The 118,111-nt window shown below is 39.3% G+C and overlaps 2 protein-coding genes across 3 annotated transcripts; one reads left to right on the top strand and one right to left on the bottom strand.

Moving 5' to 3' along the window:
- Positions 1-12,001: 12,001 nt before the first annotated feature.
- On the top strand, positions 12,002-74,376 carry LOC108698045. 2 transcript variants are annotated; one of them, XM_041588166.1, is made up of 23 exons: positions 12,002-12,579; positions 22,336-22,518; positions 25,648-25,745; positions 29,299-29,358; positions 31,972-32,061; positions 32,975-33,063; positions 34,972-35,117; positions 35,484-35,587; positions 35,677-35,802; positions 36,150-36,341; positions 38,577-38,723; positions 39,778-39,903; positions 42,364-42,456; positions 43,439-43,558; positions 46,626-46,726; positions 47,975-48,080; positions 50,014-50,136; positions 53,180-53,281; positions 54,795-54,916; positions 56,726-56,867; positions 57,351-57,430; positions 61,097-61,238; positions 71,508-71,619. In XM_041588166.1, exons 1-23 carry the CDS (start codon positions 12,180-12,182, stop codon positions 71,523-71,525), a joined length of 2,910 nt encoding a protein of 969 aa, XP_041444100.1. In that variant the 5' UTR covers positions 12,002-12,179; the 3' UTR covers positions 71,526-71,619. The 2 variants fall into 2 exon arrangements, with proteins under 2 accessions (XP_041444100.1, XP_041444094.1); XM_041588160.1 differs by lacking the exon at positions 61,097-61,238 and adding an exon at positions 73,861-74,376 and having other exon boundaries at positions 12,003-12,579; positions 71,508-71,643.
- Positions 74,377-83,920: 9,544 nt separating this feature from the next.
- Positions 83,921-114,474, bottom strand: LOC108698046. Its single transcript, XM_018228859.2, has 22 exons — positions 113,798-114,474; positions 112,298-112,450; positions 108,510-108,610; positions 108,279-108,344; positions 107,021-107,116; positions 105,695-105,786; positions 104,545-104,687; positions 103,184-103,290; positions 102,125-102,265; positions 100,224-100,418; positions 99,218-99,364; positions 98,828-98,944; positions 97,872-97,955; positions 97,122-97,241; positions 96,953-97,047; positions 95,549-95,645; positions 92,058-92,180; positions 90,130-90,231; positions 89,646-89,740; positions 88,130-88,265; positions 87,112-87,191; positions 83,921-85,764 (listed from the first exon to the last, which is right to left on the bottom strand). The coding sequence occupies exons 1-22, from the start codon at positions 114,216-114,218 to the stop codon at positions 85,296-85,298; spliced, it is 3,180 nt and encodes a 1,059-aa protein (XP_018084348.2). The 5' UTR covers positions 114,219-114,474; the 3' UTR covers positions 83,921-85,295.
- Between the last annotated feature and the right edge of the window lie 3,637 nt (positions 114,475-118,111).

The raw sequence follows: 118,111 nt of genomic DNA on the forward strand, positions 1-118,111 counted from the left end.
AAAATATAAATTTTTTTGGTTGCAGCCACTGAAGCACAGAGGTCAGAAAAATTATGCCATATAAATGCTGAAAATATGCATTTTTTTGGTTGCAGCCACTGAAGCACAGAGGCCAGAAAAATTATGCCATATAAATGCAGAAAATATGCATTTTTTTGGTCGCAGCCACTGAAGCACAGTTGCCAGAAAAATTATGCCATATAAATGCTGAAAATATAAATTTTTTTGGTTGCAGCCACTGAAGCACAGAGGCCAGAAAAATTATGCCATATAAATGCTGAAAATATAAATTTTTTTGGTTGCAGCCACTGAAGCACAGAGGCCAGAAAAATTATGCCATATAAATGCTGAAAATATGCATTTTTTTGGTTGCAGCCACTGAAGCACAGAGGCCAGAAAAATTATGCCATATAAATGCAGAAAATATGCATTTTTTTGGACGCAGCCACTGAAGCACAGTTGCCAGAAAAAATATGCCATATAAATGCTGAAAATAGTCATTTTTTGCCATACGTTGACCTTGTAGACATTGTTTGCCCAGTTTTTTTGGTTGCAGCCACTGAAGCACAGAGGCCAGAAAAAATTAAACCAGTAGGGTTTGCACCCTAGTTTGTAACGGTGGCGGAGGGAGGAGGACGCTAAAGGACAGCTGTGTGTGGAGTCATGAGGCTTGAAGAGAAGGACAGCTGCATAGAAGTCAGAACAAGTCTTCCGGCGTGCAGTAACCCTCCGAGATCCACCCCTCATTCATTTTAATAAAGGTCAGGTAATCGACACTTTTGTGACCTAGGCGAGTTCTCTTCTCAGTTACAATCCCTCCTGCTGCACTGAAGGTCCTTTCTGAGAGCACACTTGAGGCTGGGCAAGACAAGAGGTTCATGGCAAATTGTGACAGCTCTGGCCACAGATCAAGCCTGCACACCCAGTAGTCCAGGGGTTCATCGCTCCTCAGAGTGTCGATATCTGCAGTTAATGCCAGGTAGTCCGCTACCTGCCGGTCGAGGCGTTCTTTGAGGGTGGATCCAGAAGGGTTGTGGCGCTGCCTTGGACAGAAAAACATTTGCATGTCTGACGTTACAGACTGGCCAAAGGGCTTTGTCCTTGCAGGTGTGCTCGTGGCAGGATTACTGGCACCTCTGCCCCTGGAATGTTGATGAGTTCCTGAAGTGACATCACCCTTAAAAGCATTGTACAACATGTTTTGCAGGCTGGTTTGTAAATGCCGCATCTTTTCGGACTTGTGGTATGTTGGTAACATTTCTGACACTTTATGCTTGTACCGAGGGTCTAGTAGCGTTGCGACCCAGTACAGGTCCTTCTCCTTAAGCCTCTTGATACGGGGGTCCTTCAACAGGCATGACAGCATGAAAGACCCCATTCTCACAAGGTTGGATGCAGAGCTATCCATCTCCGCTTCCTCATTATCAAGGACTGCATCATCCACGGTCTCCTCCCCCCAGCCACGTACAAGACCAGGGGTCCCCAAAAGGTCACCAGTAGCCCCCTGGGAAGCCTGCTCCTGTTGGTCCTCCTCCTCCTCCTCCACAAAGCCACCTTCCTCCTCTGACTCCACTTCTGGCACCTCTCCCTGCGTTGCAGCAGGTGCCTGGGTTCGTTCTGGTGATTCCGACCAGAAATCGCGTGCTTCCAGCTCCTCGTCACGCTGGTCTACAGCCTCATCTGTCACTCGTCGCACGGCACGCTCCAGGAAGAAAGCGAAGGGTATTAGGTCGCTGATGGTGCCTTCGGTGCGACTGACCATATTTGTCACCTCTTCAAAAGGTCGCATGAGCCTGCAGGCATCGCGCATAAGCACCCAGTAACGGGGGAAAAAAATCCCCAGCTCTGCAGATCCAGTCCTACCACCCAGTTCAAAAAGGTACTCGTTGACGGCCCTTTGTTGTTGCAGCAGACGTTCCAACATAAGGAGCGTTGAATTCCAGCGAGTCTGGCTGTCAGAAATCAAACGCCTGACTGGCATGTTGTAGCACTGCTGAATGTCAGCAAGGCGTGCCATGGCTGTGTAGGAACGTCTGAAATGGGCCGACACCTTTCTGGACTGGGTGAGAACGTCCTGGAATCCTGGGTACTTGGAGACAAAACGTTGGACTATTAAATTTAACACATGTGCCATGCAGGGCACATGTGTTAAATTGCCCAGTCTCAACGCTGCCAACAGATTGCTTCCATTGTCACACACCACTTTTCCGATCTGCAGTTGGTGTGGGGTCAGCCACCGATCGGCCTGTGACTGCAGAGATGACAGGAGTACAGATCCGGTATGGTTTTTGCTTTCCAGGCACGTCATCCCCAAGACAGCGTGACAACGGCGTACATGGCACGTCGAATAGCCTAGGGGGAGCTGGGGGTGCACAGGTGTGGAGGAGGAGAAGGAGGACCCAGCAGCAGAGTAAGAAGAAGAAGAGGAAGAAGACGAGGTAGAGAGCGATGGAGGAGTAGAGGTGGTGGCAGAACCGCGTGCAATCCGTGGCGGTGACACCAACTCCACTGTTGTTGTTGAGCTACCCATTCCCTGCTTCCCAGCCATTACCAAGTTCACCCAGTGGGCAGTGTAGGTGACATACCTGCCCTGACCATGCTTGGAGGACCATGCGTCAGTAGTCATATGGACCTTTGGCCCAACACTAAGTGACAGAGATGCAGTAACTTGGCTCTGCACATGTTGGTACAGGTGTGGTATTCCCTTTTTAGAAAAAAAATTGCGGCTGGGTACCTTCCACTGCGGTGTCCCAATTGCTACAAATTTGCGGAAGGCCTCAGAGTCCACCAGCTGGTATGGTAAAATCTGGCGGGCTAAGAGTGCAGACAAGCCAGCTGTCAGACGCCGGGCAAGGGGGTGACAGTCAGACATTGGCTTCTTACGCTCAAACATGGCCTTCACAGAAACTTGGCTGGTGGCAGATGACTGGGAATGGGAACAGGTGGTCAAGGTGGAAGGCGGAGTGGAGGGTGGTTCAGACGGGTCAAGGAGAGCAGAGGTAGAGCAGTAAGATGCTGGACCAGAAGGAGTGTGGCTTTTAGTTTGCCTGTTGCCTTTGAGGTGTTGCTCCCAAAGTGCTTTGTGCTTGCCGCTCATGTGCCTTCGCATAGAAGTTGTACCTATGTGGCTGTTGGGCTTACCAAGGCTCAGTTTCTGACTGCACTCATTGCAAATTACAATGCTTTTGTCAGAGGCACACACATTAAAAAAATCCCACACTGCTGACTTTTTGGAAGTGTGCGATCTGGCGGTAACAGTAGAAGTTGGCGGCATTGGCGGCAATGGCGGGTGCGTTGGCCGGCTGAACACAGGTGCCGATACATGTTGTTGCCCTACTGATCCCTGCGGGCTGTCCTCCCTGCTTCTTCTAAGTCTTATTCTCCTACTGCCTCTCTGACTCTCCGTCTCTCCATCTGAACTACCCTCCTCTTGCTCTCTTCTACTAGGCACCCACAAAACATCAATCTCCTCATCATCATTCTCCTCAGATGCATCAATTTCTTCTGACACATCACAGAAGGAAGCAGCAGCGGGGACCTCCTCCTCATCACTCATTATGTCCATCTCTATCGTGTTCTCTGCCAGAATTAAATCTGGTGTAACGTCCTCATCTCCTTCATCTTCTTCTGGCAATAATGGTTGCGCATTACTCAGTTCAAGAAACTCATGGGAAAATAACTCCTCTGACTCCAGTGAAGAAGGGGCACCGGTGGTGGAGGAAGTGTTACGTGGGGTGGCCATAGCAGTGGAGGATGAGGAGGATGTTGTGGTAAAGTTAGAAACGGTAGAGGATGGGGTGTGCTGTGTAAGCCAGTCAACTACCTCTTCAGCATTTTGGGAGTTCAGGGTCATTGGCTTTTTAAAACTGGGCAATTTGCTAGGGCCACAGGATTGCATAGCAGCACGGCCCCTAGCACGGCCTCTGCGTGGCGGCCTGCCTTTGCCTGGCATTATTTTTAAAAAAACAACAACAACAAAAACTCAGTTGGTTTTTCTGGAAACGATAATACACACAGCTAGATGGCAGTTTGAAGAAAACAGTGTGCAAATAATGCCTACAAGATCAACGTATACACTACTACAGGGGTGGATACGGATTACGTAAAATATATGAATGCTGCTTGAAAAAAGTAACTCAAGTGGTTTTTCTAGAGACGATAATATTATCAATATTTAGACAAAATGTGAACAAGCTCACACAGCTAGATGGCGGTTTGAAGAAAACACTGTGCAAATAATGCCTACAAGGTCAACGTATACACTACTACAGCGGTGGATACGGATTACGTAAAATATATGAATGCTGCTTGAAAAAAAGTAACTCAAGTGGTTTTTCTAGAGACGATAATATTATCAATATTTAGACAAAATGTGAACAAGCTCACACAGCTAGATGGCGGTTTGAAGAAAACACTGTGCAAATAATGCCTACAAGGTCAACGTATACACTACTACAGCGGTGGATACGGATTACGTAAAATATATGAATGCTGCTTGAAAAAAAGTAACTCAAGTGGTTTTTCTAGAGACGATAATATTATCAATATTTAGACAAAATGTGAACAAGCTCACACAGCTAGATGGCGGTTTGAAGAAAACACTGTGCAAATAATGCCTACAAGGTCAACGTATACACTACTACAGCGGTGGATACGGATTACGTAAAATATATGAATGCTGCTTGAAAAAAAGTAACTCAAGTGGTTTTTCTAGAGACGATAATATTATCAATATTTAGACAAAATGTGAACAAGCTCACACAGCTAGATGGCGGTTTGAAGAAAACACTGTGCAAATACTGCCCACAAGATCAACGTATACACTACTACAGCGGTGGATACGGATTACGTAAAATATATGAATGCTGCTTGAAAAAAGTGTTTTGGGCGAACCCAAAATGGCGAACGTCGCGCGACGTTCGCGAACTTCCGGCGAGCGCGAACACCCGATGTTCGCGCGAACAAGTTCGCCGGCGAACAGTTCGCGCCATCTCTAGTGAAGAAGTCACAGATCTTAAGATTGAAATGGCGACTCTACATTCACGTGTGGCAGACGCCAAGATACAGTCGAGAAGGCTACAAATTTTTGAATACACTCACACACTGCTCAGAATAAGTTCCTTTATTCTATACAAAAGTGGATTGAAGACTTAGACAACCGAGGCAGACGATGTAATCTGTGCATTAGTGGCCTTCCAGAGCAAGTAGACGGAGCGAGTCTCCAAGAAACAGTAGTGAAAATTTTCAATCAAATACTGGAACAACCAGACACAAATCAGATTGATTTGGAGCGGGTCCACAGGGCACTGAGGCCTAAAGGACTACCCAAAGATAAAACCAGAGATGTGATTTGTTGTCTAACCAGATACCCGGTGAAGGAGGAAATTCTGCAAAAAGCCAGAAAAATGCAGACTACCCCGTTTCAGGAGGCACAGCTGATAATTCTCAAGGATTTATCATGGTCTATCCTACAACACCTGCGATTGCTTTCGACCACTCCTTGCAGCGATCAAAGAGAATAATCTCTCCTTCAGATGGGGATATCCTTTTAGTCTACAAGTAATCAACAATGGCCAGTCCCTTGTGCTTACTGGCCCGGAAGACTTGGCCCCGTTTCTTGCTGGATTAGGGCTCACTGCAGTGGATCTGTCTGAATGGTTAAAATTCTGCTATATGCCAAAAATACCACTTTTGCCTAATCGAGAGCCATGGATCGAGGTGAAAACGCCTAAATTACAGCGAAAGAAAAACAAGATCACTCCGGCCAAAGATAAGTCGCCACAGGGTTGAGTATACATCATATAACTTACCGTTTACCAGATACTTAGGCCTTTTGTTTTAGGCCAGCTTTCTTTAAGCTTCGATTGAGGGGCACAGTTCGGATTGAACGGTTATGTTTTTTTTTTAATCTTCTCCTTGACAGATATAATGATTAAACTTTATGCTGGACGGTAAAAAATAACTTTTTTTTAATCTGTTTTTAATACTGTTATCTGGATCATAAAAACTCTGGGGAGGTTATAACACCATACTTGTCTCTCCACCCCCCTAGGGGATTTGGTATCTATAGCGGGTGATACTGGTTATCGTCCTTCTTGGTGCCTCACAAGTATAACACTAATTTGGTTACCGTCTCTTTAAATAGCAACTTACCCTTGGCAATCCAGGGGCCCTGAGTTCCTTTTGCATATGAAAAGTACTGGGAACTGGGAATTACAGTGCAGTGCCTCCACCTAGTGAACACTGAGGAACACACTTCAGAGGGGTTCCACTAGGAATAATCAAACACACAGTTTGCAACACTTGGGCAACTAATACACACTTCACTCCTACACTGGGAATATGTGGGACTCTACCTAAACCACTATTAGGTGCTTAACTGTTGCTTTACACAGTCCGGGTTAATATCTCAGTCCCAATCCTCCGGAAGGGGTTAATAACCACACAGTTCAAATGATTTTCCTTCCCCAGAGCACTTATTCCCCAGGTAGCGCTACCTTGTTCCCCAAAAGTACCTTTCCCTTTTGAAGTTGGCAGTAGCTTCCTCATAGCAGGTAAATGGTTAAAACCTGTCTTCAGTATGGGGCCACACGCTTGTATCCGTGCCAGTATCCTCCCTTGGGTGGTTCACTCACCGGGGTGCTCTCAGAGGAATTCACACTGGAGATCACACACAGCTCTGCAGCAGAATCAATCTCACTAGTGGCACCTTTCTCCTGAGTTTGCAGCAACTTGGCAGGGGACAGGCTGGGCTCAATCTCCCCAGATTCAATAGCTTCTTCTCTGTACCTTACAGTCTTACAGCTACTCATGCTGGCTCGCTCTGCTCTCTCTCTGGGAGACCCCGTGCTTTTGGCTCCAAAGTCAGGCACGCCCTTTCTCCCAAGGATGCACTGGGGTTCCCAGACAATCGGATCGCTATCCAGCATGCAACTGGGCTGGATGATGTCACAGGCAGACAAACAGGGGAAAGATTCCTCATGTCCCCTAAACATGTCTTACCTGAAAGGGTGATTCTATTTACACCCCAATTTAAGAGATCTCTCATACAGTTTATTTTACATGCAGTTTTCTCTGTTACATGTTTCATTACGATATGTGATTTCTATTTTTTTTTTATTGGGCAAGGCTCTATAAGGAAGATTATTATATAATGTGTATTGATGGGTGATATTATAGTGACATCTTTGAATGTGAACGGTTCCAGATTCCAGAAAAAAGGCGTAAAATCTTGTATGCAATGTATAAGGGAAAGCGGATATTATTTTGTTGCAGGAAACTCATTTAAAAGGTGATGATTGTTACCCCATTAAACACTGCGCTACCCCAGGTGGTTTTATAGTAATAATCAGACAGAGAAAAACAAGGGAGTTGCAATTGATTTACATAAAAATTTGGATTTCAAATTAATAGACACGTTAAAAGATGATGAGGGAAGATTCATTTTTGTCAAAGGGTTAATTCACCACGCTAAGGGCCACATTTACTTAGGGTCGAATATCGAGGGTTAATTATTGGGAGTGTTTACTTTCCTAATAAAACACAGCCTTCGTACTTACGGAAGTTATTAAAAAGTATAGCAAAGGCTGTATGATCCTTGGGGGAGACTTAAATTTAAAACTCCAACCTAATACATAAAGATCTTTATCGAGCCCAGTTAATAGACGGAGATATTTGCATCCCTTGGAGAATCGACTATATAGCAGAAGTGTTTCATACATATTATATGAAACTGTATAATATTAAGCCATTTAGCCCCGCGCAGACAAGAGAAGACTTTAAAAACCGCATTAGGACTTATCTACGGAACAACAAACTTCCACGATACCTTCTCAGTATTTAGAGACACTGGAATCCCCTATTACTCAAACAAAAATTTTAGACTCTATTAAAAAACTCCCACTTCATTAAGCACCTGGTCCGGATGGCTTCCCGGATGGATTTTAAAAACAATGCAATATGTATGTAACACCTCTTTTGGAAATGCTGTTCAATACTCTAGATAAAGATAATCCCCTGAATCAAGAATTCTTACTAGCCCACATTGCAGTCATCCCGAAGCAGGGCAAAGATGAAACTAACTGTAGTAGCTACAGGCCCATTTCTCTTCTTAATATAGACCTGAAATTATTTACCAAAATTTTGGCCCAACGTTTAAGCTATTCTTCCTTTAATTATACATAGAGACCAAATGGGCTTTGTAATGGGTCGTGAGGCAAAGGAAAATACATTTAAAGTCCTCAACTGGATCGAATGGGCGCAGAAGCAAGGAGGGCCTTCTCTGCTTCTCTCAACAGATGCAGAAAAGGCCTTCGCTAGAGTGAGTTGGGACTTTCTAGACCTAGCGTGGAAAGTTTGGAGATAGGTCCTAAGTTTAGGGGTAAAATGATGGCTTCCTATACAGTCCCATCAGCACAAGTGTGAATTAATGGGCTCCTCTACTTACCGTTTGATGGGGCGAGGCAGGGGTGCCCCTTGTCCCCACTTATTTATGTGATAACCATGGAGTTTTTATTAAACGCTGTCAGACGAAATCCGGATGTAAGAGGTCTAACAATTGGGAATAATGATTACAAAGTGGCGGCATTCGCTGACGACCTTCTATTTCTTATTTCCCAACCGATTATTACTATTCTGAATTTATTGAGGGAATTACAGGAATTTGGAATATTTTCCAATTACAAAATTAATATGGATAAGTCGGAGGCCTTGTTTATAAATGTAACTTCCCAACTGAAACACAAGTTAAAAACTAACTTTACCTTTAAATGCCAACCCATAAGTATAAAATATCTAGGTGTCCGGAACTCGTCTGACAGCCAACATTTAAAAAACAAATTGAACTATAAGCCTTTATTGGAAGAAACTCGGGAAGTCTTGAAAGTTTGGGGCACTAAACATTTTACATGGCTAAAAAGTACGTAAAGTTAATTTGTAATTGTTAGCTGCTCAGCACACAGTACAAGGCTCGGTACACAAGTCATGAAATCCCTCCACCAACTTCTTTATTTCTAAATTTTGAAATTCAAATTTGTTGTCTCATATGGCTGCAAAAGATTTCAAAAACCCTACTCATCTCATATGGCTGCAAAAAATGTTAATGCCCTAGTCTTCTCATCTGGCTGTAAGAATTCTTTTGAGTTATTAAAAGCTACGTAATAATTTGTTATTATATTGGGGAGACTTACCCTGTTTTAAAATGTGTGTGAATATTGTTCTACAAATCCAATTTAAAATATGTATTTGCATGTAAAACAATCATATATTGATATTACAAGGTATATGACTAAAGAACTAAGGAAAATAAATAATGCTGAATGATGAATAGACCATGCTCTTTTTGAACAACCAGTTCATGAAAATAAATCTGCCAGGACATTTTAAGAAGGATTGTCAGTGTTGTAAAGTTCCTTAGGCTACGATTCAGGGGATCTGATGAGCTATTTGGATCGCCACAGAATGGGACATTTCAGCGAGTACAAGAGCATAATGCTAAAAATGATCCATTTCTTGAGCAGCATATAAAAGAAGTATGGTGGGTCAGGCTGAGGGATAAGCAATTACGTCATTTTCCATAGTAGAGGAGTTCATAGAGCTAATGAAAATTATTCTAATACTTGAATCATCTCATCTGGCTGCAAAATAATTCTAATACTCTAGTCTTCCCATCTGGCTGCAAAAGAATTCTAATAATCTAGTTGTCTTATCTGGCTGCAGAAAAATTCTAATACCCTAGTCTCATCTGGCTGCAAAACAATTCTAATATTCTAGTCTTCTCATCTGACAGCAGATGAATTTTTATGCAAATGTGGAACAAGTCTTAATGCAACTGATTCCCAATTTCTGACATTCTTGTTAGAATTCATTAATCTAAGTGCACAAAGTCATTAAAAGCTAACTAATAATTTATTATCGGTTATTATATTTGGGAAGCTTACTCAGTTTTACAATGTTTCTTATTATCTGTGGCTCAAGTGTTTTTGTAACTTCCGTGGCTATATTTTCATAATATTGCTGCTATTTCTGCAATAATAATGGCAGTAGTGATGGGCGAATTAATTCGCCAGGCGCAAATTCGCGGCGAATTTGCGCGATTCGCCGGCTTCAAAAACGGGCGCCGGCGTCAAAAAACGGGCCCAGCGTCAAAAACGGGCGCTGGTGTCAAAAATGGGCGTCGGTGTCAAAAACGAGACGCCGGCGCCATTTTGCGAATTTCGCGCGAAATTCACAAATTTTTCGGCAAAGCGAAACGACGCAAATTCGCCCATCACTAAATGGCAGTATTCCATGTTTATTTTATGGGCATACTTTATGTGTTCAGTACTGGAAATGCTGCCTTTTGTTAGCTAATTAAATTTATAAATTAACTCTTGGTCTGACTTTAAGTATAAAGAAGTAAATGCTGTGCAGGTTTGTCTACAACCTAATTATTTTTTTGAGTAGCACTATATTAAAGAATAGGAATAGATAAACAACAATCAATGGATGTCTTTTTTGAAGCAAAGGGTTAATGCAGAGTGTTTTCTTAAGAAAACGAACAGAAGGAAGATTGCCAAAAAGTGTTGCTACTGAACTTTTAAAAGAACTGTTATAATAAAGGTGCACTAGCATAGCAGTTCTTCTTTCGTAACTGTAACTTTAGGTGGTTCGAGATGGGGGGGCCCCAGAAGCACTACCTTGCCTAGGGCCCTGTCTTAATCCGGCTCTGAATTCGAGGCTGAACTAAATATAACATTTGACTGACTCTGAATGGGATCACATCTTCCAAACAAATTCTCACTGCTCTATCAGTAATAATACCAAGAATACTCTTTTAAATTATTATCTCGGTGGTATAGAACTCCAGTAAGGTTAAAGCAAATGGGCCTGCTTATGGATGATCTGTGTTGTCGATGTAATACAAGCAGGGGGACTCTGTCGCATCTATGGCTTAGTTGTCCGGTCTTAGACTCATTCTGTTTAAACATACTGTCAGATTGTAAAGATATTACAGGGTTGCAAATACCCAAATCCCCCTTCAACCATACTGTTACTACACCAGATTAGGTCCTATGACCCCTCCAAGACTAAATTATTGATACAGCTGCTGATGGCAGCAAAGTCACTGGTACCAATACACTGGAGAAGTCCATTACCACCTACTAGAGAGGAATGGTATAAAGTGGTGAATGAGATTTATAAAATGGAATAGCTGACAGCACATATAAATAATACCTGTGAGAAAGTTGTGGCTGTATGGTTTCTTTGGATGCAATTTATAGAAAATAAAAGGGACACACCCGCCCAATGATTAGTCACGCCTAGAAAACCCTACTCTGTATATTAGACTCTATTTTACAGATATACATGCCTTGCCCTATCATTTTATCATTTTATTTGATTAATCTATTGTTATATTATGATTTCAATGTTGCTTATTCTTTCCCTTCCCCCCCCCTTTTTATATTATTTGGTACACAATTATACTGTTTATTGGCGAAATGTATATTTGTCTTGTGGATTGACGAGTATTACAGCAAATATTGAAATAATGTTTATTTGTGAAATGTGATCCATGTAACAGCAGATTAGTTACAGAATTGTCAAATATTTTGTCTCAAAAAACATATATTTGAATACCAAAAAAAAAAAGAATTTGGTTCCTTTACATAATCAGCTCCCACACTGCTGGATCAAATGTGCATTATACTGTATACAGTCACATGTGTCTCACTAATATGAGCAGAAATGAGTGCCTTATCTCAAGTATAACATCTGTATACAGCACATTTTTGCATTATTATATTTTTATGCTTGATTTTTTATGACACCTATGCTTGCTACAGACAAAATGCCTGTCTATCAGAAAAATACTATACACTACTAAATGCATATAAATGAAACACAGTCAGTGCTGTCCCGTTGGCTCGATTTTTTGGAGTCTCTTTGATTTTTTGTTAACTTTATACTTCCATACACAGTTTCACTTTCATTTCCTTGTTTTTGCAATTTCATCTTAGCCACTCCCAGTAACGATTTTCTGTGCAGGAAATACAGTCTCTTTGTACTGCTGTTGGGCATTCATTCTGCTTTGAGACGTTATATTGTCTTGTTTAATGATAGATAGAAAAGGTTAGGGTTTTTTTATTTGCTTGTTTTTTGCTTGGAAGAAACAAGAAACAAATGATTTAGCTTTAATAATGGAACCAGCTTCTAAGAAAACCAAGTTAGACAAATCAGTCCTGATCCGCCTGTGTGATGCCTTCACTCGTACTGACGGAAAAATTATTTGCCCTCTGATCAAAGCAGAAAACTCTGTCCGTGTTCTCTACAAACTGCAGGAAAAGCTTTTATATAAAATAGTTCGGGAAGCTGGGTTACCTGATCCAAAATTTCTGTGGAAATCAGCAGCTACGGACAGGAACATTGATGGCAATTTATTTGTTAAATATTCCACTTCTCAGCAAGTCGATGAAAATAGCCTGAAACAATTCCAGGAAACTCTGAAAGGAAAATTAAGAGAAGTCTTAAAAGTGAAACACATTTTGATTGATAGAGTTGAAGACACAGAAAATGTTATCCCACAGCCAATAATCTCAGGTATAGTTAACCACATTCATAATATTTTATATTTGCTGGATGAAAAAAATAATGTGAGCCATTTGTTTATTTGTATTGCATTTATAGAATTTTGTTTTTATAAAAATGTTTGAATAGTAAATTTTGAACACAAATATGTTTAGAATTTAAATCCAAGGTTAAAAAATGAAAGTAGTTGTGCTCATGTTGTTGGACAGTGAATACTAAAATTGTGCACTCTTCCTAAGTAGAAAATAACATGCTTGAGTCTTTAAATAAATATATGTATGTAGGGGGTCATTTATCAAAGGTAGAGTTTTAGAGATTTGTGAGGTTTTTTTATACCTCGAATGAACTCACAACTCGAATGTTTCCCAATTTAAAGGGGTTGTTCACCTTTGAGATAACTTTTAGTATGATGTAGAGAGTGATATTTTGAGACAATTTGTAATTTATTTTCATTTTTTCATTAATGAATAATAATTTAGCTTTTTATTTAGCAAGGTCATAATGGCATTAACATAGAAAATTTCAGTTGAGTCCAATTACAATTAAGACTCTTCAGTTCCGGTCAGAGAAGCTGCTTCCTTTCCTTGTTCTGTCTGTATATCAGCAGCTCGCTCAAGTCCCTCTCCCCCCTCCCTTCAGAATTATCCTTGGCGCTTGGCATGGGGAGAATGCACAGTTTGAGTCAGTTAAGTACAGCAGACGAAAGATGTCTGCTTAGAGAGATCATACGGGAGGGGCTATGAACACATGCGCATTAAGAAAAGGGAGAAGGGAAAAGATGATGTCAGGTCGGGGGGAATGACCACTGAGTGCAACTCGTGGGAGCACATTTACTTATCTTGAGTGAAGGATTAGAATGAAAAATACTTCGAATTTCGAAGTATTTTTTTGGCTACTTCGACCATCGAATTGGCTACTTCGACCTTCGACTACGACTTTGAATCGAATGATCATTCGACCATTCGATAGTCGAAGTACTGTCTCTTTAAAAAATACTCATTCTCTTATAAGTCTTTCTTAAACACCCTGATAGCCAGTTCCACCTGGAATTCTTTAAATATAGGCTACAAGCTAGCTGCCCTCTATATTCATTCCATCCAGTCAGCTAACCGCATATTAGAGCCTGAAAGGTATTACAGTCTGATAGCAACGAAGACTCTGGGTATATCTAGATCTCCAGCAGAAATGGTTATTTCATTTTCCATCATAGAGGATCCATTATTTGGAAACCCATTATCCAGAAAGCTTCAAATTGCGGGAAGGCCATCTCCGAAATACTCCATTATAATGAAATAATTCACATTTTTAAAAAGTATTTCCTTTTTCTCCATAGTAATAAAACAGAACCTTGTATTTGGTCCTAACTAAGATAGAATTAATTCTTATTGCAGTGGAAATAATCCGATTGGGTTTAATTAATGTTTTAATGATTTTTTTAGTAGACTTAAGGTATGGAGTTCCAAATTACGGAAAGACTTCTTATCCGGAAAATCCAGCTCCCGGACATTCTGGACAACTGGTCCCATACCGATTTAATTATTGCCCAAGGGGTTCTCTTTTCCCATACCCTGTCTCTCTTCACTTATAACTGTACTGGACAATTCTGTGCCTCTGCTTCTCTATTTTTATCTGCCACTGTACATTTCTTTATGTTATGCCTCTGAGGCTGTGACCTCCACATTTATGATCCTGTAAACTTCACTCAACTTTCCCTTCTTACTCATGTCTAATTCTTTTATTTTGCTCTGGCAAGTTCAAGGGCTTGCTCTTCCCTTCTCATCACTCTGCCCTTGTCTTAGTCTGCTTTTCAGACAGCCTTTTGTGCCCAGTTTGGCTACATGGGTACAGACACACATGGCCTGGGCTGTTCTGCACCCCTCTGCCGAACACCAGCACATTTAACACCACAGTTAACAATATAGTTGTTTGAGGTAAAAAAAAACTTGCCACTGTATCACTAGGCCCTCAATTATGGGCTATTCCAGTTTTTTTGCTACTAGCGAGGCTGTTCACAGTACAGCTCTGGCGTGCCACCATTAGGGGAGATTCTGTACATTTTAAAGGAGAAGGGAAACAACCGAAGCAATGTATTGCCGATAGTGCAAGCTATAACACTGTATTTATTCTGTAGAATACTTTACCATACCCGAGTAAACAGTTCTATAATCTCTCTCTGTTTGTTTTGGAATAGCAGCTGCCATATTAGCTAGGTGTGACAGCACTTCCTGCCTGAGTCTCTCCCTGCTCACTCATAGCTCTGAGCACAAATTACAGCAGGGAGGGGAGGAGGGAGTTTGGAAAGGGATGGGGAGAGAGAGGAGCAAACTGAGCATGCTCAAGCCCTAGCCCTGGAGGTTTAAGCTGAAAACAGGAAGTCTGATACAGAAGCCCATGAGTACACAATAGAAGGAATGAAATGCTGTGTTTCTTTTGACGGAGGACTCAGAGCAGCATTACTTTGAGGGTTTACTGGTGTATTGATATAGACCTTTCTGATAAAACGTACTTAATGTTAGCCTTTCCTTCTCCTTTAAGTAACACAATACAAAATTACACTTGTTATTTGAAGCAATATAGAATCAGTCATGCTTCTCTATTTTTGTAATCACACACACACGTGTAAATGTTTTTCTGCAAGAAGGAGCTACGCCATTCACCATACAGCCTGAGCCGGCAACTCATTCTCTCATTCAAGCTGAACTGCTGCAGTGAAATGAGTATGTTTAGATGAAAATTATTCCTTATTATTACAGCAATTTTATGAATAAATTGATAAGTGCATTTTGAGTAGTTTGTGTTTACAGAAGTGCGTTTCGCCTTGCTGTCTGTGGTAGTTAGTGTCTGGCGATCTTGCTTCCTGTACCCTGCACGCTTGCCTGATGTGCTCTCATATAAACAACAAATGGCCGGATCTGTTTACATCCATATTCAGCAATAAAGGAACTCACTCTGGGAAGCTTCCCTATAAACCATGACCTTGCCACTGCTTTTCATTAAGAAGAAGAAGAAAAAGTTATTTTAACAGATCACTATGCTAAAAAATGCAACTGTCCTTGAAAAGCAGTTTTGCTAAATAAAATAAGATACTGGCCCATCAAAGGTTCTATATCTGAGAATTAGTAGCAGTCATGTTTTTCAGATCTGTAAGTGCAGGTTAGTGTTGTGCTTACTGTCAGGTTTACCTATTAAAGTCAAGCAGTATGTCAGCTCCAGTTCATTTTTCACAGAGGCAGATATATGGCTTTTAGCTTATTTGGGATCTATAGTGTAACGGCTGGTGGAATTCAGATACTATGCTTATATAGAGTAAATTTTTTAGTGCAGGTTGTAAACACAGAGTAAGGGGAATAAAGATAAAGTTTGAATAACTGAGGTTTCCAGGGGTGGGATTGCTGTTTAGTAAAAACTAGGGATGCACCAAATCCACTATTTTAGATTCAGCCAAACCCCGAAACCTTGCATATTATATATATTTAGGGGTGGGAAGGGGAAAACATTTTTTAGTTCCTTGTTTCCTGACAAAAAGTCATGCATTTTCCCTCCCCACCCCTAATTTGCATTTGCAAATTAGGATTCGGTTAAGGCCGGACAGAAGGCTTCGACCATCTCCGAAACCTGCTGTGTGGCACTAAACAGCTAATTGGTTCCTATGGTTACAGTCTGCACCAGATTATCTCCACAATACTGGTACTGCGTTATACAAATTACATTTTAGTTGTACAGTACTTTGCCCTAAAAAGTGTACCAGTTTTTGTATGTAAAAATAATTTTTGAGTTCAGTCCTATGACATTGGATCATTAATTGTTACCCGCGACACATTTGCTTGGGGGGGCCCATTTGCAAATTTCTGCACCAGGGCCCCTAGGTGTCTAGTTACGCCACTGACAAAGAGGCCAATGAAGCTGGCTTGTAGCAACAACATCAAGTTAATCTCCGCTTACAGCAAGAAATCAGGGAGGAGACTGAGAAACTGCAGGGTGGTGAGGCCCTGGTGCAAACACAAATAACTGCCCACAATGCAGTGTAAAAGTGTCTGCAACAAGATAAAAACCATGCCAAAGTAAATGGTCGACAGAGCTTGCTCCTTACTTGAAGGAAAAGACTAAAGAGGTCTACTATGACCCAATTGAACAGGACTCCCACAACTATGACTAGTTAGAAGCAAATCCTTGCACACCTTGAAATCACCTTCACAGTTAGTGCCAAATACTTTTGTGACTGGGTTTTTACCAAGAAGTTGCTACGGCCTCAAGTTAATTCATCAGATCAAGTGATAGAATTAATAATGAATTGCTTCTAGAATACACTGCCCAGGGACCTACAGAGGTGGATTGGACAGGCAGACGCTTGGATCTTTTCTTTGATTAATTATTAATAGGGATGCACTGAATCCAGGATTCAGTTCGGGATTCGGCCAGGATTCTGCCTTTTTCAGCAGGATTCGGATTCTGCCGAATCCTTCTTCCCGGCCGAACCGAATCTGAATCCTAATTTGCATATGCAAATTAGGGCCGGGGAGGGAAATTGTGTAACTTTTTGTGACAAAACAAGGAAGTAAAAATGGTTTTATCCTTCTCACCCCTAATTTGCATATGCAAATTAGGATTCGGATTCGGTTCGGTATTTGGCAAAATCTTTTGCAAAGGATTCGGGGTTTCAGACGAATCGAAAATAGTAAATTCGGTGCATCCCTAATTATTAATGACAAAAAATAACTCACATAACCCACCAGATTAGTAAAATATAATGCTGCAACAAAAAAAAACTCCACTTCCTCATATGGGGACAGATACTACTTACTGTAAGGGGTGACTACTGCTTTGCTTGCTGAAGTTTTTCCTTTCAATCTCTATCCCACGCTCTCCCCTTCTAAAAAATTACTCTGGAAACTTCCTGGAAACTTCTCCCTTGCACTGTTTGTGCTGCTTGTTTTAATGGTGCTTTTAAATCCATCCCTCTTACTTGATTACGTGTGGCCAGCATTGGACTGGGGGGCCACCGGACCTGCAGCTTCAGGGGCCCCCACACCATCCCCTGGGCCCCCAAGCCACAAAGTCCTCTCTGCACTCACCCCTCCCCCCCCGGAGCATGTTTGCATGTACATCTTTCCAGCTCGTCAGTGTGACCAGGTTCAGGGAAGGAAGGAGAGGGCCCCTCCAGATTTGCTGTTGTTTAGATTTATTAAGGGTTGAAATGAAAATTCAAATTTTTTTATGGTCAAAACTGTTAAATTCGACTAGGGAATTTTCCAAACATGATTTGAGTTTTTTTTTAAAATATTCAAATTTGATTTTCGAGATTTATCATACTATGGCCCTTTAAGAATATGAATTTTACTATTCGCCACTTAAAACCTGCCGAATTGCTGTATAAGTCAATGGAAGAGGTCCAGTGAGCAATTTGGAGATGTTTGCAGCCTTCCTGACATTCGAGTTTTTTTCTGAGAAAAAACTCAAAACGAGTTTGATCGAATTTGATTCGAATTAGATTCGTTTTTGACTCTGTAATATTAGTCCGAGTTCAAGATATTAGAGCCAGGGCCCAACAGGTTTTTTCCCGGTTTCCCACAGGCCCAGTCCGACCCTGTGTGTTGTCCTTGGCTTCTACATTTGTAATGTTTTTTGTTATTTAGCTGGCAGTGGAAAATTGTTTATTGTACTGTAGTATCTGTGGTGAGCTGAGAAATATCAAAGTGTCTTCTTGTGTGGGTGCAAATTTCTCTTTCTATTTTGCAATTCTTTAAGTGTGCTGTAGAAGTGATGGGAAAATGCAACTAGTGAGCAACACAGAGGCTCACCAGTCGGCAATTCTGCCTTGCAGTGCTGAGGTCCTTGTATTATATTTGTGTTTTACAAATATCTGCAAGGAGTTTGTATGTTCCTCCGTTTCTGCATCCTCAAAACAAAAATATTGTTTAATAGACTCCTGATAAATAGACCATAATGTGTGAATGTGACCTTTCTGGGGCAGAAGCTGATATAAATGATGAATATTATCAGTCAAATGCTGCAGAAAAGATTTGGCACTATATAAACATCAGGAAATAAATAAAATAGTATTGTCCACTTTGAGATATTAGTCATGATATTTTAGAGTGAGCATTTCTGCAGCCAAGTTAGGCTTGATATAGATTTTCCAAAATTGGGTACAAGAGACTTTATGTTGGTCAAGTAATCAGTAGCTCACCTGTGGGAACCTGCCACATTTGGTGTCAGAAGTGCGTAATTAATTTGTAGACTGGCTCTTGATTGTTAAAGGGGACCTAAAGCAAAGATTAATTTTTTTTTGGTAAAATTTGGTGCAGACGCAGCAGCTTTGTTTCCTAGCGTTTCTCTGCTATTGTTTCACCCCCCTTCTCTCCCAGTGTGTGGCTAGTATTTCCTCCTCACAGTTGTATCACTTCACCACTTGATTCATCCTTTAATGAGTTATTTTTTGTAGGGCAATTGTTATTATGTTGGTTTGACTGGCTTATTCTTCCACTTCTTCTTATTCTTGGCACCCCCCATTTTCTAAAATCTCCACACCTCTTCGTCCTATAGCAGAGCAGGTTGATTGTGCTTTTCTAAGAGATCCTGCCCTCCGTCTTTTTTGGGGCGCCACTTGGAACATCCCAATTTTTCCACTGACTTTGACAGGGAAGATTTTCAAATGGCTGCCACTCTCACAGCTTGAAGCTACCCTTACCAAACCTGAATCACATAATCATAGGGTCACTCTGAATGAAACAACAACATTTGGATGCCCAAAAGTGGGAGGAGCCAAGAACAGGTAATCAAATTTCACCCATTGACTGAGAAAATGTAAATTGCTGCCACTCTTACCAAATTTGAATCACATAGTCATTGAGTCATCCCAAATAAAAAGGTGATATTTGTTGGATACCCAAAATTGGCCAGAGCTTCGAACAACCAATGGAATTTCATCCATTGACTTTCAGTGGTGAAATGTAACCTATTCTCACAGTATCAATGTCAGGTGCCCAAACTCTTCACGGGTGCTCACTAGGTGACTGCAGTTTTAGGTTTTAAAATGTGGGTGGAGCTACCAACAACCAATCAGATTTTACCTATTGATTTTTTTTACTATTTACTGAAGGGAGTGGAGTGACTAGGTGGCAATAATTTAAGGTTTGAAAAAAGTGGGTGGAGCCACCAAAAGCCAATCAGATTTATCTTATTGTTTTTAATGTGAAAATTTTAACTGCTGCCATTTCCACATGTTTAACACCAGTGTCCCCAAACTTTTCACAGTTGGTCATTGGGGACTAAGGTTAAATGGTAGAAAAAGTTACCAGTTATCAGCTAATCTGAATTCATCCATTGAATTTCATTGTTTTACAATGAAAACACTCTCATTCTCACACTATTTATGCCAGGGTCCAAAACTTTACACAGCCAGTCACTGGGTGTCTACATGTTCAAGGTTAGAAAAAGTAGGTGGAGCTGCCAACAGTCATCACATTTCTTTCATTAATTTTAGTGGGGAGTATTTAATTGCTGCCATTCTCCCAAGTCCCTTAACTTTGCACAGTCAGTCAGGCCCGGACTGGCCATTTGTGAATTCGGGCAAATGCCCGTTGGGCCGCTGTCTTTGGTATGTAAATGGGCCGCACGGGCCTCTCTGCACAGCCTGCTGTCACAAAGTTATTTCCCGGCTGAGAAGGAGCATGCGGGAGCGCTGAAGGCATGCAGCACGGATGAGCTCCCCACCGAAGCGCTGAGCCAGAGGGAAATGACTCGGGACGGAGATGAGCTCTCTGATACAGAAGGTGGCCTGGCAGACTTTTCACAGAAGCAGAGGGGTCGGCCTGGGCCCGTTGGCGGAGAGCTTGGGACAGCTGCGGAAAATGAGCCGGGTGCGAGCAGAAGATGTGGGTCTGGGAGCAAATCAAGTTCCGCATTAACGGCTTTGAATTGCCTGCAAGCGGCAGGGGCAACAGGCAAGGAGCCCCTCAAACCTCTCACTTTCATCCCTCCGCTGCGGCTCTGTGCTACGGGCAGCGATGCGCTCCGTGGGAGAGTTTGGGGATAACAGCCCGCGCTGCCTGCTGGCTCGGCACAGGGAGAACCTGAATCAGATCAGCCCTTTGGATGGGCCCGCTGCCTTCCTGGACATCGTGGCACCCCCCTACAACCCGGCAAATGGCAGGTATTGTCATTGCGATCAGCTGCTGTTTCCACCGCCGCCCCTCCCGGGGAAAATTGATGGGCCTGCCACCGCCGGCCAACTCTGCCAGGGGAGGCCGTTTGTCTTTGGCCAAACAGACCAACAGTTTTCCCTGAGGGGATCCCACCAATCTCCTATACATATCTCCTATCCATAGGGTCTCACAGACCTCAGCTATGCAAATGGACATTACAGCCAGACCCCCAGTAGAGCCGCCATGAGTTTAATTTGTGTGGCCCCTACAAGGCATATACCGGGTCTCACTGCACAGACCCCTCTACTATAAACAGGCTAGGGTTTTGGCCCTCTCTGGCATTTATAGGGGTTCCTGAAGCCTCATCAGAAGGGGCCTAGGTCATCCCAGTGCACATAACTCATCTGCAGGCTCTGGTTGCCCCTCTTCCACTTTAGGAGTATGGGTAAAGGGTTGGCCAATCACCAGTCCATACAGACTCCACATGTTCAACTGATGGTCAGTTTGTTTGCTACAGAAAACACAGCAGTTGGCCCTTACAGGACCTGAAATTATTAATCTTATGGGCGCATGTTCATTTGTAATTCAATAACTCATATGCCTGCACTGGGGTGATCTTCATACCTTAAGTCTACTAGAAAATCATATAAACATTAAATAAACCCAATAATCTGATTTTGCCCCCAATAAATACTAATTATATCTTAGTTTGGTTCATGTATAAGCTATTGTTTTATTATTACAGAGAAAAAGGAAATAAATTAACATTTGGATTATTTGATTATAATGGAGTCTATGGGAGATGGCCTATCCGTAATTTGGAGCTTTCTGGATAATGGGTTTCCAGATAAACAATCCCATACCTGAAGTGGGCTGCTTTAATTTTTTTTGCCAGGGCTGCTTTTTTCTCCCAGTCCGGCCCTGCAGTCAGTCACATTTCAAGTTTAGAAAACTGGGCAGGGGCAACAATAACAGATCAGAATTTACTTACAGACTTTTATTGGTTTAAATTTAAACTGGTGCCATTCTTCAGGGTCCCCAAACTTCGCAGAGTTAGTCACCAGGTAAATGCGGTTTAAGGTGAGAAAAAATGGGAGCAGCCAAACAGCAAATCCCATTTTACCTTTTGACTTTCAATGAGAAAATTGAACCTGCTGCCATTCTCACAGTATGCTCTTCACAGTTAGTCACTAGACTAGACTGCAGTTTTAGGTTTGAAAATGTGGGTGGAGCCACCAACAGCCTATTGAATGTTATTGATTTCATGTTAAATGCTCATACTATTTATGCCAGGGTCCCCAAACTTTGCAGAGTCACTGGGTGACAATAATTCAAAGTTTGAAAAAAGTGGGTGGAGTCTCCTACAATCAATCATATGTATCTCACTGATTTTAATTTAGAAATTTAAACTGCTGCTATACTCACGCGGTTAACACCAGTGTCCCCAAACTTTTAACAGTTGGTCACTGGGGGACAAAGGTTAAAGGTTATAAAAACTGGGTGGAGCCACCAACAACCTATCAGATTTCACTCAGTGACTTCACATGTTTTTCAAACCAACATGAAGTTTGTTCTCAAACTTCCTTTTCTAGTTTAGAATCTAATGCTTTTTCTTTCTTTATAGAAACCAGTTTTGAATTCCACAAGCTTAAAGTGTGCTATGAAAGCCTTTTCGATAAGGCAAAAGACACAATTGACCAGAATACTGACATAGGAGCTGATCTATATGTAGCTGCCGAAACCATTAAGTCCCATTTAGAGGATTTAAAAGGACAATATACAAAGTTTGCAGTGCTTTCACAAAATGGTAAGTCTAGAATTCTTTTTGTGCTTCATTCTTTTTCACTTTTAGAAATAAAAGTAGTTAACTGCATTAAAGTGACTATGAAGATTTTCATTCATCCAGGTCATGGTATATCTAGTATACTGTAGGTCAATCCAAAAACAACTGGACTTGCTGAGTAATCAATGAAGACGTTTCACTATTCATCCGAGCAGCTTCTTCAGTTCAACTGACTGGTGTGTGAAGTTCTCGGCACACCAATAGAAATAACCGTCAGGAGACACATAGTAGGCAAAACATAGTCATCCCATATCTAGCTGGAGTGTCGGAGAAACTCAGGAGGATTTTTAACAAACACCATGTCCCTGTGTTTTTCAAACCTAGCAACACACTGAGACAAAAACTGGTACACCCAAAGGATCCAACCCCTAAAGAAAAACAAAGCAATGGGGTATACGGAGTCCAGTGTAGCGAGGAGGGCACAGATCTATACATTGGGGAGACAAAACAACTGCTCACCAAGCGAATGGCTCAGCATAGGAGGGCGAACTCTACAGGGCAATACTCAGCTGTCTTTCTACACTTAAAAGACAAGGGACACTCCTTTGAAGATAGCAAGGTCCAAATATTGGATAAAGAAGACCGCTGGTTTGAACGAGGCGTGAAAGAGGCGATTCATGTCAAGGTGGAGAAACCATCCCTGAACAGAGGCAGGGCCTTCGACACCACCTGTCTGCTACATACAATGCTGTTCTAACATCTGTTCCCCGGCGGTTTCAGAACACTTCACACATCCATTCATGCAACTCTCACAAGTAACACCGCTTTCTAGGAGTTGCATGACACATTGGATAATCCTATCACAGTAACTACACAGAATCAACACCTCTGTGAATTTCTTCAGATGTCACCTCTTTGAAGAGTTACAATGTGCCATTGTGTTTGGATTAGTGGAAGAGTTTATATGACGAGAACTTCCCACACCAGTCAGTTGAACCGAAGAAGCTGCTCGGATGAGTAGGGAAACGTCTTCATTGATTACTCAGCAAGTTCAGTTGTTTTTAGATTTACCTATACTAGATATAACTGGATTAAACTGATGCTTAACTATCTTTGTAATAATTCAATCCTTTTTCAGCATCTTTCTAAATATAGTTGTGTTTTATACAAGTGCACAGCTTGGAGGGAACATTGCTTAGTTTTACTAATATATGGTGTAAACAATTCCATTGCAAGGTGTCAAAATACTTTTGAATATCTAACATCATGCTAGACATTCACCCCAGGATACTAAAGCAGTTTTAGCTTTGTGATGCCAAACCACTTCACTTTATTTTACAAAATTCTTAAATATCTGACATGGTGACAAATTGCTAGTATGGTGCTGTTATTCAAAAAGGGACCCCCTCTCAGTTGAAAACTATAGGCTTGTTAGTTTGACATTGGTGGTAGTAAATATTTTTGAGGTGAGAAAGTACATTTAGAATGACTAAACAAATGATTATGTGCCAGCATGGTTTTATGTGCAATAGTTCTAAACTGTCTAGGTGAGCAGAAGCCTAGACATTGGGATGGCAGTTGATGTGATCTAGTTAGACTTTGCTAAAGCGTTTGATACAGTGGCATAACTACAGTGGAAGCAGACCCCCATGGGGTGAGCAGGATCTGCTTCCTCTGTAAGGGGGCCCGAAGGTGATCCTCGATGCTTGTGAAAGCATGGATAATGGTGTATTTTTTTGTGTTGCAGGTAAGTCCCAATTGTATTCACTCTGGGAGGGTGTCATGGCCCTTAGTTATGCCTTTTAATATCAGGTATCAAGACAGATGAATCAAAATTCAAGATGGCTTCTATTGTAAAGGTTGATTACAAAATTTTAAGACAACCACCCCACCAAAGTCTGTTTGCTCAGGTAATGAATCAGGGTTCATTAAAAAGGATCTATAAAAAGTCCCCCCATGAAAGCTGATTGGAAAAGGTGAGGGACACTAATGATAATGTTAGCTAGACCAAAATCCCTAACAGGAGGAAGCTAACATATAGTAGGAGTACAAATGAAAATTATATTTTACAAAAATTTACATTTATATAGTGTAGAACAAAGATTATATATGGTTTTTATATAGTGAGTCAAGTAATTAGGTTGGAAGGAAGTGCTCCTAAACCTAGGGGGTGGGACTTTTAAGATTATTGCATTGTAATTGGCTAAAGAATGGAAATTAAGAAATTTGTAAGAGCCCTCTGAGCATAACTTGGGCCAGAGCTATGACTTCATTGTATTGTAGGGTGCAGAAAAAAGGACAATGTTGATTGGGGTTGATTAGATCAAAGATTGCCAACAGACAAAGGAGGAGAGGTTAGAGGTCTACAACTCTATAACAATAAGATGTATAACTGCCTTTGTAATGAAAGATCAACTTCCTTAAAAATTCTCATTGATAACAAATGTTTTGAGTTCAGAGATTTGAAAATTTTTGCTTAAATGGGTGTCTGTGAAGCAGGAAGAGGATTTTTTCATGGCGCTTGGTGAAAAGACTCTGGGTTAGTGCAGTTTTCTCCTAACAGGAGCACTGGCCCAGGGTATCAGGTAAGTGAATACAATGGCTGGAGGGGTGCCTAACTTTGAATAATAAAGAAAATACAGTGGTGTCAATTATTACCCCTAATCAGACTCTGTAGCATGGTGGAAACGAGAGAGGAATGGTTTGAAATCAGATGCTTTGAAACAAATTACTGAGCTGTGGTAAGTCTTGGGGATCTTTTTACAATGTCCCAGGCTCAAGTGCTAAAGGGGAGCAAAATACTCCCATTGCAGGGTCTGTGGCATTAAAAAATCTGACGTGAGTTGCAGAAAGTGGCACTGGTGGATGCAAGGTATTGTCTACCACATTCCAATAGAAAGCTACAGATTAGTATTGCTGGGCTGGGCTGAAACTTATGGGTTCGACAGATATTTTCCAATACATCAAACTTCTAGCCATGTCAGCTCCCTCTGATTCCTCCTTCAACTAAGAATGTTACTTATTTTTCTAGTCACACCGACCCTGCCCTCTCCAGTGATAGTGTAGGGCCGGGCACTATTACAGATTACCTGCTTGCAACATATATCTATCGCAGTTTTTTTGGTTTTACCCATATATTCTTTGATATTTTAGGAAAAGGCAAGAGTTTCATCCTTAACCTGCTCATGCTTCTCACAGCAGACAATGAAGAAGAATATAGGGAAAACAATAGAAATCTAAAACTGCCACAGGTTTGTATTTAAATTAAAAACATCATTCTAAAATGTTCTTTTAAAAACAAAAGAAGGCTGTCTCTGTTTTATGGTATTTATTAAATCTGCATTTATTTTACTTTCCTGCCTTGATGGCCTGCTTATTGAGTGCTTGCTCAAACATACGCACTTGATTCCGCTCCCCTAGCTGAAGGCTCAGGGAAGTGAACCTGGGTTTCCTTGTGACTTTGGTGAGTTATGAATATATTTTTATATGTTTTAATCAAAGAGGCAATGTTGCGGGCCAGACTGGGCCCATAATCATGCCTTAAATAGATACCAACAGCAATCTAAAACCAAGTTCCCATTAGTTTGTCTGGTCTAGCTGATTTGGTGAATGCCATTAAAAGCGGCCATTTAAAAAAAAAAAGTCACCTGCAGAAATTAGTTTTCTGGGAATAACATCTGGTTTGTTTTTAAAAAGGTGCCAGTATCACTTTAATCATAATTTTGTTCATAACATATTTTTAAAAAACGTAAATGCAATAATTAAACCATCCATCGTGTTAAGTACTATTGCACATACTTTATATCCAGAAATGATCAGTGCTGTGAGGTAAGCAGAGAAATAAACAACAGAAATATATAAAAAGTTATAGTGTAGTATTTTAGTTTTAGATTCTTTCAGCCCCTGTGCAAATTTCAATGGAAGTGTGTTCAGTCAGCTTGGGCCCGGTGTCTGAGCCCCACCTCGGGCCCCCCCCAGCTTAGTTGCAAGATCCTTGTAATGTTAACCTAAACTCTGATGCTCCCCCATGCATACTGTCCCTTACCCTGGCCCAAACCATTAATTTTCTGCTTGAAGCTGTAATGGGAAGACAGGGAGCAGTTTGGGGAGATGGCCTACAGTTCTACAGGAGTAGGCTTGTGTCAGCAGGGCCCACAAGGCCTGGGGCCCACCGGGGTTTTTACCGGCATCCCTCTAGCCCAGTCTAATGGTGAGTGTGTTCAAAGAACTCAGGTTTAGTTGCCCTTTAAAAATGCACAAAGTTCAAAAGTCAAGAGATTTCGTAATAAGTGTGAAGTCAGTGATCTAGACCTCTCTCCTCGGAAGTAATTAAATGTACTTCCAATAAAACCTCATGCTACAAACTAAAAGCTTTTAGTAAAAGCTTTCCTTGGCACATCGCTCATAACATAAAACCTTTAATTTGCTACAAATATATTAAAAGTAAAGCGATTACAATTGTGCTTTTAAAATCTATCACCTCACTGTTTGGTGTTGGGTGATTAAATGTAAAACTCGGGAAGAACCTATTCATGGTTACTTAGTTACTGAGACAAACAAAGTCCTTTACAAAGGGCAATGGTCAGGGCAAGCTGCAAGCAGAGGCAAAATCCAATAAACAGGCCAAGGGTCAGAACTAGGAAATCCATTACAAAAACTATGGAACTGTTCAGGGACTCAAGTACTGGAATAGGAATGCTGGAACCATGCCAGAAACTCAGTACTAATCTGAAACTATAGATTTTCAGTAGATTATATTTATCACCTTTATTATTGTTTTAACCAAATGGATTAAGGGAGTATTGGTTGCTACTGGTCCTTAACAATGCAGGGTAGTGATGAGCCTTGGATATTACATATTTCACCATCTGCAAATTTTTTTTGCGAAAAATTTTTTGCGATAAAAATGTTGCAGAGACAAAAAAAATCACCATAAGAAAAACTGCCCATTGACTTTATTGCATTTGAACAAAAAAGTCGCATAAGACTGTAAGGGTCAGGGCACATAGGCAGATTCAGGGAAATTAGTCGCCCGGCGACAAATCTCCTCTTCTTCAGGACGACTAATCTCCCCGAACTGCCTCCCCTGCCTTCCCGCCAGCACTCGGCGTGGTTCGTTTTCCGAAGCCGTCCAAAGTTGCCTCACAAGGAAAATGTAAGTAAATGTATATATACAGTGTATATACACACACAAGAGCCATGCATTTCCTGTAAATTATATCCTTATAAATCGTGCTTAGTGATGTCATTGCTTATAATCAGAGCTTAGTGATGTAATTTCTGTCATATGACTCACTGAAACTTGTGTATTATAATAAAAATTACACCCTGTTGCAAAATATGAGGATATTAGAAGTCTTATAATATTTTATAATATCCTGATATTTTACAAGAAAGGGGTAAGTAACTAAGTATCTAATTATGTATCTAAGTTTTTACATTTCTCTGTTGTCCCATAAGTTTAGTGATCACTTCCTGTCACATTTTAATACAGTGATTGGAAAGGGGTGGCACTTCTTTGGCCTCCATCATTCCGACCCAGGGGTATGTGTCTTGGTGTCAAGATGGCCCGTAAAGTGTTCTGTCCTAGAGGGACAACCCTTATAGTAAAAGTCAGGGAACAGGCACCATGTGAACGAGGTATAGTTAGTTAATAGGTCTAGCTTTTGTCAGGAGTTTGTTTTAGGAATGTAAGATAGAAAGGCAAACTAAAAAGAGGAGTTTGTCCTCTTTGTTAGCAAGGATTGTTTGTTGGATGTAGCTTTCCCTTAGGCAATGCCTGCAATACTGGAATGGACCACAGTATTGAAGAGGGATGCAGGTTATATCTACTCTTTGTAGAGAGCTCTGTAGAACCAGGGCTGGATTTACATTACAGACTCCCCTAGGTCCGCTACTGTTCATTGCCCCCATCTCCTCCCATTTATTTGTGCAAATTTTCATCTGGACCAGAGCAATGGGGACTGGTGCATGGGAAATTAAAAAAACTATTGTACCTGTGCATCCCCAGTGTTTCTGAACCAATGTGGGTGTGGTTGGGCAGCATGCCGCCCCCCTAAAGTACTGTCACCCTAGGCCCGGGCCTTGGTGGCCTCTCCACAAATCCAGGCCTGTGTAGAACACCATTATATTTATCTGCTATGTAACCTGAGCTGTTTTTAATTTGAATGGATGCCCCCATCAATACACAGCCGCTTCTTTATATAAATAATTGAGTGTTACCTAAGCAAACACACCAGCTTTACCAGTGCAGGGAAACAATACATCATATTTTTATTACTTTAACACTTTCACTTTTTGGTATTACTGTTCTTCTAAAATAAACTCTATGGGAGATGGACTTCCCATAATTTGGTACTTTCTGGATTGCAGATTTCCAGACAAGGGATCCCATACCTGTTCAATTCTAATATATATATATATATATATATATATATATATATATATATGTGTTTTTTCATAACACTGTATTATCAATAATTTATCAGTTACTGTACATTTTGCTACGTTCAACCACAGTTTTATTTGCACTATGTATTCTCTTAATCAGGCAATTATAGTCTGATCTCTTACTCACAAAACCAGCAGTCGCTTCTAATTTCCCTTTTTGCTATTACAATCCACTTATCTTGTGCTCCTTCTTTTATAAGGAGTTAATGAAGCCTAGAAAAAAACATGAGCATATGAACAATATTACATTTGAACAATAGGAAGTCCTCTAACATAAAAACTATACTTTTACTTGATGTTTTTTTTAATATATGAATGAATATATGAATGTCTTTTCTCCTGTTCAAACTCTAGGCTATTGATGAAAACAAAACAGTGGAAGAGATAGAAGAAGAGGGTGATCTGCCAGATGTGGTAACAAACTGAAAAAATGTCTCAGTTTACTGTTAAATTTAGTACAACATTTGTGTGTATTTTTTATATCATCTGCGGCAAGATACAATAAACAGTGTCGGGCCCAGCTTCCTATGCGGGCTAGGGGCGCCCAAGATCGGCACCCCCTGCATGGTTGCATGCACATGCAAGCAAGATGACAGTGGTGCATGGAGTGGGGAAAAGGTGCATACCTCTGCAGGCACTGGTTTCCCCTTACCAATGGCCAGAACTAGGGATACACCCTCCTATTATTGGGCCCTAGGCACATGCTTCTTCCACCAAGCCCTAGTTCCATCCCTGACTATAAATATAATGAGCTAGAAAGCTAAAAAAGTCTTTCTTTTAAATGCATACCTCCTAAAGGTCCTGTGTTTTTGGGGGGCAGTGGTGATTTTTGTGCCTATAAAGGGGTGTGCTTTCGGTGAAGTAGGTGGAGCTTTTAGAGGCCTGCGATTTGTGTGAAAACGGCATGTCTGGGGACGACTGTGGGTATGGAATAATTGATCACAAATTTGAACTTTTAAATGTTGGGAGCAGTGGCGTAACTATAGAGGAAGCAGAGGGTATGCTTCCTCTATAGCCAACAAGAACCCCCCTTCCCCAGCCGCTCTCTTACTTTCGGCGGGGAAGCAGAGCGTGACGGCACGGGGTGGCTAATGAGTCTGGGCACAGGAGTGGGCAGCGTCTGGACAGGGAGTGGGTGGGATGCTGGGGATCGGAATGCGCTGGGCCCCTCTGAAGATATTTTTGCAGGGGGGCCTGGCGCACTCTAGATACGCCACTGGTTTGTTACTTCGACAGTATATACTTTATGTACCATTTAGGTCAAGATTTTTGCTAAATTATGAAATCAAGGAAAAAACTGATAGTATGTAATGAAGTAATTACTGAACTCGTACTAATAAAGCAAGATCTTTAAAAACTCATGGAAAAATGTGCTGCTTTAAAGTGAAGCCTTACAGATGCAGTTATGCTAACATGGGCACAGATGCTCATCACTATTCACTAAAGGTATTCTGTACTAGGTGCAATGAGAGATGTTAGGACTATATAACAGGCCTGTGGTGGAGGCAGGTGGCAGGTAATAACAATTCTGTATAGTAAGCAAGAGGTCTTGGCAGGCAGTAAAGAAGAGCAAGTCTGTGTAGCAGGCCAGTGGGTCAAATAATGCAGATCAGATGAGACAAATAAAGTACAAGGATAAGAACAAGGCAGGAACTCAGAGGTATTATATGGCACAACAAAGCTAAATTATCCGACCACAAGCAGTAGGAGAAGGCAGAAGGAGGCTGGCTTAATTAGCCCCCTAAATGTCTGTATTTATTTATAAAGCACCACAAAGCATAGGCCAAGAATGTGTTGCTGCAGAAGAAAGTGCTTCATCTAGAATAATTTTTAAAGACATTAAAAAAGTATTTGTGAAGGGGCTTTCCTGATACAAGATGGTAGAGCATTTTAGAGGTGGAATGAGAAGAGCTGTATGCACAAATTGTATTGTCAGTAGTAGATTATACTGAGCTGAGCACAGATTGATTCTGGGCAATTGTTGCAAGCTGCCCAAAATATAGCTGAAGCTGAGTGCAATAAAAAATACAGGCAAAGAGGAAGAAATACAAAATAAGGAAAAACTCAAACTACAGCGGGTCTGCCAGGAAGAACACAAACCTGTCAGTATAAGGCCCTTGACTTTAGGTCCAAGCCCTAACAGGTCATTATATTGTACTTCCATATAGCTGTGCTAAGTTACACCCATCAGCCTATTGATGCTGTGGAACACTGGAACTATTGGTGGGTCCAAAATCCAACAAACACGTCACATCTTATAAGGAGCCTAAGACTGAAAAAAGTCAACTATCACCATTATCACCCTATTATTTGCCACTGTGCCTTTTGCACAAGCTGTAAGACAAAAGCAGAAAATCCAGGGACTGAGGAATATCCCAATAAAATATCTAACTATACCCTATTGAGGCCTTGATAGACTTGCCAGTCTAATAAACCTAACCATTAAAAAAAAACTTGCTCCTGAGGAAGGTATTCGTGAGGTATTCAAAGGAAGAAACCATGTGAGAGTGTAGGAATTCCCCCATCGATGTTGAATAATAGTAAGAAAGTTGAAAGCATTGCTCATGAACTAAAGCAGCAAAAAGACCACATGATATTTTACAGCATTCATTGTAAACCTGAGCAGAGAAAAACATTTTATTTTCTTTAGAAGCATTACAATTCATATATATAAGTTACTGCGTATCCATGGGCCAGTCATTCTTGTTAAAATTAGTCACGCCATTAAAGGAGCGTTTCATCTTTTAGTTACTTTTTAGTGTAGAATGGCTAATTCTAAGCAATTTTTAAATTGGCCTTCATTTTTTCTTTTTTATAGTTTTTAAATTATAATCCTTCTGACTCTTTTCAGATTTCAAATGGGGGTCTGTATCATCTACAAAGTTAATTTAAAGGTGAACACCCCTTTTAAAAATGAATACTGACCATGATTTTATAGTCATGCACAATAAAATAGTTTTGCATTTAATCATATCCATGAAGATAGAACAATGCCTAACTATAATATTATATTTTATCATACTTTAGGTAAAAGATGTTCTAACAATAACAGTGGACAAAACAAAATTTGCCAGAGCTGTTTTAGATCCTTTATGCTGTAAGCTCCCATGGGTGAAGGTAAGGTCCCATGATTATCTTTCACTGAACTGCAAAAATGATCACTTGGGGATTAAAAAAAAAGTTAAAGAATCTATTAATAAAATCAATAAGAATACTTTGTACAGTTTAAGAGAAATGTTCAGTGTAAAAATAAACTGGGTAAATAGGCTGTGCAAAATAAAAAAAATGTTTTCAATATTCAATTCAATATTAGCCAAACATGTAATCTATAAAGGCTGGAATGAACAGATGTCTAAAATTATAGCCAGAACATTACTCCCTCATTTTGCGACTCTCTAAGTATAATACATACTGAACAAGCCCTTTAAAGGAGAAGGAAAACTACGGAGGCATTGCATTGCTAATAGATTAGCTGCAATAGTGCAAGCTAGAATGCTATATTTATTCTGTAAAATGATTTAACATACCTGAGTAAAAAGCTCTAGAAGGTCTCTGTTTGTTTCGGATAGGAGCTGCATCCTCTCTCCCTGCTCATTTATAGCTCTGGACTCAGTTACAGCACAGAAGGGGGGAGAGAGGAGCAAACTGAGCATGCACAAGCCCTAGCCCTGGAGGTTTAAGCAGAAGGCAGGAAGTCTGATACAGAAGCCCATGTGTACACAATAGAAGGAAAGAAATGTGGTGTTTCTTTTGACAGAGGACTCAGAGCAGCATTACTTTGAGGGTTTACTGGTGTATTTATATAGACCTTTTTGATAAAGCTTACTTAGTTTTAACCTTTCCTTCTCCTTTAAGGTTCTGATTCTAGACAATAGAGATATTAATTATAAAACAAACATAATGATGTACTGGCATTCTTACATATATGCATTGTGTAATTTTTGTATAATCTCAATAATCTCTTTTAGAATTAGACCAAAATTACTGAATTATAAATCTTCGGCCTTCTTCAAACCTACTTTTTTTGCAGAATATCCAACAATCAAAATTGCTTTCAAATGTGGATAAATATTTTTCGAAAAAGAGAAGAATAGATATAGGACCCTACATACTTGCAGAGTAAGTCTGGAAATCTTTCTTTGAGAAAAGTTTAGATTGTTTTTAGATTGTCTAAATATAGACTCATTTCCTTCTTATCATCGTATGGTATAATGTCCTGTTAAAGAGAAGAGACTTGAACACCTCAACAGAAAATACATCAATAGCCAAAATGATGATGTAGTCTACACAGAAGAATTAGTACTGAAAGTCAGAAAAACATCTCACGTTTTATCACGTGAAAACTTTATTGAAGTCTATGGAGAAAAAAACTGGAACTGAAGTTTTTTCTCCTCAAATTGAATCTTATCCATGAGTTTTCACGTAATAAACCATGAGATAACTTGTTCTCTCAGAATTAAATCTGGCCCATTAAGAGAAGTTCATTGGAAATAGCAATTCTGCTCAAAAAAGTTAAAGGGAAAAAAAAGATTAAAATGTAGATCGATAGTCACACCAATAATGACCATACCATTAAGAAGCTTTAAAACCCCAAAAAAGGACAGGCTTTTCTGAAGAAAAAAAACAGGAGTCAAACTTATTTGGAGGAACTTAAAAATAGAGAAAAAGATTAATTACAAACCATCGTCCATATAACTTAAAGTGGTTGTTGACCTTTTAGTTAACTTTTTGTATGTTATAGAATGGCTAATTCTAAGCAACTTTTCAATTGGTTTTCCTTATTTATTTGTTATCGTTTTTTAATTATTTGCCTTCCTCTTCTGACTATTTTCAGCTTTCCAATAGGGGTCACTGACCCCATCTAAAAAGCAAATGCTCTGTATGGCAACAAATGTGTTGTTATTGCTACTTTGTATTAATAATTTTCTATTCAGGCCTAACCTATTCATATTCCACTCTCTTATTCAAATCAATGTATGGTTGCTAGGGTTATTTGAACCCTAGCAACCTGATTGCTTACATTTCAAACAGGAGAGCTGCTGAATAAAAAGCTAAATAACTAAAAAACACAAATAATAAAAAATTAAAACGATTGCAAATTGTCTCAGAATATCACTCTTTACTTCATACTAAGGGGCCCATTTACTTAGCTCGAGTGAAGGAATAGAATAAAAAAAACTTAGAATTTCGAATGTTTTTTTTTGGCTTCTTCGACCATCGAATTGGCAACTTGACCTTCGACTTCGAATCGAACGATTCGAACTAAAAATCATTCTACTTTTCGACCATTCGATAGTCGAAGTACTGTCTCTTTAAAAAAAACTTTGACCCCCTACTTCGCCACCTAAAACCTACCGAAGTGCAATTTTAGCCTATGGGGAAGGTCCCCATAGGCTTTCTAATGTTTTTTTGGTCTAAGAAAAATCGTTCGATTGATGGATTAAAATCGGTAAATGCGGTAAATCCTTCGAATTCGATATTCGAAGTCGAAGGATTTACATTTGGCAGTCGAATATCGAGGTTTAATTAACCCTCGATATTTGACCCTATGTAAATCTGCCCCTAAAAGTTAACTCAAAGGTGAACAATCCCTTTAATCATACTTTGCTATAATGTATGCACAATAAAATGATTTATTTTGAGGGGTGTGTTTTCACAACAATTTTTTTTAATTTCATTTTTAATTTCATTTTCTAGTCAATTGTAGATCAAAGAAGCTTATAGATTCAACATTTTTGGTCATTATAATTGACATTTTTCTGTACATTTACCTTCCAATGTTGTTCTAATTATTATAATTGGCAAATTTATTTGCCAGGTGCGAATTTGCGGCAAATTTGTGCGATTCGACGCCAGCGAATAAATTCACTAAACGCCCGTGAAAATTCGCCCCTAAAAATTCGGTGGCGTCAAAAAATTTTTTCGTTTTGCAAATTTTTCGCTGTTTCGCAAAATTCGCAAATTTTTTGGCGAAGCGAAACAGTGCAAATTCGCCCTTCACTAGTTCTAATATATAATATATTTCAGGAAGGAGATTGAGGGAAGCTTTGAATCTACTACAAAATGCATTATTCATCTGCGATATGGTACGCTTTACCAAATAAGGGTGAATTACTTTACAGAAGAAGAACTTCAACAGCAACTTTTTGAATTAGTCACTTGGAGTGAAGGAGGTAATTACCCTTTAAAAAATGTAAATGGCATTTTCTAATTTGATTCTTAATTCTCAGCATTTTATAACTGTATTGGATGTTCCTGACTATTTTCTTAGAACCGATGAACTTGTATGTATGTACAGTATAATTGTAACAATGCTGACCTGGAATTCTCAGCTGAAGTAATCCACTGGAGATGTATCCAGATCTTCTCTTTGGAATTCAACTACAGTTAAATAGACATACGCCCATTCTTTTAGAAGTTGATTTTATATCACCTCTTGCTGGAGCTACACTGCTTGTTGATTTGGTGCTTCCACCAAATCTGACTTTAGCCTGACTATAATTACATATGTTATTCAAAAAATAATACTCTCATTGTAGATAGTTCAAATGAAATAAACGAATCCATAAAAGAAAAAGCCAAGGACTGCTTGAAGGCTAGATTTGGAATTCTAACGGACTATGATATTCCCAGTACTTTGCAGGTACCATTTTTCTATTGAATTAATTGCAATTGTGACCACATCAGAGGTTCTACTATTTCTGAATGTGTTCCTTTATATGAAAATTGCAGGAAATGGAACAATTTCAGTCCCCTGAAGATATTTTACTTTCTAGAGAAGTAGCACAGTTTGCAGGAAAAACAGAACTGTATATTGGAGATGGGAAAGATGCCCAACATGACCGGCTTGCTATGAAGGTAATACATTTCCCTCGTATGTTTCTCTGTTTGCAAATTGGTGATTGTTCTGCCCAATGCTTTTGTTCACAAATTAACAAATCCAAACATTCCTGTTATGTGTTGTTAGGGTCTTACTAGCTGTACACCACTTTCTGGGTGTCACTGAACCCTGCAACTAGAAAGCATTTGAAATTTTGGGTGAAAGTGATAATAAAGGATAATCAGCAAACGTTAAAAATACTAATGTGTACAGCTTTTTTCAATGTAATTTCACAAGAAATGACCTGTGTAATGAAAGATTTGCATAATTCTATTTCTATAATGATAGTGATTGTTTTATTTGGCATATAAAATATTATTAACAGAGTATTCTAAGGCAAATGACAACTTCTCAAGAGGGAGATGATGAATACAAAAAGAAAATTGCTGCTGTCAAACAAATTGTGATTTACTTGCCCAGCAAAATATTATATGGTGGCAAAGAAATTCTGGAAATGCCGGGAACAGATGATTCAGACCCGATGGCAATGAATTTCATAGAAACTGCTTTGAATGAGGTGGGTATATGATATATAATCTTTCTATATGTGTCTCTTTATTAAGTCTTGTTTACAAGATTCTCTGTTGATTTTGTTTGGACTGGACCATCTTCAAATCAGAAGTAATATTCTGTTTTTGTGAATCTATTTTTCTTTTTGATTTATCTTTTCAGAAATTCTCTTTTAAATGGCACTGGTAACCAGCAACAACATTTGTTTAAAATAATAAGATATAGCACCAGAGAAAAGTATTGCCTAAGCTAGCACTAGCTACTTTTTATTGCTTATCTTTCTATTCAGGCCTTCTCCTATTTTTATTCCAGTCCCTCAATCAAATCAGTGCATGGTTCCTAAGGTCATTTTAACCCTAGCAAGCAGATTGCTGCAATCACAAATTGGAGAGCTGCTGAATAAAAAGCTAAATAACTAAACAACATATAATAAAAAATAAAACCAATTGCAAATTGTCTCTCTACATCATGCTAAAGGTTATTTTAAAGGTGAGCAACCCCTTTAAACCAGTTTACAGTCAAAATATACATCTGAATAGTTCAAACTCACATGTTCATAGTTATCAGTTTCAAACTTATTTGCAAACAGGCATCTCTAGAATCCATGGAGTAGCATTCCAAGTTTGTAAGGTTGAAAAAAAGACACAGGTCCATCAAGTTCAACCATTTAAGTCTATATATAACTGCTAGTTGATTCAGAAGGCAAAAAAAAAAACATTTGAAGCCTCTCCAATTTGCCTCAGAGGGGGAAAAATTCCTTCCTGAATAAAAAATGTCAATTGGACCAGTCCCTGGATCAACTTGTACTATGAACTATCTTCCATAACCCTGTATTCCCTCACTTGCTAGTAGGAGTAGGTGGAGTAACTATTGCATCAACTGTGAAGGTTACATGGGGTGCAATGATGTCAGAGCATTTACTTTCAATGGAGTGTGATGACAAAATTGCTCTTACTTTCATTGGGGTGACACAGGTGATCTGTGAGTGACCTCAAGGATGACCTGTTGCTGGTCATGCATAAATTCGTACATAGGGGGGCCCAGGCCCCCCATAATTATGTTCCTGTCACTGATAGAGGTGAGCATTTGTGCTGTTGACAATGTACAGGACATTAACGTAGTACCGTTGGATTCCCTTAGTATCCCAGCTATTTTATATATATATATATATATATATATATATATATATATATATATATATATATATATATATATATATATATATATAACCAGGACACTCCTGCAATCAAGCAATACAAGGAGTTCAGTTCTCCTGCTGTAAACTCTAATATTAAAGATGAGCTAGCTTGTTCTTGTGGGCATAATGTGAGTGTATTCTGGGAGCACAAAGAGATGCATCTTCAGGCACAGTGCAAACAGTTATGGCACTTTGCACCCAATATTTGTCCTATGCAAAACAGCATCCTGGATTGATGGGGGAACATATCTTTAACTAGGGTTAATTATAGGCCTCCTGAAGTATGTTACAAGCACAATTACAGTGGGGTAGAATGCTGTGCTGTTGGTTTGAAATTTGAATTCCCTTAGCTTAGAATTTCATATACATTTCATATACAGAATTAAGTCCTCAGGATCCTGAACAGTATAATGGACAATATTAACTGTGTTTAAAAAAAATAGACTGCTATACATTATATTTCTAGGTAATTATGGGACTGAATTACATAAATAGATAAAAAAAAAAGAACAGCATGTATTTAGTGGTCTAATTAATGCCCAGTATGTAGGACGAAATCTGTAGGGAATCTATGCATTCTACCCCCCCACTCATGTTGGAGGTGGGAATCATTAGATTTAGTGATGGGCAAATTTGCGCGTTTCGCTGAAAAATTCGCGAATTTCGTGCGAAATTCGCAAAACGGCGAAAAATTCATGAAACAGCGAAAAATTCGCGAAACGGCGTCTCGTTTTTGACGCTGGCGCCAGTTTTTCAGACGCCGGCGTGAATTTTTGCCTCGAATTTTCGCGGGCGTTTCGCGAATTTATTCGCTGGTGGCGAAACGCGCAAATTCGCTGCGAATTCGCGCCTGGCGGATAAATTCGCCCATCACTAATTAGATTAAAGGAGGGGGTCCTTATATATAGGTGTGTTTTCAGTGATAAACTGAAATAAGATTATGCTTTTAAATGGGGAGAATGTTGAATAAATAGTAATGGTAGATATATATGTGAAACTATAATCTGCATAACTGGTATATACATATATTTATTTTTTCTTCAGGTGGATGCAGTCATTGTTATCAGTGATTTTGCTTTTAAGATTGCTGAAAAAGAAGTGAAGGATATGCTGTCTAGCAGTGATTTTGTAAAATCCTGGAAAGAAAACCCCTGCAATCATAAACTCATGCTCCTTGCATATCCAGAAAAGGTATGACCATGTCTAGATGCATATAATACACAAAAGCCATGAATATCCTGTACTCCTTATAAATGGTACTTAGTTATGTCATCAGTTATAATTAGTGTATAGTGACATCATCATGTGATGTAATTTCTGTCACATGACTCACTGAAACTTGTGTATTATAATAAATAGTGTACCCCTATTGTAAAATAAGAGGATATTAGAAGTCACCTTGGAGTTACATTACCTGTATAAAAGCAGTCAGCATTTGGCCTCATGTTACCACATTTGGGCTCATGCTTTCATATGGTCATGATCATGGTACCACTTGGTGACTAATATCCTTATATTTTAGAACAGGGGGCACTTTTTTCACTATAAATGCACACATTGATCCTCTCCCCTCCGGTGTGCGCGTGGGTGTGCTCTTCCGGGTTTTATGCGCCAAGCGTAATGATGTCATTGCGTTTTAGTGCGAAGTTTGAATATTTAAAGGGGCCTTGGGCCAAAACTCATTGCCCATTGTTAGGTCATTATTATAGTACCTGGGTGTGCTTATTCTGTCTGTAATCTCCTGTTTTGATCCTTGCCTGTCTGATTATCGCTTGAACGCTGCCTGAACTCAACTCTGCTTGATTTGACCGTGTATGAACTCTGCCTGGACCGACCCTTTGCTTGCCTGACTACTGCTTGAACTCTGCCTGAACCGACGCCTTGCCTGTCTGACTACCTCTTGAATTCTGCCCGGACCGATCCCTTGCTTGTTTGAACCTGCATGTATTCGGTAGCTGATATACCTTCCATTCAAACTACAGTGTACGATCTGACCCCTTTGCTTGTCCAGAACTTCTGCCTGGCGGCATCTGAGTAGCTGAGTGCTCCTTGCGAAAGCCAAAAGGTGGATGCTGTAGGTTGAAGACTGAGCCGTGATCAAGAATGTAGCACTAGTTCTGGATTTAGGGAGCCAATTGTGGCATTCAACTACTCCCAACAGTAGTTTTAATATCTTTAGGTTCTCAGAGAGCATAAAAGTATATTATAGTATTCAGTAATTATATTGTATTTACAATTTTGCCAGAACCAAAGGTGGCAATTTGGAAAACATGACACAGAAAATATTAAAAAATTGGAAAAAGAAGAAAGGAAAAAAAGAACAGAAGAGTTGAAATATATCAGCAAAATTCTCAGGATGGAAGACATGATGGTAGGATAAATTAAAATATTATTGTAGTACTGTATTATACAGCTGTATTCTTTAAGAGCTAATAATGTAAACGTGTTAACAAATTTTAATAGAATATACTAAGCTACTGTATAGGACAGACAGTATCAAATACAAAGTTAAGTATGGGGAAGTATTTTAGGGTATATTTATGATTAAAGGGATACTGTCATGGGAAAAAAGTTTTTTCTCTCAAAATACATCAGTTAATAGTGCTGCTCCAGCAGAATTCTGCACTGAAATCCATTTCTCAAAAGAGCAAACTGATTTTTTTTATATTTAAAGGGGTTCTGTCATAATTTTTATGAAAAGAGCTAGAATGTTAGGATGGAACTGCTTTCTGGCAGGCTGTTGTTTCTCCTACTCAATTTAACTGAATGTGTTGCAGTGGGACCTGGACTTTACTATTGAGTGCTGTTTTGAGATCTACCAGGCAGCTGTTATCTTGTGTTAGGGAGCTGCTATCTCGTTACCTTCCCATTGTTCTGTTGTTAGGCATTCATTTACATTAAGTAGGAGAAACAACAGCCTGCCAGAAAGCAGTTCCATCCTAAAGTGTTGGATCTTTCTGAAAGCAAATGACCAGGCAAATTGGCCTGAGATGGCGCCTACACACCAATAGTATTGTAATCCATTTTTGGCCACCCCCCTGGTGCCAAGGTGATACATCACATACAGTAATTCTTACCGATGCAGGTCCTGAGTCCCCTTTGCTAAGTGAAAGGTACTGGGAAACTCTTCTCTGGCAGTGCCTCCCCCTAATGGGATCCGGGAATACACCTGCGGATAGTCCCATTAGGAAAACATTCACACACACACACACACACTTTATTATATAAAAATATAAACTTTATACAAAGAAGTGTAATTTTAAATGGGAAGTAAACTGTGACATTATACACATAAATGCATTCAAAGCATGACCCACTACCCTAGGAACTTGTTGCTCTCCAGTTCTGCTAATTCCGTGCCAGGAAAAGTCCTGCAACTCCATTTTCCCCAAAAGAGTATCAGTCCTAGGTAGCGCTACCTGCCCAAATACCTTTTCCAATGGAAAGTATTTGCTCCCATGTGGCAGGCACACAAACAGCCTGTTTCTCCAAACAGGAGATCGCTGGATCCTCATCCTTTCCTACCCCTTCCCTCAGGTAAAGGTGGCCATACACGGGCCGATAAAAGCTGCCAACAGACCGAGTCGGCAGCTTATTGGCCCGTGTATGGGGCCCCCCGACGGGCTTCCCCGATCGAGATCGGATGGGACTAAAAATCCCGTTGGATCGCGGCCGCATCTGTTCGTTGATGTGGTCCCGCGATCCGACCGCCCTTAAAGCCACCGTTAGGATCCCATCGTTGGGCCCTAGGGCCCACGATCGGATCAGCCCGATATTGCCCACCTCAAGGTGGGCATATCGGGGAGAGATCCGCTCGTTTGGCGACATCGCCAAAGGAGCGGATCTCTCCTTGTATGGCCACCTTAACACTAACTCCAAGGAGTCACACAGATGGGTAGTCTCAAACAGAGCTGACAGGCATCCACAGCGATGAAGATTCTTTATAGGCTCCAGACTCTCCCAGTCGAGCACATCACTTGCTTGATCCATTTGCTGAACTGTAGCTCCCAGTACTGTCTACAGCACGAGCCTTTAAAGTCCAGTGTCTGGCATCAATCTTCCAGAACATCAGGGTCCAGTTATTCCTGAGACCACACAGGGCATAGCAGCAATAGGGTGTGTCTCTATAGCCTGAGGTCTGCTACTGCAGCACCCCAGCCGACGATCAATCTATCCTGCATCCAAATCAAGATCCAAATCAAAATGGATGTGTGAGCACATGCCAATCTCCCTTTATATTGGTGCACAGCGACACCTCGTGGCTGTCTTTGGGATCAGCCATGCTGCACCAATCACAAGGGCTCCCTGTATATACCATGAGGCTCTGACTGAAAAGGGGAAATTTAACCCTTAAGGCCCCTACAGTATTAATTTCAAAAAATACACTTGCTGGTTCAGGAATGACATTTTATTTTGTAGAGTGCATTATTTGCAGTGTAAACAGTGTAATTTAGAAACAAAAACGACATCATAAAAATCATGACAGAATCCCTTTAAGCTAACAGACACCTCCTCCATTTTGTAATATAAAGGCAAAGCAACTGCCAGTAATCTACAGCATTAGAAACAGTGTGATACGCAGATCATTCTACAGGACAAGATGAGATGTAAAACCCAAGTTCTTGCGGCTGTAGCTTAATTACTTATGGTCCACAGTGTGAAACGTTATTTGGCACACACAAACACAAATGTTAAAACATTCAATGAACCTGGTGGGAACCATCTGTATCTAGAGTCATTCCTAGGTATCCAGGGATCCAATAACCCTGCTTCTGGTCCTCTTTTCAATAATATTAAAACTAAATAAATACTTACCTTTGTTCTTTTATAGGACTCAAAAAAGAAGGAGTTAGAGGCAAGCATCATTACAGCCTATATATTACCTGTATTGCACACTTCAATTCTTGCACAACCTGCAGATAAGGTACCAGATCTTCCTTATTATTGTTAATTGAAATATGTTGTATATATGATTCATTGCAGAGAGTAATAACGGCAACACATGGAGCTGCAATGTAACTCTCCCATGTTTCAAAAAAAAATCTTTAACTTGTATTTATTTCTGCAAAGAGGCTTCAGTCCAGTCCATGGTAAATAATTGGGACAGGTGTGAAATGAAAAGAGATATGGACGAAGGTTGTGGTTTAATTCAATCTTGAAATATGGTCTTCTTTGTTACTGCTGAGATAATGATTAGAAGCCTTTTGCTGCCCCTAGTAGTTAGTCTGGATGAATGCCGTGTTGTAAGGCCCAAGCTGGCCCATTTGGGGGTTATTGGGATATAGGTTTTTACTTATTTCTTAATTCTAAAGGGCATGAAACATATGTGCGTCACTTTGGTTACATTTTGGACAGTTGCTAAGCGGCCATAGCTTTAGCTTGTGCACATGTTTTTTAACTAAAGTGGCTATCCATGGTAGAACTGCAACAGTAAGATGGTTATTTACTAAACTCCGAATGCAAAGATTTTTTTTATAAAATCGGACTTTTAAAAAAATCACAATTTTTTTTGGAATTTATTAAACCCAGAGGATGGGAAAAGTCAGAATCTGAAAATCCGGCATCTTAGACCTGTGGAGGTTGCATATAAGTCAATGAGAGAAGTCCCAATGATTTGTTGATGTGCGCTGGGTTTTTGGCAATACCCAGAAGTTTTCTGGCAAAATTCAGAGTTTTCGGTTGAAAAATCAAAAAAAATAGTAAAAATCGGATGAAAAATCCGAAAGAATCGTGAAAATCTAATTTTTCACAATTTTTTCTGATCTTTTCCTGCAAACAAAATTTTCGGGAAAATGTATTAATAAATAAGCCTAAGGTCTGAGTTTTTTTTTCCAGAAAATATTTAGATAAATTCGGACTTTGATAAATAACTCCCTAATTGTTTTCTTCATTTGTCTTTTACACAGGGGAAAGAATATAGGGTCTTTCAGGAAAATGAAGCATTTTTGCAGTATACTGGCATCAGCAATCTCATAACTATAATTGATTCCTTTGTTTCATCAAGACAACAATCAACCACTGAAAAGGTAACATACTCTTATTATTTTCTGTACCATTTTTTTTATACAAAGGCAGTGTATTTTAGGCTGTTCAGTTTTGTATTTCTATCTTGGCCCTGTCAGTAAATGCTAGCTTAGTTTAGCAGTATATTGCTACGTATCATTTGGTCCCTAGCTATGTTGAGGAGGACTACACCTTTATGCTGCTGCAATTCGATTAAGGATGCCAGAGTTTCTTAAACATGAGCAAAAAGGTTAATTTAGGAAGCACCACAGGCTTCTACTCACAGCAGATCAATGAGGTAGATAAGCGGCAGCAAGATTCAAATACAGAACAAGGCAATGACACCACTGTGGAGATGTCTGGCAGGTTGTAAGATGCACCTTTAAGGCCTTTAAGTGGTTTGCTGACATTTTCAGGGAAAAATACAAAACCTTAATCCCTTTTCTTACTGTGGTCCCTTCATTTTAAGGCCAGTTATGCCTAAGGGAGAGCTACATCCAGCTACACCTTTAAAGTTGGAGCACATCTCACATTCCTAGAATGTGCTATGATAGTTGCTATCCTATTGCTGTCTAACCTCAATCAGATGCTCCCTGTTCTGTGACTCTCTAAAGGGGTTGTCTCTTTATGGCAGAATACTTTACTGGGGCCTTGTTGAACCCAAGCAGACCTCCAACCTGTAAGGCAGGTGGAAACTAAAGAGAAAGAGACAGAACTTCCCAATCAATATATTAAAGTATAACAGATACATAATATGAGCCAATGGGGAATACTAAACCACCCAGGTACCAGGGCCTAGGAGTAGAGGCCATAATTCCAAGAACACCCCAAATGTCAGCTTAAATAACCTTCAGGCTTGTTTTCCAGTGACATCTATGGAGGCAAATAGATATACTCCCCAAACTAACCATAATTAGCTCTTGGCCTGGGTTCCTCAGGATCTGGGCTCCTCTGGGGAGGGTCAGTCACCCACCCAACATTACTGGACTATCCCAATACGTTTACTGCTCTACCATATGGAAACTGTATCCATGCAGGTAGTTTCCACTCCATATACATGATACACATGGATGGATATCTGCAACATCTTTATGCTAGCATCTTTGTTGTTCTTCAGCATTTAAATTCCCTAATATTGCATTTGTAAATGTGTGTATGCAGCAATAATAAAGGCATAGCTTAAAACAAAAAGGTACATTCAATACATCTGCTAGCTAACAACTGCCATTACCAACCCTAACATTACATATAGTAGATTTCCTTTGATTCAGGAAATGGCAGACACTAAGTTTATCCTTATTCTTTCACTTAGTTATAGTTCAAATGTCTGTGCCCCCCCATACAGACACAAAGTAATGCTTTTCCAATAATTCTTATTCTTTCACTTAGTTTTAGTTCAAATGTCTGCCCCTCCCATACAGACACAAAGTAATGTTTTTCCAATAATTTCAGCATTACTGCATCAGATGAAAGTTTCAGCAAAATATTATTTGCATCCTTAGGTTTTAACTATACTAAAAAAAATCCTTGTCAGTGGCATCAGTGTCAATTTAGGTAACACGTAGGTGGGTCATGAGTGTTAGACATTTTAATTGCACTCAGTTGCACAGGTGTAGAAAGAGCACACTGAGCAGGTTAAACTACACAGTTACTTTGAAACTAAGTGGCAAATTCACTAAGGCGCGAGGCGCCGAACGCTAGCGTTAATTCGCTAGCGTTTGGCATTTTCGCTACTGCGCAAATTCACTAACGAACGCTGGCGTAGTTTCGCTAGTGTTACTTCGCAACCTTACGCCAGGCGAATCTTCGCTAGCGACGAAACTACACAAATTCACTAACTTGCACAGTGTACTGAACGCACCCTTTTACGCTAGACTTCCTTCGCCACCTCAGACCTGGCGAAGCGCAATAGAGTAGATAGGGATTGTTTAAAAAAAAAGTCAATTTTTTTTCTAAGTCCCAAAAAACGCTGGTGTGTTTTCTACATGATGGGTGATAGGCTGAAAAAGATCGAAAAATTTTTGGGGCTCCCCTTCCTCCCCCCTACATTTCCTGACTCATGGCAACTAACCTAGACAGTGGGCACATGTGTAGGGCAAAATAAAAAATTTATTTGCTGATTTGAAGGTTTTCTAGGCATTTGTAGTGCAGATACGTGTTCCTCCATTGAAATTTGAATTTCGCGCCGTATGCAAATTAGCCTTCGCTAGCGCAACTTCGCTTTATATAGCGAATCAACGCTAGCGCAACTTTGCAACCTTACGCTACCCCTGTGCGCAACTTCGGATTTTAGTGAATTTGCGGAGCCCTGGCCAAACTACGCCTGGCGAAGTGTGGCGAAGTGCGGCAAAGTTGCGCCTGGCGCAACTTCGCATCTTAGTGAATTTGCCCCTAAGCCTCTTGTGTCTTGTGCCTCAGAGTAATAGAGATTAGGGACCTATTTATTCAAAGTGATGTGAAGCATTACCAGTGATGTTGCCCAGAGCAACCAATCTGCAATTAGATTTCAACAGTGAAAAACAAAAGCAAATATTTGATTGGTTGCTATGGGCAACATCACTGGTAATATTTTACTCCACCTTTTACACGGCATGATAAATAGATCCCTTAGTCTTGGCACTTGCATGCATTTTTAGTCCATATATAATAAATCAACTGGTTCCCCTGTGCTTTTTTGCATTTGTGCCTGCTAAGCTTACAAATCACAATTTCCATGACTACCACTTAGTATACTATTCAGAATTAAAAAGAGCTACTAGAAATTTCCTCTTTATCAGATAATCGGCCAGATTCAATTCAGAGAGAAAAGCGTTATCACATGAAAACTCAACGAGATTCAATTTGAGATGCAATTCAGAAGAAACTTATCTCACAGTTTATCATGTGAAAACTCAATTGAAGTCTATGGGAAAAAAACTGGAACTGAATTAGGAGAAAAGTTTTTTCTCCTGGAATTGAATCTCGTCCTTGAGTTTTCAAGTGATAAACCTTTTGCTCTCTGAATTGAATCTGCAGAATTGTCTTTTTGGTCTTTAATAAATGTATTAATAAATAAAATCGAAATGTACCTAAAATATCTTTTTATTCTAGATAAGAAACCAGTTTTCACATCTTTGTCAAGAGCTGTGTGACAATTCAGAAGGCATTAGAGAAGCAACAAGAACAGTACTACGTGTGTTAACTAGAAGGGAGTAAGTATCATGGAGACCATATTCACTTTGTATAAAGTCTGAAGAGTTTGAATGAATTTAATTTAATTTGTACACATATACTGTAGAAGTGCATAATCACACCCAAAGACTCTATGAGGCAAATGCACTAACCTCCGAAAATTCGCCAGCGACGGTTTCGCTCACAGTGCAACACTTCGCCAGGCGTAGATTCGCCAGGACATGCTAATTCACTAAAATCCGAAGTTGCTATAGCCGAATGCTGGCGAAGTTGCTATAGCGTTACTGCGCCAAGCGAAATGAAGTTGCGCTACCTTTGTCTAATTTGCATACGGTGGGAATTTAAAGTTCAATGGACATATATGTTGCAGCAAATACATTACACTACACAAGAACGGGAAACTTTTATAAAATAAAATAGAGTTGTTATATTGCCCTACACATGAGCCCAGTGTATAGTTTATGTGCCATATGTAAGGAAATTTACGAGGGAAGCCGGTTACCTAAAAAAAAAATTTACGCTATTTTTCAGCCTATCACCCTGAAAAAGGAAAAGACACTAGTGTTTGAAAAATTTTCAACTATTTTTTTAGGAACTCCTATCTACTCTATTGCACTTTGCCTGGTCTGAGGTGGCAAAGGCAAGTCTGGCATAAGAGGTAACGTTCAGTAAAATCCACATCTTACTGAATTTGCGTAGTTACGTCCATTCGCAAGAGCACAAATGCACCAGGAGTTATGGAGTGAAGTACCGCTAGAGTCTCCTTCACTAGTGAAGTCACGCCAGTGACCATTAGTAAATCGGCGAAGTACCGAAATGACATTACGCTGGCGAATTTTCGCCCACGTTAGTCACTTCGCCCTTTAGTAAATTTGCCCCTATAAGTGTGAAAAAAACTTTCAGCAGAGGAATAGGCAATCACCTAGTTAGGAGACTTGTAGAAGACAAGATCATTTAGGAAGGGTTGCCAACTCATCCCTTTCATTAATATTGTTTGTGAAATATGCCTAAGACATAGTTGGATGGATTTTAACAAAACTACGCCTGAGGCATTTTTCAAGTATCATTGATAATAAAAGTTGGCAACCCTGAACTTGGGGTTAGAGTGGAAATAGCCTATTGGATTAAGGAGCAGAAATGCACAGTGGAGAGATGTACTGAAGGTAAATTGGGAGAGAGTGGAACCCAGATGTTTGCAGGTTTTTGCAAAAGGGCTGGATAAAAATTATAGGCAACAAATAATTAAATGCTTTATTTGGCTGTTTCAGACTAAAAAGCACCCTGGAAGATGAAATTAACCGAAATAGTGAGGAACTATTGATAAAGTGTAAATGGCGCATTGAACAGTTGATCAGTGAAGTTGTAAATACTAAGGTGGGTATATAAATATGAAATGGTGTTTTGTAATTATTGGAATTTTTTATGCATTTTGTTTTCACATATTACCAAACATGGACATGCTATGCTAACAATACAGTATATAAAAATATAACAGTTGGGTAGCTTCCATGATGGAAGAATAAGGGTGAGGATTTTTTTTAAACCTTTTTAATATTCTATGGGTCAGTGGGGAAAAAAGTACTGATGTTTTGGTCAAGAATGAAAAAATGTGGCAGTTTATGAAGAAGAAATGACGGCTTCCCTATTCCATGTTACCTATTGAACATCTAAATATCTAAAGACTTTATAACCTGTTGGCTAGACAGTACTACAGAGGCATGGATTGGATTACGGTATGCTGACATCAACACCTGCTGCAAGTAATTTCAGCCTGAAATCTAACGTATTTGCTCCATTAAAATGTATAGAATTGTTACCCACATTCCTCCAATATCATCTGAAGCAGTAGAGCAGTGAGCACAACAGGGGTGAGACAGGGCAGAACAGAGAATGGGCCGTTGTAGCCAAGATACATCACATCTTGTTTGGCATCGTTATATCAGTAATAATCTACACTCAGCTAATAGGAGGCTGGGTCCCACATTGAATATGGAAAAGGTACACCACTTTGTGGAACACTGCATGGGCAAATATTGCAACAATTAAAGAATAATGTTCCTCATTGTAAAATTGTAAAGAATGTAGGGATCTACAGTATATATGTAAATTAAAAGATTCAGAGAATGCAGAGAAATCTCCAAAAGCCATGGATGATCCTCATGGCTTCAGGTGGCACTTCATCCATAACTGCAAGTTAAAACTCTACAATACAAAGATAAAATCATATATCAGCATAATCCAGAAACATCACTTCCTTCTTTGGGCTCAAGCTCATTTAAGATGGAATGAGGCAAAGCGGAAGTGTGCTCTGGTCTGATGATTCAAAATATGAAATTCTCTTTTAGAAATCATAGATGTTGCATTCTCCAGGCTAAAGAGAAGAATACATTCTGCTAGTGATGGGCGAATTTGCGAAATTCGCGAAACGGCGCCGGCGCCCATTTTTGACGCCGGCGCCCGTTTTTTTGGCGAATTTTTACCACGAATTTTCGCGGGCGTTTGGCGAATTTATTCGCTGGGCGCGAATCGCGCAAATTCGCCGCAAATTCGCGCCTGGCGAATAAATTCGCCCATCACTACATTCTGCATATATTACAACTGCATGGCTCTTTACTAAAAGAGTCCAGGTGCTAAACTGACCTCCCTACAGTCTAGACCTGTCAACCATTCCTAACTGTGCAGCTAAAATCCCATCAGACAGGAATGGGATATGGTTTTATTTTTCAAAACTACAGCATTTCTCAGTTCCCAAATGGTTACAGAGTATTGTCAAAAGAGGAGGTGATGAAATACAATGGGAAACATGCCCTTGTGAAAAGGGCTCTGAAAATACTGGAAAGTGCAGGCTTGGGGGGGGGGTGGAGGTCACATGGCCAAGAAGCAGTTTGCTCAGAGAGGTCAGTAGGACGTGGAAGTGCCTCCTGGGGAAGAAGTTCCTGGAAAGACTTGTTCAATGTGGGTTTAAACTATATGCAAATCATCACATTCCTTTTAACTTACATTTTACACAGCGTTACAACTTTTTTGGAAATGGGTTATAATTATATTGAGGAAAGGAGTTGAAATTTAAAGGCAAATAAACTCTTTTAGCAGACAGTCTCCTTATGATGTTTCGCTGTTCCCATGATCTTACAATTAAATTGATACACTGTGTGCTTATCTAATTGGTGAAAGAGCTACACCCCTCAGCCTGTATGTAATTTGTAGTGAAAATGTGCCCCCCCCAGCTGCCTGTTCCTAAAATATCACATCTTATTTAAATGGTATTATTCACTTCTTAAGATAACTAACATGCTTTGTGTTGCAGATGGAAGCTGTCTTAAAAACAACTGTTGAACAAGCAAAAAAGGACTGGATGATTAATAAGGACAGAATACAATACCTTGGGGTTTTTAATCCTTACTTTGCTGGCAAAAATCCCGTGTACAAGGTGATATTTGGTTTAAGACATTCTTCTTATTAATAAACATGCAAATTGACTTGCCCTCTTAAAGAGATACTGACACCAGGAATTAAACATTTTTTTTTACATCTATCATAATATTGTCTTTGCATGCTATTTATAATTTTGCCAGAAAAGTATTTACAGACGCCTTTACATTACCCATGCTCATGTTCCTACTGTATCTGAGGGGGCTACCATATTTGAGCTTCAGCAGTCTGTTAGCATTAGAAACTCTAACTGACATGTTGAGATGGGACAGTCAGGTTGGCAAAACAGTCAGGTTTAGGAACTTCAAGTAACAATTATTTACAAAAGCATCCCTATCAGTGAAAATGATCAACTTTTGATGTACATTAATATTTTGAATAATCATTTTTTTAGTGTCAGTATCACTTTAAGTTATTGCTGCTCTTCCTGTCTAAGGAACGTTCTTGTCGGAAATCCACTTTTAATGCCAAAATCATGGTGGCTAGAAAAATATCAAATTAACATCATACTTACTTTCACTGTGCCCAGTTATCAAAGTTACATCCAGAAAATCTTTTTTTTTCTGGACTAAAATTATGTATTAGCAGAATTTTGATTCCATTGCTGTTGAAATCTGATTCTTAGATACACAGTCATCAGGGAAGGAGCATCCTGAATAAAAATCCATGGCTACCAGTAACATTCACATTTAATAAAACACAATGCATTAATTTTACTTTTTTACAGAATGGAAGATTCAGCATTTGTAGTGGTTAGTTTACCCTTAAATTGGGACATACTATTTATTCCATGTGGTAGGGCCAACCAGAATAGCAGGAAATAAAATGGAAACAGAAATGAGGGTTCTCTTCATTTCCAGCCAACTTCACTTGATTGAGGATGGATAATCCTCAAACAATCATGACTGCAAAATTATTGGTCTAAACACACCCCCTTCACTGGTAATACATGTCCAGATGGTCAGACATTATTGTACAAATCAGCCACACTGCCTAAATATTATCTGCACATGTATGGTCAGCTTTAGCTGCATAAAAAATGGACAAACAAAACAAAAAAAACTGTATTTTGATTATTTTTTACTATAGCAATATCATCCAATTGTCTAGAAAATAGCTCAAAAAATCATTAAGGGGGTTGTTTATAAAAGTCTGAATGCCAAAAATTTGTAAAAGCCAAGGTTTTTTTTCTATGACACCAAATTTTTTGTAGAAAAAAAATACATAATTTTTGGGAATTTATTAAACCCCGAGGGTGCTAAAAGTCCAAATAAAAAGTACCCGTGGAGTTCATGTAGAAGTCAATGGAAAAAGACCTGAAAATATCCTGATCCCCTAATGTATAGTGTGCTTAATATTGTATTGTGATTAAAAGAATGAAACCTATTGTGCATACGCCAAAATATTCTAGGGTAATAGCATCAACATTCATGATAGCAGGAGATCCAGATTAAAATTATTTTATATACTTGGAATGTAGACATTGCATATACTGTAACAATGAGTCCAATCAATCCAAACTGAAGGCCAGTTGTTCCAAGCGCATAACATACAAGAAATGCAGATGCAGAACATCTGCTTCTGACACCATGAGATTAAATTGATTATGTATGTGCTTTAACCATTCTTTCAATAGGAGAAAATAATTAAAGAAAAGGTAAACATTTTCTAAATAGCACATTCTTAATTTGCAACATATTAATAAAAAACTCTGATACTGATTTTATTAGAATATTTGCTGACCTCCTAAACTTTAACACCCTCATTAAAGGGGGAAACCTGGCCAACAGCATAATAAGAAATCAAGATTTATACATCACATATATAGACCTACTATGGTGATCCTATAATGGGGAAACATTTTCTCTATACTGAACAATATTTCATAACCTTTATGAAATAATAAATCAATATGTATACATCACATATATAGAGCTACTACATTCTACATTCATTACTTTTATGGCTCTGTTTACCACAGATTACCTCCTTCACCCCTTGACTTAATTTAACAGAACAGTGTGCATGCTCAATGTGGTACAGACCCCCTTATATTTGTGCCAGTGAATGTTGAAAAATATTATAATGTTTTATTAGCAGGAACAAGTTAGATCCATCTGTCATAGTTCTACATAGGGGTGCCCAAAAGGTAGATGGGGATCAACCAGTAGACCTTTAGCTGGTGATCAGTAGATCTCAAGACACTGTCAACAAACAGCTTGTCTAAATCATCCTCCTGTTTCATGCTTTTCATTCAGATATTTGTTATGTTACGGTTACATAAGAAATAGTTGTTTGTTAAATATAGCAATATACATTTTCTAATAAATGAATATTTAAGCAATATTTTCCATAGAACAGAATGCTAGCAATGTTTTATGGATGTAGAGCATAATGGGACAACATCACTAAAAGTAGACCTTGTATTATTAAAGTATAGGCACTCCTATTCTACAACAAATAAATAGTACTCATGCTTTGCTTTCAACTACATCATCAGGGCCCTTCAAAAGTGGACTACAAATGGATTCTCCCCTACAAACTAGCGCCCCTGTGCTGATGAAGCACCCATCAAGGATACTAAACCCCATTGCATTTCATGTTAGTTATTTAAGCTAGTCATCCCTCTCTAGTGTATCTACTACTAATATAGTATCTATCCATATTCTGGATAATCATCCTTCACTGGATGGATTAAAGGTAAATTCAAGACAATGAACATGGCCAATTTCCTATCTTTTTATACTGATCCTATAGCTCATATACAGGGAACAATATCAGCAGGTGGAGATTCACTCAAGCTTACAAATGACATTTTTATTAAGCCAATGCAGTAGAGCTGACTACTCACTATTTTGTTGCTCACTGTGCAATGGGACCACTGTAGCACACTATTCTATTCTTTGATACTTTGAAGCATATTGCTTAATATTATGAAGCATATTGGTTAATAATATGTGCAAAGTATCTAATTCAGCTAAAAATGTACAACCAAATATTGTATTGATCGATCTATATTTATAAATATCAATTTTTTGTAGGTGTTGCTATTCAATATTTTCTTTGATGGCTTGAAAGGCAAAAAAACAGTAATTTTCAAGGAAATTAGAACCAGAATAGAGGCCTTGCTCCAACAATACAAGGTATGTGTCTAGTACCAGAGGCTTTATTTGACATGATTTGCAACTTGTGTAAATGTGGTAAGATTCTCTGACTTTTTAAAGTATCGCCTGAACCTCTTGTATGAACCTTGGGTTTGTTTAATTTACTCCTTTGTAAATCCATTTGTGTTAAAAAAAAAATTAAAATGTTAAAGTTGTGCTGTCTATGAGAGGTTAATTTGCTATGATACTTGCCAATCCTACACTATGGGGCATATTCACTAAGATTCGTAGTTGCGCCAGGCGCAACTTCGCCGCGCTTCGCCGCACTTCGCCACACTTCGCCAGGCGTAGTTTCGCCAGCGCTCCGCAAATTCACTAAAATCCGAAGTTGCGCACAGGGGTAGCGTAAGGTTGCGAAGTTGCGCTAGCGTTGATTCGCTAAGTGAACGAAGTTACGCTAGCGAAGGTTAATTTGCATACGGCGCCAAATTCAAATTTCAATGGAGGAATACGTATCAGCACTACAAATGCCTAGAAACCTTCAAAACATCAAATAAAAATTTTTTTTGCCCTACACATGTGCCCACTGTATAGGTAAGTTGCCACCCATAATGTAGAAAACACGCCAGCGTTTTTTGGGACTTAGAAAAAATGTTGTCTTTTTTTGAAGCAATCCCTATCTACTCTATTGTTCAGAACACTGCGCGCGTTAGTGAATTTGCGTAGTTACGTCCGTAGCGAAAATTCGCCAGGCGTAAGGGTGCGAAGTAACACTAGCGAATCTACGCCAGCATTCGTTAGTGAATTTGCTACATAACGAAAATGCCAAACGCTAGCGAATTAACGCTAGCGTTCGGCGCTTCGGTGCTTAGTGAATTTGCCCCTATAAGCTTACACACACACACATTACCACCTTATCCCAAAAAATAGTTTAAACCCCTCAAAATAATTTCTAGGCTTGAGTTGAAAAATAAAAAAGATTATTGTAATGAAGTGTTTTAAAGGTTAACAAAAGGTAAAATCACTGGTGGGACAGGGGTGCTGCGAACCCCCTAGTCAGTAAAAACATTTATCTTCTGCCCCAGTCCAGTGGACCGATTTTATAAAAAAAAAAAATCACAGGTGGCCTGGGTCCTTGCTCTGATGGTGGGTGTATGCACAGTACAGCAGGACTTGCTAGAATTGCTGTATTGCTCATATGTCCAGATCCAGCCCACACACAGGGATGACCTGAGAGAAAAGAAATTAGGTGGAGGTGCTCTTTTTATGTTAGTGGTGCACCAGCATGGGGCAAGAAGGTCAGTGGTTTGGCTCACTGTGGGGTGTCAACCAAACTGGCACCTCAATTCATTTCCACTTTTGCCCTCCTTTAACAAACTCTTTAAATATCTATAAAAATATATATTTTGTCAATATCAATATAGTACATATTTCCATTTATTATTATTATTCCTCAGAAGGACATGCAGAAATGGTAATGAGGGTGTGAAAATAATCCTCAAAAGACCTGCAGCATTTTCCACTATAACTACTTTGTTGCCATGTGTTTTAGAAACAAATCCTGAAACAGTTGATGCAAACCCTAAATATGGTGCTAGGAGACCAACATCGTCCCTTCACTTTGGAGTTTGTCGAAAACGCTATTGAAGATGAGTTGGATGACGCACTATTATGGTATGTGATGGAGGCTGTAGCAAATAGTGTTGATTAAACAATGGTATTTTGAAAACTGTAACAGTAAATTTGCAATGATGTATAATTAATCTACAAACTTTTGGATGTTTTTTTCACTTAAAAAATTCTGTTGCTCTGTTGGTTGAACTAAATCAGCATTAAAGTGGAAAATGCCCTTGGTATAAATTGGGTTTGCTTTTGTAACTATTTTGGACTCTTTTAGGCCATAAGGGTTAATGTAAAGCAATAGAACATGGTTTACATTTGACTCTAACACTTAAGGCAGGGCCTTCGCTAAGTGGAAGCATTTAAGGTAGGTCATACTGGAACTACAACTCCCAGAGACTACTGTGCATAAAAATAAAAATAAGAATGCCAGGAGGTTCTTTCAGTAACAAAACAGAACAAGTTTATTTGTCAAAGACAAATGATCCACATGATATACTTACAATCCACAGAGGCAATTGCAGACAAATTATTAGAATGCCAGGACAGCTGAAGCAAAGACTGTGCACTGTGACACCATGTGGATGCAGCTAGGGCAGTTTAAGCTACACCTCTAGGATGGAATGCCTCATTGTGGCCCTGATCCCATACAGTGTAATGATCAGGGAGAAATATTCTAAGCTCGATTCCCTATCCAGTTGTGGTCCCTTCGCTTCCCTACTAAAATCCTTGTTGCAGCACTGGCTGCTCTTCCTCACTATCTTACTCTCCTAGAGAGTACTATGAAAGGATCTGACCTGTCACTGGCTAGCCTAATTCAGGTGGTCTCTGCTCCCCGACTTATCACTAGAGGTACAGGTCCCTGTAGGGCAGATTGACTTTACTGGGCCATGGTTTACCCAGGCTCCCTGGAACACATTCAGCTGGGTTAGCAACCAGAAGCCAAAAAGAAAGGATGAAACTTACCAGACACTATGTTAAAGTGTGGCAAGAAGTGATCATAGACCAGTAGGCCAATAGCACAAATATGTAAATGAATTAAGTAGATACATGGGCATCTGCCCGACAACGAGGGAGATAAGGAAGTGTAGGGATTCAAAGTCATAGGGACATATATACACAAACATAAAGAACATGATTAAAGCAACAAAGTCTTTATTCCATCATGACACAGAATCAATGTTTTGGCTCACACATATATGTATATAATAAAATATTTTATATGTATACATATATATATATATATATATATATATATATATATATATATAGTCAAATACAAGAGTCCTCTGCACTCAACCCATTATCAATATATTTAAGACAGCGACATTTTGTGCATACTGCTACTAAAAAATGCCTTACCCTTTAAACAAAACAGGGATTGTTTGTCCATATATTGCAATATATTTAAGCTGGCCAACTACGTCAAAGTCATCCCATATCTGGCCAGATATGGGATGACTTTGACGTAGTTGGCCAGCTTAAATATATTGCAATATATGGACAAACAATCCCTGTTTTGTTTAAAGGGTAAGGCATTTTTTAGTAGCAGTATGCACAAAATGTCGCTGTCTTAAATATATTGATAATGGGTTGAGTGCAGAGGACTCTTGTATTTGACTATATGTATTTTGTGGTCACAGCCTCATTGCACCCCCGCCTAATGGTTTTAAAAAATAGTGGTGAGCACAACTTTCCCTTGTTTGTTATATATATATATATATAAATCAACACAATTGTCAAAGCAGATAAATGTTTCAGTTTGTCTGAATGTGTTTGAGCACTCAACCATATTTGTGTTCAGTGTGTCAGCAGAAGAGCTGAGTACTTAATTGTTAATGCCCTCAATTTTCCCTTTTTAAGGTATGTCGGCAACGTACAGCGCCCTTTCAATGAGAAAGCAATGAGAAAATTTTTTAAGATGAGTCAAAATAACAGTATTAGAGAAAATATACTGAAACCAAATTTTAAAAAAGAAATTTCTCTGGAAACTGCAAAGCAAAATGTAAGTTACATTCACATATTTCTAATCAAGTGAATAATGGGGGGGGAGGCCAAATTGGTGGCCCCAGTAGGCCACCAAGGCTCTAGTCTGACTCTGGTTTTAGGTGACAGAGAATGCAATGCATTGGCACATTAAGGGGCAAATTTATCAAAGTGTGAAATTAGAGCTCACCCAGAAAATCTCACCCACTTTCTGTTTATTCATATGACATTTTAGAAGTGTATTTATCAAAAAGTAAACATCTACCTTTCACCCGCTGATAAATATGGTTCAAAAAATCCCATAGGAATAAATAGAAAGTGGGTAAGTTTTTTTTTGTGGTCAGCTCTAATTTCACACTTTGATAAATCTGCCCCTAATCTTTAACGGCACATTATACTGAGACCTTTGAGATAAATTGTAATTGTTTGTTTAACCTTTCCTTGTCCATTATCCACATCTTCTAATTCTCCTTTCATGTTGGTCTATATTTTTTCTGTCTAGACTGAACAAAATATCGAAAAATGTATAATGGAGATAAAGGAATCTTTTTTTTACGAGTTATCTGTTCTGCACGAGGAGAGGTAAGGACCAAGCAAAGAATAAGGATAAAATGCCCTTTCAGATACAAATGAAGACAGAAGTTCACTGGAAAAGTTCTGTTCAGTGTTAAAAACATTTAAGTTAACCCCCTCAAACCATAGATTGTAGAATTGTGAATTGAATCACTTTCTGGTGTAGAAGTGGTTTCTGCTTCATTGCCCCACCCCTAAGCAATGAGCAAAATGAGAAAAAATGTGGCCCCTAGAAAATATGTATTTGCTATTGTTATTGCATCTGAAGCCCCAGCACCACCTGATTAGGGATGTCGCGGACTGTTCGCCCGCGAACTAATTCGCGCGAACATCGACTGTTCGCGTCCGCCGAATGGTCGCGCAACGTTCGCCAATTTGGGTTCGCCTTAGCTGGCGCTTATTTTTGACCTCTCACCCCAGACCAGCAGATACATGGCAGCCAATCAGGAAGCTCTCCCTCCTGGACCACCCCCACACCCCCTGGACCACTCCCCTTCCATATATAAACTGAAGCCCTGCAGCGTTTTTTCATTCTGCCTGTGTGTGCTTGGAAGAGCTAGTGTAGGGAGAGAGCTGTTTAGTGATTTGAGGGACAGTTGATAGTAACTTTGCTGGCTAGTAATCTTCTTGATACTGCTCTGTATTGTAGGGACAGAACTCTGCAGGGATTTGAGGGACATTTTAGGTTAGGTAGCTTTGCTGGCTAGTAATCTACCTTCTACTGCAGTGCTCTGTATGTAGCTGCTGTGGGCAGCTGTCCTGCTGCTGATCTCTCATCTGCTGACTGCTGCCTGTAACCCAATAGTGCTTGTAAGGACTGCTTTTATTTTCTTTTTTGTTTTTTTACTTTGCTACTATAAGAGCCCAGTGCTATTAGTCTAGCTGTGTTGGGGAGTGGGACTGGTGTGCTGCTCCTAGTAGTTCAGCACCAACCAGAGTAATTTTTTTTTTTAATAAACATATATATATTTTTTTATTTTACTTATCTTACTGTTCTTTAACGTGTCCAGTGCTGTTTGCTGTTCTTCATAGTAGTGCACCAATAGTAGTGCACTTGCAGGCATTGTTTGCCTAGTGTGTTCTTCAAACAACTGCCACCTAGCTGTGTGAGCTTGTTCACATTCTGTCTAAATATCAATAATAATACCGTCTCCAGAAACACCACCTGAGTGACGTTTTCCAAGCAGCAATAATATATTCCGTATCCACTGCTGTAGTGTATACGTTGACCTTGCAGGCATTGTTTGCCCAGTGTGTTCTTCAAACAACTGCCGCCTAGCTGTGTGAGCTTTTTCACATTCTGTCTAAATATCAATAATAATACCGTCTCCAGAAACACCACCTGAGTGACGTTTTTCAAGCAGCAATAATATATTCCGTATCCACTGCTGTAGTGTATACATTGACCTTGCAGGCATTGTTTGCCCAGTGTGTTCTTCAAACAACTGCCACCTAGCTGTGTGAGCTTTTTCACATTCTGTCTAAATATCAATAATAATACCGTCTCCAGAAACACCACCTGAGTGACGTTTTTCAAGCAGCAATAATATATTCCGTATCCACTGCTGTAGTGTATACGTTGACCTTGCAGGCATTGTTTGCCCAGTGTGTTCTTCAAACAACTGCTGCCTAGCTGTGTGAGCTTTTTCACATTCTGTCTAAATATCAATAATAATACCGTCTCCAGAAACACCACCTGAGTGACGTTTTTCAAGCAGCAATAATATATTCCGTATCCACTGCTGTAGTGTATACGTTGACCTTGCAGGCATTGTTTGCCCAGTCTTTAACCAAGTGCCACCTAGCTGTGTGAGCTTTTTCACATTCCGTGTCCAGAAACATCACCTGAGTGACGTAGTGTGATTTCTGCCCTTTACAGCACAAAACGCAGCGCTGTCCAGGTCGTTGCACCCTTTAAACAACTTTAAAATCATTTTTCTGGCCAGAAATGTCTTTTCTAGCTTAAAATTCGCCTTCCCATTGAAGTCTATGGGGTTCGCGACGTTCGCGAACCGTTCGCATTTTTGACGCAAGTTCGCGAATATGTTCGCGAACATTTTTTCCGCCGTTCGCTACATCCCTACACCTGACATCATCTTTGGCCACATGCTAATAATCCTATGTGTCTCTTGTGGCCCTCCTATGTCTTCTGTCTGCCTGCCAATCTGTTCCCAGGGAAGTGACAAACTTACTGACACACACAAACATGCTGTTTACATGAATTTACACTAACACACTATTTGGGTGGGGGCTTCTGCACCCTCACAGCATACACAAAACAAATTTGACAAGTGTATGCACATACAAGCAGGGCTGCCATCAGAAATCACGGGGCCCCGTACAGCAGAATTTTCTGGGCCCCCTGGTCCCGCCAGATCCTGCCCCTAAGCCCCAACCCAGATCCCGCCCACCCCACACTACAGTAAAAAGTCCACACCAGCACTAAAAATGATAAACCCCCTCACTTCGTCTATTTTCGTGGCTTCGGCCTTTTCAACACTTCAGGACTTCAACTTCGTCTATTTTCGTGGCTTCGGCCTTTCCATAAGGGTTAATGTAAAGCAATAGAACATGGTTTACATTTGACTCTAACACTTAAGGCAGGGCCTTCGCTAAGTGGAAGCAATTAAGGTAGGTCATATTGGAACTAAAACTCCCAGAGACTACTGTGCATAAAAATAAAAATAAGAACGCCAGGAGGTTCTTGCAGTAACAAAACAAGTTTATTTGTCAAAGACAAATGATCCACATGATATACTTACAATCCACAGAGGCTATTGCAGACAAATTATTAGAATGCCAGGTCAACTGAAGCAAAGACTGTGCACTGTGACACCATGTGGATGCAGCTAGGGCAGTTTAAGCTACACCTCTAGGATTGAATGCCTCATTGTGGCCCTGATCCCATACAGTGTAATGATCAGGGAGAAATATTCTAAGCTCGATCCAGTTTTGGTCCCTTCGCTTCCCTACTAAAATCCTTGTTGCAGCACTGGCTGCTCTTCCTCACTATCTTACTCTCCTAGGGAGTACTATGAAAGGATCTGACCTGTCACTGGCTAGCCTAATTCAGGTGGTCTCTGCTCCCCTACTTATCACTAGAGGTACAGGTCCCTGTAGGGCAGATTGACTTTACTGGGCCATGGTTTACCCAGGCTCCCTGGAACACATTCAGCTGGGTTAGCAACCAGAAGCCAAAAAGAAAGGATGAACCTTACCAGACACTATGTTAAAGTGTGGCAAGAAGTGATCATAGACCAGTAGGCCAATAGCACAAATATGTAAATGAATTAAGTAGATACATGGGCATCTGCCCGACAACGAGGGAGATAAGGAAGTGTAGGGATTCAAAGTCATAGGGACATATATACACAAACATAAAGAACATGATTAAAGCAACAAAGTCTTTATTCCATCATGACACAGAATCAATGTTTTGGCTCACACATATATGTATATAATAAAATATTTTATATATATACATATATATATATATATATATATATATATATATATATATATACATATACATATATAAATCAACACAATTGTAAAAGCAGATAAATGTTTCAGTTTGTCTGAATGTGTTTGAGCACTCAACCATATTTGTGTTCAGTGTGTCAGCAGAAGAGCTGAGTACTTAATTGTTAATGCCCTCAATTTTCCCTTTTTTAGGTATGTCGGCAACGTACAGCGCCCTTTCAATGAGAAAGCAATGAGAAAATTTTTTACGATGAGTCAAAATAACAGTATTAGAGAAAATATACTGAAACCAAATTTTAAAAAAGAAATTTCTCTGGAAACTGCAAAGCAAAATGTAAGTTACATTCACATATTTCTAATCAAGTGAATTTACACTAACACACTATTTGGGTGGGGGCTTCTGCACCCTCACAGCATACACAAAACAAATTTGACAAGTGTATGCACATACAAGCAGGGCTGCCATCAGAAATCACGGGGCCCCGTACAGCAGAATTTTCTGGGCCCCCTGGTCCCGCCAGATCCTGCCCCTAAGCCCCAACCCAGATCCCGCCCACCCCACACTACAGTAAAAAGTCCACACCAGCACTAAAAATGATAAACCCCCTCACTTCATCTATTTTCGTGGCTTCGGCCTTTTCAACACTTCAGGACTTCAACTTCGTCTATTTTCGTGGCTTCGGCCTTTTCAACACTTCAGGACTTCAACTTCGTCTATTTTCGGGACTTCGGGTCTTTTCGCCGCTTCAGGACTTCAACTTCGTCTATATTCGTGGCTTTGGGTCTTTTCACGCTTCATGACTTCAATTTTGGGTATTTTTGTGGCTTCGGTCTTTTCGCCTCTTCTGGACTTCGGCTGTTAGGCTTTTTGGCGGTTCAGGACTTCGGAAAAGGCACAACAGCTTCGGCGCTGTCAAGGGGGGCCTGGCTCTTTTGAAAAGTGCAGCACAGTCGGGCCCCTCTTACGGACCAGACCATGCGGCCCCCTGATGGCGGCCCTGCACGCATTCATATTTGGACATGGCAGTTTGTATGTTGTAAAATGCAAACTTTGAGACAAATTTCCGCCATTTTATGGAAACCAAGTTTAGCTTAGATTTGCAACTTGGTATTTTGGAGCTGGAAATCATAAAGGCTTATTTACAACTGCAAGCACAAGTGAGGTACACTAAAATCAAAAAGTTGCCATTGAACTTGTGCAAAAACATGAAGCCGCAGAAAGCAACGGGGATGTGCAGGAAATTTAATATTATCTAATGCCACAAAACCATGCATCCAACATCAAAAAAGGCATTTGCAAGCAATATGCTCGACATAAGTCTCCCTGACACATTTTACTGATGCCCTGCTTCCTTCCTTTTATGCTGCTTGAACATCTTTGTCTTAAGTCTGAAGATATATCAACGTTGTTTTTTGTGGCATTTCAGAGGGCAGATGTATAAGCAAGATGTCATTGGCAGCTGTGTTCTGTCCCCACATGAAGGCGAATGAAGGTATAACTAACAATAGCTGTGTGACTTCCTACCTTCGTATCCAAGCAGTGGGGCAGACCGGACCGGCAGACGCTCAGGTTGGATGGACCGAAACGTAGACACGGGGATGAAGTCAGCCTGGGTTTATTTGATCCAGAATACAGCAATAGACGGTGATACAATACTGTTCTGTAATAGTGGTATCAATACTGTCCTGTAGATAACTTTCCTGAGGCTAACTGCTGGTCAAAAACTGATGCCTTCACAAGCCCAAAATGTCTGAATGTCCAGTCACACAGTAATGAGGCATTGAAAATGGCTGCCGGAAGTGAGAAGGACTGAGCTGGCAGAAAACCACGCCCCCGAGAGAAAAAACTTTACTAACAAGAACAGAGGCGTGCAGCATGCAAATTTTGGCCAGCAGATGGCAGCAGTACAACAATGCACAGAAAATAACATAGATAAAGAGGGATTGATAATAACATATGCAATTAACTATGAGGAGAACAGCACACTCCCCGTCTGAAATTTACTTTGGAGATTTCACTATGACGAATGTCCATGAAATATACACAAACCTGCAACAAAAACATGTTAGAATGCAATAAACATAACAATATAGTTGGCTTTCTTGGCTTGTAATGAAGAAGATGTCTATAGTTCAACTTCAGTCCTGTTCATCCTGCAGGAACGTTCTCGATTGGTAATATCAAAATAAGTTCGTTAATTGGCCTTGCGAACATTTTAAGCTCGCCCTTCCTGAAGATCTTCAACTCCACTTTTCGGACTTTGCCATCCTTGCTAGGGAAAACCTTTGTAATTAGTCCGATAGGCCAGGCAATCCTTTCGGTTTGTTGCTCCTTCATCAATACAAGGTCTCCTTCTTTCAAGTTTGGTTTTTGGTGTTGCCATTTTCTTCTTCCTTGAAGAATATTGAGATACTCCTTTCGCCATCTGTTCCAGAAGTAATCCGCCAGGTATTGTACACGTTTCCAGTGTTTTTGGTAGATATTCGCGTGAGTAAATTCTCCACTAGGCATTAGTATATTCTCAGTCTTGTGGGTAAGTAGAGTAGCTGGAGTCAGTATGGCTGGTGTTTCAGGATCCATAGACACTGGCACAAGGGGTCTTGAATTGATAATAGCCGAAACTTCAGCAAGAAGGGTGACAAGAGTCTCATGTGTGAGTGTTGAAGAGTTTACATCCATCAACATAGAATTTAAGATGTTGCGTGAGATCCCGATCATTCTCTCCCAGGAACCCCCCATATGGGAACTATGAGGAGGATTGAAGATCCAGGTGCAACCTTTCTCCGCCAACTGATCTTGAATGGGCTTAGTGTCGATGTTCAGTACTCTACAGGCTCCAATGAAGTTACTTCCTCGGTCTGACCTCAACTGTTTCACTGGTCCTCTGATTGCGAAGAACCGTCTTAAGGCATTAATGAGACTGGATGTGTCCATGGATTCTATCACCTCTATGTGAACGGCTCGCACACTCATGCAAGTAAATAGCACAGCCCAACGTTTACTGTTTGCGTGACCGCCACGGGTTCTGCGTGCGGACACCATCCATGGCCCAAAGACGTCCAGGCCAGTATAGGTGAAGGGCGGTTCTGAACATAGTCTATCCGCAGGCAAATCGGCCATTTGTTGGTGTAGCAGTTTCCCTCTTGCTTTGCGACAGTGCACACAGTCATGCAGTATTTGGGCTACATGTTTTTTCATACCTATAATCCAAAGACCTGCAGACCTTAACTTGCCTTCAGTGATTTGTCTGCCCTGGTGTTCAGCCTTTTTGTGGAAGTGTCGGATCAGCAACACGGTGATATGATGTTTGCTGGCAATAATTAGAGGATTTTGGTCTGCAACTCCTAGGTGGGCTTTATTCAAACGACCACCAACTCTGAGCAGGCCAAAACTGTCTATAAATGGATTTAGGTTGGCAAGAGGACTTTTTATAGGAATCTGCTGTCTGCTGTACAAGCACTTCCATTCTACGTTAAATTCTCCCTGCTGAACGTGACGTATTATGAGAGACTCGCTATGAGAAATGTAATCAACAGAGAAGGGTTTATGGCAGACATGCCAACCATGACAATCTTTATCTTCCTGAGTATTGTGATAACATCTAGCGATGTGCACTAACCTTGCAATAGTTCTGATGAGTCTCATCCAACTGGAGAAACGTACAAAGCGATGACAATGGAGGCTGGAGGTTTGCCTTGCTTCAGTAACTAATGCACTAACTTCAGCGCGGATTTCTGGATCATTATCCGGATCCTGGATGCTGAAATCTTCCTGTACACATTCATCCGCCTCTCCTAGGAGAAACTCTGGACCTGTAAGCCAAGAAGAGTTAGTAAAAGAACCTATAGACATAGGCCTGGTGGCTCGGAAGGGTAATGGAGAAACCCAGTGATTGGTTTTGTCTTTAAAGAACTCACTGTCCATTATCTTGACAAACTCTCTGTCCTCTACTGACAAGGCTACTTTATCGTCTTCTTTGGTTGTGTGAAAGACCGATCTCCCCAAGTTGTCAGCAAAGAGGGGAGAAATGATGTCAGGTGGTTGTATGAGGTCTGGAGACTTCTCTTTCACTTCATAGTGATGAGGACACGGCTTAATGCAAGTTGTGCGTCCATCTCCAGGCACGTACGTTTTGAAGGAGTTAATTCTTGGTTGATCCAAGCATACATTTCCTATGACTACCCATCCCAAGTCCAGTCTCTGGGCATATGGCGCGTAGTCGGGACCATTACATTGTTGGCGCACCTTGTGCACCCTTAGATTGTCTCTGCCGAGCAGGAGTAAAATCTCTGCGTTGTTGTCCATAGGTGGGATAACGTTGGCAAGGTGCCTTAGGTGTGGCTGGTGAAATGCAGCTTCTGGGGTAGGGATCTCATCCCTATGGTTAGGTATTTGATCGCATTCGATCAGTGTTGGTAGGGGTATTTCTGTATTCCCATTGATGGGAGAAGCAATGAATCCTTGTGCCCTCCTTCCGCTAGTCTCTATGCGGCCCGAGCAGGTGTTTAAGATGTAGGGTTCTAATGGTCCCTCTATTCCAAAGGCATCAAAGAATTTAGGTCCTGCTAGGGACTGGTTGCTTTGGTCGTCAATGATAGCATACATTTTTACTGCCTTTTCTGGTAGTCCCTCTGGATAGACCTTGATTAGGCATATTCGGGCACAACATTTCTCACTCTGGCTGTCGCCACATACTTCCAAACATGAGCAGGAAACGCGGTGGCTGTGTTAGCGTGATTCTGAGGCTCCCCGCCATGACTTGGAGCAGGACTGGTGGTGAAGACAGCTGGTGAGTCTCTGGTGAGCGGAATTGGGTGTATAGCTGAGGCATGTCTTTCACTATGATACTCCTCACACTTGATGATGGATTTACAGTCCTTAGCCATGTGCTCCAATGAAGCGCAGCATCTGAAACATACCCCAAGCTCGCTGAGGACTTTCTTCCGCTCCTGTATGGTTTTAGATCTAAACCCTCTGCATTTGTTCAGTGAGTGTGGTTTTTTATGAATGGGACATTCACGATTGAAGGACTTATCTCCTGATGAGGTATTGTACTGTTTACCCGTGGGTGCTGCAGGTGATGGTAGGTTAGTCTTTCTGACACTCACGCTGCTCTTAAAGTCTCTGTTTTTATGCAAGACACTTTCATACCTTGAAGATGGTGTCGCTGAAGCTGTAGTGTTGAACTCCAGGAAATCGAGGCTGGGGTCATTCCTCATCTGGGACTGTTCATCGATGAATCTGCAGAAATGAATAAATGGGGGAAAGGTGACGTCATGCACTCTTTTGTACCTTGAGACTGATGCCGCCCACTTTTCTTGCAGACTGTAGGGTAACTTCACGACAATTGGGTTCACTCCATGGGCTGTATCCAGGTAGCACAGGCCGGTCAAGCGAGGGTCTCTTTTGGCAAGCTCTAATTCCATGAGCAGATCACTCAAATCCTGAAGCTTATGGACATCCTTGAGATTGATCTTTGGGACGTTCTGCAGTCTCTTGAATAGGGCTTTCTCTATTGCTTCTGCACTGCCGAATGTATGTTCGAGTCTCTGCCAGGCGGCAGCGAGACCTGCTTCTGCTTGTCCCACGTAGACAGTTCTGAGGCTCTTAATACGACTTGTGGAGCCTGGGCCCAGCCATTTGATCAAGAGGTCGAGCTCCTGCTCTGCGGTCAGGTTGAGGTTGGCAATGGCGGCTTTGAAGGTTGCCTTCCAGGCTCTGTAGCTCTCTGCACGGTCATCAAATTTTGAGAGACTTGTGTTAATTAGCTCTCTGCTCACCATAAACCTGGCAAACTCGGACATATCCGATTTCTCACTGCTTGTTGCCATGACAACTTGTGATGCCCCCGGGGCGTGTGGGCTGCGTGGCGTGAAAGGGTGAGATGCTTCCGGGTAGAATGATGTTGCTGCAGGGTTGAGCTGTGGTCTAGCCTCTGTAGATTGTGATGACTGCTGCTTGAGCTGTGGCGGTAGGCCGGGGAATGCCGAGTAGCCTTTTTGCTGTAACACCTGTCCTTGAGAGGGCACATCTGGGTGAACGTCATCAGGTTGCTCAGGTGCCGTGAGTGGCACTGGCACTGTAGGTAGAGTTGACTTGAAGGTTTCAGTGTTGTCGGCTTGGACAGTACTGCAAACTGGGGGTGGTGCAGGTAACTGTTTCAGTACATAGTCACTGGTGCGATCAGCTGGATCATCTATCTCCTGTGGTGGCAAGCAGACTGGGTCAAGGCCTTGGCTCAATGCTTGCTCAAGTAGTCTTACTTTAGCTAATGCAATTTCCTCTTCCATCTCTGATTCAAGAATCTTTATTCAAGCCTCTGCTTCTGCCCTCTTAGCCTCTGCGTCTGCTCTTTTTGTCTCTGCTTCTGCCCTTGCAAGAGCTTCCTTTTCAGTGAAGGAGCGTCTCACCTTGGATTGCTCTGCATTTATGCGTGCCTCTAATAGTCGGTCGCTTAGGGCTGAGCTTCTTGAGCACGATGATCTGTATGACCGAGAGGAATGTTTAGATGAATGTGATCTGTGGGATCTAGTTTCTTGCAGATGGGAGATACGGAGTTCCGCTTTATCTTTAGCACGCAGCACCATGGCGTCTCTTTGTCCGTCTATTAATTCTGCCTTGCTCAGTTCTGACGGGGCTTCATCATTATTAACATCTTTTAGAAAGGTTATATACCTTGTGGACAGTCTCTTATATCTTTCATGAGCTGTATTCAGTCGCCCTATAGCAACTTGTAAGCTTGTGGCATCACCTGAGGATTTAAGTCCTGACATGATGGAGGAGACTCGTTCCCATAGCTCTTTCAGGCTATCGCATAGCTCATCTTTCCTGGTTTGATAGTTTTCTCTGACCTTTATTGTCGGTTTGAGAGAGCGTCTTGGTCGCACGACTTGGTCTGCTGTAAGTGTGGAATCTGCTTCCTGTTCTTCATAATGATCGGTATCAGGTTGCATTAGCATTGTTTCATCACTGGGAAACTGTGCAAGGTCTTTTTCGGACATTTTGGAGCGCTGTCTCGGGCTTGATGGGTTGTGGAGGACTTTCAGGTGAGAGTATAGATACTTCAGACACGTGGTGCTTGCCCTTTGGCTTCTGTGACGTGCACTGTATCTGGGCAGATTTGCTGCAGGTGGGCCTGTTGCCAGGGAGATTCCTGAGTGTGGTACTGGACTCTGAGGTAATCTGTGGCCGGGATATGGACATTAAGGCAGTTTTTGACTGTTCTGTCCCCACATGAAGGCGAATGAAGGTATAACTAACAATAGCTGTGTGACTTCCTACCTTCGTATCCAAGCAGTGGGGCAGACCGGACCGGCAGATGCTCAGGTTGGATGGACCGAAATGTAGACACAGGGATGAAATCAGCCTGGGTTTATTTGATCCAGAATACAGCAATAGACGGTGATACAATACTGTTCTGTAATAGTGGTATCAATACTGTCCTGTAGATGACTTTCCTGAGGCTAACTGCTGGTCAAAAACTGATGCCTTCACAAGCCCAAAATGTCTGAATGTTCAGTCACACAGTAATGAGGCACTGAAAATGGCTGCCGGAAGTGAGAAGGACTGAGCTGGCAGAAAACCACGCCCCCGAGAGAAAAAACTTTACTAACAAGAACAGAGGCATGCAGCATGCAAATTTTGGCCAGCAGATGGCAGCAGTACAACAATGCACAGAAAATAACATATATAAAGAGGGATTGATAATAACATATGCAATTAACTATGAGGAGAACAGCACAAGCTGTGACATCAAAGAGGGGAAAGTCCTGAGGAAAAGACAGCAGATGTTGGTGATAAACAGAAAGGAATGGGACTCAAGAGGCATTATTAATGGCAAACTTTACCTAAGGGCTGAGATCAGATACCTTGACGAGTGGAAATTAGGCATCTTAAGATTTACAAAGTGTGTCAGCATCTAGACATTTAGAAATTAATTAAAAGCATCTATAGGTTACAATGTCTGTCAAAAATCCTTGGAGACCACAGACAGCAGATTGGAGTTTGATTAGTGGGTAAAATGTGCCATGTTACTCAAGCAATCTTTTATAACCCATATCACAGTGTTACCCTGGTAAAGTTGCAGATTGACAATAAAGTCTATGGAAAGATAGGTCCAAGGACAAGAGGGTACAGGTAAGGTTTTCAGGAGACCACTAAGAAGAGAGTGACTGGCTTTGGGGGAGGCTTAAAGTCTTCAAAGGAGAACTAAACCCTAAAATGAATGGCTAAAAATGCTAAATTTTATATACTGAACTTATTGCACCAGCCTAAAGTTTCAGCTTGTCAATAGCAGCAATGATCCAGAACTTCAAACTTGTCACAGGGGGTCGCCATCTTGGAAAGTGTCTGTGACACTCACATGCTCAGTGCGCTCTGAGCAGCTGTTGAGAAGCTAAGCTTAGGGCTCGTCACTAATTATCCAGCAGAAAATTAGGTTGGTCTGTAATATAAGCTGATGCTACAGGGCTGATTAGTAAATTCTGATGTTAGTTGCACTGGTTTCTGTATTAATTATTAATCAGCCTTATATTGTGACATTTATATTCTATGACTCTATTGGGGGAATGTAATAAAAGTTGCAAAGAGTAAACCAATTTGCACAAATAAGAATAAAAATTAGCATTTCGCAATGTAATACTCTTCCTTAAATTGTTATTGCATTGCGCATTATAATTGCAAAAGCTATATTAAATTCGCACAAAGGCAAATTTGTTCGCACAAAGGCATAACTTTTTGCATTGCGAATATTTTTTCATTACTGACTTTCATTACATTCCCCTATAAGTGTACTGTAAATTGTGAGTGGGTCCCTAAGCTCAGTAAGTGACAGCAGCACAGAGCATGTGCAGTGAATCAGCAGAAAAGAAGATGGGGAGCTACTGGGGCATCTTTGGAGACACAGATCTTTACTGCTAAAGGGCTGTGGTTGCCTTGAGTTGGTATAGAAGCCCAAAACATAATGTACAGCATTTCTAGCCTATTTCTTTAGTTAAGCTTTAGTTCTCCTTTAACAGGGTAGTTAACCTTTAAATTAATGTTTAGCTTGTCTTAGACAGTGATATTCTAAGTTTGGAAATTTAGTAGCTTTCTGGCTACTAGGGTCCTATTTACCAGCTTGTGGTTTGAATGAGAAACTGGAATATAAATAGGAGAGGGCATGCATAGAAAGATACATAATACATTTAAAGGGTAACTATTGTAAAAACTAAAATGTAATATAAGCTTCATCACACTGAAATAAGAAACTTTGTAAATAAATCAATTTAATATTCTGTATCCTTTCTGAAATAATCACGTTTATCTTCACTATCCCTCTCTCAGCATCTGTTTCCCTTCTGTCTTCTTGCAGCAGTTGGGTGTCAGTTGACAGTTAGATCCAATATATCTTTAAAGGGGAAGGAAACCTAGTCAGCGCTAACCCCCCACCCCCCCTCCCGTGTATTGCCCACCTCCCTCCTCCCCCCTGGCCTACCCCTCCCGCTGGGCAAATGCCCCTAACTTGTTACTTACCCTTCTGCGCAGGTCCAGTCCAGGGAGTTCACAGGCGACATCTTCTTCCACGCGATCTTCTTCCTCCTTTGACCGGCGCATGCGCAGTAGGAGCATTTTGCCAGTACGATCTACTGCGCATGCTTCGTGAATTTTGGCGCAGTAGATCCGAACCGGCGAAATGCTCCTACTGCACATGCGCCAAAACGCCGGTCAAAAATCGCGTGGAAGAAGATGTCGCCTGTGAACTCCCTGGACTGGACCTGCGCAGAAGGGTAAGTAACAAGTTAGGGGCATTTGCCCAGCGGGAGGGGTAGGCCAGGGGGGAGGAGGGAGGGGTGGCAATACACGGGAGGGGGGGTTAGCGCCGACTAGGTTTCCTTCCCCTTTAAGGGGGTCTTCCTTTCCTAGCAGATGTATTAGAGCTCATTCAAATAACTGATTCCAGTACAAGCAAATTCTGCATGTAAAGAGACAGGATTTCTGGTGATTTTAATAGAGTGAGCTCTAATACATCTTCTAGGCAAAATGAGCCCCCCTATAAGATATATTGGATCTAACTGCCAATGAATATCTGAAAACTGATGAAGACAGAAAGAAGAGAAACAGATGCTGAGAGAGGAATAGTGAAGATATACTTGATTATTTCAGAAACGGTACAGAAGGCTTAATTGATTGTATTTAGAAAGTTTCGTATTTCAGTATAATGAAGCTTATATAAAATTTTCGTTTTCTCAATAGTAACCCTTTAACAGTAACTATAACATTGCAGCCTCGCAGAGCAATGATTTGTTTACTACCAGGGTTAGTGTCCCGTACCTTATATATCGTATATAATATAATAGTAGTATTATATTGTAGTCGTAATATACTAATTACTCTCAGCAAGGTTGTGTACTTATTGTAAGCACAGGACCATGTAAGTTTGCAACAAAAAAAAAACAGATGCCCAATATAATTAGCCCTGCACAAATACAAACAACAGCTTTCCAATGTCATTAATTTAAGGAAAACTTTTGATAACCCTTTGATAAATGTTCATACGTGAGTCCTATAATACATACTAAAAGGAGCTCTACATGTACCTTATTTGTTTACCTTTATTTCTAGATTGAAATGCCTAAATAGAAAACTTAAGTCTAAAGGATCTTCAAAGATGTGGCAGAGGCTGGTGTACAAATTGAAAGTGATTTCAAGGCAATCTGGAGAGAATCATAGGAAAATTCTCAATGATTTAATTCTGATGGTAAGATTTAATTACACAGTAAATTACACAGTAAAGACCGATACTCAGAGGCTCACTTGCAGGTGTTGGGGTTAGCTGCTCCACTCAAGGGAATAAAGAAGCCAATATATATATAATTTGAATTGAAGGGCCCTTAAAATAGCATTCCACTGGACACTCATATGGAACACAATGGAAAGTGGACCAAAGAAAGCAGTGATGGAAAACATATGCTGTGAGGACTCTAAGGGGCATATTTTTCAAGGGTCAAATTTTAAATTGAAAAAACTTCGAAATTCAATTCAAAAAGACCAACCGAAATTAAATCAAAGTTGTTTTTTTTGGTCGAATAGGTCAGTTTTTGATCGAATGGGTCCGTATTCGGCCGGATTTGAATCGTACAAATCGAAGGAATGGCGCATTCGGTCAAATTCGATTCAAAGTTTTTCCAATTGACTCCAAATAGGTTCTAGGAGGTCCCCCATAGGCTAAAACAGCAATTCGGCAGGTTTTAGATGGCGAATGGTCGAAGTTGAAATTTTAAAGAGACAGTACATGATAGATTTCGATATTCAATTTTTTTCAAATTCAAATCAAATTTGGACTGTTCCCTAGTTGAAGTACACAAAAAATAGTTCGAATTTTTTTCATTCGAAAATTCACCTCGACCTTTGATAAATCTGCCTCTAAGTGGTGTGGGGATCTGGATCTGCTGTATGTTTATTTATAAAGACAGTTAAGGTCTAGTAACCAATAAAATGCAAATGGTAGCTTTTATATTATATTAGACACTTTGTTCTTTGCTCTTTTCTGTTATTGATTATTAACTTTTATGTGCTTCCTCTTTCCAGCCTTAAAATTCTCTCTCATTCAGTCAGGCTCTAATAAATTGTTTTTAACAAACAAAGGTTATTAAAGGGGACTCGTCACCCAAAAAAAATATAAATGAAATGAAATGGTTAAGAGAAATGGGGGAATGTGGGGAGAACAGTGACATCTAGGAAGTGCTGAATGGAAAGTGAAAGCAATTGTCTGTCTCGCCTGTATGCCTATGGCATAGAGGAGGGGCAGGCAATATTTGATTGACAGATGAGATTTTTAAATGAGCTTACAACAGCTATGAATACTTTTATAAAAAAAAAGAATTTGGATTTCATGTTTCATTTGAAAAATTTTATTATACAGCTTTTTATGTCTGGGTGACAGGTCCAGTTCTTCCATTTGATTAAAATGAGGGCCCTACAATTTCTAGAGCAGTATGTTTTCAAAATATACAAGTCTGCAGGCTAATGCCTTTTAAATTATCACTTAAAGGGGAAGTAAAGTATAAAATAGTATAAGGCTAGAAATGCTGTATTTTATATACTAAACATAAACATAAACTTTCTGCACCACAAGCCCAATCAAACAAATGATTTATGCTTTCAAATTTGGCCACAGGGGGGTCACCATCTTGTAACTTTGTTAAACATCTTTGCAAGACCAAGACTGTGCACATGCTCAGTGTGGTCTGGGCTGCTTAGGGATCGTCATACATTATCAAAACAGCACAAGTCAAATAATATCTTCCAGTTTTTTGTATTGTTTAATACAAACTTTCTCCAACTCTGTAGAACCAATGACTGCAGCAAAATAATCCTCCAAATAGAATCCCAGTTTATTTGTTTAAATTTGGCTCCATGATCTTTGTCCCTGCAGCTGGAGTTGGAAACAGTAAAGGGGATGTAAAGGCAACTGCTGTACAGGGAAACAAACAAAGCTGCTTGAGTTCTGCATGGCTGGGAAGTAAGGCGGGGGCTCCCCCTGCTGTTCATAAGTATGATTGTTTCCCTGCTCAGCAGTTAGGGACCATCTGACAATTCCTATCCACAGCAGTAAATGAAGGAAGAATTTCACTGCATACAGTCAGGTTTCTTATAAAAAAAAAAAGGTGCACATTTTTTAATTAAAGTATATTGGAGATAGGTTTCTTTTTCATTAAAAAAAATGGGATTTTATTTTTTTGCCTTTTCATGCCCTTTAAAGCTATTCCACCCAAAAGAGTAATACTGGTGAGATATGCGACAGCAAGTGACAAAACTGCCAATACACTCTTAAAACATAAATGGCAGACTTCCCTTTTAAGTAATCTGGTCGAGGTCCACAGCATAACTGTAGTTATGTTATATGAACTAAGTACCATTTATTAATGCTTTTCGACTAACTGAAACTAATTTCAACTATTTTTTTTCTAAATAGATGTCAGTAAACTTTAATGAACCCTAATGGATGTGAAGAATCTCACAACCACAAAGATACAACCAGAGAATTTTGAAAACAACATTTTTATACAACTATTTTGATATGGTTCTTTTCTATGTAGTTTAGTTTATACAATCTTACATTTCTGATTGATATTAATCTTACATTTCTGATTGATGTTAATTTAGCATATGTGTGGGTGTAATATAAAGGTATAATTGACAGGTACTTGGGTAAATGGTCTCCCTGATCTTTAATCTCTTTATATCTGGTATAAGTTTCCTATCCACACAACAGCCAATTATATCCCCAAATGTATCACAATTATTACTTCATTATTGAAAACACAGGAAAAAAACTGAGGGGTGCAAAAGCACTTGTGTCTCAGGGAATACTGCACTCTGCTCCATGTGCTGGATTGAAAATTAGGAGACTCAGGCCAGTCCTGTCCTTACCACCTTTCTGTCATTAATGGAACAGTTCAGTGTAAAAAATGTTTCTAATATAGTTAGTTAGCCAAAAATGTAATGTATAAAGGCTGGAGTGACTGGATGTCTAATATAATAGCCAGAACACTACTTCCTGCTTTTCAGCTCTCTAACTCTGAGTTAGTCACTTGAAGGCGGACCACATGGGACATATCTGTTCAGTGAGTTTGCAATTGATCCTCCGCATTCAGCTCAGACTCAAAAGCAACAGATATGAACCATGTAGCCCGCTTTAAGTCTCTGATTGGTTATTGCCTGGTAACCAGGGTAACCAGTCAATGTAAACCAAGAGAGCTGAAAAGCAGGAAGTAGTATTCTGACTGATATATTAGAAATCCAGTCACTCCAGCCTTTATACATTACATTTTTGCCTAAATAACTATATTAGAAACATTTTTTATTTTGCACAGTCTATCTATTTACCCAGTTTTTATTTTTACACTGAACAATTCCTTTAAGGCACATGCCCAGTGTTGGATTGGGCCACAGGGACACCAATCCTGGTGGCCCAGCCAACGTCTCTGCCCAGACCTGTAATGGCTAATCAAGGATGAGGTAAGTGGTCAATGTGCATGGGCGGGGGTTAGATTGCATGCCTGCTGCCGGGAAGATGGTCCTTCGGTCGCAGTCCTAGTGGGCCCTGGATGGCCAAGTCAAACCCAGCAGGGCTGGAACTAGGGGTAGGCAGAAGAGGCACCTGCCTAGGGTGCAACAACAGGGGAGCGCTGGGCAGGTACCTCTTAAACTGTCTTCTGCCTACCCCTAGTCCGTTATCACAGCTCTCTTTGGTTTCCCACCATCTGCTGCTCTCTCACCTCCCCTCTGTCGCTCTGCCCTTTTCCCCTCCCCTTTGTTACTCTCCTCCCCTGCGTCCCCTCTCCTCTGTCTCTCTCCTCCCCTCTGTCGATCTCCTCCCCCGCGTCCCCTCCCCTCCATCTCCTCCCCTGCGTCCCCTCCCCTCCATCTCGCTCACCTCTTTCTCCGCTTTCTCCCCGTCCTGCACATACGCAAGTTGTGGTTCATCTGAGGCGTGCTTCTTTGTGCTCCAAAACAGAGCATGCAATGTCATAAATGACTCCCCAATGTCTTCCCCAGGACACCTGATATAAGGCATCTCATGGGTTTTACATCCAAAAAAGTATCAATATACCTTCTATATTTTGTGTATGATGTAAAGTCACTCTTCTTATAGTAGGATACCTGTGAAAATAAAATAGTGATTTATTTTGTTATATATGTGCCTCTATGCATGTAAAGCAATCCTGTTCAAGGATTATAATGTCTTGATGATGAGTATTAGATAAATAAAGGTGTAAGATTTATTTCCCAGAAATCCATTATACAGAATGCTTCAAAACATAACAATGCCATTTTCTATGGTTTCCTGTTTCAGCAAATAATGAATGTATTTTTCTATTCAATTATTAAGGTTTTTTTTAATGTTGATTGTTTAAGTAAATTATAACAACATAATACAGTATTTAGGTATGGGACCTGTTATCCAAAATGCTCGGGACCTGGGGTTTTCCGGATAAGAGATCTTTCCATAGTTTGGTTTTCTATACCTTAAGTCTGCTAAAATCATTTAACCCTTTAGGGACCTTTCCTGGAGGGGTCTTTTAGTTTCCCAGGAAAACGATTGATATCATTTTTTTCAGGACAAACTAAGCTTTTAAAATATGCTACAACTTTGGTGTAATTCCACTTCTGTAAAAAGATATACAGTAGGTTTCTAAGTGTCTGTTTCCCATAATACAAACACATATATCATTATCGTAAGTTATTTTATGCATGAGATCACAGCAGATTTGGAAAGTTCCAGGTCTGCTGAATGTGCCAGTGCCAAATATATCTATCTATCTATCTATCTATCTATCTATCTATCTATCTATCTATCTATCTATCTATCTATCTCTATCTATCTCTCTCTCTATCTCTCTCTCTATCTCTCTCTCTATCTCTCTATCTATCTCTCTCTATCTATCTATCTCTATCTATCTCTCTCTATCTATCTCTCTCTATCTATCTCTCTCTATCTCTATCTCTCTCTCTCTATCTCTATCTCTATCTCTATATCTATATATATATCTATATATATATCTATATATATATATCTATATATATATCTATATCTATATATATCTATATATATCTATATATCTATCTATATATCTATCTAGTTTTCTCACTTGTATATGTCAAAATCTCCAAGCAGTACGATAACAAATTTCCAAACCACTGCTCCATAAAACTGCAATCTTCTGAATTCAAAGAAGCCAAACATTCCATTAACAATAGTTTTACCCTAGAAAACTACATATTATTGGAAAACTGCATACTTCTGAATTCAAGGCCGAACATTCCATTAACAGTATGTTTACCCTAGAAAACTACAAATTTTTGGAAAGAACATATTCTGACGAATCCAAAATGGGTAAATATAGCTTGGTGCTCCAAGATACCTAGTTGCAATTCTATCCTAAAATTATCATTTTTTATAAAAATGTGTGAAATTTTTGAAAAATGACTTCAAAGCTTCCAGTCAACATCATCATATCTCCCACATATCATTACGTGATGCCAGGAGTCCACTGAACAGTCTGAGGCCCAATGTGGCATATACGGACATATGAGAACATTTTGAGAAAGGCCTTGGATTGGGCTGAAACGTCAATCTGAAGTTCTGAAAATATTATTTTTGAATTTTTAAGTCCTGTAAGTGCGGATCCTTCTGGAAGTATATTCTCTCTCTCTCTCTCTCTCTCTCTCTCTCTCTCTCTCTCTCTCTCTCTCTCTCTCTCTCTCTCTCTCTCTCTCTCTCTCTCTCTCTATATATACATCACATATATATCTTGAAAAAGGCCCAGGAGGGGACCAAAACTTTGGCAATAAATTTAACCAATTTTCACACAATATTATGAAGTCCAGGAGTGTGTCTGTTATTGGGATTCAAATTTATCTATATCAGCAAGGGAGTAGGACCTAAGAGGGCATCACAGCCACAAATAGTTACAGTATGTATCTTTCACCACTATTATTAGACATTTGTGCAACTCATTGTTACCTGCTACTCACAGTCCACACAGAGATGGAAAATTGTCTGGTGGTAGCTGATGAGAAAATTCACAATGCTTGTTGATCCACACATCCCTGCCCTCACTCTCTGAATGCAGAGACTGACTCGACTGACATTTCTGCAACTTACTCAGACTTCTGTCTTTAAGTCACAACCCAAATTGATGGCTTCAGAATGGAATGATAGCACCTGACTGGCATGTCAGCCAGCCATGTGGATCTTGGTCCCCACCCACCTGCCTTCTGAGCTAAGTTCCTGTCAGAAAAGTAGTGAGGGAGAGACTCACACCCTCTCCTTCTCTCCTTGATTCACATCGGAAAGGTACTTTTATTTTCCCACAGCTGTCCTGCAGCCTGGTTTTGCCTCTTTTGCCTTACAGAAAAAAAACATTTCTCTCCTGCATCCGACATTTGTGTGCACTCAGTGTTCGGCTGTGTGTGCTCATCTAAAGATTTGTGCCCACCTTAGAGGGAACATTGATGACAACCATGTACACATCTCCACATTTAAAGTGTCTTGTGCAACATCAACATTAAAAGGAACTGCTGGCACTGGAGTGCCAAAGCCTCAGGAGATAAAACCCAATTTTATCTCTTCACCCAAATGAAAAATCTGCATTTGGCCAGCATCAGTACCTGCAGGATTCCACAACTCCCGGTTTAACAACTATATCCTGAATATTATGGGTTTGCATATTGAATACATGGGTTCTTAACTGAGAGAGTGGCCTGTGCTTTCCATAGAATTTACAGAGGTGTTTGTATTGCTATACACATGTATAATATGTTTTGAAAGTTACAGGGATTCTGTCATGATTTTCATGGTGTAGTTCTTATAACTAAATCACATTGTGCTCCTTGCAAATAATTAATTTTACCATTTAAAATTGTATTCTTGCACCAAATAAATGTATTATTTTTTAGTTCACAATGTTAAATGATTTCAGATAAGCTATTGTTTCTCCTACTCAATGTAACTGAAAAAGCTGCAGTCCTTATTCTTATATCTGTATAAGAGCATATTTAGCAGTACAGGTGTCAGTTATCTTGTTATCTTCCCATTGTTCTGCTGTTAGGCTGCTGAGGGGGGGATTGAAGGGTGGGGGGTGATATCACTCCAACTTGCAGAGTAGCAGCATACCTCCCAACATTTTGGAAATAGAAAGAGGCATAAAAAATTTCCTGAGTGGACCACAATCATTTTTGTGGCCACACCCCTAATTACCATGTCCATTTTACAAAATTTGGCAGGTTATGAAAATTTGAACACATTTCTGTGGTTTTTATGTATTATTACAGTTTTGGTAATGAAGGTGAATTGCCCTTTAAATGAACAGTAACATCAAAAAATAAAAGTGTTTTAAAGTAATGAAAATATAATGCAGTGTTGCCCTGCACTGGTAAAACTGCTGTGTTTGCTTCAGAAACTCTACTATAGTTCATATAAATAAGCTGCTGTTTAGCAATGGGGGCAGCCATTCAAAGGAGAAAAGGCCCAGGTTACACAGCAGATAGCAAATACGCTCTGTCTGTCTAATGGTGTTATCTGTTATCCATTAGTTAACCTGTGCCATATAGCCATTTTTCAATTTCCACCATTGCTCCTCAGCAGCTTGTTTATATGAACTATAGTAGTGTTTCTGAAGCAAACAGATCAGTTTTACCAGTGCAGGGCAACACTACATGATATTTTTATTACTTTAAAACACTTTCATTTTTTGGTGTTACTGTTCCTTTAAGTTGCAAGTCACAGTTTCCCCAAGAGACCTGCTTATCTTAAATTATTACAATTGCCTCTTTCCTTATCTTACAAAAGTATCTATTCTGGGCTCTCTGCCAAAAGCCAATTAGGTTAGACATTGTATCTTTTTCTGGCTGTTCAGTACAGGAGAACAAAGAGACGGGACATTTCAGTAACAATCTGGGATTGCGGGTTGAGCTGTCAAATCGAGACTGTCCCGTGAAAAACGGGACAGTTGGGAGGTATGCAGCACATGGCTAATGGCACTTGGGAAACTGACATGTCTAGCCCCACCTAAAACTTCAAAATTAAATATAAACAAGGTAAGCCCTCGCACACCCTTTAGTTCAGATAGTTACCCCCGGTGCCCAGTGTTTGGAGGATGCGGCAACCTCTTCCCATGACAGAATCCCTTACAAAGAGACAGCAGAGAGTACAAACCTATGAAGTTGGCCTAATAGGGGAATTCCCCTGCAGGAGCCAATATAAGGTGGAGCCTTGTGGAGGCCCTTTCTCTTTGGCCTAACACCATCGACAGGAAAGACAGACAATACTGAGTCAGACCAGGTGGGTACCAGACCCTTGCTAATAGGCAGTGAGTTAAGATTTGGGGTACTCACAAAGATTGTATGCCAGGGAAGAGAGTGTGTAGGGACTAAGTTAGTGGCAGCCTAGTGGGACAGTTGTGACCTGCAGTCCTGTGGAAGCTTGGGCACTGCAGAGATAAAAGGGGAGAGTCATTGGGAGAGGACTCTGCTTGTGCATTTCTGTATGACACTTCAGGGCAACATGCTGTGTGAGTGTGTGACAGAGGAATCAAGAGAGGATCTCGAGAGGAGTATATGTAAATCATTTGTTAACTTACGAGTAAGTCAAGTCTGCCCCTGTAAACTTGTTTGGTTCATCGCAACTATATGTGTTATGATTTATTCATACCCCAAAGCAGAGTGCATGTATCTGTTTCAGTAGCACCTAGTATATGTCAGGGAACTCAAGATCAAAAGGCCATGGGATAAAGACTAATAGCAGCTGAAACACTATTATGATATAATATTTGGGTTATTCATAACAGGTGACTGGCTTTATGGATATAAAGGCCACCTAAACTATGTAATCAATGAACACAAACAACAATAAATAAAATGATACAGCAGCAATGTGGAATGGACATGATCATTATGTTTTTACCATTTGATTACCTATTTGATTTATCTTGTACCTATTTTGCTTCGCTAAGTGGAATTAAAACCTGATAATTCAATATCTCAAAGCCATTCCCACACCAGTGGCGGAACTACCGGGGGAGCAGGGGGTGCGAGCGGACCAGGGCCCGCACCCCTTCAGGGCCCCCCGGCAGCCTGCTCGCCACTGAAATCCGGCGTGTACGGAGGGGGGCGGGGCCCGGCTGCACTTCACGCACCAGGGCCCGCCCCCCTCTAATTACGGCACTGTCCCACACCAAACCCCCACCCACAAAAAAAAAAAAGCTACAGAAATAAAAACAAAAGTACTATCAGTATGTTGTTTTATTGAATGGCAAATTGCACAAATAGTGTTGTAAACAAATCAAGTTTTTTTGTATCTTTCCCTTGAAAAACTCAATGTTTGTACCCACTGGGATAGCCCTTCCCCATTAGAAGGACCCTCCCCAACCTCACCCCCTCCACCAATGAGTTTTTGGTCCTTCTGCTTCTGTTTTTGCTCCTATTGGCAGCAAAGTTTTTTCTTTTTAACCTTGGAAAAGCATTAGACCGGTCCCTAAGACATCCTAGTGATGGGGGGTTTTGGTCTGTGGGACCTTTTTGATCCTGAGCACATCACTGCATAACCTTAACTCATTACTTTTTTGGTATTTACAGGTCTGGTATTGTTCCTATTGGAAGCAAAGTTTCTTGTTAAACTTGTTAGGCCTGCCATAAGGTAACCTAAGGACAAGCTTTTTGGTCCTCAGCACATTGCCTCATAACTTGGAGTCTTCTGTGTTCTTAAAAAGAGTAGCAGTAAAACCCCACACTTTCCAAAGTTGCCAAAATAAATTTGAAGTGCTACCATGTTTTATAAATTGCTTAGTGTCAATGCAATCATATGCATAAATCCCAATCAATTCTGTGTCAGCACACACATTTATTGATAATAAATTCAAAAAATCTATATTAAGTGTATAATAAATTAATTGAATTAAGTGCTTCTGCTTGAAATTTATTGATAAAAAGTGAGTTCATTAATATATAAATTAGGAAAAGCACCAGCAATTCATGAACAAAAGATCAGGAATGAAAAATAATATAGAGGTGTAGTTGTCCCAAAGGACGGATTTACATTGCGGGTGCCCCTAGGCCCGCTGACGTTCGTCGTCCCCATCCCCTCCATTTTATTCACTCAAATTTTCATCATCAAGACTGGAGCAATGAGGATTGGTGCACGGGAAATCTAAAAAAACGATCGTATCGCCTAGTGTTTCTGAACCAATGTGGGTGTGGTTGGGCAACATGCTGCCCCCTAAAATCTTGCTGCCCTAGGCCCGGGCCTTGATGACCTCTCCACAAATCCAGGCCTGCCGAAGAGTACTATCTGTTGATTTTTCTAGGCCTGGGACACCACATGAGAGAGAAGGTAAGGACACTGAGGACTGTGGTCTGGTATTTATGCTAGTCTATCTCATTATGAGAGATCGAACACTTTCTATGTTCCAAAAGCAGGAGATATGTGTCTTTTAATGGGGAGGGGGTTGCAGTTGACCTTTTAAAGAGGGAGGGTCCTTCCAATGGGAGCAGGGGGAGGGGCTATTCCAGTGAGTTCTGACATGGAGTTTGTTGTGGAAAGGAAAATCACAGTAAGTATGACACAATCTTTCTTTACAATGTCCTATAAAATCCATGATTTTAGTAGCTGGGACATATTTACAAGGGATATTTACTACATTAATAGTATTACATGTGATAACAGTTTAGTCACACCCTCACCACATAGGGTTAGCCGCCTTTTAGCCTGGGGAGACTGGGCAGGGGACAGGGCTGTGATGTGGAGGGGGGGCTGTGATGCACAAGGGGTGGGGCCCAGACATGGAGGGGGTGGATCAGGACATCGGGGGCAGGGCACTGTGATTGTTGATTGGCCTGCCCGGTTTTCCGAATTTGGAAAACCGGCCAGGCAGTTTTGACCTGGGCAGCCCTTCAAATTAACAGGCTGTCTGGGTCAAAACCAGACAGGTGGCAACCCTATCACCACATGGCTCTTGGTGCCACCAACCTTGAACCTAGCTTGTTGTTTTGCCTTTTATACAATGGGTATGCTGCACCTGCAGGTCTAGGAGAGAATACAGATTACTTTCTTTTTCAATCATTTGTATTGGAGTTTATATTGAGTCACAACATTTGCTATATTAACAACATTAACTGCAAGATTGTATGCAACAGATCTAAATCCTAAAAATGCTCTTACTATGCATTGCATTTTGTTTAGATATACTACTATTGTTTAGATATACTATTATTCTTTGTGTGTGTCTATTCTGTTTGACACAACAAACCACAGGTTTTCCTCTTCAGTGTTGGACTGGCCTGTCGGGATACAAGGGCTTTTCTTTCTTTCTTTCTTAGTCAACTATGTTATAAAATTCCCAATTCTAAGCACCTTTTCATCTGGTCTTTATTATTTATTTTTTTAGTTTTTGAATTGTCTTCTTCTTTTGAGTCTTACCAGCTTTCAAATGGAGGTTACTGACCCCTTCTAAAAAATAAATGCTCTGTAAAGCTACATATGTATTGTTTTTGCTACTTTTTATTACTCACCTTTCTATTTATGTCTCTCCTATTCATATTCCTGTCTTTTATTTAAATAATGCATGTTTGCTAGGTTAATTTGGATCCTAGCAACCAGAATGCTGAAATTGCAGATTGTGGAGCTGTGAAAGAAAGGCCAAATAACTCAAAAACCACAAGAAATAAAAAATGAAAATCAATTGCAAATTGTCTTAGAATATCACCATCTACATCACAGATCACAGAGCATTCCTTTCTGCATTTTCCAGGTCCTTCTTATGTTTCATGTATTCTCAGCAGTGAGAAAGACAGGAAAGATATGCTCCACGTGCACACTGTCTGTTTGTCTGTGCTATTCTCTGTAGTCTGTGCGTATCTAATCTATTGCTCTAAGCTCTTATACATATTGCACTAACAATAAAGCAACAAACAAAACACAAGGAGAGCACAGCTGCCCACATTGAATTAGTCTTGAATTAGTCAGCCACTGTGTGTATGATGTGTATAAAATGTTACCCATAGACTTCAGTGAACTCGCATCTAGTGGGTAAAAGTAATGCCTTCTAGGCTAGATGTATCAGTTACATTTTTAACAGTGAAACTCTCAAACATGGGGATACCAGAGTTTTTCTCCATTGGGCTCTAGCTGGTGGGTTTTACATGCTGGCTCTAATTTATTTTGTATTGCAGGGTATTAAAAAGATGTGCACTGGACAGAAGATAGGAAGAAGCACTTACATTAGGTCTGTGTATATTAATATGATTATTCAATTATGTCGTACCTGGATTAACTATGGTAGGGACCCATAGAGTTAATGTACCCTATGGCTTTAATTCCCTACACTTCCTGATCTCCCTAGTTGCTGGGCAGATGCCCATGTAGCTAGATGTAATTTGCATAGTGACCACACCCTGTCACACTTTGGTATAGTGAGAGAGAAGGGGTGGATCTTCCTCTTTGGCTTCTGGTTGCTGACCCAGCTGGATGTTCCAGGGAGCCTGGGTACAACAAGGCCCAGTAAAGCCATGTGCCCTAGAGGGACAAGTACCTCTAGAGAGATAAGATGGGGAGCAAGAACCCCATGAATGTGACAGGATACTACCTGTAATAGGACTCTCTAGGAGAGTAAGACAGGCAGGTTAAGTAGCAAGAGCAGTTTGGCTCCAACTAGGAGGGATAACAGGGAGGTAGCTCTCCCCTCAGGCAAGACCGGCCTGTAGTATAGGGACACAACCTAATAGGAATTAGGGCTGGTGAGTTCCCTAATCCAACGTGTGGGATCCAGGTCACAATGCTGAGATCCTGAGGGTGTATCTATCCTGGTGTGACACTATCAGTGAGTTCCACTGTGTTGTCTCTGAGGGACATGTTCTAATCATGTCATGTTTTTCTGCTGGGGCCTCTGTGGCTTTGTAAGTACAACCCTGTGGATCATTTGTCTCTGACAAATAAAAGTTTTATTCTGTTTGACAGCAAGAACCTCCTGGCACCCATTCTTTTCCTGTTTTATTGCACAGTAGCCTGTGGGAGTTGTAGTTACACTAAACCACACATTTAATCTTCCATGTAGCGAAGGCCCTAGCCTGAAGTGTTAGAGTCACGTGTAACCCATGCTCTAGTGCACTAGCTGGTGATTAACCCCGTTGGCCTGTATAGCCCAAAATAGTGTTACACTATCATACAGGACTTCATTGTCTTACTTCCGTCCAGTATTAGTTTAATTTGTGAAGTAAGGATGGGCATGGGTTTTTTTCCCCATTCCTGTTAAGGTTTTGGAGTTCTGCCACCCGATGACATTTTCCAGCACCTGGACATTCCCATACTGCCCCTGCCACTACATCACCATCCAGTTTAAAACAAAAAAAAAATCAAAAGTGGCAATGTTATTTGAATATGTACCTCAGTATGCACTGAAAATTCCACTATTGTCTCCAGAATTCAAGCAAGTGGATAAAGGGATCCCTGCATTTTGTCCATAGCTTTCAAACTGACAAGTGGCCAATGCATTGTGCAAAACTTTGTGGTATGTACCATAAGGCTGGCTATTTAGGTGGAGATACATTAATGCAATGTGGCCTTACTGGCAACCCTGTACTGTCTCTCCATAACTTAATACAATTCTTAACATTATTCAAATATACATGTTTTTCTAACAGGTGTGCTACCATGTCTTAAATGATGCTACATTCACAATGTAATGCCTGATATTTGCACTTTGAACATTAACAAAAGTATGTAATAATTGCATGTGATATGTTTACCCTTTAACCTTTACTGATATCCCCCCCCCCCATTTCCTCATAGTTTAGTCTAGTTTAGTCTAATATACTAATACAAATGGCAGGTTACATGTTTGATACATTAAGCTATTTACTTTTCACATTCAGCCCATTAGGTCTCAGTGTGTCCAGCTCTTGAATCCAGAACATTTCCCTTTTCTGCAGATTTTGGTCGCTTCTGACCCTTTCGATGACTGTAAGTGCTATGTCCTGTGTTGAATGACCAGGCAGATGGAAATGCTGAGGAAGAGACAGGGCCTTCTTGCAATTTATTGTAGATAAATGGTCAACAAACCTGCGGCGTATGGAGTTTGATGTTTTCCCCACATACTGCATCTTACACTTCTTGCAGGTGATCAGGTATATCACATGGCTTGTGACACAGCTTAGTCTTTCTGTTATGTTATAGACGTTACCAGTTCTACTGCTTATAAATGTGGAAGTGGTTTCCATGTACATGCAAATAGAACAACTTATTTTTCCGCAGAATGTGCATTCCGGACGGCTAATAGGGACGCAGGCACGGACCATGTATCTGGCAAGATTTTTAGGCCACCTGTAAATCGAAATGCAATTGTAAGAATGTGATCATTAGTGATGGGCGAATATACGCAATTTCGCTTCACCGAAAAATTCGGGAATTCGCATTTTTTTGACGCCGGTGAATTTTTTCGGGTGAATATTCGCGGGCGTTTTGCGAATTTATTCGCTGGCGGTGAATCACGCAAATTCGCCACAAATTCGTGCCTGGCGAATAAATTCGCCCATCACTAGTGATCATGTATTTTTCTACAAAGACACATATTTACTAGATGGACCCAAATATAGGCATTATCACTTAACTCATTTGCTGTAAGTTTTAGACTCCATTCCACATATCTATATATATCTATCTATCATCTATCTATCTATTATCTATCTATCTATCATCTATCTTCTATCATCTATCTATCTATCTATCTATCTATCTATCTATCTATCTATCATCAATCTATCTATCTATCTATCTATCTATCTATCTATCTATCTATCTATCATCTATCTATCATCAATCTATCTATCTATCTATCTATCTATCTATCTATCTATCATCTATCTATCTATCTATCTATCTATCATATATCCATATCTATATCTATCTATCTATCTATCTATCTATCTATCTATCTATCTATCTATCTATCATCTATCTATCTATCTATCTATCTATCTAAATTTTACTGCCATGGACTCCAGATTTAATTCAACCTATATTATAGCCAGTCTAGACCAACATACTTTAGGGCAAGATTGTGGTGGCCATGCTATCTGGAGATTTACAGAAATGTGGTTGTTCAAGAATTTAAGAAAGTATTTGCTATGTTGCTGTGTGCCACTATACTCTAAAGGAGAGATAAAGACCCCCCACTCTCTGCCTACAGTTAATATGAGGCACCAATTTCAAGACAAGTTTCACTTGACTGGAACCTACATTTGACTTACAGCCAGGAGATATAGTTGCCATTTTATTTTTGAAAATCAAGGATTATATGTGCAGCTTCATCCTATGACCCCAGATGATCAGTATATCATCTAATTGCTAGGAGTAATTTCCCTATATTCCATCCTAGGGTAATTTGAACCACACATGTTCTACAGTTGGAGGCTTGGTGGATGAGAGAGTGGCATCACACCATATGAACAATGAGGAAGACCTACATCTACTGTACCTAAGATATGGATCTGGTTTAATGGTGCAGATCAGAAATCATTTGCATTCCAGTACCAGTGAGTGTTTAAAGGTTTGGTGTCTCTGTACAGGAATGAGCAAATCTAAGGAATATCCCCACCCATGTTGAGTTCCACGTACAACCCTATTGCCATACCCTCAATTAGCTTTGTTATCATCTGTGTTTCACCTTACCTCTCATTGTAAAGGGAAAGTATGTTTTTTAAGAATAATTCTTTCACTTTCTGTGATACAATTGTAATTTGACTCTCCATCTACAAAAACAAGGAGAAATATATTAAAAATGTGTGTTTTTATATTTGCAAAAGTCTTGTTATTGCTGAAAATGATCTGTAATTACTTTAAGGCAACGATCTCCATGTTGCTCACAGTGTCCTCAAAGTAAGTGCCTATTTTTCATTTCCTGTCTTGGAGGCAAGTTTAAGAGGTATAAAGACATGGGCTTACTCCAACAGAGCTTCCTCCAGGCTGGCATTTCACATGGAGCTACGGTACTAGTTAGACCATCACAGCCAATTTTTGGCATCACCATGGAACTAATTTCATGCTTGTGTGGCTTCCCAACAGTTTTTACATGTGTGTGTTGCTCATAGGCAAAACTGTTGGGTGACCCCTGTTTAAAGGTGAGGGGGGTTCATTCCCCTTGTTATACCAGGCGCCAAAGGAATCATTTTAAGAGGCTGGATTTTATGATATCAGTGTTGCCCAATTGCAAAAGTTTGGATGCAGTGCCAGAAACAAGGTCAGTTACTAGAGGTATCTGCTCTTATAGAGCCACTGTGTAGACAAATTCCCCACCAGGTGAGTCATAGGTGTAGTTGTACAGCATTGTGGGGTGATGACTGAATATAGAGAAATGTATACTTTTTTATTGTCTATGTCTACAGGGTGATGAGCATGTATACCAGAAGGGGAGAGTCAACAGGGCTTAGTGAGAAGGCCAGAATATTCCAGAGTGTGGAAGCCACCCTGTATGGTGAGAACCCCAGAGTGGGGAAAAGTTTTGAATGTGTGATGGTGAAAATGGTGAGTTTATGTTGGGAAAAGCCTTGTGAAAATAAACCTGTTTGCTTGATGTTCATGTCTTTTTGCTCTGGATCCTACACTTACCGGCCTACCATTGCTAATTTCCCCAGAAAACCTACAAATACCACCTTCCTAGTACCGGTTCACCATGCAATTCAAAACATACTCTTTTTTTTGTGTTCTCAATGCTGTCTGTGTAAGCAGGCTCCAATATGTGCTTTATTAAGCACTCCTTAAACTTGTCCTCAAAAGATCTCCGTAAGGTCTGTTCATTTAGAGATGATCTTCTTACCCCTAAAAACCTTTGACACAGAAGAAAATAATTATAAAGTAACGTGCATTTTTATCAAAAGTCTCCTGTAAATGTGAATTTTGGATCTTGTTTTACCATGACAGAGTCTATTTTTTTTTTTAATAATAGAAACCTTGTTTAAAAAATATATAGTAAAGTAGTGATGGGATGTCGGTTGCTCTTTAGATTAAGGCCTATAAGTCTACGCACCAACCACATTACGTCTATCTACGTCAGTTCTTAACCTGGCGTGTATTGTTGTACTAAAATCCCATAATCCTCCAAAAAATCAGGGTACAACATGTTGTAGTAATATCTTGGGTCAAGAATCATATAAACGTTATATGCAAATATGTTTGGTAAGTCAAACAGTGCAATTTTTAATTGCCCTGTTGAGTTGTTGTGGGGAGTAAGCTCTACTCTGACACTAGATTTTTCTAGTAGTATAACAATATGGGAAGATCCTATAACTGCTATGAACCCAAGGTAGATGGATGGGGGATCAGTGAAAGCACAGGAAATATCTATAACTTGTCACTCCAATGCAGGCAGCCTCTGCCATCCTATTTTCCAACCACACTATGTGAGTATGTGACAATGTGGGTCATGTGGTTGTGGGTAGCTCGTGAAGGCATTGGAGCAGTGACAACTAATGATGGGTGAATCTGACCCGTTTCACGAAAATGAACAAAAAATTTGTCAAATACATCGAAGTCAATGGGCGACATATTTTTTTGACCATCGCTCAAATGTTTTTGAAAATTTTTTACTCATTGGAGTCTATTGGCATTTTTTTCACAGCGAAACCTGGTGAAAAATTTCGCTCATTACTAGTGAAAAACCATATATACCATCAATGTAATCAACCATGGTTACTGCCCAGGTGAAAATTTGCCCACTGTTTATAAATGATCCCCACTGTGTTATTCTGTATTATTTATTTCTGGGGTCATTCTGCCATTATAGTCTCTTTAATATACTGGAGGTCAGTGTGCCAGGGAACTTGAACTGTGTTATTCTAGCACACCTCTCTATTATATGCACAGGATTTCACTGCCCTGATATGTTAAGCTATTATAAACTTGATGCTTTGTTTTATATGAGGGGACCAATATTTGCTAGAATTGCTATGCCATTATATTATATTCAGTGAGAATAAGTGATCTCACAGTTTATCACGTGAAAAGTCATGGATGAGATTCAGTTCGCTTTTCTCCGAATTGGGTTACAGTTTTTTCCCATTAACTTCATTAGAGATTTCACGTTCTAAACCATGAGATAACTTTTTATGAATAATATTGCATCTCAAACTGAATCTCGTCCATGACTTTTCATGTGATAAACCTTTTCTCACTGACTAGAATCTGGCCAAAGTGTCTATGGAACTTACCAATTCAAAGCAAATTCCAAGGAACCTCCAATTTTCTCTGCACTTGGCCTCCCGTTGACATTTAGCTCCTTTCTAAACAATGCTATTGTCTTCTCCTGCAAAGAAAGAAATCCTCCAGAACTTTAAATTACTGAATCATTGTTTTCCAAGTTTCAGTCGCTGTTTTTCTTCATGATAAATTTTTAAAAAGACAAGTACTTCCAAAACCAGATGTATATGCATATACGAATTTTTGCTTTGAACAATATTTTAATTCCACCGCTTTGCTATCAACTCCGTCTTATTTTATCCTGTTTAAATTTTGATTCTCACTGTTGTGTTTAAAGAGCTTTAGATATAGAGCCAATTTCCTCCTTACTCCACAGCTCCTAAACCTGTCAATGACTTGGCAGAAGCATAAATGGTTGATAAACAGGAGAATGCCTTGACTTGATACTATTAATAACGTTACATACAATAGAGTGAATGCAAATATATTATGTACCTTGTATTGTTCAAATACATTCTTTAGTTCCTCAATAAGTTGCTGAAAAACTGGTGATAACTTTTCAGCGAGATCACCAAACAGCACATCGTGAATTTTTACCTAAAAGAAAGAAAAAATGTTAGGAAGTGATTATGCTAACATTTTAATTAAGCAGCTATTGTTGTTTATTTCAATCTAAGGTTGAATTTCCAATCTTCAATAATGCTCATGTGTCAGAAACTCCCTGGGTTCGAACCAGGGACCAGTTCTATATTGGCTGCTGCTCCTCCTGCTTAAACCACAGGGGGAAGTGTGGCATCAGCCTGACACTGACAGAATATCTTCTGTGATGCTGCCTCTATGCCATTCTTCACTGATCCATGTCCCCTGTCCAGCTGTGGGCAATAGCTTGCTAAAGGGTTATTTAAGCTCTCTTCTCTGATCCCCTGATGCAGGATCATTGGTCAATCTGCCTACTCCAAGCTGCATGATTCTGAAAACTTGTTCCTGATCTTGTTATTGTAACCTTGCTCAGTAAGTCCTGCTCCTGCCCTTGTTTCCACTAATCTGATTTCCTGGTGTTGACTAGTGATGGGCGAATTTGCGCCGTTTCGCTTCGCCGAAAAATTCGTGAATTTCGCGCGAAATTCGCGAAACGGCGAAAAATTCGCAAAACGGCGCTGGCGTCTCGTTTTTGACGCCGGCGCCCGTTTTTCGACGCCGGCGCCCGTTTTTCGACGCTGGCGCCCGTTTTTGCCGCGAATAAATTCGCAAAACGCCCGCAAAAATTCGGCGAAAAAAACATTTTTTCGCCGAATTTTCGCGGGTGTTTCGCGAATTTATTCGCTGGGCGCGAATCGCGCAAATTCGCCGCGAATTCGCGCCTGGCGAATAAATTGGCCCATCACTAGTGTTGACCATGGCCTGTTTTTGGACTCTGTATGTTTACTGCCCTCCCTACCTACACCTTCAGCCTGTAACACAGACTTGATTGTTGCTGCCAGCCCTGACCCTCGGCCTGTTGTAAGGTCTAGTTTTTTCTGTCTGCCCCCAAGTTCAATTGTCTGCAGAAGTCTGTATAAGTTTTTGTCATTAAAACTGAAGTTACTCAGCACATCAGCCCCTGTCAGTTTAATCAGTAGATATTACTAACATTATGAGAGGTCGCTGCTATAGCTATAGCCTTGGTTATAGTGAGCTCCATAGACTTCAGTGAAACCGCATTCTGTGCAAAAACATGTAATGCCAAAACACAACGGTGGGCTCTGATTACTAGGGATGCATATACAATTATTCATGTCCATGTCAGGCTTGACCACAATGAAGTCTGTACTTTCTTTTGGTTTAACCTGCACACCAAAGATATTTTATACACAACCAAGAAGAAATTAGAGGTAATATTGAGAATGTGAACAACTGCTGCAATAGAGTGAAACCTTTGATTCACTGTAAAATGTACGCTCGTTTGTCAACAGTTAAGATGGTGTCAAACAATGTCTCACCAGTTTACAATTGCTAATGAAGACTACTGGATGATGTCTAAAGTCACTCATATACAGTTACAGTACCTATAGATAACCAAGTGATGGACCAAACAGGGGTGCTTCGCCAATGAGGCGAGTTGAGGCTGTCGTTCAGGCGGCAGTGCCCCACTAGGTACCAGGGGCAGCAAAAATGCTGCGCCTGGTACTTTAAGAGCGAATTTCTGGGGGAGGGGGGCAGCAGCAACTGCTACTGCCTCAGGCAGCGGAGGGGCCAGGATCGCCCCTGGGACCAACCAAGGTAACTGAGAGTTAAAATGACCCTCACCTCCCTAATCAGACTGCAATTATTTTATAGTATGAATGTAATAAGAATAGATTGTATAAAACTGCATTATACAGTAGATGAATTCATCTCCCCCAAGTAAGAATATGTACTGTCCATGTCAAGAAAATAACCCTTACCTTAAAAGCTGTATGTTTGCCTTTATATTCTGGATTGAAGATTGCTGAATCTGTAATTTTGCTCTCATTTTCAGCCCACATCCTTATGGCATTTCCAGTGAACTGTAGCATTAAATCTTTTAGCTAAAAAATTATAGATGGAATGATGTTAGTCTAGTTTTTAGAAATACTTGGAGTTTCAACACCTTTGAAGGCAGAGATTTTCAATCTTATTTTGGTCAGGTTCCCATGCAATATTCAACATTTAGGGGCAGATTTACCAAGGGTCAATTTTCAAAGTACAAAAAACTTTGAAATTCAACCATCGAATTGAAAAACTTGGAAATTCGAATATTGAATTTGAAGTTTTTTCACCAAATTTGGCAATCCTACAATCGAATAAAAATTGTTCAATTGAACTATTAAATTGTTCAAATCGAACGATTCGAACGATTCGAACGATTTTAGTGTACGATCGAAGGATTTTTATTCGATGTGTAAAGACTTAGAAAAAAGTTTGTAGAAGGTCCCCATAGGCTAACATAGCAATTTGATCGAAAATTCTAGCGATTTTTACTTCAAATCGAAGTCTAAGTAAATTCGAAGTCGTAGTATCCTAATCGATGGTCAAAGTATCCAAAAAATTACTTTGAATTTCGAACTTTTTGTACTTCGAAAATTCACTCGAACCTTAGTAAATCTGCCCCTTAATCAGACCAACCTCCTTTTCCACAACACACAGGCATGTGCCATAGATATCTACTCAGGTGCCCCATACAAGCATGACAAACACAGTAAACTCACACAAATAGGGACCTATTTAATAAAATTTGAATTTCTATTTTTTCACGAACTCTATAAAACTCCAATAATTTCAGATTAATTAAGTGTAAAACCTCTGATACAAAACTGCTCAGAGTAAACGCTGACAAGGTACTATAGAAGTCAGTGGGAACTGCACTGATTCTATTGGACCATTTTTAATAATTTAAGATTTTTGGTTTTTTTCGATAGTGAATCGTCTGAAAACCCCACATTTTTAGATATGCACATTTTTTTCTGGATTGTTTAGTATTTTTTCCCGTTCATATCTAATTTTTTTGGTTTTTGAAACCATGGCAAAACTCACTGACTCTAAAACTTTGAATGTAGTGAGATTTATTATAAAAACTGAATTAAAAAAGTATGAATGAAAAAATTACACTGAGCTCTGTGCTAAAAAATCTGAATACTTTGAAAACCTCTATAAATTCTAGTTTTTTGGACAATTCTTAGCGAAAGAAAAATATGAAAACCTCTAAAAGTCAAAATTGATTTAGAATGCCCCAAAAGGATCAGTGCAGCTCCCATTGACTTCTATTGGACCTCCAGAACTTTTACCTGTTGAAGTTTCGTATTAGTGGTTTTCAGATTTCATAAATCTCGAATTTTTAGAGTTTTTTAAAACAATGAGAAAAAACATGAATTTTTAGAGATCCAAAATCTATTGTTAGTAAATGACCACCATAGAGTTTATTCATAGTTTCAAAAACCTCTAAAACCACTAAAATGAGAATGTTGATAAATGTGCCCCATAACTTTATATTACTCACTTTACATTAATCCTGTTTTGAATTAATTCAGCTGCTGCTACATTTTATTATCCCTGAATCCCTACTGTCTTTACTTCATGCATATCTTGTTTTCTAACATCTGCTGAGCATTCTATAGAATCTTTTTTTTGAACTTCACTTTCTTTTCCATTCCATTCCACATGATCCTCCTCAGGACAGTTTCCTTGCACTCCTTTTGTTCTCAACTTCCCCCATCCCCATCATGCACTCAAAGTTCCTAAGTTAACTTTTAGCATGTTATAGTATGTCCTATTCTTAGTAACATGTGGGCATCATTTTTAGAACTGTATATCAAATAACTAGCTTTCACAATTCTAAAAATCCCATAAGAATGGATAGAACGTGGGTGAGTTTTATTTATTTATTCTGGTTTGAAATATTTTATTTGGTTTTCACAATAAACCATAAAAATCAATATGATAACAAATAGTACGCAGAATAAGACAATTAATACAATGACATATTATACAGAATGTATAATTTACAATGAAGTAATATGTAAAATAAAATAGAAACTAACAAGAACTAACTATCACTAACTAAGCCAGTGGACGCATAGCCATCCCTAAAAGAAAAAGAAGAAAGAAAAAGCCCATTGTCTTGGAAATGTCAGATAACCCCCCCATGAACATTTTACAATTGAAGAAACTGAGATATTTGACTTCTGGTATTGGAGTCACAGAACTCAAAGTAAGGAGACCATAGAATGATTCTTTGGAATTATTTCCTTTAGTTTTTACTAATAAAGCTTCCTGCCAACCTAGCTGGTTCATATAAGCCATTGTGTCTGTCAATGAGGGAGACTCATTTTTTTGCCAACAGTTAAAGGGATACTGTCATGGGAAAAAAAAATTTTTTCAAAATGAATCAGTTAATAGTGCTGCTCCAGCAGAATTCTGCACTGAAATCCATTTCTCAAAAGAGCAAACTGATTTTTTTATATTCATTTTTGAAATCTGACATGGGGCTAGACATATTGTCAATTTCCCAGCTGCCCCAAGTCATGTGACTTGTGCTCTGATAAACTTTAGTCACTCTTTACTGCTGTACTGAAAGTTGGAGTGATATCACCCACCCCAGCAGCCTAACAACAGAACAATGGGAAGGTAACCAGATAACAGCTCCCTAATACAAGATAACAGCTGCCTGGTAGATCTAAGAACAGCACTCAATAGTAAAAACCCATGTCCCACTGAGACACATTCAGTTACATTGAGAAGGAAAAACAGCAGCCTGCCAGAAAGCATTTCTCTCCTAAAGTGCAGGCACAAGTCACATGACATGGGGCAGCTGGGAAATTGACAAAATGTCTAGCCCCATGTCAGATTTCAAAATTGAATATAAAAAAATCTGTTTGCTCTTTTGAGAAATGGATTTCAGTGCAGAATTCTGCTGGAGCAGCACGATTATATGGTTCGTTTTTGAAAAAAAAATTTTTCCCCATGACAGTATCCCTTTAAATAAAGCCTTTCTGGAGGCAGCCAAAAATAAAATTGTCAATATTTTCTTTTCTTGGGACTTAAATTCTATATTAAAATTTGAAGAGAGCCTTCTATCATCTAGAAGCCACAAAGCAAAACCTGGAGATAATTTAATTTTTATTTTCAGATTAATGTTTAGGAAACTGGTAACTTCCTTCCAAAATATACTGATCTTTGGACAAGTCCATAGATTTTTTTATTAATTTTTTATATTCATCTAACACTGACTGTTGCCTCTTTTCGGCTTTCAAATTCTGGTCACTGGCAGCCATAAAGTCATTGCATTGTTCAGTCATTGCTGAACAAAATATTAAATTATTAAAAAATTCCCAAAAAAGTAGAAAATAAAGGAAAATTGCATATTATCTGCTGTCTTGATACCTCTAAAAGTAAGAGTAATAAATAATAGGTTACTTACTTTAGAGTTGATTGTGTCATTAATTATTTTTTCTTGTGTTTTTTTCAGGTCATCAAAAAGGTCTTCATTTTTCTTCAAAAATGATTCTTGTTTAATACTATAATTAATCAAAGAAAAAGCATTTTATACATGTGGGAATGAAGGTGTATGGCACTTAATGCAGCAAGAGCAGAAGACCTTCACCCACTGTGCTTCATGCCATTGGCATGATTTGTGTTGCATTTGTAAATTCCCTTTTCAGTATCATTACATTTTACATGGAAAGTTCAGAAAGGGTCTTTATCTACATTTCAACAGCCGGGGGCCTATTTATCAAAGCTTGGATTTTAGTGATTTTAGAGGTTTTGAAACCACAACTGAGCACTCAAACTTTAAAACTGACATGACATTTATTAAAAAATCAGAATAAAAAAAAGTACAAATGGAAAATTATACTGAATATGCTCTAAAAATATGAATACCTTGAAACCCTATACAAATGTGTGTTTTTCAGACAGTTCCTAGTAAAAACAAATACAAAAACCCTAAAAGTTCTAATTAATTGGTCCAATAAGATCAGTGCAACTCCTTATGACTTTTATAGCACCTCAATAACCTTTACCTGGCAATGTTTTGTATTAGAGTTGTCAATTGCATTAAGTTGTCTGAGATATTTAGTAGAGCCATATTTGGTGTCAGTAAAGTTCAAATGGTTCTCAACATCTTTCCAAAATTTTGTAATGTAAAGACAGTCTCATAATAAATTAAATGAAATTGGGAGAAGAGGGTTACATTTAAGGCATTTGTTAAGAACATTTGAGTGACAATTGAAGCTTTTATATGCAAAACGAATGTCTGTAGTTTTGTTCCTTCCAGACTTCATTATGAAAAAGTTTTCAGTATGAAAAATGTAATACTATGTAAGTTTTCCGAGGTAATGTCCACATATAGATATATAAAAATGTCTTATTTATTAAAGCCTTGCCCACTTTCCTATTGCATATGTGTTTAAGTGAAAAATGTGGCTTCTTGCTGCATTAGCAATTGGGAGCAATATATATACAGGTTAGGGATCCGTTATCCGGAAACCCGTTATCCAGATAGTTCCGAATTACGGAAAGGCCTTCTCCCATAGACTCCATTATAATCAAATGATCCAAATTTTAAAAAATGATTTCCTTTTTCTCTGTAATAATAAAACAGTAGCTTGTACTTGATCCCAACTAAGATATAATTAATCCTTATTGGAAGAAAAAACAGCCTATTGGGTTTATTTAATGTTTACATAATTTTCTAGTAGACTTAAGGTGGGAAGATCCAAATTACGGAATTACCCATTTTTCCGGAAAGCCCCAGGTCCCGAGCATTCTGGATAATAGGTCCCATACCTGTATTAGAAATTACTGTTAGAGACTAAATACCTACTCTGGCTTTTGTGGGCTACATCCAGCGCTGCTTTGGGGTCCCTCATTTAATTCATTCCATTTCTTTTTTTCAAAATCAGTCAGTTTATTTTCAAGCTACAATAACAACAAAAAAATGTCAAACATCTGACCTGAAAAATATTTAATATTGAATAAAAAATACAAATTACCTCTTCTAAAAGAAATTTCTTTTTTTCTAGCACAAAGTTATCAAGCTGGACGAATAAGCTTTTAACTCCAGTATATTGTAAAAATGTTGCATATTCCTCTACCAGTTTATGTGGCATTCCCTGTATTGAAGGGAAGTAAGAGATAGATTACTGCTTTACAACAAATTACATTAATTAAAAAATAATCGCGCTGGAATTCAATACAACTAATGTGAAAGATGAAGTCAACTGTAGTAAAAAATACTGTGTCATTTTGTGTACTGTCAGCTCTAGGCATTTATACATGTAAGTCCTATGTATAGGAGACTCCAAGTTCTTTTGTTACAAGCATCACAACTAGTGATGGGCGAATTTGGGGCATTTTGCTTTACCGAAAAATTTGTGAATTTCCCGTGAAATTCGCGAAATGGAGAAAAATTCACGAAACGGCAAAAAATTCACGAAACGGCGATGGCGTCTTGTTTTTAACACCAGCGTCCATTTTTTTTATGCCGGTGCAAATTCCCTGGTGAAAATGCACCGGCGTCCAAAAAAACGGATGTTAACCTTTTCTGGTGAAATTTATACTGTAAATATATAGTATATTGACAGTCAATCCTACGACAGCAGCAGAGAGCATGCTATGGAATCAGCATAGAAGAAGACAGGGAACTACTGGGGGTATCGTAAGGTGCACAGGTCTTCAGCGCAATTAATGCTGGAACTGGACATTGAAAATCATTATCTAAGAATTATATAATTGTTACTTACCTCTTGTGCATGAATTGATGTGTATAACACCGGTAATATTGATGAAGTAACTACATTTCTTTCCATATTTGGGGGCAAAGTATTCTAGCAAAACAAAGATCAAAATAATCAAACTATTAATGCTGAATATTAACACAGAACTGGGTTTTTACAGGAATAGGCTTGTTACAAACGTCAAAAATCTTGTATACCCTATTATGCCATATAAAAGATTAAAGCTTGTGTAAAGCCTTCATTTTCCTACCATGTATATAAGTTGGGCATATCTTACCCACCCAAGCCACATAATTTGTACTGCATATACCCCCTCCATTTGCCAGCACCATCCCATTTTCCTAAAACAAATAGCAGCTTGGTGGCCATTTTCCCTCTGACACATAATCGGTAACATTGACATGTGCAAACAGGACATGAATGCTGTAAAGTTCATGCAATGCAGAATGCAGGGTACACAGGCACAACATACTTTGATAAAAGGTTCTGCTGGGGTTGAGCACTGTAATGGTTAAGCTGAGCTCAGGAGAGGTGGTGAGGAGAAAAAAAAATAGGATCAGACAGCTAGAGTTTCTATGTGAACCAGCAATGCTATCCCTTCATAGGCTGTTAGACTGGAGGGTGTGTTTAGTAACCTGAGCTGAGAAGAACTGAGCATGCTCATGAGCCAACAGCCAAAGTAAATTCCTGTTCCAGGTGGAAAATCTGGTGAGCAAGCGTGGCATTATGCCTACTGCACTACATGGGTCCAATGCATGATACATTTTAATTTGCCTGATTTGGTCCACTGTATAGAAAAGATTTTACTAAATTGATACATATATAAAAAAAAAAGCTTAGAAAGTGACACACATCTAATAAACCTGATTAGAAATAAGGTAGTTAACAAAATTGTGCAAGATCTTGTGCAGTTTTATCAACTACTTTGAATTGGTTTAGATGGGGATGAAAGTTGTGTTTACCGGGATCATTATTCTAGAAAGCTCGTGTAATTCTCTTCTTCTTCTTTTCCTTTCCTCTTCACCTCCCATCTTCTGTAGTTTTTCAAGGTCATCTTTTCCAAACTGAAAGTTCTGATACTGAAAACCAACCATTAAAATATTATTACAATGCGATGACAATAAAAACTGCATTGGAATCTTCATATTAACATTTTTATTTTATGGTAAACCTTTCATGTTGTACAGTATATTGAATGCTAAGACTGTGTGACTCGTCCAAGTCCCCATCCTTAGGGAGCTGAGTTCCAATGACCTAACTATTGAGGCTACAATATGTGGCAGACCTGGATGAAGTTATATAATAAAACGCTATGTAGCATATACATTCAGTGCTTCTGCTCTTATAAATACCTTTTCTGGATAGGAAAGGAACATCAGTTTATATTCTTGTGAATCCTTTATCCAATTTTTAAAGAAACCACTATTTTTAAGTATGTATTTAACCTCTTGTCCAGTAATGGTAAATGCAGACTCAGAGAGCAGAAGTAAGACATCCGCCTATGAAAGGCAAGAATGAGAATAAGTACACACATACCAGTTTTCCAATTTAGACATATCACTCTGCAAAGTGGCAGCATCCTGCATGTAATCTATAGTTTGCATAAGCTATATTGCCAAAAAAATGATCGTACAACGATAAATATAGTATGGTATTAATTATAAGGCTGCTTAGTCAATTGTAGCAACTACTAAGCATCTTTTCAAGTTGTGCTATATTATTAGGGCCTGCAGGAGTAGAAATAGGTATGGATGTTTTAATAAAATGTCTCCATAAAGAGATGTTCTATTAAAATGACAATTTCAATCGCAAGTCTTATCATTGGTACTGTGCCATTGCAGCCCTATAAAAAATTGTATTCTGAAATCTTTGTAGATTTTTTTCCACATATAAAGCATTTCTCAAAGATGGAACTGCTAGCTGTAAAACATATCTATTTTGAGATACAAATTGTATTTAGTTCAAAAACATTCAAACAGTTTAATTGACTTCTATTATAAAAAAAAATCACTCTACTGTGTGTCGATGGTAAAGGGACATTCAATTGCCTGTGGCACAGACTTGCTCAAATGATCATTTCTATACAGTGCTATACAGTGCGATATATTGGTGCTATTAATAACTGATTAGAAATACAATTTAAAAATGTAAGGAAATAAAGTAAAGTAAATAAGGTAAAGTAAAATGATGTTACATTGTGGACCATGTTCATATATCAATGATACCAACATAATCCTTTAGTCACTGTGATGCGATAAGGTTTAGCAATTTATTATCACTTTAATAGTGTCTCCAAAACTTATGTACTGTATTTATTAATATTTGCTTTATTGACAAATGTTAATGAGTTGTACTTACTGTGTCCAGAGCATCTTGTATAAAGCTAAACGCCAGTGGGTCAGAATGGTTAGTTCCTGGCATTTCCAAAATGTCTATCCCACTATGCAGAAGTTTGCTTGGCACATAAACCACAATGCTTTTAATTGCGGCAATTTTTTTGCACATCAGGTCAGATGGATTTTCATTTTGTAATGTAAATTCTTGGAGGAGCTTCTACAGAAGTAAGATTTAATAATTTAATATATAATTATAAACTGTATAGACTAGAACATGTGTAGTCTAGTACAGTGCTGTTCAACTGGTGGCCTGTGGCCCCATTGTGTGCCCCCCCACACAAAAGTCTTCCTGCTGTGACTGAATACCTTGTGTTAGATTTAAAAGGTATCAATACTGAGATTAACTGGCCCCTGCATTGTTTGCACCTCAAATTCAGACAGTAAAATCCTGCATTGTTCACACCTGTAATCCTACCTTCATGTTCACACCTGTTGTGTTAAGTGATGGGCGAATTTGCGCCGTCTAGTTTTTGACGCCGGCGAGCGTTTTTTCTAAAAAAAAAAATTTTTTGACACCGGCGAATTTTCGCGGGTGTTTTGCGAATTTATTCGCTGGTGGCGAATCGCGCAAATTCGCCGCGAATTTGCGCCTGGCGAATAAATTCGCCCATCACTAGTTGTGTTCAACACCCTATTGTTCACATCCCTTAAGGCTGTACTGTTTACAACCATACACAGACCTTACACAAAGGACTGGAAAAGCACGAACATTGTGTCAATGCATGTAGCATGGGTGTCCCTGTCTCCTACTGTATTCTGCCTGCCCTATTCTCCCTGTTTGTGCCATATTCTGTCTGTCATATCCTCCCTTTTCATGCCTGGCCTCTGCTCCCTGTGTGTGCCATACTCTGCCTGCCCTATGCTCCCTGTGTGTGCCATACTCTGCCTGCCCTATGCTCCTTGTGTGTAGCATACTCTGCCTGTCCTATGCTCCCTGTGTGTATCATACTCTGCCTGTCCTATGCTCCCTGTGTGTGCCATACTCTGCCTGCCCTATGCTTCCTGTTTGTGTCATACTCTGCCAGCCCTATGCTCCCGGTGTGTGCCATACTCTGCCTGCCCTATGCTCCCTGTGTGTGCTATACTCTGCCTGCCCTATGCTCCCTGTGTGTGCCATACTCTGCCTGCCCTATGCTTCCTGTGTGTGTCATACTCTGCCAGCCCTATGCTCCCGGTGTGTGCCATACTCTGCCTGCCCTATGCTCCCTGTGTGTATCATACTCTGCCTGCCCTATGCTCCCTGTGTGTGTCATTCTCTGCCTGTCCTATGCTCCCTGTGCTGGAATTATTACAAAACCATTTAGCATATAAAATCTCAAATCCATTTAGGGTAATTGCGAATTACCAATGTCTTTTAAACCTTTTCATTATTTAGTAATTAGAGGGACACCACTCGTTCACTTTTTCAAAAACATAGCCATTGAGCCATAATAAAGACAGCGGAGATCCTCTAATGCCCTAGACATTAGCCGACCTTTAAACAAATTTGGCATTCCTCTCAAATTATTTTGAAAAAATTATAATACACATACATTTTTTAATAGTTTGGACTTTTGAAGGCAATACAGCTTTAAGAAAAGAATACATTTTTTAAAACTTTAATTCATTTCTGGCATACAGGATATGATGTCAGTGACATAAGATTGAGGAAGATGTAGCTTTTTATCAGTTCACCTGGACTGAGGCGAAAAGGTAACATTCAGAAAAATTTGCATCATAGTGAATTTGCAGAGTTACAACCTTTCGCCAGAGCGAAAAGTCGTCTGGCGATAGGGTGTGAATGAATGTTAGTGGCATTCTCACCCTTAAGTGAATCTGCCCCAAAGTGTTTCAAACCATTGAATTATATAATACTTTATTTACCTGAAGAGCCAGCCTTTCTTCTGCTGCATTTCCACCTTTCCCAAGATATATTTCTGTTTTTCCTGCAAATGCTTCAACGTCTTTGCATATTTTAACATCTTCAGGATGGGTTATAGTGCACAGAATATCCCTGAGTGCATGCTACAAGAAAGAATGAATGAGCTGTAAAATATAATATACCCGTATATACTCGAGTATAAGCCGACCCGAGTATAAGACGAGGTACCTAATTTTACCTGCGAAAACTGGGAAAACGTATTGACTCGAGTATAAGCCTAGACACAACTACAGCCCTGTCTCCCAGCAGCGCACATTCCGCCAAAGCGCCCCCCCCCAGCGTCAACCGGACTTCTTTGCAAAGTTGATAGTGACAGAGAATTGCCAAACGGATTACTGTGTGCATTGTCCCACTGTCCCACTACCATGTGCAGAGGGTGCTGTGTGATATTGCCATCACTGTTAATCTTTCGTATAACCAACAGAGGGCGCTGTGTGATATTGCCATCACTGTTAATCCTTCATATAACCAACAGAGGGCGCGGTGTGATATTGCAGTCACTGTTATTCTTTAATATAACCAACAGAGGGTGCTGTGTGATATTGCAGTCACTGTTATTCTTTCATATAACCAACAGAGGGCGCACTGTTAATCTTTCATATAACCAACAGATGGCACTGTGTGATATTGCAGTCACTGTTATTCTTTCATATAACCAACAGAGGGCGCACTGTTATTCTTTCATATAACCAACAGAGGGCGCTGTGTGATATTGCAGTCACTGTTATTCTTTCATATAACCAACAGAGGGCGCACTGTTATTCTTTCATATAACCAACAGAGGGCACTGTGTGATATTGCAGTCTCTCCCCAAGCGAACTGTTGGTATAGGAATGATAAAAAAGTGTCTGCAATCTCAGCTACTGCCCACTGACTCGAGTATAAACCGAGGTAGACTTTTTCAGCACATTTTGGATGCTGAAAAACTCGGCTTATACACGGGTATATACGGTAGTCCTTCTGGTGCACAATTCTATAAATAGTCTGCATTTAGTGCCTACCTCTTCATTTTCACAGAAGTCATATTCAGTTAATACAGAAGCTCGTGCCTTAAGTGACTCAAAAGCCATTTCTTTTATAGAATTATCAATTTCATTTGTTCTCATTTCTGTAAAAAAAAACGTCATATAACAACCACATTTTTTAAACTTCATATCATGCAGCTGTCAATATGGCTAACATTTTGGAAAAGAACAGTTTATTATAAGAGAGACTTTGCTGGTAAATTATTTAAAGTGGTCAAAAAGGATCAGCACAGCTCCCACTGACTTCTATAGGACCTTGACAACTTTTACCTGCCAATGTTTTGTATTAGTGGTTTTTGTGGTTTTTACACTAAATAAATCTCACATTTTTAGAGCTTTTTAAAAAAATAAGAAAACCACAAATTTTTAGAGATTCATGGAAAAAACTAAATTAGTAAAAGGACCCCTTAGTAAAGCATTCTGAAATGTACAAATTGTTTTGCATGTATCTAGCCAGATATGGTGTTATTTCCCCAGAAATACTGTATAGATATAAAAATCAAAGTGAAATCAAAGTGAATATACAAACAAACAGTGTCATTTTTAACCCCTGGTGACAGGAACAACGGTGTTAGTGAATAAACTCGGCCTATCGGAATCGTTGGCTTTCGCTGTACTCAACCTTATATATCTAGGTCATATTGTTAGTTTAATGTTAAACGATAGATATATGTATAATAACGAGACAGTTGTTTTTAACAACCTTTATTATTCACTTGATTTTTGTCTTGTTTTACACAGTGAGTTGCTGTTTATTCACTTCACCGAATGTTGTCACTTCCATCCGTTCTTGCCACCTGGGATTAAAAAGGTCACTGTTTGTTTGTATATTCACTTTGATAAATGTCAGATTGCTGACCGAATCGTCAGGTCTCCCCTCTTTGTAATAAAAACCTTTATTTGATTTTTAAGTCCTGTGAATGCAAACCTTTCTTCTATGTTACATTTTGGTTTTTGCACACAGGCATCGTTAACATTTATTTGAAGAGAGTGCTGTTATTCCTTTGGCATATTTATATACTGTATACTATATAAAATATAGTAATTCCCCCCCCCAAAAAAATTTATCAATGACGAGTTATTTTCCATGATTTCGTTTTAATAACTTAAACCTTACATATTCTTCATTACGTTAATTCGTGGGGGGAAAAAAAAATCATTTCTCAAAATAACATTATTCTATTAATTTTTACAAAAAGTTTAATTTTAAAATAGCTTGAAGGTTAAATATTCATTGATAAATCTTTAAAATTTAAGTTCAGAAAACTTAAATTCATCATTGTGTTTTACACCCTTACATGCTGAATCCAAGCACCATCATCCATGCTATACATTACCTAGCTCTAGAAATTTCAGCTCAAACAACTGATTTTGTATTTGTTTCTTCTCCAGGTAATCCACTCGCATTTGAAAGGACGCACCATATCTTAGATTAAATATACATTTTGTTGTGGAATGATAAGAATTACATGCCTCTTTCCTGCAATTAAAGCATACATATAAAAAGTTAACTTAAATGCACAAAACACATTTTCTCTGAAAATTTGTATTAGTTATTATATATCGTGTAAAATTTCTTGAAACCATGGAAAATTTAGAAGAACCAATAAAATGCATTGGAGTCAATGGGAAGGGAAATTACATTGTAGTTACAGCATTTTTGGCTCTGCAAAAAATATATACATTACAGACCTTATAGAAAAAGCTCCTTTCCACTACAATTGTATAGAAAAAAAACGACTTAAAGGGATTGTTCACCTTTGAGATAAATTTTAGTATGATGAAGACAGTGATGTTCTGAGACAATTTGCAATTGGTTTTCATTTCTTATTATTTGTGATTTTTGCATTATTAAGCTTTTTATTCGGCAGCTCTCCATTTGCATTTGAAAGCTGGAAAGAGTCAGAAGAAAAAGGCAAATAATTCAAAAATTATGAAAAAATAAATAATGAAGACGAATTGAAAAGTTGCTTAGAATTGGCCATTCTATTACATAATAAAAGTTTACTTAAAGGTAAACCATCCCATTAAGGTGATCACCATTAACATCATATACAGATATTCTTTTTCTCCAGTTGTTAAAGCCAAACATTATCAGGTTGACCAAGTTAAATCCTTTAATTAAACACTGTAATTATTTCAGCTGTTTCTCCAAACAAGGAGCAAATGTGAAAGGCAAGGGGAAGATGAATGATTTTCCTCCTTGGTGAGCTAAATTTACTATGATCAGTCACTTTATTGGTTCAGGAATTAAATAGTATATGGTAGAGTGAATTATTTTCAGTATAATTTAGAAATAAAAACGACACCATAAAAATCATGACCGAATCCCTTTAAGTGGACCTTATGCTGTGGGTACTTAGAATCCTTGGTTTTGTAGGAATCATTTAGAGGAATAACTTTTATATTGTATTCTAAACCAAAAGTTGCCTATTTAATTCAAAGCTTGTCTGAAAATAAAAAGGAAATGTGGATTTTGTTACTTACTGTGGCAACAAAAAAGGTTCAATGTTAATCCTCTTCTGGTCTGTAAAATAGCTCCCGAGATTTCTAAAGGAATCTGCATTTTTTCTTAATTCCTAGAAATTAAATAAATTAGAATGTGAACTAAAATGAATCTCCCATTTATACCAGAACTGCATCTAGATATGTAAAAATCATGAAGCTAAAGAAAAATAAGTCCAAACCTAGGGGCACATTTACTAAGGGTCGAAGTAAAATCCTTCAATTTCGAATATTGAAGTCAAAGGATTTACCGTAAATCCTTCGAATCGAACGATTCGAAGGATTTTAATCCATCGATCGAAGGATTTTCCTTCGAACAAAAAAACCTTAGAAAGCTTATGGGGAAGGTCCCCATAGGCTAACATTGAAGCTCGGTAGGTTTAAAGTGCAAAAGTAGGTAGTCGAAGTTTTTTTAAAGAGACAGTACTTCGACTATCGAATGGTCGAATAGTCGAACGTTTTTTAGTTCGAATCGTTCGATTCGAAGTTGTAGTCGAAGGTCGAAGTAGCCTATTCGATGGTCGAAATACCCCAAAAAAAAACTTCACTCGAGCTTAGTAAATGTGCCCCCAACTGTTTCCTTTCAGTCCCAAAAGCCGGTCAAGTAAAGTACACTTTTAAACTTCAAAAACTGGATGTGTAAAATAGCCAGCATTCAACAAGAGCAGGGAAATTATAGAGAAAAATGAAAAAAATATGTATTGTAGTATTTTAAATATAAAATGCTAAACTAGCACTACGTTGTGAGTTATAGGTCCACCCAAATTAAGATAAAGGGTAATATAGAGTATGATATGCTTAAATTTACAATGTAAACCAATTTATCAACAGTCCTATTTTGATGGTTTTAGTGGCTTTTGAAAGTATGACTCATTTCACAAACTCTAAGGGGCCAATTCACTAAGCTCGAGTGAAGGATTCGAAGTAAAATCGTTCGACTATTCGACTATTCGATAGTCGAAGTACTGTCTCTTTAAGAAAAAACTTCGACCCCCTAGTTCGCCACCTAAAAGCTACCGAACCCAATGTTAGCCTATGGGGAAGGTCTTGGCTAAGTTTTTTTGGTCGAAGGATAATCCTTCGATCGTTGGATTATAATCCTTCGAATCGTTCAATTTTTATACATAAGAAAAGAGGGGAGAGAGCTACAGCAGAGCGTAAATGGATTTATACTATGAGCAGAATAAATGTGAGTGTGGTTTTGTTTATCTTTTAACTAATAAATACAGGATTTAACTATAATTTCTTTCTTTCATTGCTATAAAATACAATATGTAAATTATTAGGTACACACATAATTTGTATTACCTCTCGATTTGTAAATCTTAACTCATGGCAGATAGATTTCACTGTGTTCTTGAAGCTTCTATCATCATCTTTCAGGTCTTTAATAAAATCTTGGATCTATAATGAAAACATCAGCAATCCATTTGAATAAGATCTTATTGAGACTTTTCGCTAAACATAACATTATAGACAAACAGAGCACCCACTATCCCCTTAGTGCAATACAACAATAATTATTATGTAGGCTGCCCAATACACTTGGGTAAAACACATCTGTAAATAAAGTATGATGTACCTGTATACAGTAGTGATACAAATTTTCCAACCCTGACCTGCCCTTTCTCAACCCAGGCCTGACCTGACTGGAGATTGAGAAGGGATGTGAAGTCCAGAGCCCTCATTAGAGCTCATATCAGAAGGGTATGGGCTCCAGAACCACTATCCCAAAGATGGAGAGGCTTGATATTTGGAGTCCAGCCAAAATGTACAAGTTGTTGCTGTAGCAAGGTTATGATTACCAGACCCAGTTACAGAAGATGTTGGCCTAGACCTAACATCCCTAGTATACAGTTTTTTGTAATTTTAATAACCCTCCAATTAGGGTTTCGACCTCATTCTCCTTCACAGTCAGGGCAGAGGGTGGGATCAGTGATGTTGGGGGGGAAGGTGGATGACATCAGTGTGTGGGTGGATGATGTTTCAGGGGAGGGCCAGCAATGTCAGTGGGTGGGGTTATGATATGGTGATCTCCAATTGGTTACTTTTTATGTGTGCGCCTATTCTAAAAGGTATTGAGTGCTATCTAATAGCAATGGGCGAATTTGACTCATTTCGCTTCACTGAAAAATTCGTGAATTTCCCATGAAATTTGTGAAATGGCGAATAATTTGCAAAACGCAAGTTTTGACATAAAAAAATTGATGCAGGCGAAAATTCTTACGCCGGCGACAATTTGACGCACATTAAAGTAAATGGGCGTGCGTTTAATTGTCGCCGGTGTCGAAATTGTCAGTGTCAGTGTTAAAATTGTTGCCGGCATCAAAAAACATTGACACCTGCAAATTTTCACTGCAAATGTATTCACCAGCGGCAAAGTGCGGAAATTCGCCACAAAATCACATCTGGCAAATAAATTCACCCATCACTACTATCCTAATGATATTTTAACACTTTCGTTGTATTTGCTCTGTAATAATAATAATAATAATGTACCTTGTACTTGATATTAACTAAGCTAACACAGATCCATGTCTGGAAGAGAACAAATATCAGTACTTACTGCTTCTGGCAGGTCTGTATAATAATCATCCTTCACCGTTCTAATTGTTGCATGTTCATCAATGCCCTGAGCGAAATAATCAATAAAAACACCTTTTTTTTTAAAACATTAACATAACCAGTTCTAATTATAGTATACTATATTTTAAATTTAAAATGTATTTAGACTGTGTTACAATAGTTATTTGAACTTCCTAAATAGATGCAGATGACAATTAATGAAAATATTCACTTGTAATGTTTGAATTTTCTTCATGCCGTTTGCCTCCAGTTCTCCCTGGTTTTCTTCTGTCAGTAGCAGCAACATATTGAGAAGGAAACTCTTCCCCACACCTGTTCCATGAAAAAGTTATTTTCGGTTAAGTATTATTAGAAGTATTTATTATTATTATTATTATTATTAACATGTATTTATATAGCGCCAACATATTGCGTAGCACTGTAAAGTAAATGTGATTATACAACTAAATTACATGAATTATATACATAGAACATATGGAGTAACAAACATCACAATCAATACAGGTACAAAGAGGTGAGGAAGGCCCTATGCATAGGCATACAGTCTAAAGGGAAGGGAGTAATACACAAGGTGTGGGAGTGGGCATGATCGAATTAAGTGGGTGAGAAATGTGGTACTGTATGTGGTGTTGCTTTTGGTAGCTAAGCAGAGTGAGGGTAGGCTTCTCGAAAGAAGTGCGTTTTCAGAGATTTCTTGAAAGCAGAAAGGTTGGGAGAAAGTTGGACAGACCCTGGGAGAGAGTTCCAGAGGAGGGGTGCAGCCCTTGCAAAGTCTTGAATGCGAGCATGTGAGGAGGTAATGAGAGAAGAGTTGAGTAGCAGGTCAGTAGAGGAGCGTAGTAAGCGATTGGGTGAGTATATAGAGATGAGTTCAGAGATGTAGGGTGGGGCAGAGTTATGAAGTGCTTTGAAAGTCAGTGTCATTAATTTGAATTTGATTCTGAAAGGTAACATGAGCCTCGCAGCAGTGTTCATTATAGACTGGAGAGGTGACAGTCTCTGGAGGGGAAGGCCAATTAAAAGAGAGTTACAGCAGTCTAAACGCAATATGATGAGAGAGTGAATAAGAATTTTGGCAGCGTCTTGGGTGATAAATGATCGTATTTTAGATATGTTCCTTAGGTGGAAGTGACATGATTTAATAAGTGACTGGATATGAGGAGTGAATGACAGGGCAGAATCTAGGATAACCCCAAGGCACCGGGCCTGGGGAGAGGGGGTGATAGTGGAATTGTTAACTATGATGGATACTTCCGGGATGTTACTGGTGTAAGTTGGAGGAAAGAGAACCATTTCAGTTTTAGAGAGGTTTATTTTAAGTACTAGATCTTATCTAATCTATATAATATACACATATGACTTGTGAGATTGAAATTTTCTTTGAAGTTCCTGTGCTGTCCAGAGAATCTGTGCAGCACCCACTACGTATGGCATAGGGACTTCAAGTGCCAGAATTCATCAATTCACAATGAAACAAGTTGTGTAAGGAGTTGCATTACACATTGCGCCTAAGGGGCAAATTTTCTTACCTCCGAAATTGTGCCAGCGATGGCTTTGCTGACATCGAAACACTTTGCCAGGAGTAGATTCGCCAGGACAATGCTAATTCACGAAAATCCGATGTTGCGTCCAGGGTTCCGAATGCTTGCGAAGTTGCGCTAGCAATATTTTGATAAGCAGTTCGAAGTTACACTAGCGATGCCTACTGAGCATACGGCGTGATGTTTAAGTACAATGGACGCTTATGTTGCAGCAAATGCATTACACAAGGTCAGGGAACCTTAATAAAATAAAATAGAGTTGTTGTATTGCCCTACACATGAGCCCAATGTATAGTTTATGTGCCATATGTCAGGAAATGTATGATCTTTTTCAGTCTATCATCCTGTAAAAAGTAAAAGACGCTACGTTTTTTGGGACTTTTTCAACTTTGTTTTGAGGAACTCTGATCTACTCTATTGCACTTCGCCTGGTCTGAGGTGGCAAAGGCAAGTCTGGCACAAGAGGTAACGTTCAGTAAAATCCGCATCTTAGTGAATTTGCGCAGTTACGTCCATTCGCCAGAGCGAAAATTCGCCTGGCGTTAGAGTGCGAAGTAGTGCTAGTCTATCTTCTTTGCTAGTGAATTTACGCCAGCGCCCATTAATAAATCGGCGAAGTTCCGAAATGACATCACGCTGGTGAATTTTCTGCCTAGTAAATTTGCCCCTAAGTGGGGTGGAGAACTGGTTGCAGCAATACACAGACAGACTGTCCTATTTATAAAGACTGGAGTAAGCAACAGGTGAACTTTCAAATGAACTTGTGTAAAATACAATATGTTAAATAATAATAATGTGGCTACACTATGGCTGCTGCACTTCTGTAGCCAGATATGCAACAGTCAGAAAGACACCACCTTAAGATTCTCAATTGTGGATCAGGAAATGCCAAAATGCTGATTGGGTAATTGGCTATCGATTGTTTATGGACAGCAGAGGACATCATGTGATATTTCCCAATTCAAGTACACACTAAGGCCAGTTTTATCAGGAGTCAATTAACCTGCCTGTAGACAACCCATGCAGATAATGGAAGACCATACAAACACCTTGCAGAGCCCTGGCTGGAATCAAAAATAGAACTTTAGAATGTAAGACAGCAATGCTGATACGATGAGATCATGAGCTGAGAAGCTATTAATGTAGTAATATGTATAAGGCATATGTATGTATTTGTGAATATAGCTTTCCTTACATACAGAGCCTAACATTGAAACACTGTAGTATTTACCAATGGAAGCTGTATACATTCATTTACACATTTCTTAGTTCCTAACTACTTCAAAGGATTGTAAATAACCCCAACTAAGGTAGTAGACATCCTGACTGTATATGACCCAAACTCTAGTTTCTGAGCTGTCTGGAGAGGGTCTTTTACATTTTAAATTTGAACTGATTGTGCAGATGTTATTGGTAAAACAACATCTAAGGAAATGTCCTGTTTGACTGAAAGAACAAGATTTTGATACTTGAACTAGTTAATTAGCCAATCAGAATATATCCCTATCTTGGTCAGTGAGACTGTAACTGTACAACTTAAGTAGTTCTCACATAGAGAAGGGGTGAAGTCTTGGATGGAAGGTCAGGGAGTAGTCTTCTGAAGGCTGTTCCCTATACAAAGACCTTTTATCATTTGCTGTCTCTGGGCTGGACAATCTTAATAAATCTGGGAACCTTGGTTGTACCTATTTACCTAGCTGTGGTAAATTGTGCAATCTATATTTCATACACTATACAGATATACATCTATAAAACATTAAGCGGCCCATTTATTAATCCTCCAATTAATGTGGTCGAAGAAAAAAAACCTTGAATTTTTAGAGTTTTATTATACCCCAAACTACTAGAAATACGAATCCAAAAATACTCCATCTCAAACCTGTCAAGGTCATGTAGAAGTTAATGGCAGATGTCCCTGAATTTGTTTCTTGACATTGTGATCTGAGCTGGATAAGCTGATAAAGTCCAATAAAGTAGAGTTTTTGCTGTGACAACTCAATAAAATCGAGTTTCGTCCAATACTAATTGACGCTAACATTTGTCTTAATATAAATGAGACATAGGCTCTTGACCCAGGTAAAATACAATGTTTCAGACCTGCATAGGTCTTTTTACCTGGGTCAAGAGCCTATAATGTCTCAATAAAGGCATTTTAAGCAAATACATTCATGGATGGTGCTGTCTGTGATACAAAGGATTCGAAAATCAGTTGGTAGTGGAAACAGTGAGACTTGCACCAAATGAAAGGAGTTTTGGGAGTATGAGTGCTGACTAAACTCTTGCTTAATATAAATGAGTTCAATTAGTGGATGGGAGTTTTAATAAAAAACTGAGATAAACTTGAGTTTTAGTAAATAACCCCTTGAGATATAGCTTAAGGCTGTTCATGAAAGCATGGATTACATGGGAACCTTGGATTTACTGATTATTTGACATTTAACAGAAATCAAATACATACCATTATGTGAAAATACTGCCACCTGAATTGGGGCTTCATGGAGTTCTGCAAGCTGTGTTTGGATGTTGTACAAGTCTGTATCTGCCAGGTTTCCATTTTCTGGCAACTGACGTTGATATGTAGATGTTACTTTATGTATCCTGTAGTCAATCTCTGAAAATAAACATGGATGAAGGTTGTCTATCAAGCATATTCTGTTGTGCAATATAAGACCATACTCAACTTTGTACCTTGCACAGAATTAAAACTCTGACCCCCATTTTTTATAAAAAGCACCAAGTTTGCCCAAGAGAGTAACCCATAGCAAATTTACTATGCTGTTTGGCTGCGATGAGTTAATGAACATGTGCAACATTTCTCACCTGGGCCGTTTTGGTACACAGTGCCATCCTAAGGTGGCGTAGCTGATACCATAGCACTCTTTGCATTAGAAGAGCCAAAATTCCAATTTAAACATTGGAATTTCAGCTCATGAAGGTACCAGGAATTACTTTTTTGTCTACCATCCCTGTTTCTCAAGCATGAAAATTCAGATTTTTCACTTCTATCCTTAAATCTCTTGCTGAATGTAGAGCAGCTTGTTATTGACTGCAGCGTGATTCTAACCTTACAGTTTGTACTAAGAAATCTCAGAACAGAGCAATTCTTATGGTAAGCCATTGTCATCAGTGATGACCAACTCTGTCCCCTTTCGCTGAAAAATTTGCAAAACTGCTAACAAATTAGGAAATGGGTGGCAAATTACTTTTTACATACGTCAAATTTTTACACACGACACTTTTTCTCACTCCAAATGCATTAAAGTCAATGGATGTTTTCTTTCTGATGGCGAATTTTTGATGCAGTTTCATGGAAAAATGTGGATGTCGAAATGCGCCATTTTTGCCATGGCTGGCGAAAAAATTTGCTCATCACTAATTGTCACTTGTCACATAACCTTTGATTAAGGAGTTTAATTTCCACACTCATGCAGACATAATATACAAAGTCAGAATTGCCCAGAGAGATTATAATAAATAATTCCTAATATTTTTATTGCAATTTAAAAGCAAATACAAATAACACTGTCCACATTAACTCACTAACTACTATACAGTACCTAGTTGTGATAGGTCTACAGTAGTCTTAAAAACATCCAAAACTTATTATTTTGTTCCACAAGGAGGTCTCCTAGTAAGTGAAAGTAGCACAATATTTTCTATGATTTTAAAGATAATCCCTTCCAAGAGATGTCAAATTAATGTACTGGGGAATAAATAAATAAAATTTTGCTAAATATGGGGTTTAATCAGTGGGTAGGTGTTTAAGCGCTATATAAATATGCCTATACTGCTGATTATTGATTGGTTATACAGTATAAACCAAATAAAATGGGTCTGTTCAGCAAAAAAAGATCTAGGAAAACGTGTGTTGTGTGTATGTGTAGTTCTGTAATAATTTTGTACCGGCAATCGCTATGGCAATATTGAGTACTTCCTTACTAGAGACCATGGTAATTACCTGTTATTAAAGGCTGGGGAACTGTTTTCTGATCCTCCACTCGATGTATTAGAACATTTCTTATTCCTGATTCTTTCAACAACTTTATTTCTAATTGATTTTTATATAAGGCAAATGTATCCGTGTCCAGAGGCTTGGTTCCTTTATACTCTATGAATATATTGCCTTCAGTGTCTCTGTGGCTATGTCCATTAAGTGAGCGCCAGAAGATATTAGTTAACTCCAAACCAAATCCTCCTCCTGTTTCACGAAGTATTCTCTCCAGTAAATGGCCTTGAAGTCTGTAAAAGACACGCACTGAAGCTTTTGCTTTTATGATAGGGCTTATGATACCCACTGGTGTCCGGACAAACGCATCACATATCCGAATAAGCAAAGTGAAGGCATCATCTTGCCTTTGCCTTTTGGCACTTGCTGCCATTGTTAATGTCTAAATGCTGAAACCAAACTTGGATTTAGATTCCGTTGTTGTGACTGATCTCTCGCTCATGACTTGCTTCTCACAATAAGACTTTTTCTTTCCCCCTTGAGGCACAGTCTGTGACACTGCATTATGATGGAGTGAATTCTGCTAAATGAAAAGCACATAATGTGCACAAGCAAGTTTTACAGGCTGTGAGACACTGGGCGTGTTTATATCAGTTATTGCAAAAGAGGGAGCGGGAAATGAAACTGAAATAAACCGAAGGACAATGATACCTCAACAAACATCATTTACAACCAATGAGTCATATGGAGATTTGTATCAGTTTTCCTCTTTCTTTTTTCGTCTGTGCTCAATATTGAAACTCAACTTCACCAATAAAAGCTAACTGCTTAAAAAGTGCTTTTTAGTACTAAATAAAGACACATTTATATACAGTATATATATATACATGATATATTATGAATATTATAGTTAGAGATTATTTCGTTTGGTAGCTGCACCATTTTGACTGCTTTGAAAAAAATAGCCTTTTAAAAGGAGATAATGTCATATTTGTAAGAAGAAGTTGTATCCATTTGTTTTCCCTTACACAGACTGATGAATATAAGCACATAGCCTATTAAACACCTAGGGGCTGATTCACTAAGGGTAGAATATCGAGGGTTAATTAACCCTCGATATTCGACTGGGAATTGAAATCCTTCGACTTCGAATATCGAAGTTGAAGGATTTAGCGCAGATAGTACGATCGAACGATTATTCCTTCGATCAAACGATAAAATCCTTCGAATCGAACGATTCGAAGGATTTAAATCCAACGATCGATTTAAATCCAATCCTTCGATCAGAAAAAGTTAGGCAAGCCTATGGGGACCTTTCCCATAGGCTAACATTGACTTCGGTAGCTTTTAGATGGCGAACTAGGGGGTCGAAGTTTTTTTTAAAGAGACAGTACTTCGACTATCGAATGGTCAAATAGTCTAACGATTTTTACTTCGAATCCTTCGATTCAAAGTCGTAGTCGAAGGTCAAAGTAGCCCATTCGATGGTCGAAGTAGCCCAAAAAAAACTTCGAAATTCGAAGTTTTTTTATTCCAAATCCTTCTCTCGAAGTTAGTGAATCGGCCCCCTAGAATGTTGCTTCTTTGCATGTAATATTAGTTATGCATAGGGGCCACCCATTGTTCTGTCTTTCATTGAGGCATTCTGCTTTAATTGAAGGTTGTCAACTTTTCAAGTAAATACAGGTATGGGAACTGTTATCCAGAATGCTCGGGACCTGGTGTTTTTCGGATAATGGATTGTTCTATAATTTGGATCTTCATACCTTAAGTTTACTTAAAAATCATTTAAACATGAAATAAAACCAATAGGATTTTTTTTGCCTCCAATACGAATATAGTTGGAATCAAGTAAAACTGACTGTTTTAGTACTAAAGAGAAAAGGAAATAATAAAAATAATACTTTTTAGTTTAAAATGGAGTTCCTGTAATTTGGAGCTTTCTGGATAATGGTTTTACAAATAGTGATGGGCGAATTTCTCCCGCTTCCCTACGCCAAAAAATTAGTGAATTTCCAGCGAAATTCGCGAAACAGCGTAAAATTTGCAAAACATGAATTTTGACACCAGCGGCAATTCCAATGCCGGCGACATATTCCAACGCTGAAACATATTTTTGACTCTGAAGACAATTCCAATGTCGGCAACAATTCTGATGCCCATTAAAGTCAATGGGCGCCTGAAACTGTCGCCGGTGTCAGAATTGTCTTCAGTGTCAAATATATTTTGACGCCAGCAAATTTTCGCGGCAAATTCGGAAATTCGGCGCAAATTTGCTCCTGTCGGATAAATTCACCCATCACTATTTACAAATAATAAACCTGTATAAGTAAAATATCTTTCAGTAGTCAGACCTAATCTAGTTCCCATGAAGAATTCTCACTATACTGTCAGGGTAACTGGAGAAAGCCTTAGCCGTGCAAGCATGTGTGTGTAAATACAAAGAGGTAGAAAAGTGATGTGTTCACTACTTATGTCATAAATAAAGATAATTCATGAATTAACCATAGTGTAAGGACAATAATAATAATTACCCCTAGAAATATAAAATACGTAAGGCTGAGGAACAACCAGGTTATCAGACAGATGTCTGGGCTAATAGTATATGTGATATATGAAACATGCACCTTTATGATTTTTCAAGGTTATTATTATTTCAAGGTCCACAATTGCACATTGCAAATAAACTGGGGCAAGGTACTAAGTACTAAAAACAGCTGATCTTTGCATGTATGTTTTCACTTTGCTCCTTGCACACTACTACTACTGCTAGTACTAATAAACATTTAATTGCATGTCAGTAACAGGTAAAAGGTTTCTTGTAGAATGTAGACATTTATCTATTAAGGTGTAGTATTAAATTGAAAGAGTAAGATAAATTCAGGCAGTTGTAAAATGTCTTACTCTTGCTGTGAAGGTAAAAGAGGAAATATTACACAGCCTAGGCAGCAGCTGAATTACAGACACTCAGGAAGCCATGAGTAACAGGAAGGCAGTGAGGTAGAACATGTGAGTACAGGTCTAGCTGAAGCTTATTGGAATAGCTGACAGAGGACATTACTAAACTAAAGGCAACTAAAGCAACGAGTTCTTTTGCTGTAGCATCCAGGACATCAAGGGACAACAGATGCCCCAGTAAGAGAGTGAAATAACAGTTTAAGGGGGTGATGTAATTAAAAACACTAATTTTGTCCAGGGGCAGTAACCTATATCAACCAATAAGCAGGTAGAATTTCCTGGTCACATGTTTAAAATCAAACATCTTATTGGTTGCTATGGAATACTGCTCCTGGGCAAACTTAGTGCCTTTTATTACATATAGGGGTAAGAATCTCAAACAGAATAAGATTTTAGTAGTTGCACATAGTATGCTTTAGTACAGTTGCAAGTAGCTAATGTTGCATAGCTTGTTCTCTAGCAGCTGGCCTAAGCTTTTGTAACAGTTGTTGGTCAATGCTTCTAAAGTTTCACGTGATAAACCAGGAGATAACCTTTTCTCACTGAATTGAATCAGGCCCTATGACTCGAATGAGAGAAATGATAGAATGAATTTATTGTTGGCCAATGGAAGGGCAGTGAGTTCTTCAGACAGATGATCTACAGTATGTGGAGAGTAGTGACGGGACCATATACAGTATCTCGGCATAAGTAAGAAATTAATGGTGGTGTTACGCATCAAGAGTGCTGTGTTACGCATCAAGAGTGCTATTACAAAATCTTATATAACTGGTATCTAACCCCTTCAAGATTATCAAAAATGTACTCTGGAGCTTCAAATTCCTGTTGGAGATGTGACAAGGACATAGGAGATATGCTCCATATTTGGTGGTCATGTGACAAAATACAGAGATTTTGGCTTAATGTGAGATCTTTGATCACAGAAATAACACGACAAAATATTCCACAGTCTCCGGAAGCTATGCTGCTGAATCTATATGGAAAACTTCCAAATAAAAATATAGAATTTCTGACTTTCCAAATACTGAATGCTTGCAGACTTTTGAAATTGGAAAAAACAAGAAGTCCCTAGTATTACCCAAGTACAAAGAGACGTGACCAACAATTTAGGATATGAAGAAGCAGTACCGAGGAATTTAAGGGGGAAAAAAACAGTTTTGGAAGCTCAAAAACTTTGGATGTCTAAGGTCAATATCTAATTTATTTACAGCTTATATGTATTGTATGAATGGTAATTACCCTGAGAGTCATGCAGATATAATACAGGTTACACTACCCTTACCCTTACTATTTTTTTTTTCTGTTTGTTTGTTTGTTTAATTGTGTGTATATTATTTTGGCTAATGTAATAAGTATGCAATGTTTTGA

The sequence above is a fragment of the Xenopus laevis genome, chromosome 1L (genome assembly GCF_017654675.1).
Source record: "Xenopus laevis strain J_2021 chromosome 1L, Xenopus_laevis_v10.1, whole genome shotgun sequence".
NCBI classification, from domain to species: Eukaryota; Metazoa; Chordata; class Amphibia; order Anura; family Pipidae; genus Xenopus; species Xenopus laevis.

Bases quoted from the DNA above. Each gene is read 5' to 3' on its own strand.
- LOC108698045 (XM_041588160.1), top strand. From the start codon at position 12,180: ATGGAACCAGCTTCTAAGAAAACCAAGTTAGACAAATCAGTCCTGATC. The intron at 12,580-22,335 runs GTATAGTTAACC...CTTTCTTTATAG, and splicing joins CCCACAGCCAATAATCTCAG to AAACCAGTTTTGAATTCCAC. The intron at 56,868-57,350 runs GTAAGTTACATT...TTTTCTGTCTAG, and splicing joins TGGAAACTGCAAAGCAAAAT to ACTGAACAAAATATCGAAAA.
- LOC108698046 (XM_018228859.2), bottom strand. From the start codon at position 114,218: ATGGCAGCAAGTGCCAAAAGGCAAAGGCAAGATGATGCCTTCACTTTG. The intron at 90,232-92,057 runs GTAAGGGTTATT...TCTTTCTTTTAG, and splicing joins GCAAACATACAGCTTTTAAG to GTAAAAATTCACGATGTGCT. The intron at 85,765-87,111 runs GTAAGGTGAAAC...TTCGATTTACAG, and splicing joins CTTTCCCTTTACAATGAGAG to GTGGCCTAAAAATCTTGCCA.